The 141,159-nt window shown below is 38.7% G+C and overlaps 13 protein-coding genes, 1 long non-coding RNA gene and 1 pseudogene across 45 annotated transcripts; 9 read left to right on the top strand and 6 right to left on the bottom strand.

Annotated features, from left to right (window-relative positions):
* Positions 1–10,412: 10,412 nt before the first annotated feature.
* LOC103444298 (uncharacterized) lies at positions 10,413–13,830 on the bottom strand. The gene is made up of 8 exons (XM_008383236.4): positions 13,230–13,830; positions 12,383–12,416; positions 11,928–12,161; positions 11,601–11,690; positions 11,359–11,424; positions 11,168–11,259; positions 11,023–11,070; positions 10,413–10,937 (listed from the first exon to the last, which is right to left on the bottom strand). The coding sequence occupies exons 1-8, from the start codon at positions 13,589–13,591 to the stop codon at positions 10,820–10,822; spliced, it is 1,044 nt and encodes a 347-aa protein (XP_008381458.3). The 5' UTR covers positions 13,592–13,830; the 3' UTR covers positions 10,413–10,819.
* A 2,192-nt stretch (positions 13,831–16,022) lies between these two features.
* LOC114822915 (uncharacterized) lies at positions 16,023–21,866 on the top strand. Its single transcript, XM_070805449.1, has 7 exons — positions 16,023–16,144; positions 16,709–16,774; positions 18,715–18,763; positions 19,078–19,589; positions 19,684–19,909; positions 20,661–21,019; positions 21,117–21,866. Exons 4-7 carry the CDS (start codon positions 19,080–19,082, stop codon positions 21,651–21,653), a joined length of 1,632 nt encoding a protein of 543 aa, XP_070661550.1. The 5' UTR covers positions 16,023–16,144; positions 16,709–16,774; positions 18,715–18,763; positions 19,078–19,079; the 3' UTR covers positions 21,654–21,866.
* Positions 21,867–30,038: 8,172 nt separating this feature from the next.
* On the bottom strand, positions 30,039–30,979 carry LOC139188206 (uncharacterized). Its single transcript, XR_011571494.1, has 3 exons — positions 30,747–30,979; positions 30,422–30,611; positions 30,039–30,236 (listed from the first exon to the last, which is right to left on the bottom strand). It is a non-coding gene; the product is annotated as an uncharacterized lncRNA (long non-coding RNA).
* Positions 30,980–61,857: 30,878 nt separating this feature from the next.
* Positions 61,858–68,498, bottom strand: LOC103444297 (coatomer subunit delta-like). 2 transcript variants are annotated; one of them, XM_070804758.1, is made up of 12 exons: positions 68,274–68,498; positions 67,448–67,518; positions 67,106–67,145; positions 66,110–66,333; positions 65,179–65,421; positions 64,896–65,070; positions 64,044–64,348; positions 63,476–63,674; positions 63,239–63,392; positions 62,704–62,766; positions 62,514–62,610; positions 61,858–62,175 (listed from the first exon to the last, which is right to left on the bottom strand). In XM_070804758.1, exons 2-12 carry the CDS (start codon positions 67,448–67,450, stop codon positions 62,086–62,088), a joined length of 1,593 nt encoding a protein of 530 aa, XP_070660859.1. In that variant the 5' UTR covers positions 67,451–67,518; positions 68,274–68,498; the 3' UTR covers positions 61,858–62,085. The 2 variants fall into 2 exon arrangements, with proteins under 2 accessions (XP_070660859.1, XP_008381456.3); XM_008383234.4 differs by having other exon boundaries at positions 68,281–68,489.
* Positions 68,499–69,829: 1,331 nt separating this feature from the next.
* Positions 69,830–71,745, top strand: LOC108170667 (galactinol synthase 1-like; annotated as a pseudogene).
* Positions 71,746–72,939: 1,194 nt separating this feature from the next.
* ARF (ADP-ribosylation factor) lies at positions 72,940–75,300 on the bottom strand. Of its 3 annotated transcripts, XM_070827300.1 has the most exons (7): positions 75,130–75,300; positions 74,699–74,854; positions 74,499–74,569; positions 73,736–73,855; positions 73,471–73,589; positions 73,305–73,386; positions 72,940–73,213 (listed from the first exon to the last, which is right to left on the bottom strand). In XM_070827300.1, exons 2-7 carry the CDS (start codon positions 74,844–74,846, stop codon positions 73,208–73,210), a joined length of 546 nt encoding a protein of 181 aa, XP_070683401.1. In that variant the 5' UTR covers positions 74,847–74,854; positions 75,130–75,300; the 3' UTR covers positions 72,940–73,207. The 3 variants fall into 3 exon arrangements, with proteins under 3 accessions (XP_070683401.1, XP_070683400.1, NP_001280835.1); XM_070827299.1 differs by lacking the exon at positions 72,940–73,213 and having other exon boundaries at positions 73,278–73,386; NM_001293906.1 differs by lacking the exons at positions 72,940–73,213; positions 75,130–75,300 and having other exon boundaries at positions 73,278–73,386; positions 74,699–74,846.
* Positions 75,301–75,447: 147 nt separating this feature from the next.
* On the top strand, positions 75,448–78,613 carry LOC139187997 (protein FAR1-RELATED SEQUENCE 5-like). Of its 2 annotated transcripts, XM_070804781.1 has the most exons (3): positions 75,448–75,564; positions 75,795–77,972; positions 78,062–78,613. In XM_070804781.1, the coding sequence occupies exons 2-3, from the start codon at positions 75,807–75,809 to the stop codon at positions 78,200–78,202; spliced, it is 2,307 nt and encodes a 768-aa protein (XP_070660882.1). In that variant the 5' UTR covers positions 75,448–75,564; positions 75,795–75,806; the 3' UTR covers positions 78,203–78,613. The 2 variants fall into 2 exon arrangements, with proteins under 2 accessions (XP_070660882.1, XP_070660881.1); XM_070804780.1 differs by lacking the exon at positions 75,448–75,564 and having other exon boundaries at positions 75,747–77,972.
* A 2,571-nt stretch (positions 78,614–81,184) lies between these two features.
* LOC103411785 (nitrogen regulatory protein P-II homolog) lies at positions 81,185–84,499 on the bottom strand. Its single transcript, XM_008350407.4, has 8 exons — positions 84,202–84,499; positions 84,009–84,054; positions 83,783–83,810; positions 82,677–82,764; positions 82,440–82,507; positions 82,254–82,323; positions 81,722–81,757; positions 81,185–81,590 (listed from the first exon to the last, which is right to left on the bottom strand). Exons 1-8 carry the CDS (start codon positions 84,386–84,388, stop codon positions 81,529–81,531), a joined length of 585 nt encoding a protein of 194 aa, XP_008348629.3. The 5' UTR covers positions 84,389–84,499; the 3' UTR covers positions 81,185–81,528.
* Positions 84,500–84,519: 20 nt separating this feature from the next.
* On the top strand, positions 84,520–87,561 carry LOC139187995 (uncharacterized). Of its 7 annotated transcripts, none has more exons than XR_011571059.1 (4): positions 84,647–84,834; positions 85,603–85,681; positions 86,406–86,430; positions 87,110–87,561. XR_011571059.1 is itself a non-coding variant. In XM_070804756.1 (3 exons), exons 1-3 carry the CDS (start codon positions 84,520–84,522, stop codon positions 87,115–87,117), a joined length of 348 nt encoding a protein of 115 aa, XP_070660857.1. In that variant the 3' UTR covers positions 87,118–87,561. The 7 variants fall into 7 exon arrangements, 2 of the variants coding, with proteins under 2 accessions (XP_070660857.1, XP_070660856.1); XR_011571057.1 differs by having other exon boundaries at positions 86,406–86,571; XR_011571060.1 differs by having other exon boundaries at positions 84,695–84,834; positions 85,603–85,640.
* Positions 87,562–97,980: 10,419 nt separating this feature from the next.
* On the top strand, positions 97,981–103,538 carry LOC103444294 (probable boron transporter 2). The gene is made up of 12 exons (XM_008383231.4): positions 97,981–98,380; positions 98,677–98,759; positions 99,442–99,634; positions 99,795–99,933; positions 100,841–101,006; positions 101,119–101,285; positions 101,383–101,556; positions 101,645–101,740; positions 101,860–101,997; positions 102,155–102,477; positions 102,567–102,834; positions 103,003–103,538. The coding sequence occupies exons 1-12, from the start codon at positions 98,277–98,279 to the stop codon at positions 103,291–103,293; spliced, it is 2,142 nt and encodes a 713-aa protein (XP_008381453.3). The 5' UTR covers positions 97,981–98,276; the 3' UTR covers positions 103,294–103,538.
* Positions 103,539–104,583: 1,045 nt separating this feature from the next.
* LOC103411783 (asparagine synthetase [glutamine-hydrolyzing]-like) lies at positions 104,584–106,651 on the top strand. Its single transcript, XM_008350406.4, has 5 exons — positions 104,584–104,966; positions 105,700–105,840; positions 105,933–106,064; positions 106,178–106,240; positions 106,319–106,651. Exons 2-5 carry the CDS (start codon positions 105,712–105,714, stop codon positions 106,394–106,396), a joined length of 402 nt encoding a protein of 133 aa, XP_008348628.3. The 5' UTR covers positions 104,584–104,966; positions 105,700–105,711; the 3' UTR covers positions 106,397–106,651.
* A 2,790-nt stretch (positions 106,652–109,441) lies between these two features.
* LOC103421926 (uncharacterized) lies at positions 109,442–111,378 on the top strand. 2 transcript variants are annotated; one of them, XM_008359969.4, is made up of 2 exons: positions 109,442–109,662; positions 109,959–111,378. In XM_008359969.4, the coding sequence occupies exon 2, from the start codon at positions 109,968–109,970 to the stop codon at positions 111,066–111,068; it is 1,101 nt and encodes a 366-aa protein (XP_008358191.3). In that variant the 5' UTR covers positions 109,442–109,662; positions 109,959–109,967; the 3' UTR covers positions 111,069–111,378. The 2 variants fall into 2 exon arrangements, with proteins under 2 accessions (XP_008358191.3, XP_008358190.3); XM_008359968.4 differs by having other exon boundaries at positions 109,444–109,662; positions 109,928–111,378.
* A 740-nt stretch (positions 111,379–112,118) lies between these two features.
* On the top strand, positions 112,119–115,213 carry LOC103421927 (protein-tyrosine-phosphatase PTP1-like). Of its 3 annotated transcripts, none has more exons than XM_029108690.2 (2): positions 112,119–113,480; positions 114,494–115,213. In XM_029108690.2, the coding sequence occupies exon 1, from the start codon at positions 112,278–112,280 to the stop codon at positions 113,400–113,402; it is 1,125 nt and encodes a 374-aa protein (XP_028964523.2). In that variant the 5' UTR covers positions 112,119–112,277; the 3' UTR covers positions 113,403–113,480; positions 114,494–115,213. The 3 variants fall into 3 exon arrangements, with proteins under 3 accessions (XP_028964523.2, XP_028964525.2, XP_028964524.2); XM_029108692.2 differs by having other exon boundaries at positions 112,135–113,480; positions 114,499–115,213; XM_029108691.2 differs by having other exon boundaries at positions 112,135–113,480; positions 114,021–115,213.
* Positions 115,214–128,930: 13,717 nt separating this feature from the next.
* Positions 128,931–129,395, bottom strand: LOC139187928 (uncharacterized). The gene has a single exon (XM_070804553.1). It carries the CDS (start codon positions 129,393–129,395, stop codon positions 128,931–128,933), a length of 465 nt encoding a protein of 154 aa, XP_070660654.1.
* A 7,894-nt stretch (positions 129,396–137,289) lies between these two features.
* On the top strand, positions 137,290–138,484 carry LOC139188069 (uncharacterized). 19 transcript variants are annotated; one of them, XR_011571216.1, is made up of 6 exons: positions 137,290–137,378; positions 137,521–137,618; positions 137,703–137,800; positions 137,884–137,981; positions 138,065–138,162; positions 138,338–138,484. XR_011571216.1 is itself a non-coding variant. In XM_070805101.1 (5 exons), exons 1-5 carry the CDS (start codon positions 137,353–137,355, stop codon positions 138,443–138,445), a joined length of 423 nt encoding a protein of 140 aa, XP_070661202.1. In that variant the 5' UTR covers positions 137,290–137,352; the 3' UTR covers positions 138,446–138,484. The 19 variants fall into 19 exon arrangements, 1 of the variants encoding a protein (XP_070661202.1); XR_011571219.1 differs by having other exon boundaries at positions 137,293–137,383; positions 137,889–137,981; positions 138,070–138,162; XR_011571217.1 differs by having other exon boundaries at positions 137,293–137,383; positions 137,889–137,981.
* Positions 138,485–141,159: the final 2,675 nt, after the last annotated feature.

Here is a 141,159-nt window from a genome sequence, read left to right as displayed (position 1 = left end):
ATGCTCTGGCCCCTTTCTCGCTTAACTTCGGAGTTCCGATTGAACCTGAAGCCAGTGAGCTCCCAAAAAGCCTCGTGCTAGGTAGAGATGGGAATATACATATAATGCTTATAGGATCCATTCCCCTGGGTGATGTAGGATGTTACATGTGGTCTCGATTGCCTTTTTTTCCCACTTGTAACTAACAACCCATGACAACATACTAATGACTCGTTTACGTAACGGTAATCAAAATTCGAGGAATTAAATTGAGAAAGAGTTGGAATGAGAAGGAGTCAGAATCAGATTTTTGTTCATACTGTTTAGTTAAATGTTCTAGAATCAGAATAGAAATGGCACTGATTTCATAAAACTGTTTACCAATTCAGCAGAATCAAAATATATACCAGTAAGATTAGCTTTTTTAATTTCATAGACAAACTAAAACACAAAGGATCCTCTTTTAGCTCTCTCCTTAGCCGTATGTCTCTTATTCTTAGGAGATATTCCTCCACTAGCAGGTTTTTTCGAAAAACTTCATTTATTTTGGTGTGGATGGCAGGCAAGCTTATATTCCTTGGTTTCAATAGGACTCCTTTATTTTTATTTTTTTTGTATAAATTTAAGTATTTAGTTCAATTTTTAAATTTTCTCGCTCAAGTTAAAGTTTCTTTTCTTCGGCATATGCAAGTGGAGTTGTGCATAATGTGAATAAGCTAGAAGGAAGAGGAAAGAAATTGTTAGGAGCATTTTCTTTTTTCTTTTTCTTTTTTTTTTTGGAAAAAGTGGAAGATACATTACCAACCACACAAATTTGCAACACTTACAGCAGTTGAGGTCCAATGACAAAAAAGATCAAAAGAAAATATGGACTCCAAAACAAAGCCCAAACCAAAAGTTTGAGCCCAGAAACAAAAAACCTTAACTTTCTTGCAACAGCCGCCGATGCGTCGTCGTAGATCCTCCGCTCAATAAACGCCCAAATCCAGCCAAGCAATTCCACAAAAATGATGGACATACGACTGCAACAACCTTCCCAAAGCACCATGGATGATAGATATGTAGAAAACACAGGAAGCTGATGGGATAACTCATCAGCAACAATGTCTCTAAAGACAACAAAGTCATCGAAGATAAATCCGTAGAAGGTGGTGGTGTAAACACCCGAGCCAGAGCAGCCAGAGCAACCAGAGCTTTATGCACATCCCGAGAAAATCGTGACAAAGTGGCTGCAAATTTAAGATCAAATGGGTTTGCAGAAGGCCAAGGAGATGAAGGATTGAAACTATGGTGAAAAGAAATTGGAATTGATGGCATAGGATTTAGAAGATTAAAGCACATATTGGTGACGATCAGCGGACAGATTGCAGGGAGAACTAAACCCAAGAGCCACCGACCCAGGCCATGGCAAGGGCCGACAACGGAGGAGATGGAAGTTTGAAGAAGGCTTAGCACACAGGTTGAAAAGGCTTTCACGGGGTGGAGAGAAAAGCTCTCACAGAGGGAGAGAATTTAATTTATAGCTTAGCATTTTCTTTTTTAGCACTCTTCAAGGATATATTTTGTTACATAATGTGAATGAGCTAGAAGGAATAATTTTACTGTTTCAAATCTAAAAAACTTGATTCCCCTTGAATTAAAGAGATTTTCACTATGTAGGTTTAGCATTAAAATAAATAAATGAAGACAATTCATTAGGAACAAGCAAAGAGTAGGAAACTACAAATAACTTCATTATAGTCAATATTTTAAATTGAAGTACCTTTGCCTAACCATCATAACCAATCTAAACAAAATAGTCATACCATGCCTAAACGTCATATTATCAACAAAATATTTACAACTTGCCTAAACATCACATTATCAGCCAACATAATTATAACCTGCCTAAACATCACATTATCAACAAAATATTAATAACTTGCCTAAACATCATAATATCAACAACAAAAAATAGTCATCCCTGACCATCATAGTATCATCTAATCAGCCATTAGATTTACAAAACATTCACAGTCTTCCCAAATATGTCATCACGGCTTTAAGCAGGTCATAGTAAAAAAATAGCATTCATAATCTTTGGAGTGTCACTTATATGCCATTAGGCATCCAATCCAAGTATGCAATAGAGTAGTCACATATGCACTCTTCCTTTCATTAGACATGTTGAAAAAGACCGTCAAAAGGTCATGTTCTTTGGCCAAGAAGTTGGTGACTTGAAACAATTTCATGGGAGCCAAAAACTCCATTTTGCTCAACTCAATGTCAAGCTTTTGTTGCATTTCAGTCATATTTATGTTGGTTGAGAGTGCATGGAATAGATGACAAACCCCGAACCGGAATGTCCACTAGGACTCCGAATCGAGCTGTGTTAGCCGATGCCTGGAAGGTGACGAAGCCATAAAGTGTAGTGATACGGAAAATGTGAATAAATCTAAATCTAAAAGTACCTAAAGACAAGAGTGCGCTGTGAGCGGGAATGAACCCATTTCACACGCGACGTCAGAACATAAGTAATGTACAGAAATGTGGTAAGGATCATACCCTTAGAGGTAGCCACATATACTAAGATTTGCCAAGAATCCTTGTCAATACGAACTTTTAATAGCTAAAACCTGGAGGGGCGAAAAATAAGGGTGAGTGGGCCTGAAAATAAAGTTTTAATAAAAACCATTTGAAAATGTTATAACCCTCGCTGTAAAACCCGTATAATTTCCCAGAAAATAATAATACATACGTATGTAGAAATCATGCTTGAGAGCAATGAAAACCAAAGTATGTACCATGTCAAGTATCTCAGTAATAAATATATAAGCCAGGTGATGTGAATTAATATAAAATATATGTCAGCCAGAGTCACCTAACGTGACCTATATGACTGAACCTATAGCTCATTAACCAATTCCTGCACACGAGTTGGAACCACCTAATGTGATCTGTACGACAGGCTGGGTGTAAATATATACGCTTAAGTGCTACGATCACGTAAAGGCTGTGCGAAGTATCGCAAGTCACCTACGAGTCGGAACCACCTGATGTGGTCTGTAAGATAGGCTGGCACTTGCCTTGGATCCAAGGTGAATGTGTGGTGTGGGAAGTGAACGATCATGTGAAGGCTAGGCCCTGGCCTCAGGCGGAGCACTAACACCGAGATGCAAGATAATGAGCACTAAATCCATCTAAACATAACCATACACACTGTAATCACTATCATCAATATGCACTCACCTGAAGCTTACTTGGGTGTCCGCAACATCATGCAATAATATGCATATCTATACTAACGCATATACTAAAATGTAATGCAATTGACATGGCATTTAAAAATGTAAATCCATTTAAAACAATTTCTGGGAAAATGGAAAACATATATATACGTATATATAGAAAACCAAAAGCCCACTCACCTGGAATCCGTGCTACAACTCCCTAGCACAAACATCAAGGCGTCACGAACGATCGGCGCCTAGAACAATTATCAAATCATGTCTTAAAATTCTTATCAATAGAACATGTAACTTACATATCCTATTCGGTGAGATCCATAAGTCGGATTCCCGATCCGTAAGTTTCTAATATCCTCAAATATTATGTACTATAATATATTAAGTTTATTAACGCTCCAACGGTCGGATCGTCGATTGCTATAATAATTGAGTGGCGAACCTTAATCAAACTAGATTCAAACAATGGAAATTCATCAATCAGACTTCACATTCGAAATTGGAGAATCAAATTTAGCTTAGGAAGGTCAGGGGATGCCTCGGCTCACGTGTCGTCGCAGATGGCAGTTAGCCACCCCGACTCGCAGGAAAATTCAACTATTTCTAAAAATTCTCAAACTTCACAGAAATGAAGATCTCAGTGAGTAGAGCAACTTTCATACCTGTGACTAAGGCCAATTTGGTCGGAAAAAAGCCCCAATTTCATGAAAACCCGTTGACACCCTAGAAATGGGTGGTTCTTGATTCGACTCCAAACAAGCTCCGACGCCTCAACCAATGCATGGGCTTTGTTTCAGACCTCATGGGGAGTCTAATGGTGGTAATAATTGGAAGAACACGTTTCAGATTTGGTGGATCTCGGCCACGGGTCTCACGGCACCCACGGGCTTCTTTCTTCCCAATTCCGAACCTAATCTCCTCAAATTTGATATAGAAATGGTAGAAGAAAGGTCTATATGATGATTGGGACTGGTAAATTTGCCCAATCCATCGGAAAAATGATGAATTTTACCGGAGAAACCTATGGGTTGCAACCAGGTTCGTGGGTTAAGGGGAATCTGGTTTGGTTCCCCTCTTCCTCCTCCTTTCTCTTTTCCTTCCTTTCTCTCTTCTCTGATTGGTTACTCTCTCATCTCTCATTTCCTCATTGGTCCGGTTCCCCCCTCTTTTCTCTCATTTATCTTTTATCTGCACCAACCATCTCTCTTTTCTTTTAATCTAGGCCATACATGTGGCTTTTCTATATTTTGCTCCAAAAATCTAGAGCTTTCTTAAACTTTATTAATTTACTAAAATGCCCCCAACTTAAAACGTTAATATATCCTTCATTATAACTCCAAATTGCACTCCGTTTGCGCCCACGCGTCCGTAACGATGAATACTATGAGGATACACCAAGAAAATGAATCTTAGACACGAAGGTCAACAAAAGTCAATGCATTTTCCTTGAAGGGCATTTTCGAAATTTCACATTTAAAAATGATAAAGATTGTATTTTTTGGGGACAGGTCGTTACACTAGACCATCAAGCTTAGGTCCTACATCAGTTATAGCTTTAACTATAACATAAAATTGCTTAATCATTTCATCCCCAACTCTTGCCCTCTTCGACCACTGTTTGAAATATTACTTCATGCATGCCATTGTTGTTGGCTATTTGGCAAGGTTCTAAAAAATGATAGGCATTAGTCGGGTGGTAGTGTGGGGCCTAGCGCTTAGGCGGAAGTCTAGATGGACTAGGCGAATTTAAGTAGATTTATTATATATTGTATAAATATGTGCATATTTATGCTTAAAAAGTACATAATTGTATTGGGATACATAAATTGTAAAGTAAAATGACATACATTATAAAGTATTAGGACATATTGAAGATATAGGGAACAAACATATAATTAGTGTTCATCCAAGTATTCAACAAATCTATTTCATTTTATTGGAAAAATAAAATGAAAAATGAAATTGTCGATTTTCTGTCCAAGTGAGAGTCGCGATCTAGGCCGGTGCCTAGGCTGGTCTAAGCAGGCTCCTAAGCTGGCTAAGTAGACATCTAAGCAGGTCTAAACACTCTTTCTTCATTTTCAAAGGCCTGGGGATTAATCAGGGCAGTGGCCAGTTGCCTAAGGCCTAGGCGGCACTAGACGAGGATTTTTAGAACAGTGATATTTGATACTAAGAATGAAGTATCAACATCATCTGCACTTTCATCCTCACTTCATTCTCGTTGAGTGTGGTAGTGTGGCCTTACAAACACAAAACACAAGGAATGTAAGAAACTTGCAAACCGAACAAAATCAGATAAATGCAATTTGATATACCATATTTATTTCTACTTCATGCCTTAAAAGTCATGTCTTAAATTAGCAAGGGCATGTAGATGCATACCTTCGCAGTCTCATCATACACACTTTTCTCACAAACCAACATCATTCTCTCTTCATTCCACTCAATCCACTAAGAGCTAGCAATTTAGTTAAGGCAAAATATGTTGCCTTTAATGTCTTTATTCATGATTAAATGTGGGGAGACGCTTTTAATCCACACTCTGAAAATTTGGCTTCCATCATAGCTTTATCTTCCCCAAATAACGATTCTTGAAACCCATGCTCACTCGTCAAGTCGGGTCACTATGCAATTCAAGATCTTATAATTGTTTGAGATGATGAAGGACTTCTAAGTTGCTTCTGAATACCAAGAAAAGAAAAAAGAAGTAGCACATGCAACAAATATAGTTCAAAGATAGACAATCAACACATTCAACGCAGCATATAATTTCCTCTTTGTGGACAAACTTAGACGAGGCATTTGTTTGTATGATATAATCATATAACAAAGAAAAGAAAAAAATGTCATTAACGACTTCAATTAACAAGTTAATTAAGATATCACCAAACTGAACTAAACCAATAGTCAACTGTACTTAACACAATCAGTCACAATAAATACTTTTTTTCCTCCATAACTAGTTTCAAAGTATAGTGGAAAAACAACAATATAAATTGTAATACACCTGCAAGCAGTGAAGAGAGCTCGTAGTGTCCATAAACTTGTCCTTACTCTTCCTAATTTCATGAAGATGACGAAAATTTGATTAATAAGCATTTGAACATAAAGAATAATACTAATCTAATTAAGAAGTTCATTTAGAAGACAAAAGAACATTAAGATGAAAAATAAATATAAAAAATAAAAATTCAATGCACTGGACGTTATTAGGGATATGGGCAAAAGGTGTTGAGGTTGGAGCTTATAAGTGAAAAGTATCGTCAGTGCCAGCGTCCTGGAAGTTGGGATCTTGTGGAGGATGGAATCCGTAGAGCATATTCTGCGTGATTGCCATGTTGCTAGAGCGGTATGGTTTCAAGGTTTGGGTTTAAGGGTGGATACTGGGCATGGTGTGAGTTTATTGAATTGGTTGGCCAATATGCAGTTACAGGGATCTGCGGAGGGTTTTGAGCTTAGTCTAATGCTGATTTGGTCATTATGGCAACACCGTAACGAAGTTTTATGGAATGGTAAGCACTTAAACCCTGATGAGATTGTCCTTCGGACGGATGGGTGGTTGCTGGAGTTTCACAGGTGTCATAAGTCAGCCATAAAGAAGGGCAGACGATACAGAAGTGGCAATGACCTGTGGAGGGTTGGGTCAAGTGCAATTTCGATGGAGCATGGAATCAATGTCAACACCGGGGTGGATATGGAATTGTTTTACGCAATCATGTGGGGGAGTTTGTTTGGTGCTGCAGCTGGTCCAATTGATTCATCAATGTCGGCATTGCATGCAGAGTTCTTAGCAGCTAGGCACGCTGTATAGTTGGTCAAAGGGATATACTTGGCTGATGTCCAAGTTCATTTTGAAGGAGTATTGACCGCCATGACCGGCCAAGGCGAGGACAGGTCTAATTTTGGACCCATTATTAACGACCTCAGGTATTTCTGTTTGGACAGGACGAAATTGGTGGGTAGTCATGTGCATCGGGAAGGAAATTCGGCAACTCATCGGCTTGCTCGATTATGGCTTAATTGTACCAGGAGATTGTCTGGTTCGAGGAACCTCCGAATTTAATTCATGACATTCTGTTTGAGGAAGGATTGTAAGTTTCATTGTTCATTTGAGGATAGGTTTTTTGTTTGTGCGGGACACTCTCTTCCTTCGACCGGGTTGAAATCCCCGGCAAGATTTTTATCGAGGCCCATTATGCACACTATCCTTAGTTTGTACAAATTCTTATTGCTTAATGAATATCGTATTTTATTCAAAAAAAAAAAACAATGAAGCCCGTCACTCCATCATAAAATCCTTTCCACGATGAATTCAATAAAAAAATAAAATAAAATAATATCAACAAAGTGACGAAAATGCAGAAGACAAAGGGATATACCTGTCCGTAAATTTGATGAGAGATGTGGCTAAAGAGAAAGGAAGTTGCCGTGAAAGAGAAATGTGAGACAGTCTAGGGTTTTGATGGGTTGATATAAAGGACAGTTTTGGAAATAAAAAAAATAAATGAGGTCATAAAAGAAATAAAAGGTTTATCTTGATTGCCCTAGTTTTTGTTGGTTGTAAGGGACTGGCGTGGTGTAGTTCCATGCCTTTCCTTAGAGAAATTCTACCCCTAAAAAAATACGTCAGCATCCAGCCCATTTAATCCACTTAGTGGATAGTGATAGACCTCAATAAATAGTAATAGGCCAAATGCATCTCCACCTTTAAAACTAAATAGTCTAGTCAATTTTATTTAAAATATTATTAATTTTTATTATAAAATAATAATTTGATTTTTAATTTCTGACTTCTTCTTCCCTTCTTCTTCTTCTTCCCACTTTTCCCACTTTCTTCCCTAATTTTCCAATTGTGCGGTCAAGCACAGTTTCACCAATTCCACGGATTATGTAAGATTCTTTGTACTCTCTTCTTCTTCTTCTTCTTCTTCTCTTTGGAACCCAACCCACACTCCGAAACGACGCAACCCACACTCCAATCCACACCCACAACCCAACCCACACTCCGAAACGATGTCGTTGAACCCACCAAACTCTGAACACGAACACCCACAACCCTCTTCCCCACACGTCTCGCAATCACACCCAACCGATTTCATCTGTCGAGTTCGGTCCTTGCGCGGAGCAACCGGAGCCCTAGGATTGTCACGGAGGCGTCGGAGGCGCAACATAGAGTGATGGAGGTGGAGATCAACGGAGTCATGGAATGGGATTGGATGGGGTTCCACGGAGGGCGGTGCAAGTGAGAGAGACGGTGGCGAGTTCTTGTGTGTGGCATCACATGAGAGAGACAGTGGCCATGACGTCAGCATGGGCCGTGTCCTTCCTTTGTCGATTCTGGGCCGGCATGTGGCCTTACTTGGGCTAGATGCTAGCCTAAAGGGCTGGGGGTGGAGCAAATTTCATGGATGCCAGTCCATTATTTGGCATGGGTGCCAGGCTAAGAGCAACAATGGAACTGCTCTTTATCTCTGTTACATCTAATTATTATTATTTTATTTTTTGGTCGAAAATAAAGCTTCATTAATGTTCGGAAATATTACAGTTCTACAAAAACAAAGAAGACATAAAGCAAAATAAAGAGGCACAAGTAATAGGAGAGCAACAACCCAAAACATAAAGAGAGGCTCATACTAACTTAGGTCTAGAGAAAGTAAGACAACAAAGATCAACATAGAAAACTCTAAAAACCAAAACAAGCAGCAACCCACCGTTGCCACAACAGCTAAGCCGGCCGCCACCAAGGTCACCGCCAAGGAGGAGAAAACCCAAGCAAGAAGCCGGAGAAAGCAACACAACACCACAACAGCCCAAAACAGAGAAAGCACCTGAACCAAAGAGTAGATTTGAGAGTTTTGAGCCAAATCAAGATACCCACCTCACCATCCGCAACCACAACTGCAAGGGAGGTCAGAACAAGTAGCAGGATGACAGGCAGGACAAAGGGGGTGTGTAAAACACCCTTCTTACCACATGAGTCGTACGACACTAGTTATGTTTCCATGTATTCGTGGCTTCCCTTGTTCTTTGGCTTCGTGGGAATGATATATTCCCAACTCAAAAAATAAAATAAACTAAAATAAATAAATAAATCCTAAAGCAACTGCCAACACATAACTTGTAATGTAAGTGTGGAGGAACTCATTAATTTAATTTAAAAATGAAAATGAACAAGCATTTATATCCACACTCATTAATTCAAAAATGAAAATGGTTAAAGGTGAATCATATGCCCATGTATTTTATATTTTACCTAAGTAGAAATGTTACTTTCTTATACAAAGGGGGTAAGAGTAGAATGGTTGCGAATCCATTAGTTCCGAGATCCAAACATAAAACCTTCCACTTACAAGCATTGTTCTAAAAATTCCCTCGAGTGTAGGTCTTGCCTAGGCAATAGGCAGCTAACCACCGTCCCGATTAATACCTAGACATTTGAAAGTTAAGAAATGACGCATAGACCTGCTTAAGCATCCGCCTAGCCTACTTAGGCACCCGCCTAGACCGCCTAGGCACCTGCCTAGGTCGAGACTATGACTTAGATAAAAAATCGATAACTCATTTTGGTTTTTATTTTTTTTAATAAAATATAAGAAACTTGATGAATATTTGGATGAACACTCATTATATGTTTGTTCTCATGTTTTCAATATATTCTTATACTTTATAACTATGTCATTTCATTTTGTAATTTATCTATTCCAATAAATTTATGTATTTTTTAAGTATAAATAGACACTTATTTATACGACATATAGTAAACTTAAAGATGCCTAGACACTAGCCCTAGCCCGCCACCAGACTAGCACCTAGCGTATTTTAGAACCTTGCATACAAGTGAAAATGAATATCAATAGACCGTAGTATTAAGTGGGAAGTAAAAATGTCATTTTAGTCACCTGATAATTGAGGAACGCATGGTCATTAACCATTAGATTTAATACCAGGGGTGGAGAATAAGTGAATGCACATTTGATGTTTTAATCTTATACTTCGATATCTAATCTCACGATGAATGATCATAAATTTCTGATCGCTAAGTAACCAAGAGAACGGGACTCGTGGCCCAATTCGTTTGTTGCAAACCCATACATTGGTCTACAACCCGACGTATGCCGATGGAATCTCACTGGCGCGTTGAGATTCCAAATTTCTTATATGGAGCACAAGGAGAAAAAATTAGAACATGATTCATAAAAACCAAAATACGAAACATCAAAAATAATATAATTTAAATAACGAAAGTAATCTGTGTGAGCTTCAGTGTGCGAGAATAACAGAAAGAAAGAAGCTTCAGTGTGATTGGTCCAAGTTGCAACTAATCAACAAAAACAGTGTAAATTGTAAAACATGCAGAGGGGAGGGGAGGGGGACGGATTGGATCAGCATTCCCCTGTCAACATACACAAGCAAAACAATGAAGATGAAAAACCACTCCCAAGTTCCAACTGTATGTTTCTCTTTTAAATAAGACAGAATATTGGGCGAAATTTACTCCTCCGAGTAAGACGATGTAGGACGTGGAGCGTACACCCTCTCTGGAGGTGAGAGTTCTTACACTCTCGGAGCCAACCGCCCACTCTCCCTTAATGAAGAATAGCAGCTAATCTTTACTAGTATGGCCTCACAAAAGCGTGGGGAAACAATTTGGGCAGAAGTGAATACTTTGCTTTTATAATCACTGCAAAAATCCCATAGCAAGGGATGTGAGCCACAGCCCCGCAAAAATACCTGCAAATAATATGCTTTCATTACATTTTTGTTCTTACTAGAACTTGAAGTGAAGGCAAAACGGAGAATAGATAAGCTAGTGTACCATAATGGAGCCCATGGCGTATTGAGCTCAAGAAATGGATACGGCCACCTGGGAAGATACTCAAAATAATGTTACTAGCTCTTTCACCGCAAGTAAAGGATCATATTTGTGCAAGAGAGAAAAGATTTTAATAAATTACGCGTACCATGGGAAACCTAATGCATGAATGACCCACTGGAAGGCAATGTAGATGCAGCTCCAGAGGACAAAATATGAAAGCCGGAACCATGGAAATGGCTGAAAAACAAGATGGAAATGACATCAGTAAACAGATGAGAAGAAATAAACAATAAAACCGGAGTACAAGTGCTTCCAGGCTGCCAACAAAATACTTACAAGGCTGTTGAGAATGGTATCCAGAAGAAGGAACGCTGCATTCAGCATATGCATGCAACACATCAACTGCCAAGCACATGTACAAGTCAGTCACAGATCAATCTATTCAGGTAAAATAGGAAGATTAGAATAAGATAGCAGCATTATTTGTCATAGATGAGGGCATAGCTAAGCAAAAAGAACCTAGATTTAAAGGTTGCACTAGAATTTGAACATATTAAAAAAAAAAAGCAGATTCTCACCGTATTGAGGCCAAGGTGAGCATTTGATAAAAATGGGAGGATGATACACCAAAAGACGACATCTGTGAGGACAACAGCTCCTGCACAAGTCTGTTACCAAGATATATCAGCTTCTCACCATACTGCACACCTCAAACAAATTTGTTCATCAAAATGTTTCTAAGCAAGCTATAATTCCCCAGCATCAGACAGATCGGGACTACTACTATTCTACATCATTGTATATTTCTAGTAGCCCCAATTTGATATGAGTTAGTTAATGCATGAGTAAATATATACAACCTGGCTCACCAACAAAGTACAAAATCTGGTTCTTGATTAACTAACCTGGAATGCAATTTGCATAAGATATCCCCAATATCCTGTTCGTTTCTGAATCTCCTCCTGAGCATACTGGCTTTGCAATTTGATGGTACTCTTAATTCCGTTTCGCCTATGGGTATTCACAGTTCCATTATTCTCTTCCACATCCCTTCTCAATGCTTCTGACCTTGTCCCATTTTCAGTGGGGGGCTTGTTTAAGGACAACCAACAACCATACCCAGACACTAGAGTTCCCAGCTATGCAGAGAAATTAGCAATGGGTAAAGGCAAAGCAGGACTGATTTGAAATAGATATCGTTTTGCTAATTCATTAGTTTAAACATCCAAACCCCAAAAGTCTCCACCACAGAGTGTATAGAGCATTAAGATATGGACAACTAACAGAACAAGCCAATAATAAGGGAAAACATGTGTTTTATTTTGAAGAAGAACGTGTGATGTTGTATCGCATGACATACCGCAAAATAGATCATAACCAGTGTAAATGTCCACCTGCAGATTAACAAGGTCGAAAAAACTGTTAAGGAGATTGTTGACATAACACCAACACACATAAGGTCACATACTGTAATCAACTGAAAGTGACATACATATGGAGGATACCTATCCAGTGAATAACTTGCACTGCGATTCGACAATGGACACAGTTTGAAAGTATAAGTAGAATGAGAGAACTCAATCTTAAAACAATTTTGATATGAATAAAAACACGAGGAATAACAGTAACAATTACTGAGGAACTAAGACGGTGAGATGTTAACAAATTTTAAACCCATGTTCTTCATCATGTCAGTGATCACTGCAGTCTATGCACATGCTCATCTTCTGAAGAGATATTTTATTGCAAGTGATGCTTCAATCTAGTTTCAATGCAAATAGGCCATGTCCTTGTTAATTATCCACAAGCAATGCGCGCCAGACAGGATGTGGCTCGTACACATGATGTGCACAAAGTTGGGAAAGCTCGATGTATCATCCTTTCACACAGTTAGCCAAACTGATCACCGGTCTCGCCTTTCTCATCAAATCACTACTACTGTTCTACTCGTAAACCAAATTTATTATAACAAGTGGAAGCTAATGTACTTTCCTAATGTGGGTTTGCACAAATTAAAAGCAATAAAAACATCATTATGATGGCCATTGCGTTCGGGTTCAAACCCTCCCTCCTTAGTGTAGATTAATGTAGAATATCGCTCGTAATATAAAAGAATTGATTATCCACAATTTATATACCAAAAAAGCAACACATCAAGTTATGAAATTTGAAAAAAAGCCACAAACTTGAAGTAAAATCCTACTTACTCGGTGTAGTAAATGAAAATGGAAGCATCCCATTCGACAAGATCCCAAGCCAAGAACCCAGCCAAAGCCAGAAACGAGACGAATCGAAAGGCGAAGAGCCAGCCGGGGTGGAGCCCTTTCCAGCAGCTAGTCCAGAGCTGGGAGGTGCTGACGTGGCCCCTCGGCAGGGCGCTGACAAACACGTGGCTGTCAGGGCGGCTCACCAGAAGGCTCTCGTACATTGTGCTGTCTTCGAATCTCTCCGAAGCTCCTTCCTTCCTCCAGATCACCCACGACGCCGCCAGAAAAGAAACCCCAACAATGGCGAAGCAGACGAAGTCGTACCAGGAAACATGCAGCGCCATTGCCGGAGTCGAAGACATTCAGTGAGAACCCAGAATTTTTTGTTCCAAATTGAGAAGTGAAATCGTGATGAGATGGACCACCATTTGTGGTCGGTTCTGGAAGGTGTTTGTTTGTGTTCGGTTGGTCGTTTGACGGCCACGACTGGTAGTTATGACCGTCTCGTTTTGCTAATTGCTAACCATGGTGAATCGTGTTAAATACGCTTGGACTAGTGCTTTGTGGGGGATGCATCATACATTTTACAGGGTAGTTTTTTTGGCACGCTCGACGCTTTCGGTAACAATTTATGCGTAAATTTTGCCCATTTTTCATGTCTTCTGTGTTTATGAACTACTTACATGAAATTTACCCTTCAGTTCAATACATTACAATATGTAAATTTGTCTTCACATACCAATATATAATTGGACCAGTCTGTCAATTCAAGACATTACAATGTGTAAATTTTTTTTCCAGATAACAATACATAATTAAACCAAAATGTTACAATAACAATTAACCGGTTTCATTTAGCTTACATTTTAGCTTACATGATGTAAGTTACCTTTACTTACGAGTACCGTAGTGCATTTCAGCACCAAAAGGAAAAATCGGCTACTATATTCTTTATTCAGTCCATCTACATTTTTTTTCCTTGAGATTTCATTTCTCGTGAATATAATGAGTCAATGCTAGGGATGGGCAACGGTTATGTCGGGCGGGAAACCGCGGTTATTTATCCATAACCATTTATATCAATACCCACATAACCGTTTATCCATTTAACCATAACCATTTACCCATTTAACCATAACCATAATCATTTACCTGTTTTTGAACCCGTTAATCTTTTTTTACCCATTTACCCATTTTTCACCCGTCTACATGTTTTTTTTAACAACTTAAAAATTACAAAATAAATATTTGTCATAATTTTCGTTTTCTGACAATTAAACACCATTATAAGCACATTTTAGCATGCATTTCCCTATTTTAATCATTTAAGTCCTCATACAATTCTAATAATTGAAATATTTAAGAATGATATTTTTCTGCTACAACTTGTGAAAAGCCAAAATTTAACATAGAACCAAACAAATTGCAGAACCAAAATTTCTCACAAATTAATCAAACCTCAACTAATAGTGTTCAGAAATGAAGTTACCCAACTAAATCCAGTATACCCAAAACAAATTGTGAGTTCTGAACAACTTGTGAAAAGCGCTAAGTTCTGAACAAAGCTCAAGGTCAGGGACGGCCGAACAACTTGTGAGTTCTCTAAGGGTTTTTAATTTTACATATATTAAATTAAATGGGTAAATGGATACCCGTTATAACCGCGTGTAATACCCATAACCGATGGATACCCGTTATAACCGCGGATAATACTCATAACCGTCCGTTTAAATTTCACAGATAAACGGTTATACTTATAACCGTTTATTTGTCAAAACGGTTACTCATAACCGTAACCGCCAACTTTAAATGGGTAGATAACCACGGTTACCCAAACCCATGGGTATTTTACCCATCCCTTATCAATGCTATTGGTAGTTCATGGAATTAAATTCCTCGGTGGACTGTATGGTTGATTCTCCTTCTAATATTATTTATATTGGATGTATTAAAAAACAAATTATTTGGGTGGAAGAAAATATATTAAATATAATAAGAGAAACAACTCACGAATGATGCATGATTCTCTCTCTCACATCATTTTCATGAATGAGCAAGGTTTTTGATGTGATCTCCACGTCTTTAGTCTTAAAATCATAATGTCGTCCACATAGACTTTCAGGGGCCGTTTGTTTGACAGGACTAGGGAGGACTGGACTGGACTAGACTATAGTCCCTTGTTTGGTTTGTAGCAGGATTAGTTTTAATGACCTTAGGTCGGACTCGCTCGGATTATTCACCTCCTTACGCGTTCTTAACGAGGAACCCCAGTTTCGGGAGGACTCGTAAGCCCTGAGAGAAAGCCGCGAGAGAGTCACTCATCCAAGAACCTACGTCGCTCGTCCTCATCGCTGCGTCTTCCCTCATCGTCGTCCTTGCCCTGCTCCCTCATCGTCATCTTCCTCATTCTGATCTCTGCGCCTTCCCTCATCTGCATCTGCTCACCCTCATCTGCTCCGACTTGTCTGGTAAACTTCGCATCTTCGCTTTATTTCGTCAATTTGTTTTGCAGATTGTGGTATTACTGAGCTTCATTTGATTTTGTTGTTTTGGGTTTGAGAAATTTTCAATGATAGACCTCTGCACTTGAACAAATTAGGGTTTTGATTTTTAGGTCAAATTAAGATTAGAATTTGGGGTTTTCATATTTCAACTTTTCTTTCAAATCCTCAGGTAGTAAAAACCGCCATCACAAAATTTGCTCAGTGATGAAATCTAAGCCCTGAAATTTTGTTTCTTTTCGCGTTTTCTGAATTGGGTTTTTTGATTTTTCGGGTTTTGATGCTTTGCTTGTTTGGATTTTGTGAAGCAATTTCGTGTTTGGGTTTCACAAGAGGAAGAAGAAGAGGAGAAGGGAAGCTGAGCAGAAGCAAGGAGAGGCATTGCGGCGGAAACGTCTCAAGCTGTGCAAAAAGGTTGGATTTTGTGGCTGTTTTTTGGCCGTTTGATTGCCTATTTTGCATAATGTATAGCTTGTTTACCACTCATTGGATTTTGATAGTTGGTTGATTTGGTTTTTAATCTCATTGTTGCGAAAAGTTGGTGTCTTTGCAAGAGGAATTACATTGAATTATGTTACTACTCTTTGGATTCTGTGAGTGATTTTTATATATACCCCGATTTTGTATATATAAATTGATACAAGTTATTAGGTTCTTCAAATATTGGCTGCCTTTCAATGTTTAGAACTAACCCAACTTAAATAATGAATAATTTCTCTTTAGTTCTTGAGTGCCCTGCCTTTCTTTCATCTGGATCGTAGAACAGAATATTAGGATATGGCCTTCTCAGAATCTAGAATATGTTTCTAGCACAGTGGATGTTTTCAGGATTTTGTTTTACCTCCACCATGTGCCATCAACAAGTTTATTAGTATAAACGTGTAGGATATGTAATCTATGTTCTGTTATCTGCCACTTTAAATCTTACTTCATTTTGTTTGTATTCGGTTTTAATTATTATGCGTTCAATTGTTCCAGGGGAATTCTATATCGACTACAAAGTACAACTTCATTACATTTTTGCCGAAATGACTCTTTGAACAGGTAATTCACGGGCCTTCAATGAATTTGATTTTAGTTTTCAATCAATCTGCTTGCTGATGCAGTTCGAAGCTTATCTGATTTTTTGTGATGAAGTGTAGTTATATCATTTTGCTATGCGTTATGCATAAACAAATTGACTAGAGTGTATGTATGCAGTGTGTATGTATGCAGTGTGTGTGTGTAGTGTAGTTATATCATTTTATTTTGTCATGGTCCTGAGAAGTTGTTACACTGCCAGTGTGTATGTATGCAGTGTGTGTGTGTAGTGTATGTAGTGTGTGTGTGTAGTGTATGTAGTGTGTGTATGTATGTACTGTGTTTGCAGTGTGTATGTATGCAGTGTGTGTGTGTAGTGTGTTTGCAGTGTGTGTGTGCAGGGTGTATGCAGTGTGTATGTATGCAGTGTGTGTGTGTAGTGTATGTAGTGTGTGTATATGTGTAGTGTTTGCAGTGTGTATGTATGCAGTGTGTGTGTGTAGTGTGTTTGCAGTGTGTGTGTGCAGGGTGTATGCAGTGTGTGTGTACTTGCAGGGTGTGTGTGTAGTGTATGTTTGCAGTGTGTATGTATGCAGTGTGTGTGTGTAGTGTGTTTGCAGTGTATGTTTGTAGTGTGTATGTATGCAGTGTGTGTGTGTAGTGTGTTTGCAGTGTGTGTGTGCAGGGTGTATGCAGTGTGTGTGTACTTGCAGGGTGTGTGTGTAGTGTATGTTTGCAGTGTGTATGTATGCAGTGTGTGTGTGTAGTGTGTTTGCAGTGTATGTTTGCAGTGTGTATGTATGCAGTGTGTGTGTGTAGTGTGTTTGCAGTGTGTGTGTGCAGGGTGTATGCAGTGTGTATGTGTAGTGTATGTAGTGTGTGTAGTGTATGTAGTGTGTGTATATGTGTAGTGTTTGCAGTGTGTATGTATGCAGTGTGTGTGTGTAGTGTGTTTGCAGTGTGTGTGTGCAGGGTGTATGCAGTGTGTGTGTGTAGTGTATGTTTGCAGTGTGTATGTATGCAGTGTGTGTGTGTAGTGTGTTTGCAGTGTATGTTTGCAGTGTGTATGTATGCAGTGTGTGTGTGTAGTGTGTTTGCAGTGTGTGTGTGCAGGGTGTATGCAGTGTGTATGTATGCAGTGTGTGTGTGTAGTGTATGTAGTGTGTGTATATGTGTAGTGTTTGCAGTGTGTGTGTGTAGTGTGTGTGTGCAGGGTGTATGCAGTGTGTGTGTACTTGCAGGGTGTGTGTGTGTGTAGTGTATGTAGTGTGTGTATGTATGTACTGTGTTTGCAGTGTGTATGTATGCAGTGTGTGTGTGTAGTGTGTTTGCAGTGTGTGTGTGCAGGGTGTATGCAGTGTGTATGTATGCAGTGTGTGTGTGTAGTGTATGTAGTGTGTGTAGTGTATGGAGTGTGTGTATATGTGTAGTGTTTGCAGTGTGTATGTATGCAGTGTGTGTGTGTAGTGTGTTTGCAGTGTGTGTGTGCAGGGTGTATGCAGTGTGTGTGTACTTGCAGGGTGTGTGTGTAGTGTATGTTTGCAGTGTGTATGTATGCAGTGTGTGTGTGTAGTGTGTTTGCAATGTGTGTGTGCAGGGTGTATGCAGTGTGTATGTATGCAGTGTGTGTGTGTAGTGTATGTAGTGTGTGTATATGTGTAGTGTTTGCAGTGTGTATGTATGCAGTGTGTGTGTGTAGTGTGTTTGCAGTGTGTATGTATGCAGGGTGTATGCAGTGTGTGTGTACTTGCAGGGTGTGTGTGTAGTGTATGCAGTGTGTGTGTGTAGTGTATGTAGTGTGTGTATGCACTGTATGCAGTGTGTGTATGTATGTATGCAGTGTGTGTATGTATGTATGCAGTGTGTGTGTGTACTTGGTTTATAACCATGATATTACAATGTGAATGTTTTGTATTGTGTGGGGTTGATGCTGAATTGCAATTTTTTGTGGTTGTTAGTTGCAGAGAAGAGGAGCATAAACGGAAGGCTAAGGCTAAGGCTACTGCATTACAGGTGTCCTTTAATTTCCCTTTTCACATGCAATGCCTAGCAATGATAGCAATCCTCATACTAGTGTTCTTAGACACATGTTTATAGATGTATAAGAGTAGAACATTTTGAATATGATGCCTCGGGTTAATGAAAACTTTTTTTTTTCAACGCCACCTGTATATTTGTTGCCTCGGGTTAATGAAAACTTTTTTTTTTTCAACGCCACCTGTATATTTGTTGCCTCGGGTTAATGAAAACTTTTTTTTTTTCAACGCCACCTGTATATTTGTTGCCTCGGGTTAATGATCTAGTTAATTTGTTTTTTGTTTGGATAGATATGGATCGAAGGAAGCTTTTATTGATCTTATTGTTAGAGATGTCTTATTTGGAGACAATTTGTATTTGTACGATTCTTGTGGTGATGATGCTACGTGGCAAACAGAGACATGTTGAACGACCCACATTGACTAACCGTTCACTTATTAGACGAGAGATTAGTTTGTGTTATCTGAATGGTATAATAGGGAATACTGATACTGAATGTGTCAACGAATTGAGAATGGATAGAAGGACTTTTGGCATATTATGCGACTTACTTCGTCAAGATGGGAGGGTAAAAACTGATGGTTTGGTGTCTGTAGAGGAACAGGTGTGTATGACTTTACAAATATTAGCACATCATACTAAGAATCGTAGTGTTGGCGGTAGATTTTATAGGTCGGGAGAGACTATAAGTAGGTATTTCAATAGCGTATTGCAAGGAATTTTGCGATTACAAGGTATCCTACTAAAAGTCCCCCAGCCTGTGCCTATTGATTCTACAGATCCTAGGTGGCGATGTTTTAAGGTATGATGAGAATTTTTTTTCATTTTCCCTAAGCTTTAACTCTTCATTCCCTTTGTATAAATTAACAAAAACTTTTTTATTTTTTATTTTTAAGAATTGCTTGGGAGCATTGGATGGAACACACATTGATGTGCATGTACCTGAAATTGACAAACCAAGATACCGAACAAGAAAGGGTCGAGTCGCAACTAATGTGTTAGGTGTGTGTTCAGGAGATATGCAGTTCATATATGTGTTTCCGGGGTGGGAGGGTTCCGCATCAGACTCTAGAGTGCTACATGATGCAATTAGTAGGCCTAATGGTTTTAAGGTACCAGCGGGTAAGACTATTACTTAGTCTCAACTTTGTAAGTTAGGTTTAGTTCTGTTTGTCAACTACAAAACACTAATAAGGTCTATTTTTTTTTTCATTAGGTTGTTATTACCTTGTAGATGGTGGTTATACAAATGGTGAAGGATTCCTTGCACCCTATAGAGGAATACCTTATCATTTATTTGAATGGGAGGGACGAACACCTTCTAATAAGGAAGAATATTTTAACATGAAGCATTCTAAAGCAAGGAATGTAATTGAACGCTGTTTTGGCCTGCTAAAAGGAAGGTGGTCGATACTAAGGAGTCCATCTTTCTATCCGATAAGGACACAAGGTCGAATAATTACCGCTTGTTGCCTACTACACAATCTTATTAGGCAAGAGATGTCTGTAGATCCAATGGAGAATTTGCCAATAATAGAAGATGGACAAAATACAAAAGAAGGTGAATATGTTGGTAGTGTTCAAACATCGGACCAGTGGACTGCAATGAGGAATGATATGGCTCAGGAAATGTATAATGAGTGGAGAGCAATTAGGAACCAGTAACCGAACTAGCTATATGTATTAATGATAACATTTTATTTTAGTATTCCTTTTTTATCATGCATTTGTTAGATATTAGCACAATGATTGGATGGTATGCAAATTAATTGGATGTTATGCAAGTTGATTGGATATTATGCAAGTTGATTGGATATTATGCAAATTGATTATTTGTATGGTATTTTCCTTCATTAAAATATTTTTTGTTTAGGTATGGATAACGAAAATTTTTTGAATGCTACTCAAGAGCCAAAAGGAAGAAGGCGTAAATGGGAAGCATTTGAGGAAGAAGTATTACTAGGAGTTCTTGAGGATTTTGTTGCTCGGAAGCAACGGTGTGACACCGGTGCTTTCAAACAAGGTACTTTGGTTGAAATAGCAAAAGCTGTCAATGTTTTATGTCCTCATTCAAATATAAAGGCAAATCCACATATTGAATCCAAGTTGAAGAAATGGAAAAAAACATATAGTATGGTCGTTGACATGATAAACACAAGTGGATTTGCATGGAATGATGTCAAAAAGTGCGTTGAAGTTGACAGTGATGACGCATGGCAAACTTATGTGCAGGTTCATATCCTATTTTATTTATGCATTAGTTATATTCTTGCTGCTATATTTGTTACGCATGCTAAATTTTAGTTTTGCTATGTTGATATAATCTTAGAGAAATAAAGAAGCCGATGGATGGAGAAGCAAACATTTTCCACTGTTTGATAGATTTGCATATATATTTGGAAAAGATCGGGCTACGGGTAATGTAGCCGAAACCCCTGCTCAAATGATGGAGGAACAAAGTCATGATCATGTTGGTGAAAGTGATATTGGAGGTGAAAATTTTGTTTCTTCAATGAACCAACAAAGCCAACAAAGCACCCCATCTGAAAATAGCCAAAGAAAGAGGAAAAGAGCTGTGGGAAGTTCAAATGATGGAACCGAGGCAATTATCAGTGGACTGAAAGATTTTTATGTTGAAAGTGGGAAGAGGATGCAAATGGTAACTGAAGCTTTAGTTCAAGGTACTGCAGATCATACTGACATAGCTAATGAACTTGAAGCAATGGGTCTCTCTCCTATGGATCAAATTGATGCATTGTCTCTTATTTTGGATAAACCAAAAAATGTGGGAGTGTTCAGGGCAATCAAACCGGAACTCAAGAAAGTTTTCGTCCAAAGGCTTTTAAGCGACAACGCAAGCGGATGAGGATTTTAGCTAATGTTAACATGGATGTATTTTAATAACGTTAACATGGATGTATTTTATTAATCATACAATCTTATGTTATGACTTATAACTTAGCTTTGCACTAGTATTTTGGCTTATGTTAACTAGCCATTTTGTAAATTATGGAGATCTATTTTGGCTAATGTTAACTAATGTTAACTAGGATTTTCTAAATTATGGAGATCTTATGTACTTGTATTTGTTGAAGTTGCATGTATTGGGCACTATTATTTTTCTTCTGTTGGGTGATAGAGTTTAAATCAAGCTACATTTGCAAATTAAACCCAATTCTATTAGCAGGTAATAGAAACAAAACAATTGTCAATTTTTTTTAAGATTCATAATATACATGGCAAAAATATGCTCCAATTAACCCATATCATGAGATTTGTAGCATTACTCTATTACACAATGGCAAAAATTTGTAGTCCTAGTCTAAGCAAACACAAATCTGGTGAACAGTACTGTTTTTCTTATCCTGCTTCTTAGTCCGAGACTGCACCAAACGCTTCACTAAGTTAGTCCAGCTTAGTCCAGTCTAAGCCAGTCCAGCTTAGTCCCGGCAGCTAGTCCAGTCCGAGACAGTCCGGCGCAACAAACGCACCCTCATGGTTTTGCCAATCAACTTTTTGAAGATTATGTTCACCAGTCATTGGTGTGTTGACCATGCATGCTTCAAACTGAATGGCATCACATTGTGGCAATAGGTCCCTTATTCGATGATAAATGCTAGACCTGGCATTCGTGTCGTATTTTCTGTATTCGTGTCGTTTTTATGTTATACCTGATATCTTAATGGGTCATGTCGTATAATACCCGTTAAAATAAACGGGTAAAATGACCCTACCCGAAATTGACCCAATAATATTAACAGGTAATATGACCCGACCCATTATCTATTAAGGAAAATATATTTTAAACTAATAAATAATCAAATGAAAAACATAATACTAAATAAGTATATACATACCATATTGTCACATCCAAAACATAAAAACGCATTTTTCTTTTAAGTATATTTTGAATTACCTAAAGTCTTTAATAGTTTTTTAATTAATGTAGAAGTGTAAAAAAAAATATAGAAAAAAATAAATAAACGCTCGTAATGACAAACTTTACAACTTTCATAAAGAGCTTAATTTCGAAATTCGCCACTATAATCATATAAATCATATATCAAAATTTAACCGTTGATTGTTGTTTACATTTACGCTTCATTGTTCTCATCAAATTTTGTTTTTTCATATTTTCTTTTTTGAAAACTTGATCTATTAGAGGATGCAGGAAGATGAACGGTTTGGATCGTTGATATTATATTCAGAATTTTACGGTTAGTGAAAACATTGCTTGATGTTTATAAAGTTTCTACAAACTATATGACATTGACTCATATTTCAATTAACCGTAAATATCGAAATGTGATATCAAAGATCTGAACTGTTCATCTTCTTACATTCGCCAGATGATCATGTTTTCAAAAAAGAAAATTTTAAAAATGAAATTCAGTAAGAAGAATAAAGCGTAAATCACAATCGACAATTAAATATAAATTTAAGGTTTATGAATTAGAGTGTTGGATTTCGAAGATGACCCCTTCATGAAAGTTGTAAAGTTTGTCACTATGAGTGATTGTATATTTATTTTTTTTTACATTTTTTACACTTCTACAATAATTATTATTAATTGTATTAATTTTGCCCTCAAATAAAAAATATTATTCATGAAGGTTTGGAGGATTTTAAAAATCTAAATGATAATGTAAATGTAACCATTATCTACTCGTTGAGGAATATTGATGAATCACGAGTGTGTATATATTCTTTCACATTTTTCATACTTGTATGTATATCTTCTTAGTTCTTGCCTATACAAATACTATTTTAGTTTATTTTAATTTTGGACAACAACATGTTAAGTAAAATTTTTCCTAGTAATGATAATAAGGAACTCTCATAATAAAAATAAATAATGACTAAAACGTTTTTTTTTAACTTATATAGAATAATAATAAAAACTATATATTTAATATAGAATATATTGTATATATTAATATGGCTATTGTATTTTATAATAAATTTTCTAGTAATTAAACTTTAAAATTATCAAAATAAATTTTTCCTTAACGGGTCGAAACGGGTTACCCACGTGTTACCCGCATGTATACCCGTTAAGAACCCGTTATTAATGGATTACCCGATAATGACCCGATAAGTTATCGTGTTGACCCAAAATCCGTTATTTTCGTGTCGTTTTCGTGTCGTGTCAGAAACTGCTGGGTCTAATAAATGCAGTCTTACACTTGTTTGGCTCATAATTTTGATATGGGTGTAGTAGGGATACGCATTTAGAAAGCTGAGCAGTTAGTTTCCAGAGGTCGAATCTAACAGCAGATTAATTCTTGCAATAGGGTAGTTGTCTTTTGGGCAGCCGTGGTTAAGGTTGGTGTAATCAACGCAAACTCGTCATTGCCCCTACTCTTTCTTCATAGCTAACACGATATTGGCTAGCCATTCCAAATGAACCACCACTTCAATGAAACATGAGGTAAAGAGCTTGCCAATCTTACCTTTGATGATTACATTCCTCTTTGGTGCACGACGGGCCGAAGTCTCTGAGTTTCTTTATGAGCAATTGTTGTATGTTTTCTAGTTGGATGGGTTGTCTTCCTACATGTAGCTCCACAGGTCTGCAATTCCTGGTGGTTTGTTATCCGCCTTTTGCAACTAATGGACTAGAGAATTAGTGGAGCATGCTTCCAACAATCTGTCGTGTTGCTTATCCTTCTCATGGATGGTGCGCCGACCTAATTTTTGGGGCACACCCCTGAATCTAGGCAGGAGTGAACGCTTCTGAGTGAGCCCTACCCATTGTGAACACTTTTCTAGGGACATAGTCGAGTGTGAACAGACCAAGTCAAGAAAACACATTAAAAATAGAGCTTAGCTTGGAATGGACACTCATGGATGCTTCGTTCCTCAATCTGCGATCTCTTATCCTGTCTGTTAGATGATGCCTCTATTGTTGACGAATAAGAACTGAGTTGTCGTGACTTTTTTTCCTGGCTAACTGGGAACAGTGAATCCTATTCAAACTCTCTTTGGTTTGGCGAGCCAAGATCAAGATCTCTTACGAGATTGAGATGAGCAAGAAGTTGAGTGAGCATCCTCGTTTTTTACTAAATGTCATTATGAGGTATGTAACTTGCAAAGAAATAGCTTTTGGATAGGTAGATACCTCAATGGTCAGCTCAGGCACGGGTTTGCTATGAGATGCATAATGCTCAACGGGTAGAGCCGCTCGAGGTTGCACTGATAAGCCAAAGATCATAGGATTTATGATTTATGAATCAACATGACACGCCCGACCCTGAAATCCTCCAAAGATCAAGGTAGACATGTGCTGGCTGACACCTGAAGGTGACGAAACTATAATAAGATGCATAAGGACAATGAAGAAATGCGAATATAAATAAAACTTATAAATTTAACTATAATGAATATGCAATTAAGGAACGTGTTCAGAGTATACAACTAATCTGAGACACTAAAAGTAATAATATAAAATTTAATGAACAAAAAGGATAGGTCCTATACCAAGAAAACTCGAAGATGCTGATGCGAGAATGCCTTGATGCCGGGATTGTACACCTCGATTTTAAGTCTTGAGGGGGTGCAAAACAAAACATGAGTGGACCAAGTTGATATATAAGCAGTACAAAAACAGTTATTCAACAACGTACTAACCCCCAAAATTTATGAAAAGGGTTTAGGAAAACTCAATATTGTAATATGTAATAGGTTTTTCGATAGTAAAATCATGCATTTTGGAAGGTTCCACTCACAGATATTTCTCTGTCGAAGAGCTATGCAAACTAGCGAAGACGAAAATGCCATAAACAATTGCACCTAAGCACATAAAGGGACCAATTAATAAAACTCTATCATAACAGTTGACTTTCGGAACACGGACGCCATAAATGGATTCAGGACGTCGAAAAACCTAACGGCGGACCTTGGATACCCTCACGCGTTGTCGTACGCACCGATTTGAGCTGTAGGAAATTTAACTGGAAAAGTCACCCTCGCGGCCGTGGATGGTGACGGAGCACAGTACCTTCAGTGGAGAAGGGTATGCTCTACGTGTCGGCCAAGACATGCGCTCACGCAGACCCACGAGCAATCTAGATTCTTATATTCGGCCAGGTCAGGTCAGATCTGGGTCTGGGTTGGGCCTGAGGGTTTTAGGCTGCAAGGTTGGGCCTAGAGTTGGGTAGGGTTCCGAGGCCCAATGGCCTGGTTTGTGTTCCCTGGGTTGCTTAGATTTGAGTCTGGATTACATGGCCCAAGACTTAGGCCGGGTGGTTAGAACTAGGCTTGGGTTTTATGGGTTTGGGCTTGGCCAAATGGGTTGGGTTCCATGGCCCAACAAGTTAGGCTGGTTCAAGGATGGGTTTAGCTCCGGTTTAGGGTTATCAGGTCGGGTCGACTCGGTTTTAGGCCATAGGTTCGACCAAAATCTGGGCAACCTTTCCCGAGCTCCGTTCGAGCTCATTTCTTCATTTTCAATGTCTTAAAAGCCAAAATGAAGCTTAGAATGAGAGAAAGAGATTTGTACCAATTTCAAGACTTGTGGTGGCTAAGAAATGGCTTGGAGGTCATGTCATTCCTCACCAAAATATGGGGAAGTGTCCCCGAGCTGGTTCTGCATCCAACAGCCACCAAAACTACTCAAAAACATCCCAAACTACTCAAAAACATCCTAAACTCACTCTTAGACACATTCTACTAAGATCTAGGTGGTTTTCGAGACTTACCTAAGTGAAATCCAACAAGAACTCTTGGAAACCATCGGGGAGGAAACGTGAACAGTGGCAGCCACTGTGCACTGAAGAAGACGTCGACAGCTCTGGGGTTCTGGCATGGGGAAGTTCTAGTAGGGGTGGTGTTCGTTGTTATTGTTGCAGGTATGTATGTAAGTGTTGGTCACTGAAGAGGAGAGAGCATAGAGTAGGGACGAAAGGGAAATAGATGAGAGATAGAGAGATATCCTGGTATTTAAGGGGATAGGGAAGTGACATGTGGTAAACAAGAGAGAAGGGAGGCCGGGGGACCAAAAATAGAGTGGGCCCCACCCGGCTCACCATTTAATACCTAAAGTAACATTTCAAAATATCTTTCATGCGTGAAAAAGACCAAACTGCCCTCGTTCCAAAATTCGTAAACTAATTCGGGACGAGTTGTTACACAACGGGCCCAAGAAACCAAATTGATTCAAATGAGATCGTCTATGACAGGTAGTGTATATTGGTTGAAGGCGGTTGAACATATGGTTGTTGTTAGGGAGGTGGCTGCAGAATTGACAACGCTTCTTCCATGAAAGTCAACCGAACTAGGTGGGATTGCGTCATCGATGGTTATTCTTGATGTTGTTGTTGTTGCTATGGCATCGCAACCATGATTATGGTGTGCAATAGTGACCTGGCGGTGGTTACGGTAACAACCGTAGTGACGACTTAAGGCCTCGACGAAGTCACGGCATTCCCGTCTCATAGAGAAAGGTTTAAGACTCAAATAAAAGGTGCGATGGGGGTCATGATCGATAGAATCTCTGATTTCACATTCTAAGCCTCAAAGACTCCATTGAAATCTCAGATTGCAAGGATTGGCCATTGTTGTTCTTGCTTGTGGTTCTTCGTGTATCCACCATAGTTGTTCGATGCAACAAGAACGATGAACGAGAACACCAGAGACAGGCTTTTTAAGGTTTATTTTCTTCACTCGAATCTATAAGCATGAGTTAAGTATAACTCAATTTTTATCTCAATATGAAAGCAGCAATTTACGGATGCAAATTTCTTACACTACTGATTTGATGAAATTCCACCTACAAGAGAACAAACGCCATCAACAAACACCCAAAAAAAAAAAAGGAAATGATGTCTGCCAAAAGGCCTAGGGGTGGGTTCGGTTCAAATCGGTTCCATTTTTTGCCAAAACCGAAACCAAACCGAAATTTCGGTTCGGTTCGATTCGGTTTAATTTTTTTTCGGTTCGGTTTTTTCCGGTTCGGTTTCTGTTTTTTTTCAAAAAATGAAAATTTTTGAAATCTTAAATTTTAACATATCCAACACAATCATAACATAAATATTCTGACTAGACTTAAAGATAATGAAAATAAACATTTAAAGTTCAACTAGAATTATAACATAAAGGTTTTTTTAAAATATTTTGGGTTTAACGTTTAATTGTAAATAGATTTCTTTTTAGACGATGATGATGGAGTACGACCTTATTCATTCCTCTCTTTCTCTCAATCTCTCTCTCTCTCTCTCTCTCTCTCTATATATATATATATATACATGTATTCTTCACTAGCAATAAGATAAACATTCTATAATATACTATTTATTTTGATTATTGTCTAGGTAACAATTTTTGATATTTTCTTTATCTTTATGGTCCGAATTTTTTTATCCATATATGTGGTTACATAAAATAATTTCTACATTCTGTGTTCAGCTTCTACCACCAACAAATGTTGAAGAGGTGTTCATCAATATTTTTGAATATATTGATATACTTTTCAAAATTGTTAGGCCACGGAAGCTACTATACTTGGCCATAGGTGAGAAAGTTTGAATTTTGTTTTTGATCTCGTAGTATTTAATAAACTCATGAGACTTTTATATGCTGTTTGCTTTCCCTAATCAACTGCAGTGCAGTTGAGATATGTGTTCTTATATATGTGTTGCACTTAATGATATAAACTAGAAATATTGCATGTAATGGTATAAGTTCTAATTTTTGTTGTAGATGGAGAAGCTGAGAAGACAATTTGAATTGGAAAGCAAACAAGTCCTACCAAAGCAGCAGTCCGAAGTATCATATTCTAATATAATAAAATCAAATAATTAAATAAATAAAATTAAAAAATATTAATTTAATTATTTCTGTTCGGTTCGGTTTGGTTCGGTTTCTAGACCACCAAAACCGAACCAAACCAAAAGAGTTCGGTTAGGTTCGGTTTTTTCAATTCGGTTCGGTTTTTTCTTTCGGTTCGGTTTTTTCGGTTTCGGTTCGGTTCGGTTTTTGGTTTTTTGAACCCACCCCTAAAAAGGCCTCTAATGCCAAAGTAGAAAAGTAATAGATAAGAAAGAGAACTTAAGAGAGTTCTAAGTAATAAGAAATGATTACGATTTCCTTTAATTGACTTGATTATTTATAGGGGAGAAACCTAAGAGGCAGCTGGGAGGGGAAGCTGCAGTGCATACTAGGCAATCCTTGATGATGTAGGCCAGTCTTCGCATTGTTATCAGCTAGTATTCCTAAAGGTCCATGTTAGTAAGAACGCAGGTGTGTCAAAAACTCAAGGATAGACTTTAGTGAGTCTATGCCCTGCCATCATTTGACTAGGTATGGCTTCATGGCTGGGCATATTATGGGCAGTTTAGATAGCTCATAATAGGTGTCATGGTTAGCCCAGAGAGCCCATGGTGCGTCAGGGCATAAAAGTCCAATTATCTTATGGCAGAATACATCTTATTCTCTTATGGTAATTTTGTGGTCTACTCTAGGGCTGGGCACGGGCCGGGCCGGGCCCATTTTTGAAGGGACCGGACCGGATCCAGAATTAAAGGAGACGGGACGGGCCGGGCCGGGCATTACAATTTTGAAAATAGGAACCGGACCTTACTCGGCCCGGTTGAAACGGGCCGGTTCGGTCCGGGTACACGGGTCCTTTTTTTTTCCTGTTTAAAAATGTTTGCTGCACACAGATTGCAGTTTTTACACAGAACAGATTTCACATATTGCAGTTTGAAAAAACTGCACAAATTCCACAAATTTCACAGATTCCACAAATTGCAGTTTGAAAAAACTGCACAGATTGCAGTTTGAAAAAACTGCACAAATTGCAAGCAGTGTGGGACTGTGCAGTTGCAAAATGCAAACTGCAATTTGTGCAGTTTTTATAGAGATACTAATATATACACACACATATGTGCATCAAAGAACAATTCAAAAAACTGACCTTACTGACCTTACACATACAGAAGCAGGAACAATTCAAAAAACCCGGAAATATAGAAAAATTACAAGAAATTCATAGCCACAACTTGAACATGGAAATATATATAAGGCATTTCTATAGAGATACACATATATACACACACATATATACATGCAATTGCCGATCTGTAAAATTCATATAACCTACAGGTATATAAATATAACCAACTCACCAAATAAAAAATACATTGATCGTAGGTGAGCACAAAACAAATTCACCAAGTGCTTACATATAATAATGACAGAAGAAATGACAAGCTACAATGATAAAGGACTTGAGTCCTCATATGTGCATCAAAGAACAGATTTCTTGATTTGATATTGGTCAAGGCAATTAAGCACAGCATTGCTGAAAATTATGAACACATTCATATAACTCATGGATGTACAATTAGAGACACACCTCACCAACACCGACACGAAAAGTAAGAGGCTTCCCACGATTGTAGCTGCTATCAAACACCTTTCCATTCTCCAATTTCCCAACATAGTGTGCCTGTGCATTTGTTTCACAAAATTGTTCAGAACCCACATGCAAAAACACCCTAATCATAATTAGTTAATTACAATTCTTAATATTGTGTTTGCTTCAAGAATTTAATACATAAACAAGAAAACCCATTTTGTAGAATCCAGTAATAGGCTTTGATTATCTGGAAAAATAAATTCCTGATTAATTACCTTAATCAGCTGTCCTTGAACAACCTCAGGGCCATACCCCACAACTTTGTCACAGAAATTGAATTGCAAAGCCAATTATTACGGATTCCTTTAACCTCATTTCATCAATCACATGAGAAAATTCACAAAACATTGAGCAGCACAGGGAAGAGTTCAAATATCTATAATATCGTAAGCATTTCCTCTCTTTCTGAAAAAAATCAAAAGAGGAATATTTTTTATAGCTCAATCATCGATCTACAAATTCTACAAATTCTAACTTAAAACCCCTAAAAATCCCTACACCAGAAATTCACATTAATAGTAAAACCTAATTCAAAATTACCTAAATTTTAGAGGGATGATGGTTGGTACTTGCCTTGGTACTGGTAGTAGCAGTGTCCTCGACGGTGGTGATGGGGTGATGATGGTGGTTGCGACGGCGGAGGTGGTGATGGGGGGTGATGATGTTGGTCGCGACTCGCGACAGCGCTGTGAGAGTGGTGAGGTGAGCACTGTGAGTCGGAGTCGAGGGAAGGGGATAGGGAGAGGGATTCGAGGGAGAGGGAGGGATAGGGAGAGGGACTCAGGGAGAGGGAGTCGAGGGAGAGTCTGAGAATCCGAGAGACTGAGGTCTGAGGCTGCTGAGATGATGCTTCTGGAACTCGGGACTCGGGGAAGGTTGGCTAGGGTTAAAAGTTGAAAACTTGAACTGACGGTTGAGATTGGATGGAGAGATGATATTAAATCTCGTCCGTCCAATCTAACACAAATGGGCCGATCCGGGTACTCGCGGATCCTATAATTTTGGAACCGGCCCGCCCCTAAAACTTCAATTACCCGGCCCGCCCTACCCCGATCTATTTTTACAAAACTAAGAACCGGACCATACCCGTCCCGTACCCGTATTACCCGCCCCTACCCGCGGGTCCAGGACCCGTTTGCCCAGCCCTAGTCTACTCACAATGTCAAAGTTAAAAACGTCATATTTAGTATATAATCTATGTGTCATTTTTCAATTGTGGTTAATTTATGTTTTCACACTCCCGCCCAATGATCATCCCTAAATAGCAAAAGTTGGTTTTCAAATAGTATTCTTCAACACGAAGGCAGTGACGTCCTCGTCAAAGACCTTATGGTAGGTGGGTTTTCGCGTCGGAGGTCTTCGTTTTCCATATACGACCAGTTTTCGTTGATTTGGTGGGGATTATTTCGACGGTGCAGACCGCGGGCATATGAAAATTGAACTCGCTGAAGAGCTTGCACACGGCGAGGCAAAGGATGGAGAGAGGATTTGATGAGCCAGAGAGAGTTGCAAAAAAAAAAATAGCATAACATAAAAATCCGAAGAGCCATGGCCATGGCGTTGGAAGAAAACCAAACCTAAAAACAAATTGCGGAACAAAAGAAGAAGATGACTCAACCCAGATAAGAAAAATTGCGGACAAAAGGAGGAGAAAAAGTTTGACGTGCACTTCAATGTCATTGACTGTTACCTACAATTCATTTCTTTTCAAATTTATTTTAAGAGTAATGTTAGGGAGATCAAATTTGCAAATTAAATTATGTGATTATAGATTATTGGATTATTAATTAAAATTAAGTGTCGATTAACCTGCTTATTTCTTTTTTATGACACATCATTTGGTTTGCAATTTGATTTAAAAAATTTGGTCTCCCTAGCATCACTCTTATTTTAAAAAGTAATGCTATAGAAACTAAATTTGAAGACTAAATTTATAAATTAAACGATGTGTCACCAATAGGAATAAGCATGTTTATCAGCGTTTAAGTAATAAATCAATCATCAACTTCCATGTCCTTTAGTTTTCAAAACTTTGTTTCTAAATTTAGTCTCCCTAGTATTAGCCTATTTTAAAAGTAAACAATACATTCGGCATAAAAGCCAATTGCACTGAAGAAGTCCAGGTGATTCTAGAGTAGGACATTTTCCCTCCAGTCCCATCCTCTCTCTCACTTTTTTTTTCTCTCTTTCTATAAAGAAGTCAACACCAAATGTTAATGTGATTTAATCATGACTGTTTAATATGAAGGGACTGGAGGGGAGGAGAGGGAAATTTGGAGATGAGAGAATCTTACTCCGGTGTTTATGATCGTCGTGACGTGTCTCTAGCTAGAATTATTGCTAAAAATGGTTATATTATTGCCTTTTGGATTATGAATATGCGCTACTACTTGCAATAGTTTATGCAAGAATTTCCTGTCTAAGTATTGGATTGATGGAGACGGAGCCTCTCTCTTTATCATTCTCTACCAAATTGAATTAAGTCCACCAGAAATTTAAATGCATATCTTGGCTTGCCCATTTGAAGTTTGTGGCTCTGGCAAGGATTACATACCATTTCGACAGGCACTACTGTGGTAAGGGGTGGTTTGGGAGTGAGGTGCTTAAAAAAAAAGCATCCATGAAAAAAAGCTGTGAGGGTTTTAGGTGTTTGGTAAACTAAAAAAAAAGACTTATTTTGGAAGCTGCTGTGAGAATAAGCTGAAATCAAAGGAAAAAGTTGAAGCTGCTATTTGCAGCTTTGGAAAACTGGCTTTTTTTCAAAGCACACGGAGCTACAGTGCTCCTTTAATGAAAATACCTACTATCAGACTACTTTTTTTTTTTCAAAAGCACTTTTACAAAAAAGTTTACCAAACACTCTGCTGATTTATTTCACAACCGCTTATTCTCACAGCACAGCTGCTTATTCTCACAGCAGCTTTTTTTCAAAGCACAGCAATACCAAACTAGCCCTAAGTGTGCTCTCACCTATGTTTACCAGAAGGTTGGCGGCGACTAAGTCAAACACACCATTTTATATGCTTGTTTTGAGTAATGTTATGGTAGCTTGTTGAACAGATGGTTATGTTTAAATAATTTTGATTTAGACTTGGAACCGTAGTTGTTATGGATTATAGTTTATGAATTTTGATATGGTGCTTAGAATTTTAATTTCAGTTTTGGAGTTCAATGGTTAACTATCATAATTTTTTATGTTATTAGTCCTGCCATTTTCTGTGCCTAGTTTATTTAATGGATGGATGAACTCGATTGTTGTTGTCGAATTGGTGCAACCTAGTTCTGATTTTTTGCTGACAAAATCCCCGATGGAATTGTTTACGTAATAATGTAACAAGTGACGATTGCTATCTAACCCAGTTTGCAGTGGGTTCTTCGTTGGGACATTTGAAGTGTTTTTCTGATTGTTGGGTGGAAATTCGTTATGGTTGATTATTATAAGATGCAGAACTTAATAACAATTTGTGTTAATTAATTAGGTTACTTTAAACACAAAGTGAGTGTTTGATTGCTTCCTCTGTGCTGCTGAAGCACTTGCGCATTGTATTGACACACTATAACCGATTCTAACTGTTAGACTTCATATATTTCATAAACAACTAAAAACACTAACATGAAAGAATTCATAAATTATGCTCAATTGATAAAGTACTCGAAGTCAACATGGCATGTAGGAAAGATGAACCATCTTTGATAGAACTATGCGGAATAGGCTCAACCATGGACTTCTCCCTCGGCGGAAATCATATTGGAATCATGTGGAATAATATGTTAGTTGACCAAAGTCTTCTGCACACTCAACACTTCTTTAAACTAGAACTAAGGGGACGTTCATATGAGTTTCTGTGTGTCATGAGCAGGGACCTTAGCCTTGTATTTATATGGACTTAACCCTAATGAATCTTCCCATAATAATGTCATTAGGATTCCTTGCAGTCCAAGGATAATTGATACATCAAATCTCATTCCAAATAGGATAGAATTAGGAGCTCTTATTCCCCCAAGGAAATCCAAAATATATTAACTTTACATGGGGTACAAGCTATAGCTATTAACTAAATCCTAATCTTATTTATATTCCAAGCAAGCCTTAAATTAACTGTGTAGACCTATTAACCGTTGGATTATTGTCCAATGTCCAACATTCTCCCACTAGGTCAAACAATTAATTCAGAAAAGATATTTAATGGATTTATAAGCAAGATTACTTTATTAACCAATGAATGTAGTCAGCTAATAAGCTTCCTACATGTTCTGTCAAATGGAGTTTACTTATCTAGAACTATCGGAGACTATGAACTTGGTAGCATCCATGAGCTCTTATAATCACTGAAATAAGCTCTCCCTTCACATGAAACATACGTCACAGATTTGGTAGTTAAGTGAATCAAAACCTAAATTGAAAGCATCAATTCATTCACTTATTGATCCTCCTTATCAATCTTTCTAAGATTGCCTTATGCTTCCTACTTGCTAAACCCAAGTGCAAGTGTCGCATAGTAGTATAACCTCGAAATCTGAGTGTCGTATTCCTCAAAGAGGGTTGAAAAGAATGCAGAATTATCAAGACTGAAACAAAGAACAATATCGAATGAGATGTAACTTATAGAAGAAAAGTTCAACAATTAAAAATACTAAAGCATCAGGGTTCCACCTGCATACACTATGCAATTTCACTATTTCGATTCATTTTTATAACTTAACTGAGATACCAACAACAAGTAATCTCAACCAGAAAATATAGCAATTAAGTTTTCCTCATATAAAACTTCTTGAAAAGTGATTTTCATTGTAGATATTCAAAACAAAACGCCCATTCAATTTCTTATAGAAATAATCCCAAATATTATTTGTACTTACGACAACAAAATATTAAAAAATTACTCCATCAAAATCGTACCAATCTACTAATTTATTCAATTCACTAAAAGCATGAATGTGAAACAAAATTGTAGGAAAAACATGATTAAACCTACGAATCATAACCAACATTCATCAATCCGAAAATAGAATAAATAAGAAATTCCGTTGAAAATCCACAATGTAAAACTGACATTAAAACTCCGAAATAGAATCGAAATAATAAAACTACATAATTGTACCCTTAGCCTTAGCTAGAGAGATTAGTTCTCCATAAACTAAATAGAAAAAGAAAAGTCTAAAATTATGAAAGAGCCGGGGTCCCCTTGGAAAACAATCAAATGGAGATTATATAGGTTGCTGCCACACCCAACCTCCCTTCATATTCTTCTTCTTGAATAATGGTCATTCATCAACCCATTATTAATATGTTAATGCCAATCCCCATAACCCTTTGAATAATGGTCATTGATAAGCCCTAATGCCATATTGAAATGGTAATGGCTGGCCGTTTCTTTTTCTTCTTCTTTGCCTTCTCCTTTCTTCATTTCTTTTCGGTAACCGACATAGAGTTAATCACCAATTTATTGTCTTGTGCCTCAACCTTTAATTTCCTTGCAACATTCTCATAGTCTTGCACATGAACATTAATATAACATTAGTAAAAAATTAAAACAAATTAGATATAAAACCTATTTGACCAGTTATACATGATAAAGCACAAATTTGATAAATTACTAGAGAAAAACATGTAACAAGTATAATCAAAGCGTATTAGACATGCACTTTTGAGCAATTATCACACCCCCCAACTAGCTTATTGCTAGTCTCTAGCAATTCAAGCAATTGAAAACATAATCTAGCACCAAACCAAAAACAAAAAGTCGCATGGAAAAATCAGTTTCCCCTACATAACCCTCTAAGCATTTTATTCAAGTGTACATAATAATCAAGAACCTTAATAAGCATAAAGCAAGCGAATCCACAATATTCTAGTATTAGCAATGATTTCTCAAATATCCTTGGAGTGTAGTGTGTGAAATAGCCATAACAATGTGATCCTAAACTTTTTTAATTCTCAATATGAAAACAAGTGAGTCTCTCATAGGATTTACACTCATGCACTCAATATTTTTTAATTAATGTGTCACACTGAAGTGATCTCATAAAAATATGCCGTCATATGCTTGCTTGTCCACCAACTCGTTATCAATATCATGTGACTACTTGAATCAAAGATCTTTATTAAGGTTGTAATGGGGCTTGTAGTTAAGGTAAAAAGAAAAAAGAAAAAGGAATGGGAAAACAAAGAGCCTATGAAAATTAGTAGAGCACATGATGAAAAGAATTGACTGCAAAGTCACTTGAATCGGTGGCTCCACCAATATCTTGAACACTTTTCACTATTAAAGACCAAATTTCATTGTGTTGGGTCTCAGACTTCATTTTAGCAAGATTGTTTTTTTTTTCTCTTTTTTTTTTCTTCAAATAAATAGTATAAACAAGAGCCAGCTTAGATACCAAACACATATACTCCTTTCCTTTCAAGACTTTTCCACTCTACAAACTTCCATAGACTGAGGTAGGATATAGTATTTAAGCTTTATGGGTAAGGAGAACATAGGTCATGAAAGAACATGCTTATTTAGGCTCAAATGGTTATCTAAGGGATAATGTATCAGGGACACTAGCTTGTTTGGCCATGGTGGATATCCTAAATGCCTTCTTCATTTTCAAGTTATCACATGAATTGAAATATGTTCGAAAGGTTTCAAGCAAGTTCTAGAGATACATGTGATTGTGAGATCATACGCACAAGAATGAAAAGTGATTGATGTATAATGTTTCAATCATATAGGCTCCAAAACTCACAAGGCTACACAAAATCACTAGATTCACATATTAATCTTTAAATCATGCATTAGTTTCACATCAAGATGGCTATGTGCATTGCTTTTCCAAGAATAATCGAAAAGGGAGAGAGCTAATAAGAGAATAAAGCATCTCACTTAAAACATGCTCACTATTTCCTTAATTACCATGTATGAAGTTCAATTCAATCTCATTGGGTTGAGAAACTAACAAAAATCTAATTAAAAACAGTAAGAAAAATGCAATTTTCTTTTTTCATTTTTTTTTATATTGGACTTTTTTTTTTAAGGGAAGGGACGAAAATTACATAAAATAAAAATAAAATGAAAAACAACTCAACATGTCGCCAAAAGCAAGTAAAATATACTTCTACTCCCCCCAACTTAAAACTGACATTGTCCTCAATGTTAATATTCAAAAGAATAATAAGCAAGAAAGACACGCAATTTAAATGGAGAAAAAGACTCAGGAAAGAATACACCTGGAAGGTCTAAGAAGGCTTTGAAATTCTTTCAGCAACTGATCGGTGACACATTAATAAACTGAAAAAGAAACAAAACAAACGAAACAGAAAAATAAAAGAAAATATGGGCTAGAGTAAAGAAATCAGTCCTGATAAACAGGATCCTAAAAACTAATGGTCTCATCCTGCAAGGCAATACTTTCCAAAAAGGGCTTAAGCCACTGACCATTAACTTTAAATACATTACCATTCATTAGAACCTCGACCTCCACAACTCCAAAAGGAAAAACTCTTTTCACAACATAAGGACATGTCCATCTAGAACGAAGTTTACCAGGAAACAAATGCAACCTCGAATTGTACAAGAGTACTTTCTGCAAAGGCTCAAAAGTTTTTCTCAAAATATTTTTATCAAGGAAAACTTTCATTCGTTCCTTGTAAATTTTAGAACTTTCATAAGCCTCATTCCTAATTTCTGCCAATTCATTCAATTGAAGTTTTCTATTCAAACCAGCAGCATCTAAGTTAAAATTGAACATCTTAATAGCCCAGTAGGCTTTGTGTTCCAGTTCCACAGGCAAGTGACAAGGTTTCCCATAAACTAGTATATAGGGAGACATACCAAGCGGGGTTTTAAAAGCTGTACAATAAGCCCATAATGCATCGGTTAGTCGGATAGACCAATCTTTGCGATTTGGGCTAACCGTTTTTTCTAAAATTTGTTTTATCTCCCAATTGGCAAGTTCAACTTGGCCACTTATTTAGGGGTGATAAGGGGTAGCCACTTTGTGAGTAATACCATATTTTTTCATCAAAACTTCAAATGGTTTATTACAAAAGTGTTTACCCCAATCATTGATAATAGCTTGAGGTGTTCCAAATCGGGAAAAGATATTTTCTTTTAAAAAACGCAAAAACAGTTGTGTGATCATTTTTCCGACATGGAACGGCCTCGACCCATTTTGAAACATAGTCAACACCTACTAAAATATATAGATATCCGAAAGAAACAGGAAACGGACCCATAAAATCAATACCCCAACAATCAAATGGCTCAATGACTAAAATTGGATTCATAGGCATCATATTTCTACGAGTTATGGCACCCAACTTTTGACAACGATCACAAGTTCGACAGAAAGCATTAGTATCTTTGAAAAGAGTAGGCCAATAAAATCAAAAATGACCACCACATGCCTCATTGTGACAAAAAGAAATTATGGCATTGATTTCATGATCAAGCACACATCTCCTAATTATTTGATCAGGACAATATATAAATAGATACGAATCATCCCAAAAGAAATTACGTACCTCCATCAGAAACTTCTTTCTATCATGCGCACTCCAGTGAATCAGAATTTCACCTGTAGCAAGAAAATTAACTATGTTAGCAAACCAAGGTAATTCTGAAAGAGAAAATAATTGCTCATCAGGAACAGAATCATTAATGGGTGTTGGTTCAGAAGAATCATCAAAAACCAATCTGGACAAATGATCCGCCACCACATTCTCTACCCCCCCCCTTTTGTCTTTGATGATGATGTCAAATTCTTGGAGTAAGAGAATCAATCTGATCAAACGATCTTTTGCATCCTTCTTAGCAAGAAGGTATTTGAGGGTTGCATGGTCAGTATAAACAATAATAGGAGAACCAACAAGATAAGCCTGAAATTTGTCCAAAACAAATACTACAGCAAGAAGTTCTTTCTCAGTTGTTGAATAATTCATTTGAGCACTATTCAAAGTTCAACTTGTATAGTAAATGACATACGGTTTCTTATTCATTTGTTGCCCCAACATAGCCCCAATTGCATAATCACTCGCATCACACATGATTTCAAAAGGCAAAGTCCAATCAGGTGGTTGCATGATAGGTGCAGAAGTTAACATGCCAATTAATTTATCAAAAGCAATTTGACATGCATCGGTCCATTCAAAAGCAGAATCTTTTAATAAGAGATTACATAATGGTCTAGATATCGAACTAAAATTCTTAATAAATCTCCTATAAAAGCCAGCATGACCTAAAAAGGATCTAACATCTTTAATGGTCTTCGGAATAGGCAATTTAGCAATCAATTCAATTTTAGCTATATCAACCTCAATTCCTCGAGACGAAATAGTGTGGCCAAGAACAATTCCAGATGAAACCATAAAATGACATTTTTCCCAATTGAAAACAAGGTTCTTTTCTTGGCAACGTGTTAAAACTTTTTCCAAGTTATTCAAACAATCATCAAAAGAATCACCAAACACAGATATATCATCCATAAAAACTTCAAGAAATTGCTCCACCATATCACTAAAACTACTAAGCATGCATTGAAATGTAGTGGGAGCATTACATAATCCAAACGGCATTCTACGAAAAGCAAAAGTAACAAAATGACATGTAAATGTTGTTTTTTCTTGATCGTCAATGGTAATTTCAATTCGATAATAACCTGAATAACCATCCAAAAAGCAATAAAATGCATGCCCAGCCACCCGCTTTAAAGTCTAGTCTATAAAAGGCAAAGGTAAATGATCCTTTCGAGTAACAAGATTAAGTTTTCTATAGTCAATACACATACGCCAACTACAAATGACTTTAGTAGGAACCAATTCATTTTTATCATTTTTAACTACAGTTAAACCAGACTTTTTCGGAACGACTTGAGTAGGACTCACCCACTGACTGTCAAATTGGGTAAATGATACCCACAACCCACAATTTTAAAACCTCTATTTTGACAACTTCTTTCATGTTAGGGTTCAACCTACATTGTGGGTCCCGAGATGGTTTAGCACCATCTTCCAAAAATATTTTGTGTGTGCATATAAGAGGACTAATTCCTTTTATATCAGCAAGAGTCCATCCAATGGAAGATTTATGGGCAGTCAAAACCTTAATTAACTTACCTTCCTGCAAATAGTTGAGTTCGGAAGAGATTACCACAGGGAAAGTGTCATCTGGCCCTAAAAATGCATGCTTAAGACCTGTCAGTAACGGCTTGAGCTCTAATTTGGGTACCTCCACACTAGATGGTATGACTTTTGATAGTGGTGGAAATTCTTCAAACTTAGGTCTCCATCTATTTGCTTCTTGTACCTGACAAGAATCAAAGATAGCAGCAATTTCAGTTATTTTAGTATCATTTTGTGCATCATGATTCAAAAGAAAAAGTTCTAAATCATCCTCAATTTGAGTCTTCTCAAACTGTCCATGCATTGCAGTCGAAATAAAATTTACAACCTCACATTCATCATCTTCATGTGGTTGCCTGAAAACATTAAAAATGTTAACCTCCATTGTCATATTTCCAAAACAAAGTTTCATTATCCCACTCCTGCCACTTATGTTAGCATCACATGTAGCTAAGAATGGATGTCCTAAAATTACAGGAATATGATTTTCAGAGTCTAGAAAGGTGCAATATCCAAAACAATAAAATCAACAAGATAGTAAAACTTGTCTACTTAGACTAACACATCCTCAATAACCCCTCTCGAAGTTTTAATAGAACAATCTGCCAACTGCAGTTCTACCTGTGTCTGCTTTAATTCACCAAGACCTAGCTGCAAATACACTGAATAAGGTAGTAAGTTCACACTAGCTCCTAAGTCAAGTAAAGCACGATCAATAAAATTATTTCCAATGACACAAGACAAAGTAAGACTTCCTGGATCTTTATATTTTGGTGGAATTTTATTTTGCAATACCGCACTTACATGGGCAGCTAAAAATGCAGTTTTCTTCATATTATGCTTTCTTTTATAAGTACACAAGTCTTTCAAAAATTTAGTATAAGCGGGAACCTACTTAATAGCATCTAACAAAGGAATATTTATCTTTACTTGCTTAAAAAGCTCAAGAATATCAGAGTTATAAACAGCTTTCTTTAAGGGTTGTAAAGCTTTCGGAAAAGGTACAGGCACATGATATTCCTTGTCATTTTTAAATTCTTTGAGCTTGTCAAGTTTATCATTACTTTTAGTTTTCTCAACCTCATCAAGTAGAGGTGTCGTATCAATTATTTTACCATTCCTAAGAGTAATCACAGACTTAGCATGCTCAAATTCAGTATCAATTGAATTAACACCTTTAGGATTAGCTTGAGTGTTTGTAGGAAATCTTCGTTTTTCATTAACCGACATAGAGTTAGTTAATTTCGAAAGTTGACTCTTTATTTCTTTGTTTTCCTCAACAAGTTGACTAAACAATGAATCAAACTTTTGACCTAATGCTTGAACAGGATCTACATATGATTGTTTATGTTGAAACGAATTAGGAGCAGAAAATTGGTGGTTAGGAGCACTTACCTGAGGGTACGAGTCATTTCTCCTACGTAAATTAGGATGATTTCTGGTTGCCAGATTGTATGCCTCTGAAAAAGGAGTATATTGTTTCTGATAGCTTACAATGGCAGCACATCGTTCTTCATAAATTCCTTTCATTTCCTGCAACATTTGACAATTTTTAGTGGAGTAACCAATCTCACAACAAACATCGCAAATTTGATCAACATCAGACTAATAAACTTGTTGAGGTATATTAGATTTTCCAAATTTTAATGCAGCTACCTTTTTGGCAAGATTATCATATTTTACTTTCAATTCATCTTCTTCCCTCAACTGATAAATTCCTTTACTACTAGAAGATGTGGAAGGTTTAGAGCGATCAGTGCTCTCAAGTGGGTTAGGACCTTTCCATTGATGGGTTTTTTAGCACTTTGATCTAGAAACTCTAAAGCATCGTCAGGTTCTTTTGACATAAATTCCCCATTACACATAGATTCAAGAAATTGACGATCTCGATAGAGGAGACCCTCGTAGATGACGCCAGTCTTCAAAACCATGATGTGGGCACAAATTCAAAAGATTCTTAAATCTTTGCCATGTTTGATACAATGATTCACTCTCTTTTTGAGAAAAAAGTATAATTTTGTTGCTTTAAAGCCGTAGTCTTATGATCCGAAAAAAAAATTTGAAAAAATTCATCAGTCATTTCAGACCACGAACGAATAGACCTAGCCTTTAATGCATACAACCAACTTTTTGCTTTGTCTTTTAAAGAGAATGGAAAAAAATTTAATCTCACTCCATCCAATTGATCATGTGCAATATTATAAAAAATACTAACAGCATCCTCATATTCCTTAACATGCACATAAGGATCTTCATTTTCTAAACCATGAAAAATAGGAAAAAGATGAATCATTCCATATTTAAATTCATAATTTGGCATATTGGCAGGAAAAACAATGCATGAAAGAGATGCAACACGAGTTGGATGCAAATAGTCTTTTAATGTTCTGGGGGGAAGGTTTCCCTCGCCTTCAATAACTGCACAGTCAGCCATGTTGACAGACTCACTATCACTATCAAAAAGATCTCCAAACAAAGTTTCAATTTTAGTTTCTGGACGCTTAGCAAATCTGCCTCGGTGATCACGATATCGCATGAAAATTTAAGAAAGAAAACAGAGTAAAAATAAATAATAAAAAAATACAAATAAAACTAAAACGCAAACAACAACCAAATAAATAGAAATAAATGGAAAGAGTGTACTGGGTGGGGGAAAATTCTGCGCTTCTCGCCAAATCGCTCCCTTAGCAACGGCGCCAAAAAATTGCTTGCTAAACCCAAGTGCAGGTGTCGCGTAGTAGTATAAACTCGAAGTCCGAGTGTCGTATTCCTCAAAGAGCGTTGAAAAAGAATGCAGAATTATCAAGACTAAAACAAAGAACAATATCGAATGAGATGTAACTTACAGAAGAAAAGTTCAACAATTAAAAATACTAAAGCATCAGGGTTCCACCAACATACAACTATGCAATTTCACTATTTCGATTCCTTTTTATAACTCAACTGAGATACCAACAACAAGTAATCTCAACCGGAAAATATAGCAATTAAGTTTTCCTCATATAAAACTTCTTGAAAAGTGATTTTCATTGTAGATATTCAAAACAAAACGCCCATTCAATTTCTTATAGAAATAATCCCAAATATTATTTGTACCTACGGCAACAAAATATTAAGAAATTACTCCGTCGAAATCATACCAATCTACTAATTTATTCAATTCACTAAAAGCATGAATGTGAAACACAACTGTAGGAAAAACATGATTAAACCTATGAATCATAACCAACATTCATCAATCCGAAAATAGAATAAATAAGAAATTCCGTTGAAAATCCACAATGTAAAACTGACATTAAAACTCCGAAATAGAATCGAAATAATAAAACTACATAATCGTAATATAGGTTTCCCCCTAGCCTTAGCTAGGGAGATTAGTTCTCCATAAACTAAATAGAAAAAGAAAAGTCTAAAATTATGAAAGAGCCGGGGTCCCCTTGGAAAACAATCAAATGGAGATATATAAGCTACTGCCACACCCAACCTCCCTTCATATTCTTCTTCTTGAATAATGGTCATTCATCAACCCATTATTAATATGTTAATGCCAATCCCCATAACCCTCTGAATAATGGTCATTGATAAGCCTTAATGCCATATTGAAATGGTAATGGTTGGCCCTTTTTTTTTCTTCTTCTTTGCCTTCTCCTTTCTTCATTTTTTTTCGGTAACCGACATAGAGTTAATCACCAATTTATTGTCTTGTGCCTCACCCTTTAATTTCCTTGCAACATTCTCATAGTCTTACACATGAACATTAATATAACATGTTTGTACCATACTTGACCAATCCCGAAACTACTGAGCACCAGTCAACGTTATACCGTCAAGGACCTAGAAGAGCTTCCCTTCCACCAGGAGGCCAATCATAATGCGACACGTGTCGACATCAGAAGCCAATCACAGCTCGACACGTGTCAACATCAGAAGCCAATCACAACACGACACGTGTTGATGTTAGAACAAAACTAGAAACTCTCCTCTATAAATAGGGATCATTCTCCCACAATAATCTCTAATGTCATTTTGTACTAAACTATTCACTAGAACTCACTAAACCAGAGCTTGAACCTATGTATTTGTGTAAACCCTTCACAATTAATGAGAACTCCTCTACTCCGTGGACGTAGCCAATCTGGGTGAACCACGTACATCCTGTGTTTGCTTCTCTGTCTCTATTCATTTACGTACTTATCCTCACTAGTAACCGAAGCAACCAAGCGAAGGTCACAAAACCTGACACTTTCTGTTGTACCAAAGTCCTAACTGATTTTGTGCATCAACATTTGGCGCCGTCTGTGGGAAACACACTTATTCCTACTCTCTACAGCTCTGTCAAGCTGGTTTCCACCATTCGTACACTTTCTTTTGGCCAAACATCTCTCTCCGACATGGGGAGCGAAAGAAGCCACAGCACACAGAATGACACCCCCACTGGACCTAGTATGAAGCAACGAAAGCAGGAAGGAAATAGAGTTACTCTTCAACCTAAAGTCGATGAGCTAGAGGTTCAGAACAACAAGATAGCGATGAAGAATGAAGTCCTCCAGGAACAATATGAAAAACCTTTCGAGATGCTTCACGAGGCTAGGCAGGCTCAAACACATAAGCTCGTCGCCCCTGTTGAGGTTAACAATCAACTGAATGCCCCTCAACACGGAGGGTCGCCGATATCCGACACGGACATCCCTGATAGGGATCGAGCTACACATCAATGTGATAATCAACATGAGACTTCTCTCAACCCAGCTGCTTCAACCCGAAGCAGGAGAAGTAGAGGAAAACACCTCATCACAGAGGGAGTGGAAGGATCAAAAGCTGTCTATCGCGATTGTCGAGACTTCCTAAAGCAACGTCGAGAGAATCTCATCCACATAAGCTCGAAGATCAATGACCCAAGGGTTTCTGAAAGACTCGGTCCTCTTCCACGACCCAGGCTAGCCGCCAATCTAGAGAATGGGCAACAAGTCCCAGAAGAATATGAAGGTACTGGGGACTCGGAAACATTCCGACATACTCACTCTAGAAGTCAGTGTGGCGAGTCCAGAGAAAGATCACATTATCTTGATCAAACTTTCCTACTTCCAAGAGGCGATGGGGACTTAAAGAAGAAAACTTCGGTGGTGCACGACTTCGCTCAGGACTCCCTTGTCCTGCAGCTCCTTGAGGAAGTAAACAAGCTGAAGGCTGAACGTCAAGCCGAGATACCTGACTGGAACCAACCCAGGCCTGGCCCTCTCACAAGAAAGATCCTCAACACTCCCCTCCAAGCGAAGACAAAGCAGAAGCTTGACTTACAGCTCTATACTGGAAGGGAAGACCCGATTGAACACCTTAACCTCTTTGAGTCCACCATGGTATACCGGGGACACACCGACGAAGAACGGTGCCTTCTCTTCCCCTCCACCCTCTCTGGCGGAGCTTTAAACTGGTATTGCCGTCTTCCACCTGAGACAGTAGACTCATTTGAAGAGTTGAGGAAGCTGTTTGTCTCTCAACACATCTTCCAGACCGATCGCTTGCATTCCGCAGATGACTTGTACACTATTCGCCAGAAGCCGGACGAGTCATTACGAAAGTACGCTGGCCGCTTCAGCCATGAGTATTCTCGCTGCGCTGAGGCAGATGACAAGACCGCCCTCAAGGCTTTCACGGTAGGCTTACGTGACTGTTTCTTCAAGTACATGATCAATGCCAACACTTGGAAGACTTACTCTGAGGTGATGACATAAGCTTACAACCATGCCTCCGCCGAGGCAATGACATATCAAGGGAAACCCCCTACAGTCACCCCTTATCAGCAAGTAGGGAGTGGAGGCCAGATCCAACCAAATGAAAAGACCTCAACCTTCCAAATGGTAGCAGCATACCCCCCTGCCTCATTTAATGCTTCGCCAAGTCAGCAGACATATCAATCTCAGGGCAAAAGGAAAGACTTCCATCCTCACCAATCTCATTTTAATAAAAAGAATAAGAGGCACTATCGCGATAACTCAGGATATCGTCACAATAATGCCCGCCCCCAGGCAGTCAACGCAGTGGGCCAATCACGTGTCAAGACAGGCCCTACCCCGAGGTATGAGACATACACCTCTTTGAATGCTACATGTGCTGCCATCTACCCCAGTATAGCTCACCTGATACCAAAGCCAAAGCCAAGACAGCCAGATTACAAGTCCACGAAGAACACGGGCATGTTTTGCTGCTACCACGAGTATAATGGCCATGATAGTGAGAAGTGCATTATCCTCCGTGACCATATTGAAGCTTTGGCACGTGAAGGAAAAATTGATCAGTTCCTCCTTCACCCTCCAAGGGATAACCGTAACCAACGCCAGGTGAATGTGATATATTCTATAAGCGGCGGCACACCCATGTCTGAATCTTCCAATAGGGCCATGAAAAGCAGTGAACGAACTTTGAGACCTGGCCATCAAGTGTTTCACGTGGAAGACATCAGAGGAGGCAAGTATCAAAAGCCTAACTGGGATCCAATATGTTTCTACCCTGAGGAAGAAAGAGGTATCATCTACCCTCACAATGACCCGCTGATCGTGGAAGCTCACATAGCAAATTTTGATGTGAAACAAATCCTGATAAACACAGGTGCTTCAGTCAATATCATGTTTGCTGAAGCTTTCAAGGCACTTAATGTAGCTGAACACTTGCTCGATCGCTCGATTTCTCCTCTGATAAGCTTCTCTGGCGATATCGTGCAACCTTTAGGGAGTATACACTTACCCTTCACCATTGGTACAGGCCCCTACACAGCTACTATTACCACTAACTTCCTAGTGGTTAACTGCCCGACGGCATACAATGTCATCTTTGGGCGCACAGGCATCAATGATCTCAAGGCCATGGTATCCACACATATGTTGTTGATGAAGTTTCCAACCCCTTTCGGCAATGGGTACATCAGGGGAGATCAACTTAGTGCTCGATCATGTTACAACACTTCGGTCAAACAACAACACCTGCCTGTCCCCAAGGAGACTCTCTTTATACATAACCAAGTCGTAAAGACCAGTCCAGATGAATCCAACTCGGGTCTTCAGGATGGCAACAGTCAACCCGACGACCCTCGAGATGACTTCTTCACCCAGCAAGCACAACCCGCTGAAGAGTTAGAGAAGGTCTCTATCTCCAAAGACCATCCAGACCGCATGGTGAAGATTGGCACCACTTTGTCACCACCCCTTCGGTTGTCGCTGATCTCCTTTTTGCAAGAGAACGCCGAGGTCTTCGCTTGGTCATATAAAGATATGTCGGGCATCTCTCCCGATATCATCTGTCACCACTTGAGTATTGATCCCAAGACCAAACCAGTAAAACAGAAGCGAAGATCTTATGATGTTGAACGATACGAGGCGATGAAAGCAGAAGTTGAAAAACTCAAGGACATAGGCTTCGTCCGTGAAGTCAATTACCCAACATGGGTAGCAAATGTTGTCCTTGTTAAGAAAAATCCGACCAAGGAAAGTCTCCTGCTTCAAAAGGTCTTGTGGAGAATGTGTGTCGACTACACCGACCTAAACAAAGGATGCCCGAAGGATAGTTTCCCCCTTCCTCTCATTGATAGACTTATAGACTCTACGGCAGGGTGTGAGCTCTTGAGCTTCATGGACGCTTATTCAGGATACAACCAAATCCTCATGAACCCCTCAGACCAAGAACACACGGCCTTCACTACTGACAGGGGACTATATTGCTATAAAGTCATGCCTTTCGGCCTAAAGAATGCAGGAGCAACTTATCAGAGACTGGTCAATTCAATGTTCGCCGAACAAATTGGGAAGAGCATGGAAGTTTACGTTGATGATATGCTAGTCAAAAGCAAACATGCTGACCAACACATCACCAACCTATCTGAAACTTTCACCATTCTAAAGAGGTATCGAATGAGGTTGAACCCCAACAAATGTGCCTTCGGCGTGGGCTCTGGCAAATTCTTAGGCTTCATGATTAGCCAACGAGGCATTGAAGCTAACCCTGAAAAGATCAAAGCAATCCTCGACATGAAAGAGCCAATAACTTCAAAAGACATCCAAAGCCTTACTGGCAAGGTGGCAGCCTTAACCAGATTCATCTCTAAGGCCACAGACAGATGTGCTCCTTTCTTCAAAGCACTCAAGGGAAATAAGAAGTACATTACATGGACGGAGGAATGTGCCAAGGCATTCAGGAACCTCAAAGAGTACATGAGTAAAGCCCCTCTGCTCTCCAAACCAGAAGTTGGTGACACTCTCATCATCTATCTATCGGTTTCGGCTTCAGCAGTCAGTTCTGTTCTTATTCGAATGGACAGTGGTGTCGAACGGCCCGTCTACTATGCTAGCAAGGCCCTACAAGATGCGGAGACACGATACTCCAACATTGAGAAATTAGCTCTAGCATTGGTCATGTATGCTCGGAAACTTCGCCCTTATTTCCAAGCACACGCCATCATCGTGCTTACCAATCACCCTCTTCGACAGATACTCCAGAGTCCTGACACGTCTGGACGAATGATCAAATGGGCGATAGCATTGGGTGAGTTTGACATCTCCTACCAACCAAAACCAGCCAAAAAAGGTCAAGCAGTAGCAGATTTCATCGCCGACTTCACATATCCTGTTGACATTGCTTCTACACCTGAAGCAGTAGCTTCATTACCATCGAAAGCTCAAAAAGTAGAATCAATGACCCCAGCATGGAGTCTGTATGTTGATGGCTCATCCAACCAACAGGGCTGCGGAGCAGGATTAGTCCTCACTACCCCCGACAAAGTGGCGATGGAATACGCTCTTCATTTCAAATTCAAGGCATCGAACAACGAGGCCGAATACGAAGCCCTTCTAGCAGGCTTACGTTTGGCCAAACACCTTGGGGTTAAACGAATTGATATCTTCAGTGACTCCCAATTAGTGGTCAACCAAGTCACAAACAACTTTGATGCTAAGGATAGCTCCATGGCAGCATATCTTGCGCAAACGCGACTTTTGCTCAAGCACTTCCACTACCAGATCACCCAAGTTCCTCGAGCGGCAAACAGTCATGCAGACGCTTTGGCTCGCCTCGCCTCGGCAGTGGAAGACAAGATTGGGAGAAAAATTCATGTCGAATTGTTGGCAGAACCAAGCACCATGGTCGCGGAGGTGTGCAATTTATAACAAGAAGATAGTTGGATCACCCCAATTTATAAATTCCTTGCTCATGGCACCCTCCCAATTGACAAAGTCCAAGCTAAGCAGATTCGATACAAGTCTGCCCGCTACCTGATCATTAATGACCAACTCTACAAGCGCGGTTTCACCCTGCCATACCTAAGATGCCTTACACCTGCGGAGGCTGAAATTGTCCTTCAGGAAATACATGAATGAGTCTGCGGAGATCATGCTGGGTCTCGATCCCTAGCACACAAGACTTTTCGCCAAGGATACTATTGGCCAACACTTCACCAAGATGCCATCAGAATATCTCGCTCATGTGATAAGTGTCAACGCTACGCAACTATCCCTCACTCCCCTCCCGAGCCGCTCACTCCTATGATCAGCCCTTGGCCCTTCGCCCAATGGGGACTTGATTTGATCGGCCCAATGCCTGCAGGGAAAGGCAAGGTCCACTATGCAATCGTTGCAGTTGACTACTTCACAAAGTGGGCTGAAGTAGAACCCTTGGCAACCATTACTGAGGGAAAAATAGAAGACTTCGTATGGAAGAACATCCTCTGCAGATTCGGCATTCCCAATGCGATAGTCACGGACAATGGGCGGTAGTTCGACAACAAGAAGTTCAAGATGTTCTGCTCTAAGTTCAACATCAACTTATGTTTTGCCTCTTCAGCCCATCCCTAGTCTAACGGACAAGTCGAGGCCGTTAACAAAATAATCAAGCGCACTCTGAAAACTAGCTTGGACAAAGCTAAAGGTTGTTGGCCAGAATTCGTACCCCAAGTCCTTTGGTCATACCGCACTTCATATCGGACTTCCACAGGAGAAACTCCATTCTCACTTGCTTTTGGTACAGAAGCAGTTGTCCCAGTTGAGCTTGAGCAAGCAACATACCGAATCCAGAACTACATACAGAGTGAGAACGACAAGCAACTCACCCTCAACCTGGATCTAGTCGAGGAACACAGAAATCAGGCTCACCTGAGGAATGTCGCCTACAAGCAGCGCATCTCCAACTACTACGACTCAAGGGTCAAACCTCGCTCTTTCAAAGTGGGAGACTGGGTACTGAAGAAAAGATTACTCTGTGATAGAGTCCCGAGTGAAGGAACACTCAGTCCTAACTGGGACGGACCGTTCGAGGTCGTCGGCATCAGCCGCCCTGGCTCCTACAAGCTTAGAAACTCCGACGGCAAGACCCTTGGCCATCCATGGAATGCTGACCACTTGAAGTACTATTACAAATAGACTCACATTGTACAAGTGTTAAGCTACAGCCGTTCGGCATCCTATGTAACAAAAACCATTTGGTATGAATTCAATAAAGAGGTGATTTAGCCAACTCGGCCATAAACTCTTTTCCGTTCTGAGCAATGAAACACTCAAGTGTTGAAGCTTCAACGCAAATGTTTCCAATACAAAACAAAATCTAAGTATGTGTCAACAAGACTATACAAAGGATCTACATCATACATTCCAACACATTCATACATAAACATCATACATTCCAACACATTCATACATAAACATCATACATTCCAACACATTCATACATAAACATCATACATTCCAATACATTCATATATAAACATCATACATTCCAACACATTCATGCATAAACATCATACATTCCAACACATCCATACATAAGCCAACTGTGCTTCGAAAGGGTTCAACACACTTTGTGTCATTCGACATTTGCCACAATGTGCCTCGACACCTTGCCCTTATTCTCACCAACTAGGTGATGAAGGAACTCACCTTCGTACCACCAACTAGGTGATGAAATGTACAACCCGTACTCTAATATTATTTGGAAACTTGCCACCCTTATCACCAATCAGGTGAAGAAGGAACTCATCTTCATGCCACCAACCAGGTGATGAAATGTACAACGCGTACTTTCCTTCATGCCACCAACCAGGTGATGAAATGTACAACGCGTACTCTCCTTCATGTCACCAACCAGGTGATGAAATGTGATGAAAGGTGATTAAGGAATTCACATTCGTACCACCAACCAAGTGATGAAAGCAACCTACCATTCATTCCATTAACCAGAAGACGAGTGGTACAACTTGTACATGTGAACTCCTAGCATTCACAAATAATCAAAAACCATCAAGCTTTACAACTCAACTAGGGGAGCACTTATGCCTAACAAGAGCTATAGTCACCAACAAAGTCTTATTGCAAGCCAACAATGGCTTCAATGCATGGTATACGAAGATCAAGCTCTTCAGCCCTCTTGCATCTGCTTCAGACATTTCTCCTTTGTAACAATGCAAACACTACAACTCATAGAAAGCTTCAAACGCTCTTGATCAAGACTGTTCGAAGCAAATTCAATTTATATGGTTCATCCAAACCTTCGACTACTACAAGATGTGGCTTGCATCACAATCTCTCGCTTAACAGTATGGAAGCAAAATTTGTATACGTTGTCTCTCCCACATTTTCAAATTTTTAGTTTTCCCAAAAAAAAAAACAAAAAAAAAAACAAAAAACAAAAACAAAAACAAAAACAAAAAAAACAAAAAAAAAAACAACAAAAAAAAAAAAGAGGAAATTGGAAATTGGGAAATTCAACAAAGCTTCATCAATGGAACACAACTACAATCCTCAAAAGCTTTGCACTATCTTCATCAAGATAGTGTGAAGCAAAATCAATTTATGGTGCCAACAAAAGCTTCATCAATGGAGGACAAATATCAATCTCAAAAGCTTTGCACTATCTTCATCAAGATAGTGTGAAGCAAAATCAATTTATGGTGCCAACAAAAGCTTAATCAATGGAGGACATATATCAATCTCAAAAGCTTTGCACTATCTTCATCAAGATAGTGTGAAGCAAAATTAATTTATGGTGCCAACAAAAGCTTCACCTATAAAGCTTCACCCCCAAAGCTTCACCTATAAACCTTCAACACCAAAGTTTCAACACCAAAGCTTCACCTATAAAGCTTCAACACCAAAGCTTCACCTATCAAGCTTCAACCCCAAAGCTTCACCGATCAAGCTTCAACCCCAAAGCTTCACCTACAATACAAAATTTCAACACCAAAACATATAAAAGCTTCACACACTCTTCATCAAGATAGTGTGAAGCAAAATCAATTCATGATGCCCAACAAAGCTTCAACACCAAAACTTCACCTACAATACCAAATTTCAACACCAAAACACATAAAAGCTCCACACACTCTTCATCAAGATAGTGCGAAGCTAATTCCAGTGGAGCTGAATTTTGGACATCTTATAGTTCTTGAGCAGATGAACAACTTTCACGAAGGAAATTTTTCTATTTGAGCGACGGAAGTTAGAGTGTTGAAGCTCCAAACATGACGGTCAGATTTCTGCAAGCTTCAAAGCTGCTGCGGTGTTTCGAAGATCTGGAAATATTCAACCGTTAGTTTGTTCTGAATTTTTGATATGTTATGGAAGAGATGATGAGGAACAACTTCGATGAAGAAAGTATGTTGATCTAAACAAGAGAAAATGGAGTTTCGAAGCTCACAACAAGTCTGACGGGTTAACAGAAAATTGATGAACAGTTACTCATCATACTTGAATTTCTAAAGTTGTACTACTCCGATGGATCTCAAATTTGGATATGTTGTAGTTCACAAGATAAGGAACAACTTTCATGAAGACGACTTTGCAATCTGAGCTATAGAGAATGGTGTTATCTTGCATCCACTCAGGCTGATTAGTGGAAACGAAAAGCAATTCCACCAAAGAAAAGATGAAAAAGAGAGAAAAGCTACTAATTGCACTTGATCTTGTCTAGTCAATAGCATGCAGCATCAAACACACAAAAGTTGGAAATATTTTTAGATAAGGCATATACGAATGTGTGACATCGAAACAAGGATTCGTTACTTTGACAAATTAGTAACAAGCGAGACACCTCATTCGGCAACTCTCTTCGCCTGAAGACTTGGGGGACTCCCGCCATATGCTACTGCACCTTGATACTCGGCAGTCTCACAACCACTCAGTGACTTGGATTTTTCAAGTCTCCAACCGAGAAGTTTTCCTCACTCGGGAAATTAAGGGAACACTACCTCAAACTACACGCTTCACTCACAAAGCTTCAACAATACAGGTTTCAACAAAAGAAAAAATTCAAAGAACTTTCTGAAGAAGGCTTTGGTGTATTTAACACAATATGTTGAAATGAAGCAAAGCTTATTTATTAATATTTTCGATAAGCCACAAATATGTACATATACATGAGTCAAAATAAACAAACAAAATGGAGCCTTCACAAAGGTTGCTTAGGGGAAGTCTCAGCAGTCGGTAGAGCCCCAGAAAGAGAAAGCACCGGAGGGTGGTTATCCGGAGCCTCAGTACTTGACAAAACCCCAGAAGAATGAGGCATTGGAGGTTCATCATTTGAAGCTTCATTACCAGGTACAGCCCCAGAGGACGAAGGCAATAAATGCCTTTGGAACAAACCCACAAACCGCCGATGATCAAGTAAAACCTTACCATCAGATTCCTTCATCTGGTCAAGCTTCCTCTTCATGTTTGTAGCATAGTCATGGGCGAGCCGGTGCAACTGTTTATTCTCATGCTTGAGCCCTCTAATCTCTTGTTTGAGACTCATCACTTCAGCAGCCAATGATTCAACTTGGCGGGTTCTAGCAAATAGGCGTTGGGCCATATTAGACACAGAACCTGCACACTGAACACTAAGAGCCAGAGAGTCCTTAACAGCCAACTCATCAGACCGTTTGGAAAGTAGTCTGTTATCTTTGGGAGTGAGAAGGTTCCTGGCCACCACTGCAGCGGTCATATCATTCTTCATCACAGAATCCCCAACGGTAAGAGGACCAGTAGGGGATATGAAGGATGGGCGCCATATGTTGTCTGGAGAAGGCGTGGCTGTCTCTTCTCCAAGGTTCAAGTCAAAACGACGGTCGGAGGGTCCAGACATTTTCAAATGTGTTGAAGAGGGAAGAGGTCCGACAAATCAAGATCTTAGAAGTGCAAGAAGTGAGCTTCTACTGGTAGAGATTCAAGTGTGCTGTGGAACTTAATGCCAGCCTCTATAAAAATCTGCACTCGACGGAGCTTCAGAAATCGAAGAGGCGTTTGCTTTCTCAAAAGTTGGGCTGCTCAGAGACCACGAGGGCCGATCTCAGAAATTGAAGAAGCACCTGCTTTTTCAGCCTCGTCAGCACCTGTCACATGCACACTCAGCTTTGCGGAAATTACGAGTAATCTGTCGAAGATTTCTGGTGAAGTAGAAAGCACGTGAATCTTACTGTTCAATCACCGCTCTCCACATGCACCATCAACTCCTCGGGTACCACATATAACTTTGTCAAAGATCTCTGACAAAGTTTAGGCACGAGAATTTCGAAGTTCCAGCTACCCTACTATTACCCACAAGGGTAAAGGAACAGCACCACTGCTTGACAACTGGAAAGTCCCTATGTGTGTCGACCTCCGTGTTTTGCGGCAAGACAGGTTGGCAAGAACGTCCAACCTTTACTCACATTCGAGAAAAGACTCCCAACATAATTACTTTCTCAAAAACCGAAGTAGCACCGCTTTCCGAATCTCGATAGTCAGATCCTCGACGGGATTGCTTGTTCGAAAACCGAAGAGGCACAACTCTCAGAACTTCGAGAGCCAGATTTCCTTAGATAAAGCTTGTCTATAATCTTCACACGTAACATCAGCTTTCCAGATACCACATACCACTTTTTCAAAGTGCTCTGACAAAGTTAAAACACGTGAAGCTGGCAGCTCCCACTACATTGCTGTGACCAAGAAGGGTAAAGGAATAGCATTACTACTTGTTATTGGGAAATCCCTATATACATCGACCTCCCTCCTCAACGGACAGGCAAACCTGCAAAAATGCTCAACCCTTTCTCGCATTCGAGAAGGCACCCTCAACATAACCTCTCGAAATACTCAGCTTTATTTCCCCCCGATAATACCTCAGCAAATAAGCCACACCAAGAACAAGAGTATCTCATATCATCAGGGTCGAAAGCAAGAGTATCTCATATCATGCTTTCTCCCTGTCTTTGTCTTTGTCCTTGTCCACACCTGCAGGACAAGGAGAAAGAGAGCAGTCAGTCGGAACCTGAAATCAAACCTCCAATCTGAAACTGACTGCCTGGAACCTTTTCCTGGTTGCTTACTTAGCATTGCTCTCGAGTACTCATCCTCAACTGCTGTCAAGGTCACGAATTCCACCGGTAAATACCTCATGACAGTTGATCAGATATTGGCTCTTTACACTGAAGCTACCAAGCGTGGATGAGTCACTATGAAGGAATGTTCTGAATGACCATTTAAATGCAAAGGTTGCACACCACTTCTGCCATGCAAAAGATTGAAGCAGAAGGTTCAACGGTGAGCTGAAACAGATCACTACAGCACGACACCTTTCCATACCACATTCATTATTCCGTCAACAGCAAAAGTATCCCATATCATCAAGGTCGAACGTACTCTAGATTTGATGGACTTGTTTTGACCCTCAAATTCTTGAGTCGGCCTTATACTCTGAAGGGAACCAGAAAACCCTCCAGCACAGTTCAAGAATAAGCCTGTGGAAAGTTACTTCTTCAAAAGCAAAAGTATCTCATATCATCTCTTCTCCATTTGCTTCTCCTTATCCTGGCAGCTGAATGAGAGACAAGGAGAAGGAGAACAATCAACCGGAAGTCGAAGTCGAACCTCCGATCCTGGGTTGCTTGCTTGGAAGTTTGACTGCTTACCTTGTCTGTCACCTCTTTCGGCAGATCTCCTAGCTCAGCGACTTGGGGGACTCCTACTATAGGGTTTGTATCGCACTTGACCAAGCCCGAAACTACAAGTAAGCTTCAAGTGAAATTGATACATTACCTTGTGCATCTTCATCGGTTAAAGATACCACCCATGGATGGAGGAAAAGTACTTCCAGAGAAGATGCCACATCTACATATGAGACAGATAAGGCACGTGAAAATGATACCACACTTCAGTACTTAGAAGTTTCGTGATTACTCAATGGCTTGGATCTTGCAAGTCCCCAACCGAGGAGCTTCCCTCACTCGAGAACTTAGGGGAGCACTGTTTGTACCATACTTGACCAATCCCGAAACTACTAAGCACCGGTCAACGTTATACCGTCAAGGACCTAGAAGAGTTTCCCTTCCACCAGGAGGCCAATCACAATGCGACACGTGTCGACATCAGAAGCCAATCACAGCTCGACACGTGTCAACATCAGAAGCCAATCATAACACGACACGTGTCGATGTTAGAACAAAACTAGAAACTCTCCTCTATAAATAGGGATCATTCTCCCACAATAATCTCTAATGTCATTTTGTACTAAACTATTCACTAGAACTCACTAAACCAGAGCTTGAACCTATGTATTTGTGTAAACCCTTCACAATTAATGAGAACTCCTCTACTCCATGGACGTAGCCAATCTGGGTGAACCACGTACATCCTGTGTTTGCTTCTCTGTCTCTATTCATTTACGTACTTATCCTCACTAGTGACCGAAGCAACCAAGCGAAGGTCACAAAACCTGACACTTTCTGTTGTACCAAAGTCCTAGCTGATTTTGTGCATCAACATAACATTCAGCTTTCAATTTCATTTTCCTAGTTTCGTACCAAATTAGCACTCGTTGCTACGAACGCGTGAGTGCGTGTTAGACTCGAATTGGATTTGTAACGAAAAGGTTACACCCCGTTAAAGTACGTAACCACAGGTATTTTTGTACACACGCGTACAAATTATCAATGTTTGAAACACTGTAGGGAAACAGATTTTGTACATTAAAAATTGTACAAAATCCACCAATCCATTCCCTAATTGGTGGATCCGGTCCCCCTTTATTCACACAAACAACCAATCAAACTTTTGCTTTTTCCTTGAATCCCTCCTCACCACCCAATCAATTGCTTCCCCTCTTTTTCCCTCACCAATCAGATTTCACTCTCATGTTTCTCTTCCCCAATCAGTTTGCAGAGATCACTCTCTCTCTCTCTTCATTCTCTTTCTCCCCAAAAGCACTCTCACTCTGCAACTCTCTCAAACAAACAACAAACCCTACCAACGTTCCTTGAAAACCATACCATTGAACTCATCTCGACCCCAGGAACACAACCATGCAACTAGTTTCAAGAATGGTTGAGTTTTGACTCACCAACTCGGAAGCTCTAACTCGGTGAGTTTTGGGTCGACAATTTTCGAACCCAGTCATGGCGTTTTAGGACTCGAGGAAACTCCTACTCAACTCCCTAAGGGTCCTAGTCAAGGTTTGATGAAGAGTTGACGTGAAACAACCTGGTTTCAAGAAGTTGAGTTTTTTGCCGAACCTATCGAGCCAATTTTAGGCATTTTCCTGTCCATTTTTGGACTTCCAAAAGGTATAAACTGGTTCGGCACTTCATAAGCTTCATTTCCATATAAATTTTGTGAAAAATGGTTGAGAAATGAAGAAGATATGAAGGTTTGAAATTTTACCTAGAAACCGACGAAAATTTCTAGATTCCGACAAGTTCAGACTGCGGCGAACGGTGGCGGCCGGCAAGGACCACAAGAGAAGACAATTGAATATTCTAACGGCATCAGGTAATGCCGTTAAACTCTATAAGTTATTTAACTGAATATTATGTCAAACTGACAAAATATTTCTGACGGATGTCAGGGCCTTACCTGCGCGTGGTGGCGCGTATGGCCGTGCCTTAGCCTGCGCATGGTGACGCGTCCGGCCTCTGATTGACCTTCTATCAATTGTGTAGGTCCGTGATGTCGAGTAGATCGATTTCGTATATTCAAACCCTATGTTTGAGCAATCTACGGAGGTTTTATTTAAGTTTCCATTTATGTGTTATTAAACTAAGTTAATTAGTAATTTCACATATAGGGGAAACGTATCACGATGGCGTACGGGGTCAGGCAAGGTTCATAGGCTACGACGTATTGTGAATGGGCAGTTTGTTTTTATATCTATACATAGTTATAGTTTCCATAAATGTGTATTTACTCCATTATTACACTTATATTGCCAAGTATCGTTATTGTGATATTAAATGTGATAAATTCTGCTATATGGTTGGGATATTACTGTCATGACATGCATACATATTTGTACATGCTCATCATTGTTGCACCCCGGTGTTAGTACTCGCCCCAGGGGCAAGGCCAGTCCTTCACGTGTATGTTCACATCCGCACCGTTCGCTCGCCTTTGATCCAAGTTAGGTGCCAATCCTATCGTATAGATTGCATTAGGCAATTCCGACTTATATGTGATTGTGCTTCGGCACCAGTCTTCACGTGATCATAGTACTAGAGCGTATTGATTACACCTAGTCCTATTCGTGTCAAAAATTATCTCTACGAACTCGTGTGTCAGCTTAGATGGATGAGCACTTAGTTATACTTGATTATCACATGATTATATTACTGCGGCATTTGATATATCATGACTTGGCATATTTCTGGTTATATTGTTGTTGTACTTTTGTTACACACTTATGTAATATGTTTTATGGAAACTACACTTGTTTTACAGCGAGGGGTTACTATGTTCGGAAATAAAGGTTTCTTACAAACGTTGTTTTGCTGACCCACTTAACTTTGTTTGTCACCCTTCCAGGTTTAGTAGTAATGCTTACGTGTAAACGAGGATTCTAACAAATCTCAGGAGATGGCTATCTTCAGTGGTATAACCCTCATTCTATTTACTATATTGTCTTATGCTCTAACATCACGTGTGAAATGGATTGAATCCCGCACACCCCACTCTTTTGACTATGAACATTTAGGTTTAAATTAATTCACATCATATTTGCACTACACTACACTTTATGGCTTCATCACCCTTCAGGTGTCGGCCAGCACAAGTCAATTCAGAGTCCAAGTGGACATTTTTAGCCCCCTCAATAATTTATTATATTAAGTTTGTCCTTTAATTTTAGGGAACTTTAACGAAAAAATTATGTTACTGTTCACTTTAACGAAAAACCAGATTTTTACACTAAAAAGTCAATCCTAGTACTATTCACTTTACCCTTTATTTTTTCCTTATCGTTAAAACTCAAAATTTTCAAGCTTTTTTCAGTAGTTTTCTTTTAATTTTATTGGTTAATTGAATTAAACTACCATATTAAAATAAAGTCGTCGGACATATTTTAAGTACCGTTCGTCATGAATAAGCCTCTAGATTTCTTATCTTTATATAATCTCAATAATTTTTTCGGATAGGATTTCGTGTTACACATGTCGTTAAATGTTGTTTAAGTTTCATGTTATTAAATATTATAATTCATGCATGTTAACAACTTAGACATTAATTCAAAGATCACAATTTAATTGAAATACAACATCTTAAATATTAAAACAAAAACAACTTAAATATTAAAACTACAACAACTTACATATTAAAGATTACAACAAATTAGGAGTTTAAATAATGTGAAGAATTGAAATAAAATGAGATAAGATAATATGGAAAGGTGCAAATGATGTAAGAAATGGTGTATATGTCACATCCCGACCCGAGTCCACCACATCCCGGGCCCGTTCCACCACCGTAGCACGATATTGTCCACTTTGGGCCCCAACCACGCTCTCACGGTTTTGTTTCTAGGAACTCACACGAGAACTTCCCAGTGGGTCACCAATCATGGGAGTGCTCTCGTGCGCTACTCACTTAACTTCGGAGTTCCGATGGAACTCGAAGCCAGTGAGCTCCCAAAAGGCCTAGTGCTAGGTAGGGATGGGAATATACATTTAAGGATTACTCCCTTAGGTGATGTGGGATGTTACAATCCACCTCCTTAGGGGCACGACGTCATCGTCGGCACACCTCTAGCCAGGAATTGGCTCTGATACCATTTTGTCACATCCCGGCCCGGGTCCACCACATCACGGGCCCGTTCCACCACCGTAGCACGATATTGTCCGCTTTTGGCCCCGACTACGCCCTCACTGTTTTGTTTCTGGGAACTCACACGAGAACTTCTCAGTGGGTCACCCATCATGGGATTGCTCTCGCGCGCTACTCGCTTAACTTCGGAGTTCCGATGGAATCCAACCCAGTAAGCTCCCAAAATGCCTCGTGCTAGGTAGGGATGAGAATATACATATAAGGATCACTCCCCTGGGCGATGTGGGATCTTACAATCCACCCCCCTTAGAGGCCCGACGTCCTCGTCGGCACACCACAGCCAGGGTTAGGCTCTGATACCAATTTGTCACATCCCGGCCCGGGATGGATCACTTCCCTGGCTCGCTCCACCACCGTAGTACGATATTGTTCGCTTTGGGCCCTAACCACGCCCTCACGGTTTTGTTTCTGGGAACTCCCACGATAATTTTCCAATGGGTCACCCATCATGAAAGTGCTCTCATGCGCTACTCGCTTAACTTCGGAGTTCCGATGGAACCCGAAGCCAGCGAGCTCCCAAAATGCCTCTTGCTAGGTAGGGATGGGAATATACATTTAAGAATCATTCCCTTGGGCGATGCGGGATGTTACAGTATAAATAGTTTAGGTATTTATAGAAAAATAATTAGAATTTTTTTTATAAATTTCATCCTAAAAAAAATTCAAAATCCAACGGCTAGCTGATGTCAGCTAGGAAATAGGCTGCTGACAGCTTGGACCCCTCAAACGGGTTGGTTGGCTAGCTTAAAATGCCCAGCCCGATAGCCAAAGGGCTTGAGTTTGGTCTGGTGGTTCCCCTTTTCTTTTGGCCCAGACTTCATTGAAGAAGGGTTTTATTCTATTTTGGACTAAAACATAGCATATAGCCCTATGACCTTATCCATTGGAGATGGCCTAAGTGGCCAAGATGTCGCAGGTCAATTTCAATGATCATTTGTGAGAAAAAAATGATTTATGGGACCCATTTATGTGTCACATCAACACTTAACAGAATTTTTAACATAATTGCGACAGAATGACCACATTGATTTGCGACACTTATTTTCAAAGACTACATTAATTGATTTTCAATTTCAGGAACTATCTTAATGGTGAGGATTAATTTTAGGAACCATTTGTGATAATGACCCTTTCATTTTTGTCCAACAAATTGAATAAATCAAACAAAAACAATGGTTATGATTAAACAAGAGTGTATAGGAGGAGGACAAAAAGAGGGCATCATTTCTTTATGTGATGACACATTTAGCTTTGGCTTTGTTTTCTAAGTGAATTGTTACTTTGAGAAAGTCCTTGGAGTTGGCTCAATATAACAAGAAATAATACTTGCATTCAACAAGGCATCACACCAGTACCTAAGTATCATGTCAATTTCAGTTAATATGAATAACACCAAAGCAAGACTTCAATGTCAGACTCATCACCCGCTCTTGGTCTCTAGGTCTCGATTCTTGTCTAACACTTGATAACATGAAAGAATTTGCACCTTTAATTATTGTACCCAAATTCTGGCAGATACATTCACTATCAAGATTGTAGTTTATATAACAACATTTCATAGCTTCAAATTATAAAAAAAAATTATATCAAAGTCAGGCATCCCTTCATCTCAAATTTAATGGAAAATAAAACACCAAAAAATGAAACCTGCTAGTTTCAGAATTTAATCCATTCCAACAATAAGGTTGCAGATACACTATCACACCACTTGGTAATTCTCCGTGATCAACTGCGTTCTTTGAGAAAACTTGGGAGCGGCTGTACCTTGCAGAGGTATAATGTTCAAAACCTGTGCAAAAAGGATTAAACGTCACCATCTTCAATTAAATTCTTTCATATCCACTACCCTAAATGCTACTCAAAGTAGGTCAGACGCAGCTGATGGTAATGGCATAACATCAGGTTCGAAGCAATCGACGGCTCATGCCTATGTGTTAGTGGCGTGTGAAGCAGTGAGTTCTTGGCAGTGTGATAGAAGTTAGAGCATTATATAATACTTCACCGAGTCTAGAAGTAAAACATCCACAGAGGAATCAAGTAGTTATACTTATAGAACGAGGTTCTTTAAGTCCATCACAAGGAGCAAAGTATAAGACAATGGAATCAACAAAGTATCAGCAGTTGTACCTTCAGGTCACTGAATGTCTCGGTGGCAGAGAAGCACACAGAAATGGGGAAAAATACAGATGGGTCTGCTGGGGGAACAACAAACTCCAATGACCCACTGCCAAGTATTCAAGAAGGATAACAATTGCATTAATATTAGTTCATAAAGAATATGTAACAGCCCAAAAGAATCAGTCCAGCATTTACAGACCTGCGGTTCGAGTTATCTACAAGAAGTATGGACCACTCCAACGTTGAATTCCTGGCATCATATCTGTAATACAATTGTTGTATCAAATTTAAGCAATATAAATTCCAAAGAAGCATAGAATGTTCAAATCCTTGTGCTCCATGAGGAAAACCATCCTGTCACATGGAAGCAGGGACATTCGGCATTACTTCCGGCTCCATTCCATTTTAGTATATGTGCCCAACATCTATACAAAAGGATTATGTATGCAAAACAATACAAATGTCCTTTCCAGTAGGCATCAGACCTACCTATTATTCCTGGGAACTTCCACCAAGAAGTTTATTAAAAAGTTTTCTTCCTTCCTATTAATGCTACTAGGCCAGCCCATGTTTTTTTATACTTCCTAGGATCATGATTGTTTAATGTAAGGTAGCAATCAGAAAATAACCCCTCTACATTCACATAGGATAATAACCACATTCAGTTATGTGTAGCTGTAATTTTAGGTTCCAAAAGCAGAGTAAACAAGAAAAAATAAGATGAATTTTCTTACCTCCATTCACCTTCAATCTGGTTTACTCGTGGAGCCTCTCTCGCAGCTGGAAGAGGTACTGAGATAACAACATTTCTCAGATCAAACATCTCTGAAGCCTCGTACTCAATGTTGACATAAGTTTCATTCCCAGAAACAGTGGGCCAACAGTTGACTGCAACGGAGATAGATTGATAAATAACGGTCAGGGCACACGAGATAAATCATACAACACAATGATGAGATAATTGAACTCACTTGTTAGGGGCACCATTGACTCATCTGAAGTCTGCATTCTCCATCTCAAAAGACCAACACCTCCTGCATCACCAGTTTGACCAGTAGGAAAAGGCCTAGACGTATCCTTTAGGCCTAGAATGTTATTATTGGAGAATAACTCTTTGTTCATGTTAGGGTGTGTTTTGAAAAGGATGCCAGGATTTCCACCAGTTTCAATCTGAAAACAGAAAAAAATGAAAAAAAGACAGTCACAAAACACATTTCAGTGACACAAAACATTGGACCTACTCCTACAAGCTTATTAAGCACAACCAAAAACAGATCACCACTCTAGATTTGCCACAAATCAGAATGAAAACAAGTTTCAAAGGACAACATTCTAAATAGGCATATCTCTAGAAGTCTCCAATAGCAAGGACATCAGTGTGAAGTTTCTATCAGATTCAAAGGAAACCTAGTCTTCAAATAAGGCAACTGCCAGATATGTGACTTAAACACATGACACATCATTATGAATGCTGCAACGATACTACCTAGATTGTGCGATTGTGCCCATGGTAATATATGATGGATAGTGATGAAATACCTGAACTTGGATATATGCATCTTCCTGGTTAAGAATTTGCAGAGATAATGTCCCCTGAACATCAAAGTTGCTCAATCCACCATCACGTTTAAGGGTTACGTTAAGTTTCTCTTCAACATTCAAAGTGACAGGATCAGTTAGAGGTGGGGCAGCTGTTTTAGACTGGCCTGCTTTTGGCTGTACATCTTCAAGAATCACCTCTCCCTCTGCTTTCAAGGACTCCAAAAATTGGTTGGTCCTTTGTGATTTTCCCAGCTGCATACCCAAACCCTTTGGAGGAGCAGTAGCAGACGAAGGTGGACGACCTGAGGATGGAAGTAAATGCAGAGAAATAATCAGAAAACCCTTAGACCAGCGTCAAAAACTTAAAACACACCAAGAGCACAGGCTCTGGAATCCACCAGATTGAATAAAGAAACAAAGTAGAACTGGGCTTTATATAGCCTTCAACCCTAATCCTTCTAAAGAAACTAAAAGCTCAGTCCTAATTAACTAACTTAAATCCTATTGCTAGTAGGATAAATAAATCAAGTTTGGTTGTCCGACGTCAGAAGTGTACATGGTGAAAATAGGTCTTAGTTATACAATATAACTGCTCAATCCACTGTAAAAGGTACAATGGCGGCCAAAAGCAACCTTGCACATTATGAACTTATAATGTTTTCTTAAACAGACTATATAATACGAGCTTTACCAAATGCAGCATTTTAATTATCATCAAGGAACTAGATCACAAGTTTATGCACATCATAATCAAACAGGAATTTCAAATCACAGACTACACACCACCATCACCACAACTCATTGATTTCAGAATGGACTACACAATTCAGGCAGACAATAAACACAAACCTTTGGTCTTTGTGGAAAATGAGTCAATATCAGTACTCAATCCGAAACCAGAACCACCTCCAAAGCCACTTCCACTACTGGATATGCTCATCTCACTAAACGCACTCTCAATTCTCCCAGATCCCATTGACTGTAAAGACATATATCCGCCTTTATCAGCTCTGCCCCTATCAATCTGCAGTAAATATGACACAGTATTATGAAACCGGAGGCTTGCAAGACTAGATAACTATGCAAAGCACTAAACTAGTAAAGGAACAATCACAAGACCCTAAACAAATACCTTGCTTTTGTCAATCTCACTAGCCTTCCGCTTCATAACATCCTTGGTTTCATTTATCTTGCTCTGCATCACAAGCTTGTGCAGTTTCTCTTCATGACTCTCCATTTCACAGTACTGCTTCACCTGTGCAACAGTCACGTTTTCCTTGTGCCCAAGAGAGATGACTTCATCAAAAGCAAAAATTAACTCAAAAGCTGTCTTGCATACACCCTCTTCATCTAGGGACAAAGAGTATTCAGGTGCCTAAAAACAATTAAGGAATCAACTCAGCAGTTCCTTCCAACATTTATTTAACACAAATATACAGAATAGGAAAAGGCATAGCTCAAAGACAACTCATGGCCGAAATTTGCCAATGTGATCGCCATGCACCAGTTACAATTATTACTTGGGTTGCTTGGGCATAACTTGAAGGAACATGCATGCATACATAAAAGCATAAGCACTTGCATACATAAAAGCTTAAGCACTTGCATACATAAAAGCTTAAGCACTTGCATACATAAAAGCTTAAGCACTTGCATACATAAAAGCATAAGCACTTGCATACAAGCGCATAGATGGCTAAAAGATATCGTACATACTTTGGCCCTAGTTCGAGCTTTATACTTTTTAACATTTTAACTTTTTTTCTTCACACATCATGGCATGTCGAGAGACCAGTTTTGAAGAACAAGACTTCCAAGTAACATGAATTGGGATAAGCAACATAGATCATGGTTCCCGAGTGTAGTAGGAGAATGTTAAAATGAAGGCATCAGCAAATGAATCAAAACAAAAAATGGGATCTAGATCCATGCAAACATTGTTTAGCATTCATGATTATGGAACAAATTAATAATTCTGCAAAATCAGTAATGGTTCACGGGTCCAAGAAGTTAAGTCACCAATGGAAAATGAAAATATTCATATGCCAGAGAAAAAAGGATACAAGTTTAGAGAGTAGCCGCAAAGTCTCCAAATCTTCCAGTATATTGCTCTGCTTGTTCGTAACAAGTACCAAGAACAAAGCTTCTATTGGCTGGTAAACATAGCGCACATTTTCTGTCTCGACATAAGTATGTTGTTTGCCAGTGCCAACCAACTTAGGGAAAGCCGCAAGAAGACCTTCAATTCTTATACGTGACATATCCACAAATTGTCTAGATACAAGCACTGCACAATAAAGATAAAAAACCAATTATAGACAATAACTGTAACAACTCCAATAATATGCACTATTTCAACAATTCAGTTATTAGCAAGTCAGGTTAAAACGAAAGTAAATGGGTCAGTAACAGCTTCTGATATAGATGGAACACATAAACACGTGAAAACTCTACTAAACATTCCGTAGTCTTTACTGTGTAGCTAAAGGATAAGAATGCATATGTTATAACAACTCATCCATAAGAAAAAAAGTGAATGGATCACTGCCAGTTCCTGCTACAGATGGAAACTGTCTGTGAAAACATCTTCTAAACTTTAAGTAGGATCTACTGAGTACATATTTAAATCAAGTAACAAGAATGCGCATGTTATATCAGCTCAGCCAAAAGTACAACAATTTTAAAACAGAAAATAAAAGCCTGAATATCTGCCATTCCTACAGCTTCCCAACCTAGCTCCTCTAAGGAGAGATCCAAAGAAATCCACTGTCTCGATCCATCACCAAGATGATGCAAAAGTCTTGAATCAAAATGAAACAAAAGACCACTGTTAACGTCTGGTTTAATCTTACTGCACTTGGACATGAGACACAACTCAAACCACTTTACGGGTTCATCAAATCCCTAATTCAATCAGTGTCATTCTTATATTTAATCAATCCTCAATTCTTAAGAGTTCCTCATGTGAACTAGGAATAGACAAACAAAAAAAGTCAAGAACTGTTCTTTTGAAGCACCAGCCATTCACAGGAGAATAAGAAAATATGCACAGAGCTCACCTTTCCCAGACTTGCTTATAATGGAAGCAGCAAGCACAACCTGAATTACAAATAAAGGGGGGAATGAGAAGAGGTATTCCAAGAAAGCAAAATTTATACATTTTAACAACGCGATGTATTACAAAGTTACTAACTTCATGCAGTTACCCATAAATTGAACTCGTATATTTTGTTTCAGCATCTTCAGTTATGTTTGCATCCACAATACCTTTTCATATTGAGTGGTAAAATGCATGCACTATACTAACACCAATTACCAAAGACATATTATCATTATCCCACTAAGATCATCACTCTAAAAAATTAAATGGAAAACTGAGAAGAAACGTTTGAATATATTACCATCTTGATTAACTCGAAGATTATCGACGGCCACCAACTCAAAGGCAGTAACAAAGATAGCAGGGGCACACCTTAAACATGAAAAATCTCACGAATGTCATAAAATTAAGAATAATAATCACAAACAAAACCAAAATTAACCACAAGTATGAAACAGAACAAAACAAAACATCGTGCTCTCCCACAATGTTTGCATCATTCCAAATCACATGTGCATGCATGCGAACAGAACTCAACACCAAGTGAGACACCAATTATGTGAACCTTCAAAATCAGTAGCTCAATTATACGAATCAAAAGGCTCAAATCCAAACTCGGTTGCATGGGATCTAGTCAATGCACCTCTAATTATTTATATACAACAGAATTGAGAGGCAATTTCACACAACAAACTAAAAATTTCCAAAATCCGACTAAACTAAGTTTGTTAATCCGATCCAACAAATTATACCTCCTCACAATTTGCAACCTAATCGTTACTCCTAAACATTGATGAATAAATGCAATACTATCAGATGGGGTAGCAAAATTAGAGAATTCTTGAAAGAAAAATCACAATTGAAACTGTATTTCATCAAATCACGCAATGTAAAAGAGGCAAGACAAAATCAAACAAAAAGATCAACCTAAGATCTACACCGTAATCACCGGAATCTCAAGCGATGCAGTAGAACCCTAAACTTCCCACACCGATTTCCCACCGATAAAACGCAAGAAAAATGAAGCAGATCAAAAGCATTTGAAAACCACAGATTTGGAATGCAAAGCAATTACTGTACACAAAATTTACCAAAATAAAAAATCAATCAAGGTCGTGAGATCCAACCTCTCACCGACGGAGAAGAAGAAGATGACGACGACGAGGAGGGGGAGAAAGTGAGGAAGGTGATTGTGCAGTGCAGCCTGCAGCAGAGAAATGTAAGTTCGGATCTGTGTTTTGCGGGGTGCGTAATACGGCAATCAGATTAAAATCACCGTGGCAACTCGGCAACAAACGTCAATAAAGCCCAAGCCCAAAAATGAACAGCCCAAAAGCAACATTACAACTAACGAATTTCTCCCATGCACATGTTATACATTTTGTATTGTACCAGGTTCATGTGTGAGGCTACGTGTCGTGGACTCAGATGGTAGATGAAACCCTGGTCTTTCCAAAGTTACGATTAAATCATATCAACATCTTATATAGTTTTTTTTATAAGGATAAAAGATAAAAGATAAAGTGTGAGATAAAGGAAGGGAAGGGAATAGAAATAAGAAGGGAGAAAATCTCACTTCTTAACCCAGTTCGATCGGGGGGTTCTACCCCCGTATTTCTTTCTCATTTTTAACTTTTCTAGAATAAGGAGTTCATCTTCTGGGCGCCTCTCTTCCCCGAAAAGTTGGTAGGGAGTTCTGCTTGGCCCAGTTCAGTGGCTGGGTTTTATGTTGATGTTGTGCATGTCGGTGTTGAGGGTTGATTTCATCAAATGTGGTTGATTGAGGAGGACAAGTGATGTGTTGCTATTTGGTGTTTCGGAGATTAAGTGTTGGCTGTGAGGCGTCATGGTGCTCACTGGGTGTGGGGAGGATATGTGAGCGGATGGCCCTCATAATTCATGTTTGTGACAGATGGGTTCCTTTTTCGACTTCTAGTGAGAGAATTTCTTTTCAAATCTTTCTAGTGATCAATGGTGGTATGTAATATTTTGAGTTTTATTGTTTGATCTTGCATGCATGCATGTGTATAATTTACCTACTACAACTCCCTCCTACGTATGAGTATGAGGTGCTCGTAATATGTTCTCAAACCCTTGAAAAAAAGAATCCAAGCTTCACATGAAAATTCAAGAGGATTGACGAGTGACGATTTCGGCCACACATGACACGTCTTAGCATTTCATTTCATGGCACTTATGACATGGCAAACCTACTTTACAACATCAACCACAAACTTGATTCAACGTGTTGGAATTTTTTTTTCTTTTTTCCAACGTGTTGGAACTTTTTTTTTTTATCAAACGATATTATCTACGGTAAAGTGAAGGAGGTGGACTTACCCTCATAATAGGCTAGCAATAATTTTGTTTAAATTCATCTTTTGCGATAATCAAATTTAAGACCTTTCACTTACAAACAAAGAGAAATTATTAGACTGTAACATAGGGATCCCATCCCAGAACTTTTAGAACCTTTTAGAATAGGGATCCCATGCCAGAACTTTCCCGTTGCACCCAGTAACCGTAGGATCCCCCCAGATGGACACGGGTACGGCATCAGCCTCATAACCGCCCCTAATGATTTGACGAGTTTTCCACAAATTTCGCTCGCACAGATTCATTTCTTTGATTCCCACCCTTATTTAAACCCTCCTCCACCTCCTCCACCCCCTCCACCCCCTCCATCCCCTCCGCCAAACCACCCACAACAACACCACCAAACGAAGACATCCCAATCTCTGCCTTCTCTCTCTCTCTCTCATCGGGCTCAGCTAGTTTCTCTCTCTACCTTCCCAAGGGTCAAGGCCTTCCTCTGTAAACACTATTTCCCTTCTCCCTTGGACACCGTCATCACTCATGGCTCCCGAACTCATCCCCACCAGCGTCCCCAAATTGGGTTTCACTAAAACCGCCACCCTGCCGAGTCGGGCATACGTGACTTTCTTGGCCGGCAACGGCGACTACGTGAAGGGCGTCGTCGGGTTGGCCAAGGGATTGAGGAAGGTCAATGCGGCGTACCCATTGGTCGTTGCAGTCTTGCCCGACGTCCCGGAGGATCACCGCCGCATTCTTCAATCGCAGGGTTGCATCGTCCGTGAGATCGAACCGGTTTACCCACCCGAGAACCAGACCCAGTTCGCCATGGCCTATTACGTCATCAACTACTCGAAGCTGCGGATTTGGGAGGTACGTTGTTTTCAGTTTGCTTACGTGGCTTCGTACGTTTATGCGTTCTTTTTGTTACACGTAGAATTTGGGTTGTTCTGGGTCTTACACGTGGCAGTCTTGTCTTGGAAGCGAAGGAAACTTTTGTCTCTTGTTTTTCTCTTTTTCAAAGAGATAAAAAAAAAACATGTGTAACAAATTTTAGTTGTACATAATGTATACGAATTCATCTAAATTATGATGAGAGTGAATCAAATATGACACTTTTGTTTTTATAATAGTGAATGTTTTTAACAAATTAAATTACTTACCTAACAAATATTTAGTTACTTTCATAAATTTGTTCCAATCAAATTTTTGGTTTTACGATGTCATAATTAAGATGAATTTGAAAAATTAATAACTTCTGATTTTTTTTTATTTCATTAATATTGCAGTTTGTGGAGTACGAGAAGATGATATACTTGGACGGGACATTCAGGTGTACGACAACATAGACCACCTCTTTGACTTGCCAGATGGACATTTCTACGCCGTGATGGATTGTTTCTGTAAGAAAACGTGGAGTCACACGCCGCAATACCAAATCGGGTACTGTCAGCAGTGCCCGGAGAAGGTCCAGTGGCTCACATCGGAGCTTGGCCCACCGCCATCGCTCTACTTCAACGCGGGCATGTTCATGTTCGAGCCCGGCCTCGAGACCTACCATGACCTTTTGAGGACTCTCAGAGGGACCCCTCCGACCCCGTTTGCAGAACAGGACTTGTTAAACATGTATTTCCGGAAAATATACAAGCCAATTCCTTTGGTTTACAATTTGGTCCTGGCCATGCTGTGGCGTCACCCGGAGAATGTGGAGCTAGACAAAGTCAAAGTCGTTCATTATTGTGCAGCAGTAAGTATTACTTAGCTTTAATTTAACATATATAGGAGGTGTCACATTTTCTGTAGGGTTTGATTAATATAAGTACGTTGATTGTTACAGGGATCGAAGCCGTGGAGGTATACAGGGAAGGAGGAGAACATGCAGAGGGAGGACATTAAGATGCTGGTGAAGAAATGGTGGGGTATATACAACGACGAGTCGTTGGACTACAAGAAGGCAGCTGGAGGAGTTGTGGGTCCAGCAGCAGCTTCAGGTGGTGAAGGGGTGAACATGCAGCCTTTCATGGGGACTTGGATTCTCTGCTCTCCAATTTCTGTGCCCTTCTGTTTTTGTGGTCACGGTTAAGCCACGTCAACATTTTATATTACTATTTCTTTTTGTTTTATTATTTTTATAAAAAAATAATATAAAATATTGACGTGACTTAACCGTGACCACACAAAACAGGAGGGCACGGAGAGGGTACCTAAATGGGAGGGCAGACAATCCAAGTCCCTTTCATGGAGGCTCTGTCGGAAGCAGCTGCGGTCCAGTGCATGACAGCCCCCTCAGCGGCTTAGTCCATCAAGACCGTTCATCCATTTACGAGGTAGACGAGAGAGTGGAAATGTTTAGATGAATTCCATCCTTTTTTCCGATAAAATTGGTGATTAATTGGAATTTGGGTCCAATACATGTTGGGGTCGATCGGGGGAATGAGGAATGAGTTATGTAAGCAGCTTTTGGTTTTGGTTTTTGTATTTTATTTTTGGGTTTGTTAAGTGAACCAGCTCAGGTTGGATGTGTGTTGATAATCTTGTATGAAAGAGAGAAAAAAACGCCATTTATGTAATCCATCATCCTTTTATGGAGGAGCAAATGGTTAATTAATCAAATATGTTTATTAGTAGGACAAATCAATATGTTCACTCTAAATTCTCTTCTCTGTAGCAAACGCTCCCTTAAACCCTATGTATTGAGTTTATGTGTGCTACTTGCTTTTCTCTCTCTATCTCTCTCTCTCCTTTTGAACAAATCAATATTATCTACATTAAAGAGAATAAGTGAGCTTAGCCTTACAATGAGCTAGCAATAATGCAGTTCAAATTCACCTCTCTATAAAACCTATTTCTTGCAGTTCAAATTCACCTCTCTATAAAACCTATTTCTTGAGAGAGTATGTTCTTAACCAACTGCACCAAACTTTCAAATTAAGGTTTGTAAAACAATTTTTCGGTGTCCCTAATCTCACACACTATCGACAGTTAAGACATTTGAATTCCAAATATTCTCAACTGAATAATGCTAGGAACACCAAATTTGTGCATTAAATTTGGGGCATCTAGCACCACCATTCTCCTTATCCCGTCGATAAGCAACGTATTCAACTATATACCAGTCCGCTAACCATGATTTGATGCATTGGATGGCCTTTGGGAAGACAAACCTGACCGGAGGCATGAACCTATACGTGTAACACCCAAATGATCACGATTTTTTTTATTACAAGCGATATTACTCTTTACGCTACATTAATTAAGAGAGGGAAATTAGTTTTAGAATTATGACAAATTTATGGTTCAATCACTCGACCCTTTCTAATGTAAAGAATAAACATTTGGGCAACGCCCCTGCATACATTATTATAGTAAGGGATTTCATTTCACAAATCCACAATACTTCAAATCAGATGATAATTTCACAGGCCAAACAATACTTCCCAAATCCATTTGATTTGAATTTGGATGATGCGAGAGAAAATATTAACAGATAGATGACAGCTATTTCATTTCACAAAACAATGGAGGGGAAACAAAGCTATTACGCTAATACTGGGCGAAAAATTGAGAATTTAGGAATTATTCTTAACTACATCTACATGTCGAAGAAAAGGAACTGTTTGCAAAAGTAAACACAAAAATGGTAAAAACAGGTACTTAAGAGCAGAGAAATGCAGAATACCAAGGACCGATCAATGTCAACTTCATATTACAGCAGAATCGGCGATACACAAAATTCAAGTCAAGCCATCTATGCCTGCAAAATGTAACATCGGAAAACCAAAATCAGAAATGGAAACCATAATGAACAATCGAGTTACTTATAATGTATGAGAGCATGAGTCCACCTTGTTTGCAATATTGTTTGAGAGCCAGTCAAGACCCTCGTACAGTCCTTCACCAGAAGTGGCGCACGTGCTCTGGATATACCTGCAAAAGGTAGTTTACAAAGTTAGTTTCAAGGAGGTGTGCGTGTGTGAGCGAGTTTGTGAGAAAGGCTATATTCGGTTTTACCAGTGGCGTTGACGGAGAGAGTGAAGACCAAGCTTATCAGTTATTTCAGCAGCATTCATGGCATTTGGAAGATCTTGCTTGTTTGCAAATACAAGAAGCACAGCCTCCCTCAACTCATCCTGCCAAATACAAGCAATGGTTAATGATCAAAATGAAAAGGAGAAAGAAAAGAAGAGAAATGAATATGTAGCAATTAAAGTGGCACAAGCTTTCATTGTGCTATATTTCAACCTGCTCTTTAGAATCAGAATAAGAAGTTGCTTACCTCATTCAACATTCTGTGAAGCTCATCTCTGGCTTCAACCACACGGTCACGATCGTTGCTATCAACCACAAAGATAAGTCCTTGTGTGTTCTGGAAGTAATGCCTCCACAAAGGTCGGATCTGGAAAAACAAAACAAAATATCAACACACAATAGAGTGAAAATTCAGCAGCTATAATAACACCCAACTGATAATGAGAAATGACGTAAACCGTAGAAGTAATACAGTATGTGAATTGACAGCCACATATTGGATAATTTCTCCACTCAACTCATCAATAAAACAATCCTCAGGAACAAGTAATTTAGTTGGGCATTATTCCGAAAGAGAAAAATCATGGGGAACATGTATGCCCAAAAAAGATAAAATAGTCCATAGGAGAAACAATCCCACAAAATACGATGTTTAACTGATCAGCTTGTACGATGAAAGACAAATGGTACGAGTTGAGTGGGCTCGTTAACTAGTCGATTATGAAGGAAGGTTAGGATTAGGAACCAATTGACCTCCATGATTCTATCAATAATTAAAACCATAATTTACACAAAACAATCACGGAGATGATAAATTTCACGTTGGCCATGGCACCAAACTTGCTGAGTTGCTATAGTTTTACACAATTTAGTTTTTCATCAGGCAAACTCAACTACGTAAATCAGATGCAGGATTCAACTTTCACCAAAATTTACCAGTACTCAATTGCAATTAAAAGAAGTAACATTTTTGAAAAATTAAATAAGTTAAAAAGAAAAAGAGTCCATACCTTGTCCTGACCCCCGACATCCCACACAGTAAAGCTGATGTTCTTGTATTCCACAGTCTCCACATTGAATCCTAATCACATAATTCACCATGATTCAAAGCAATTAATAACTAAGACCATGGAAAACGATAAACAACAACCGATATCGAGTGATGAATCAAGATCAAGGAGGAGATGGGTTATGCAAGTGATTGACATACCAATGGTGGGAATGGTGGTGACGATCTCGCCGAGCTTGAGCTTATAGAGAATGGTGGTCTTACCAGCCGCATCGAGACCCACCATCAGAATGCGCATCTCCTTCTTCGCAAACAGACGGCTGAACAGCTTCGTGAATGACAGCCCCATTTTCGAACCTCCAAAATTTGATAAAAAAATCCAACCCAAAATTTCAAATATCTATATATCAATCAATCAGCATTCACATTCAGAACGAGGGTCTAAATCTTGTAAATTTCATCACAATTTCGGGCAAAATTCGAGATCGAAACACAAAAAGTCAGAAAATTGGAGATCGGATCAAATGGCGAAAATTCGTGCAAATGGGTACATAAAAAATGAAAAAGTAAAAATCAGTGGAGGGTACAGATCCGACGAGAACAAGAAGAAGGAAGGGTAAAGTTGGAGTTACCTGAGGAAGATGGAGAATTTGAAGAGAGAGAGAGAGAGAGAGAGAGAGAGAGAGAGTAGATCTGCGGTGGTTTCTCTCTCTAGGGCGTATGAGCGTCTCTAAGAAGAAGGGGAAGGGGCTGTCCTTGGCAGCAATACCGATACCGACGCTATATTTCACGCTATACGTGGAGGACCTGGATTGTCTGCCCTCTTAGTTACCATCCCCTTCCATACCCTCCTACTTTTCTAGCCATTGATTTCATCTAATGCTCCATATTTTGCCACCTCACCAACACCTCAAAAACATCTTTAAAGCCTCCCGCCTCTTCCACTTTTCCTAATCTTCACTCTCCCGCCTCTTCCACTTTTCTGCTGCCTTTCCCGTAGTGCCTTTCCGATTTCTGCATTTCCCGTCACCTCCTTCCGATTCACCTGATTTCTCCAATCTTCCCAGGTTAGTTTATGTTAATTTTCTTTGCTTGTTTTTGCTATTGGATTAGTATTTTCTTTTTTATAACATGTTGGGTAATTGAGAACAAGAGAGATTCGTGGGATGTTTAATGTTGAAATGTTGATTTTTGAAAATCTGGAGAGGGATTTGTTCTAGATTGCCCATAACCTCTGTAAAGGAACAACTTTGAAATGTTGATTTTTTTATGTACCATACCTTTTTCTATACTGCAGATCCGATTGAAAATGATTGATTCTGAAGAAGCAAATAATATCAACAATGATGACTCGAACGAATTCGATTGTACACCGAGGTGTGGTATGGAGTTTGATTCGCAAGAAGCAGCCTATAATTTATACAATGCCTACGGACGAAAAGTGGGATTTAGTATTAGAAAAGAACGTCACTACAAGAATAAGAAAACTAATGAAGTCACTTCAAGAATTTTTGCTTGTAGTAAGGAGGGTTTTCGGCTCCAAGATAAGCGGGATTACAAGATAAAGAAGCCAAGGGCAGAGACACGGACAGGTTGTCATGCTAAAATGGTTATTAAGTTGAATAGATCTAATGGAAGGTTTTTTGTGCATGAATTTGAGGAACAACACAATCATGCTCTTCAGAAACCAGAGTGTGCACATATGCTACCATCTCAGCGAAAAATATCAGACTCTCAGGCTGCTGAGTTAGACTTGGCAGAAGAATCTGGTATCTCACTTCGGGAATCTTATGAGTTGATGGCTAAGCATGTTGGAGGAAGGGAATCTCTTGGTTATACAAGGGTTGATCAGAAGAACTATCTTTTGTCTAGAAGGCAAAGAAAAATGGTGTATGGTGAAGCAGGAAGCTTGTTGAGATATTTTCAAGGTAAGACAGTTGAAAATCCTTCATTTTTTTATGCCGTACAATTGGATAATGAAGAGCAAATAACCAATATATTCTGGGCAGATGCTAAAATGATAAGTGACTATGGTCATTTTGGAGACGTTGTTTCATTTGACACTACCTATAAAACTAATCGAGCAGGTCGTCCATTTGCTGTGTTTTCTGGCTTGAATCATCATCGAGAAATTGTAGTTTTTGGGGCAGCATTGATGTACGATGAAACTGCTCCCTCGTTTATTTGGTTATTTGAAACTTTTTTGGTAGCAATGTCCAACAAGGCTCCCAAAACCATTTTTACAGACCAAGATGCTGCTATGATGAATGCCATTCCACATGTGATGCCTGATACATATCATAGGCTTTGCTTGTGGCATATGATGCAAAATGCACTAAAGAATGTTAATTGTGTATTCAAGGGTAACAGTGGAGTTAGAGAAGTCCTAAAAAAGTTCATTGATGAATATGAGGATGAGGATGAGTTTTTAGTGGCTTGGGATGAAATGCTTGTGAAACATAATGTGCAGGGGAAAGCATTAGAGTGGTTGAAAGGAATAAAGAAGTTGAGAAAAAAATGGGCTAAGGCATATGTAAAGATGGCATGGTCTGCAGGAATGACAACTACGGGAATTAGTGAGAGCTTCAATGGTAGGTTAAAGGAGTATTTACAGTCTGACTATAATGTGGTACAATTTTTCATGCATTTTGAGAGAGTACTTGATGATCAGAGGTATAAGGAGTACCAAGCCGAATATAACTTGTGTTATAAGAATGCACAAGTGAAAGTTCCAGCTATGATGGTCAAACAAGCAGGTGATACTTACACGAAAGCAATATTTGAGGAATTTCAAGAACAATATGGGGAATCTCTTGATTTAAGAATAAAAAGTACCGTTGATGATGGTGAAGTTGTTGTGTACACAGTTTTTCCACCTTACGGTGCTTTTATGGAACGACATGTGAGGAGGGAGAGAGATTCAAACATAATCTGGTGCAGTTGCAGATTGTTTGAGATAAAAGGTATTTTGTGTAGTCATGCCATAAAAATCCTTAGAGAGGTAATGGACACCTTGGAGATCCCTAGTCAATATATTTTGAAAAGGTGGACTAAAAAAGCTAGGGCTGAGAGCATACAAGACATGCATGGGAAGGAAATCCAAGTTGATCCTAGATTGCAACAGAGCTCTCGATTTAGGTCCTTGTGCCACGCATTTACTCAGATCTCGTCCAGGGCTGCAGAAAGTGATGAAACATATGAAATAGCTCTTAGCTGTGCACATAAGTTGGGTAAATTGACTGAAGACAAGCTCAGTTTACAAATTAATGGTAAAACAGAAGATGAGGGTGAGGATTCTGCCCCCATTATGGCTCTAAACCATTCTAATGATGTTCCCAACTTGAATAATGCCACTGTTGTCCAAGCAAAAGGATTAAAGAAGAGAGAGACTTGTCGGGGAAGAAGACGACTCAAGAGTTGTTTGGAAAAAGCTATAGCCAAAAGGAAGCGATCATCTAACTCCCATTTATCAAAGGTAAAGTTTTAATTTTCTAAAAATTATAATAGCAGTAAACTAAGTCATATGGTTTACTTATCTATATTGTGAGTTGTGACATCTTAAAGGAAACTTGTGTTCCAAATGAGACCGTTGCAGCGGGATGTTATATTGCTTCTCCTCCACCCTTTTTTTGTGCTCCCGTGATGGCTGAACCAAGGGGACCTTTTCCAGTGGTGAGTACTTTGAATTCGGTGAGTGGTAATTAACCTCCTTATATTCTTTTTTATATTATGTTTATTAGTTATTTATGCAATTTTCATAGTCACAGGGACATGACATGCTTAAATACATGCCATGGATGACATATGAAGAACCTCAGTATAGTACATTTCAAGAGCTACTCCAAACAAGTCCCACTGGTTATTCCGTTGCACATCAAGATTTAAATGTAAGCGGTGACCACTGGAGATGAAGAGAGGAAGCCAACTTACTGTTATTGCAGAAGCAAATACTGGCATGAAAACTCATTTTTTGTGTGTAATTTTGAATGCTCCAGATTCTGTGCTTATAATGGATGTACTGGCATGAAAACTCATTTTTTTGTGTGTAATTTTGAATATGCAGAAAAGTTCTACTTGTAATGGAAGCATGTAAGTACATGAAAACTCATTTTCCAACCATTACTTTTGTCTTAGCATCAAAACATGATATAAAACAGAGCAATGTAAAATACTTATCAGAAACAAAGGCATCTTAAAAGCAGATAGGAGGAGGGGGCGGGAAAGGCAGCAGAAAAAGGGAGAAAAATTAGGCTTTAAAGATGTTTTGGAAGAGTCCTCATAATCTCTGTGTTTCCGTTGGAAGAGTCCTCATAATCTCTGTATATCGTCCGCACACACGCACCCACTTTTCCAGGAATTCTTCAAAGCCATTAGGTTACTCACCGCACCCGATCCACCCAATTAGGCGAATCGGCCAAGCAAAGAAAATTAACATAAACTGACCTGGGAAGATTAGAGAAATCAGGTGAATCGGAAGGAGGTGACGGGAAATGCAGCAATCGGAAAGGCACTACGGGAAAGGCAGCAGAAAAGTGGAAGAGGCGGGAGAGTGAAGATTAGGAAAAGTGGAAGAGGCGGGAGGCTTTAAAGATGTTTTTGAGGTGTTGGTGAGGTGGCAAAATATGGAGCATTAGATGAAATCAATGGCTAGAAAAGTAGGAGGGTATGGAAGGGGATGGTAACTAAGAGGGCAGACAATCCAGGTATTGGAACGAAGGATCTGTCTGTGCATTTGTAGATGGACCCCAAGGAAGGACAGAGAGACGTCACCGACCGCACCAAATTTTTATTTTTATTTATTTACGTTTTAATACTTGAAAATTTGATTAGAGGAAGAATACAATTTTCAAAGAAGTTGGTTGTCGTCGTTTGATTCGTTGATAGCCTTCGAACAACGCTAGGCTTTGTCACAACTACGTTAAGATGATCTTTAAAATTAAAAATCAATGAATGTAGTTTCTGAAAATTGATATCGTAAATCAATGTTATTTTTCCGTCATAAATCTATTAAAAATTCTATTATTTGTTGATATGGCACATAATTAGGTTCCATAAATCTAATTAAGTATTGACATTTGAATTAAAAATAATTATATAATAAAAATATTTTTTATTTTTGCAAAATATAAAACATTAAAAAAAGGGAAAAAAAACAAGAAATTTTTTCTAGTGGGGCAACCGAAAATAACTAAGAAAACCTTATTAAGGATGATTTTAAATGATGATGTATCACAATTGCCATGTTACAAAAATTTCAATATAGTAGTGGAAAGTGGCAAAGTGATGAGAAAAATAAAGCACATGATAGACGGGAGAGTGTATATATTTGTAGTTTGCAACTAAACAAACGAATTACTTGAGTGGGACATGAGCCTTCATTGGCTCTACCCATGAGCGACAGTCGCTTTCCTCCCTGTGATGTCAGTCTTCTGATTTCTTGTGTTGTGTTGTGTGTTTGTGAGAACGAGGTTTTAGGTTTGGGGTTTGGAAGGGTTGGTGTTGATGTTTGTTGTGTAGGTGTGGTTGTGCTTAGGTGGGTATATATGTATCAGAAGACATTTGATTCCACACATCCTAACATTCTGGGTGCCAAAAACAATGAGAACCATGATAAAACATTGTTTTCTTGTTTTTTTTTTTTCTTACTGCTCGGATTGCAAACTTTGTAGGCTGTTGCTTCCACTCTTCAGCCATGTCTGTTAAAACCTTTAGGCCTGCGCGGCCAACAAAACATTCCATTCGTTGTGTTTATCCATAAAAAAGATTCAACAAAATGAGCTGTTGAAAATTCAATTAACGAATTGAATTTTTTATGGCTGCAAAGCCAATTCCATTCATTCTGTGCTTGGGTGGGAGGGAAAGAACATCATCTTCTTCTTTTTTTTTTTTTTTTTTTGGTTGGAGTTTTTAATTATACTAAAATAAAAGATATTTACTTATTTAATTATTTTTAATCCAAATGTCAATATTTAAATAGACTTATGGTACCCAGTTATGTGCCACATAACAGAATTTTTGACAGATTTGTGACGAAATGACTATATTGATTTGTGACATCTATTTTCAGAGACTACATTGATTGATTTTTAATTTTTGGACCATCTCGATGGAATGAATCAATTTCAAAGATCATTTATGATAAAAAAAACCCTTTTTTATTTTGTAGCACAAGAAACTATCCTAAAATCTAAACTACCGTGGCTAAGCCACCAGCTGGTTGCCTTTTAAAACTCGTTGAACATTGCAACACTCATCTTCCCATTTTTGTGTATTTGTATAACATAGATCACAGCTAATAATTTAAAGAATTCTTTCTTATTTCTCTCATCGTCTTTCAATTCAATTCGTCTCCATATTTGTGCATGGAGTGGCTAAGCTAAACCCATTTAGCAGCTCAACCACGATCTAGCTTCTGATATTGTCGTTGACGGTCAGCAATTACGGTTAAAGCCGAAGTTTCTGATTCTCCGTCTGCTGGAATCCTTGAGCAGATTCTTACCTTACTGCTGGGGGTTTACGAGCGGTTTGATTGGACTGACGAGCAGACTGCACGGCTAAGAAAGTTTGTCGATTTCATTAGTTATCAGGCTTGATATATTCAAAAGAAGATTGGCATTCGGCCTCCTCCGGTCGTAGATTTGTGTTTGTTAGCTTCCTTCCAGAAGCGCATTTGCATAATTCATCGACTGACAAGTAAAACAAGCTTACATAGACCAGATAGCATTCATCTTCCAAAGACAGAGACAAGTAACCCACCTATTTTTGTTAGGAAATTCTTCTTCATCGCTAAATAAGCTCACTACTTTATTTAATAAATAAGAGGGGAAACAACCGCCGGGTTATTTTCTACCGATTTGCCTTCTGAGAAAAGATAGAAGCTACAGGACTGGTATTACACCTTATTCTACTCTTCCATCACTGCATACAGTCCGAAAATAAAGCACTAATCTTCTAAGATCTAACGGACAAGGAGAGAAGATTGGATGGGGGGTTGAATAGAGTGGTACTCATCAAGTTTCGTCAAATCTCACTCAAGCAGAGGACACGTCAGACAGCCCTCCTGTCATCTTCTCCGCCTTCTCTCCACGCTCCCCTGAAAATGACATATACAAGAAGAAGAAAATATTTAGGTAAACTCTAGAGAGCAATCATCAATCCAAAGAGACACGCAAACAACTGGATACATCATCTTAAACTTAAATCATTTGGCGAGTAAAATGTTACCAGTGCGAACTCTGATTACATCTGAGACTGGCACCACTGCAAAGGATACAAAACCTCATTAGAAAGTTTGATGAAACCTCACTGGAGAGGCCAAAAATGATATGTTCCTTGAGTTTTAAGTTTTACATATAACTAGCATGGTCATTGCATATATACGGAGTATAAAGATATCTGGCAAATGATCAGTCTTGTCGAAAATAGCTACTTGTCCTACCAACCTGAGTCCCTGACCTTAAAGTACAACTTCACTAGAACTCTTAGATGACCTTAGTATCTGACATCACAAACATGATATATAATGTAAACTAATGAATCTGACCCTCCCTAATTCTGGAAGGGTAGTGTATCTCTTCAGAACATCTATAGGTGACAAAATGGAAAGGTGCAATTTAGTGTACATCATTTTCAACACAAATTAATAATTATATATGTCAAAGAAATAATTATTCATTAAAATTTATTTTAACCTGCTTAGGTGCTAACGGTAGACCGTATCTTTGTAGTTTCAAAATGAACAAGTTTAGAGACTTACCAAAAATCTTGCCATCGCCGATTTCTCCAGTCCTAGCTGCCTCAATTATTGTGTCAACCACAGCCTCAACCTATGAAGTGATGAGAGCAGGATTCAATTGGGGATTTTCAACCCCTCTTCCCTGGGCATCAATATCTCAAAAAGAATGCATTATAGAACTAAAATTATCAATCAGACTCTTCAAACCTGGTCTTTGCTCACTACAATCTCCATTTTAATCTTAGCAACAAAATTGTCTTCAGAAAATTCAGAGCCTAACAAAGTAATAAAAAAGGAAGAAATTATGAAGGATAATATAAGAAAAGAGTAGGATGATATGATAAATAAGTATCAGTAGATATAATGGCTAGGGAGTGTTTCAAAAACATCTGCTAGATTTAATTAAAATGAAGAGAAAATATCCATGCCAAAGCAAGAACATACCACCGTGCCTCTCTGTTGAACCACCTTGAGCACCAAAGCCTCGAACATCAGATACAGTAACACCACGAATTCCAATTTTCAGCAGAGCCTTCGATTTTGCAAAGGATGGAAACGAAAAGATTAGTGCTTATGCTATTATCTCAAGGAGCTCTAGAAAAATGACAGAGGAAAAGATTGAAGACTCCAGAAACCCACAGTAATGCTTATGCTATTATCTCAAGGAGCTAACAACAATTCTGTACATTAGTAAACATGTGAAAACGTGCAACCAAAAAGAAAGGATAAAGTACAATTCTTACCCTACTATGGACTATAACCCTATTTTCTTCTTACAATAAGTTCATGAAATATGAACCACATGAAACATCTTAATTCTTCAATTTCTAGTGGTCATTTTCCTTTTACATTTCTTTTAGTAAGCAAATGACGTTACTTAGTGCACCACGGACAATTCCACTGGCATAGCATCCCAGTCCCCAACGGAGGCCTCATGGTCCATGGATGTAATGAATTGAAAGGAGAGAAGTGGCAAAAATTCCGAGGATAGCATGAGTATTATTAAAAGACAGAAGCTATCTTGCCTTGACTATGATCAAGGCAATGCATACAGAGAGCAGTCAGAAACTTGGCCAACAAGTTGCTGATAGGTACTAAGTGAGGCAGTCACAAATAATTTTCATTAAATTCCAGAAATGAATTGTATAGTGGTACAACCAACAACTACTAACTGATCTTTTGACATGGCACAACAGGCCACACCGCAATCAAAATTTAGGTCCAGTGACATCAATGGCGCTCTAGATTAGAATTTCATGAACCTTCAACGTTTATCGTGTTTGAGCTCCAATCCAAATCAGTGGTGACTATGTGTTCGATATATGCAAATGGATTTGAGTGTGTAAAAAGGATTAAAGGCAACTGCAGAAGAAGTTGGGATGGTGCTTAGATAACTACACAGGCTTAGAAACACAGAGCTATTCTTCCTACTATCCAATCAACAAAATTTGAAAAATCAATTTGTTGCTTTCCTAATTTTATTATGCCAATGCAAAATGCGATGCCAATTGATATGCAGTAAGCTGTGTTTAAGGTTCAACAGCTCTTACCGAAGAAACCTGCGAAACACGCCAGGGCCTAGCTCGTCCCATCATCATGCAAAGATTAAGAAATAATTAGATGTAATTAAAACCCATAACCTCATGTATTCCACACATAAAAGTAACAGAAGACAAAAACCACAGCAGACATGCAGAGCTATAAACAATCAACCTAAACAAAATTAAGAACCAACAACAATGTATATACAAACAGATGAGTGAATTGTTTCCACACCTCAGAATCGCTTCGACTTTGTAAAATTTGGAGTCTGGGACATAACCTACGAGCAACCAACAATATGGAGTCAGAAGCCATGCCAAAATTTAAAATTTAAAATCCGAGACGCCCAAATCATAATTTGAATGGAATATGCAATAACATTCAAAACCCATGAATCATTTTTCCAGAAAATGGGAAGAAGACGAACCAGAAGAACTCTGCGCTCGTACGACCGGAACAATGGACGCATTTCTTGCGTGCTTTAGAGCGATATTGGGCTGACAGAACCGAAATTCTGCGAGCTTGTTGCGGATCGAGCTCGAACCCAAAAGCGGAAGCTCGCTGAGGTGGCAATGGAGGGGGCTAAGCAGGCCTGCACTCGCCATTGTAGCCATGTTTGTCAACTGTTATGTAAAAAGCAGACCAAAGACTTCAGTGACAGTGAACCCAGTATGGTTACCGAGTCTACTCACTGCCGAGGCAGTGAAAGTTAATAGCTTTAAAAACGACGCGTGGAAGATTCTTCATGCAATCGCAGCTTGGGCCTGGACTCCTGGTGTTGGAAAATCATATGGGCTCACTCTGGCCTCAAAAGCCCGTCAAAGTCCAACTGGGTCCAGTAGTATTAGATATGCAGATGGTGGAAGACTTTCAATCTCCAGACGCCAGAGCAGTGGCTGGAGGTGGAGGTGGAGGTGGAGGTGAAGGTGAGGGGAAGGAAGAATATGTGTACAGAATCATCACTGCTGTGGAGTGGGGAGAGTTGCAGAGCTCTGGCTCTATTTTTGGTGGAGAGCTTGACAAGAAGTCTGGGTTCATTCATCTGAGCAACCTCAACCAGGTCTCTCTCTATCTCTCTTCAAATACATATATGTATATGTGTATATATCCCACCCAGTTGCCAATTTGAGGTCTCTCTCTATCTCTCTTCAAATACATATATGTATATGTGTATATATCCCACCCAGTTGCCAATTTGATTATATTTACCTTTGCATCTAGACCTGTAAACGGGTCGGGTTTATTGGGTTTGGGTCGGGTTCAACCCGATCCGTTAAGTTAACGGGTCACCCGAATCCGACCCGTTAAGCTAACGGGTCACCCGTTTCACCCGTTAACAATTATTATTATTATTTTTTTTACATAAAGTTTATTTTTTGTTATTAAGATTTTACTAAAATTACTAAAATATCCTCAACTAATGGGTGCTAACGGGTGTTAACGGATCTTAACGGGTCTAACGGTTGACCCAAAGTGACCCGTTATTTAACGGGTTGTTAACGGGTTCACCCGTTAACGACCCGACCCGTTAAGCATCCACCTAAATACAAATATTAACGAGTTGGGTCGGGTTGGGTTAACGGGTTGGGTCCAAAATGCCAGGCCTATTTGCATCGATTAAAGCTTAGACACGGTCCAACTGAAAGAAATTCTGGGTGGCAAATGAGTTGCCTGGTGGACAGGGCTCAACTCACTGCCTCGCGGTTCAAACTCTCCACCTCCCTTTTAGTCTAACTTAGACTAGAAATATCGCTTGTAATAAAAGTAAAACAAAATTATGGGTGATTAATTGCGTTCATTGATTTATTGATGTCATAAATTTTTTCAGGTAAAGTGACGTTGCAGAATTTTTTCGTGAATACTAAGGTAAGGTGGATCTTTACTTGCTTCAAATTGACACTAATAAGGTACGTAGATATGAACATCCGTTTAGGTTTAGGTTTAGGTTTTACTCTAACTTCAAATTCTATGGTTATTTTGGATGAGGGAGTTTAAAATTCCAAGGAGTTTTAACAAAACACTCCCGATACTGTTCTTTTTTAACGAAAATCATATTTTTACTTTTTCTGGGTACTATTCACTACACCTTTATTTGTCATTTTTCATTAAAACTAAAGTTTTTTTGGATATTTCATTAGTTTTCCTAAAATTGTATGCAACTTTGGCTAAATTTGGTAGGCATGCACTACAAGAAGGCGACCGATGAACTACTCAAGTACTACAATGTAACTTTAAAACCACTCGTCCAAATGCACTACTAAAGATCAAAATGAGCTATATATTTGTTGGGAAAAAACTATTTTCAAACAACTCAGGAGCTAGGATCTCATAGGAACGTGTTAATCCCATTCGTCTCCAGGCCAGCTGAGCATATGCTTTAAGAATCTGTTCATAGAATAATATGTTGGCAACTGAATTTCACAATTCAAAGCTTAGATGATTGCACAACATTCAGAAGACTTTGATTGACATAAGTAATTGACCAATTGGTTTACTGCACATTGAAGTTAACTAATATTTTACAATACTTCCTATATGTTATACGGAGACTTAATATTGCAACTGCACCTGCCCCATGATTCTGCCTACTTTTGAAATGAGAAGTTAAAAACAGATACCACTATTCTGCAGATTAAAAGAGAGGAAGCGTATGGAGGTAAATATGCACTACTGAATTAAGGGAATCGGAAGAAGCATGGATTTCGGATACTAACTTCTTCAGAGTTGCGTGGAGGCATTGTTGATTAGAACAGACCTTTTTATACCATGTTTAGTTTACATAGAGGAACAAGACATGGTAAATTTACCCTGAAACATTTTGAAACAAATATCATTAGGCCAGAAGGTAGCTGGTGATCAATCTATAAGATTTTCCTTCCTGCACTTACGCCTTGGAATGATCTCTCAGTCTGTCTTGCTCATGAGCTCCTTGCACTAGCAAGGTGGGATTCTGGCGACTTTTGTTGACCAAAGAGATGGCAGGACTTGAATCTAGCCTTCCGAAAATCCATGTTTTGCTAGCTGAGCTTGTGGCACATATAGCTCCCTAAAGTATAACAAAGACTTAACGAATAGAAAGTTAGAAACCTAGACTGAATGAGAAACCCCTAAATCTTTCCCCATCCTACAGTCCTATTTATTACTGAATGACCTCCACCACCCACATTTTCTTAGTTTCCTATTGCACAGCCATGTGTATTGAGCCATTCTTTCCATTTGTTTGTACATGTATCAGCATGAAGATCACACTCAAAGTTTGTTGGCATTGTTTTCTTTTTTGTCTTCATACCTTGTATCTCAGTATTTAGATCATTTCTCTATTTGTGTTATTGCAGCTAGGTGAAGGGTTAGTATATGAAGTTGTTGACGGTTCCAATAGCTTCCCTCATTTCTATGGTCCATCTCGAAGTTTCATTCCTCTTCCTCTTGATGCCGTTACAAAAGCAGACATCTGTCAGGTGGCCAATTCAGTTGCAGTATACTGGAACGAGCCGCTTAAGCTTTGATTTGGTATTCTTTCATCTCAGCTTTACATTGTGTGGGATAGGAGATATTAACGTCTTCCAACTCCCAACTGCTGTAGTTGTTATGTTCTTACCAGTACACTATTTGAAAGGCCGTCCGTTGTTGATACTAATGAATTATGGCGGCAGTTTCATTTCAGAAGAGTTGTGCGTTTGATAGAATGACTGGGAATATTGTGTTTTCATGCTACCCTCACCCTTCAATCAATTTTCAACATGCGCAGGCGTTGGATGGAAACTAATAATATATATGTATTTGTACATACCACAATCTAGCATTATAATTTCTTTTTTGCGTATAAGGTCAACCGGAAAGTTTATTATTTAGGCTTTAATATCAAAATAGTTTGTTACTTAGGACTACGGTCAGTGTATTCCTCTTCACTTGTAAGTGAGACGTCTTAAGTTTGATTTTCGCCAAAAGACGAATTTGAACCACATTATTATGGCTAACTCATTGTAAGGCTTAGCATACTACCCCACCCCCTTAGTGTAGATAATATTATTTGTTAAAAAAAAAAAATATATATATATATATATATATATCAGAATGGTTCATGTGTTATAGTCATTGGGTCAATTTAGTCCCTGTGTTTTCAATTTGGCCAATTCGATCATCGTTTCATGATTACCAATTAAGGACATTCCATTCAAACTCTATTAATAAATTTATAAATTATTATCAACTTATTTATAAAATTATCTATTTGATTTCAAATATTTAAAATCAAAGAAAAAATTACTCTCCTGCCAACTCCCTGACCTCCTTCCTAACGTTCTGTCCTCTCCCAAAATTCATGCACCCCTCCCCTCTTTTCCATGTCACAACCTTAATAATTTTTCAGACTGGAAGTTTTATCTCTTGTATGTGTATTTCTCATTTATTTGCATTTTTCTGTAAATTTTAATTTAAATAAAGAAAATGATAATATATGACTCTCTTAGTTGCGGTATGTATCTCGATTACAAGGTCGAAGGCAAGGTGATTGAGGTTAATTTTTTTGGGATCACAACGATGGAACTTGCGTGGTGACATGTGGGGTCGAGGTAGATCTAGAGACGCGTTCATCAAGTTGCTTCCATCTGTGGCTAGGACTTGGGTCAAGGACAAGTGAATGGTAGGGTGGGTTTATTTAATTTTGTTTTCATTTTGAAATGTATATTTCTTTTTATATAATTGAAAATAATTTTCCATAATAGGTTATAAATTTTTTAACAAAGATTGGATAGAATGTCCTTAATTGGCTAACGGAGATAAATACGATGACTAATTTGGCCAAATAGCCATAACACAAGGACCATTTTGACATTTAAGTAGTTTTAAATATATTTTGGAAACAACTAAAAAAATAGGATAACTCACATGTCATTAAAAAAATTTGAATTATTCTTCTGTGCAAGGATTAAAAAAATATCTAATTTTGGTTCTCTCTCTCAATAGGCAATTGCCATGAACAAAGTTGAACCACGAACGAGGAAACAAGCATCAAAGATCTTCCTCTTTCCACACGCCTCATGCACTTCTGTATGGGGAGTATTGTGTATGAGAGTGGAGACCTAAGCCTTATATTTATTTGTTTGCTACCCCATTCCCTAAGCCTTATATTTATAAGAGAGTATTAGATTTCCTGCCCACATAGGAAACCCTAGTAAATATGTTTCGCACCTCAAGATCCATGACCTAGCAGGATAAATATTCCTGTAAATTAATACTTTACTTCACCTAATAGAAAACCCTCGTACATATCTTACACGCATTGATCTTTTAATTCAACTACTGTGTCACTCAGTTTATCGCGTTCAATAACAAATAACATAAATTTTTGTCGATATGACAAACTTTCATTAGTTATTAGTTAAAGATGATTAATTATATATTAAACCCACCTTATTTGTCATGACACGGCTTGTCACAATTCATGACCGTTAGAGATTTAGAATATACTAGTACCTTGAAGATCATCTTCTCCTTTACATCCAAAAGAGAGAAAGAAAATGTCTTCTACTTTACAGGCTGAGCCAATGTGCTGGCTGCTATTTTGCTAGTTTTGGTTTTTTTTAATAAAAGATTAATAAAGGGCCAATGATGTGGGCAGAGTGCGAATGGACTTGGATTCTCTGCCCTCCTATTTTGTGTGGTCACGGTTAATCCATGCTAACATTTTATATTGTTTTTTATAAAAATAATAAGACAAAAAAAAATAGTAATATAAAATATTGACGTGGCTTAACCGTGACCACACAAACAGGAGGGCACAGAAAGAGTACCGAATTGAGAGGGCAGAGAATCCAAGTCCAGTGCGAATACCTAATACATCAGATTTGTGTTTTTATTGCAGCAAAAAGAAGGCATTTGCCCCGAATATGTACGATTTAACGTAATTTATTTTCTTGAGAATAAAAAAGTGGTATTATTATTATTATTTTAAGGGAGCCGTAAGTCAACTAGTGATTGTGGCGGCTGCAATGACTCCTTGTGTTTTGTTTTGTCAGGTTTATGAGTATTCCGCTGTAAAGGAAACACTCTTGATATTATGAACCACAATTTTATTTTATTAAATTAGTATTCCTGTTTCACTTTTACTAGAATGAGATTTTAGGTTCGATTATGACTAAAGAAGTATTTGAATCAAGTTACTATTGCTAACTCATTGTGTCACAGCCCGTTTTGAAATTTTGTTATATTAATTGGTTTCGAACGTGGAAGTTACTAAATTACCCTTCTACGTTAAAGTATGTTGTGTGTATTATGTACTTAAGTTAGACAATTTTAATATTTCCTAAGTTTTTGGAAAAGACTTAGGCTTGTTACTTTTGTTTTGTTGGTTGTAACCAACTAGGACAACACACACACCTATCCCATTCCCTGTGTACTCTCTCTCTCATCCCTCTCTCAATTTTCTGCAACGTCCGTACAAGCATATGGACAATTCTCGAACCATTCCATTTAGGCGCAGATCGACAAAGAGAAGGTGACATTTGAGTTCATCGTAGGCTCTTGAGTCTATTCATACCATTTATAGGACGGGAAAGCTTGGAAAACCCTAGAACCCGAGATCCTAATTTTGAGGTACTGTTCATGCATATGTAAATGTGGAGTTTTTGGGAGATTCTAAGGTTATAGGAAGCTTTAGATCGTCTTCACAAAGCTCGGAGAAGAAAAATGAAGTGATTTGGACGTCGGGAAGTTGAATTTCGACGAGTTGCAGGTTTAGCCAGATTATCGAGGGATTTTCCGGCGAGTTCCGTCAGTTTTAGGACTTTTGAAAGGTAAGGATTGGTTCTACTTGTCTTAAGCTTCATTTTGATATAAAATTTGTGAAATTTGGTTGAAAAATGAAGAAGATATTAAGGTTTTTCGAATTTCCAGTTTCCGGAGATCGGCGATTCGCCGGAGAAGAAAGAAGAATATTTTGTCGATATTGACATAATATTCCTAACGGCAGCTGATGGCGTTAGGTTAGTTTTAACGGAATATTCTAATTTTTAGCATAATATTCCTTAACGGCAGTTAAGGATTCTGTCAGGGTTGGGCGGGTGTGGGGGCGCGTGGGACGTCGGAAATTTTTTCTAAAAATATGGGGATGTTCCTGAGATTGAGTAGATCATAGTTGTATATTCAAATACACCATTTGAGCATTGTATGAGAAGTTATTACCTAATTTTGGTTATGTGCTTTAAATAACGTTTATTCAGTTATTTCGCATATAGGTGAAACTTATCCTGAGGACGAGCGCCATCAATCGAGGCTCGGGGGCTACAACCCTTCGACATATCAGTAAGTGGGCTTTTGGTTTTCCGTATATACCTATATACTTGAGACTTTTCCCAGAAAATGTGTTTAAATGATTATATGTTTTGGAAATGCCATGTAAGTATCTGTTTATTTTATTATGCATTAGTAGTTGCATATAATTATGATTGGTGCTGAGGACGCACAGGTAAGTGCTAGGTAAGTTCTTAAATTAAAGATACGAGATTGTTTCAGTTATGCAATGTATGTTGTAATGTATTGAGAGCTCATGAACCTGCACCGCGGTGTTAGTGCTCCCACCCAGAGTTAGGGCATAATCCTTCACGTGATGTTCACCTCCCGCAGCATATGCTCACCTTGGATCCAAGTTAGGTGCACATGCTTGTCGTACAGACCATTATAGATGGTTCTGACTTGTAGGTGACCCACGATCTTTCGCACAGTCTTCACGTGATCGTAGCACTAGAGCATATTTATTTTACACCTAACCTTGTTGTACAAACCACTTTAGGTGGTTCCGACTCGTGTGCAAGATTCGATCTGATTTGATATAATTGAGATTGGTTATGAGTTATATACTTAGCCGTGCAGTTTGAGTTAGAGAGATTTGGCTGATACGATATTTGATATTTATATATTTTGTCTGGTTTACCTATAGCATTGCATTGAGATACTTTGGCATGGCATACTTATGAATATTGTTTTCTGAGCATGGTTCTGAGATATGTATATATGTTCTTTTTTTTTGGAAAATTATACAAGGTTTACGACGAGGGGTTAGAACTTTTGAGAAATGAAATGATTTTGAAAAGCTTTGTTTTTACCCACTCACACTTTCTGTTTTGCGCCCTTTAGGTAGAAGTGCTTTGGTGGACCTCGGGGATTTCGACGGTGGTTCTGATAGAACATCAAATGTAGGATCACCTTCGGGTGATGTATAATTAGTACTTATCCTGCTTGACAACACTTAGGCTATTTAAAGCTCTGGTTGTGTATTTCACACTTAATCTTGCACTAGCACTCTTTTCTTAGCTAGTATTGCTTGCAGTTTGGATTTTAGTTACTCGTAATTCTCTATATCTTTATTGCTTCCGCACTGTGCACATGTTTACGTCACGTTCACGTGGCGGCCAGCACGCCCTGATTTAGGTCGGGGTGTGTCACATTGTGTGGTTTAGCCTACTCTCACCTCTTATTGTAGATAATATAATATATATCTGATATTTTTTTAGGTAACATATGTGATATTATTCTTTACTTGTTAGAGAATATTATTCTTTACAGAATCTTATTTTCAACTCCTGCAGATCATGAATTTGATACAAATTTATTATGATTGATCTATTGTTTTCAATTCTCACATCTTAGTGTAAAAAAATCATTTGCATAATAAAATCTTCTTAATACATCATTTGCATATGAAACTTTACAATAGTGTCAGAAAGCAATCATGTCTGTAGATTTTTGTAGGGGTTTGATCTCACTAATACACCTCTCCTCTTAACAACTAACTATTTAACCTAATAACGTTATCTGACACACCCCGACCGAGATCAAGGCATGCTAGCTGTCACATGAGAGTGACGTAGCCATGTGCACAGTATGGAAGCAATAAAGATAAGAATTATACGAATAATTAAATACCGAATTACTAGAGTGCACTACTAAACAGGAAGTGATAGGAGTTAGTTACAACATTAAACACTCCTAAGCAGAGCATATTAAGTCTAGGTGCAATCTAGTAGGACAAATACTAATTATACAGTACCAAGAATGTCCTACTATTATTTAGATAGGTTAGAACCGCCGACGTCCTCAAGCCACCAACAACAAGCTTACTTAAAACCTAGAGGGGCGCAAAACAGAAAACGTGAGTGGGCAAAAACAAATGTTTTACGAAATCATTTTCTTTATCAACATATCTAACCCCTCGCTATAAAACATGTATAATTTTTCTCAGAATCAGAATATGAGCATATACATTATATATATATATATATATATGAAATCATATCAATTCAATTCATGCTTCACATAATCATATTCAAATATATGCCATGTTAATATATAACAGAGTAAGCAATTCAGGTAAGAAGAAATTCATAGAAATATGATATGTTAGCCGGAACCCCTGTGGTAGTCTGTACGGCTAAATTCATAGCTCTAAGTCAATCTAGTCTGAGTCACTACAATGACTTATACGGTAATAAACTGCACATAAGTCAAAACCACTAAAAAGGTCTGTACGACAAGATTGGGTGTAATATAGTTATGCTCAATTTTACTCTCTCATAATAGCTGGATGATAAATCGCTAGTCACCTACGAGTCGGAACCATAATTAAGGTCTGTACGACAAGACTGTGCACTTAAGTTGAATCCAATATGAGCATATAGTGCGGGAGGTGACATAAATAAACAGGCATGTACTTCATATCTCTGGCTAAATCACAATCACCCTAGGTGCAGTTTTATGAGCTCAACATCAATCCATCACATACCATATCATCGATGATTCACATAGCCAAACATAACTTACCTGAACTTACTTGTGCCTCCACAGCACCACATATATATATATATATATGTAACCCTGAAATGCGTATTTAGAATATAAAAGCATTTGACATATTATTTCAAAGCATACTTTCCTTAAAAAATGCATTTCTGGGAAATATATCAAGTATATAAATATATACTGAAAACAACAGCCCACTCATTGGTATGTCGATGGGTCGTAACCCTCGAGTCGCCCGTGGATACGCTTGTCCTCGGGATAAGTCTCACCTATATGCGAATTAACTATAAAAACGTTATTTTAAAGCACATAGACAAAACTAGCTAATAATTTCTCATACATTGCTCAAGATGGGTATATGAATATACCATAGTGACCTACACAACCTCAGGATCATCCCCAAATTTTCAAAATAATTTTCTGACCCCGCACGTGCCGCCACGCGTCGGCCAAGGCACGGTAATATGCGCGGCCACACGCAAAGGATCTTGACGGATTCTACAAACGGTGTCATAAATATTCTGTTAAAACCTAACGGTAACCGTCCGACTAACGGACGGCGTGAGAATATTCCGTCATACTTGACGGAATATTCCTTCACCTCCTACCTCCAGCTCCGGCAACCGTCGTCGGCGCCGGAAACTGGGCAAATCTTTAAACTCACTATTGTCACTCATTTTTCAACCATTTCCTATGAAATTTGAACCAAATGAAAGCTTAGAGTGAGAAGAATGGCGTTATACCTATTTGAAGCTTCAAATATCATGAAATCACGTCGGGGAAGCTTCGAAATTCCGACCAAACCTGCAACTCTTCATTTCTTGCGATCTCGACGTCCAAATTCTTCAAATGAACTACCCCGAGACTCGTGAGGACCTCATTAAGCTTCCTATGAGCTTAGATTCCCTTAAAACACAAGGTTTTACGTGAGTATGAACAGTGCATGAAAATTGGGTTACGGGGTTCATGAGTTTTTTGAAAGGTTCCTTACCTAGAATGGGTACCAATCAACTCGTACCACCACGAGGAACACAATGGTGCACTCAAAACCTTCGATCTGTGAAGATTGAGGTGATTTTGGTGCTTGTCCGTACATATAGCAGAGAGAGAGAGAGAGGGAGAGAAAGAAACCGAGAGAGAGAGTACGGGAGTGAGAGAGGAGATGATGTGGATGCGTGTGTGTGGTCTAGGATTGGTCAACAACCCAAAATACACAATTACTTAATCCTAATTGGTCCCAAACAATTAGGATTTTAGAATAGTGATCCATAAACAACACTTAAACCACATCACACAATTTAACGTCCATGGGTATTTCCGTCATTTCACACCATCAAGAATAAAATAATATACATCTCTGGGACGGGCTGTGACATTATCAATCTACTCAAAAACTAAAAATAAATAAATAAATAAATAAAGTCACACCAATATTTCAAAAAATTGTATACATAGAAAATATTTCGTTTTCATTTGAATTTAAAAGATCACAATTATTAAAGTAGACAATGTATTGTTATTAACACTCCATAATAATCACTCTCCTCTCATTTATTTTTATTTTTTATTAGGAATATGTCCATGGTGACTATTTTGCAATGTCACTATAGTAGCATATCTATCTACTTGAGGTCCTGCATTTGATTTCCCTTTTTCTAGTATTGAAATTTACTTGAATAAAATTAAAAAAAATTTAAAAAAAAACCAATAAAAAAAAAACAATGCATTGTATTTTCTACCCTCATTGGTAGAATGGACATATTTCACTCTTTGAAGATCATCTCTCCAAAAGACAGTTTGGAATGAGAGATCATTCGTTGGTAATATATATATATATATATATATATATATATATATATATATATATATATATATATATTATAAAATGACAATGTGATGGTAGTGAATATGTTACTTGGTACTCGCACTGTCAATCAGAGGTCGTTCTTGTCTTTGGAGCATTCACCATGAATATGTTATTTACTTACACCGTTACTTTGTTCCAAACATTTAAATGACTAAACGATCTCATATTCAAATGATTGATGTGAGAATAATATTTAAACGAAGATTTACACTGCTTCAATTAAAAATTTATACAATGAAAAGACATTATTAGCAAGAATAAGATGTGCATTCCTGGTGATTCGAGGAATCTCCCCTTTATTAATAACATTGGGGAGTTGATTAGAGTTGGGTACCATGAAAATGTATGATTGTTTTGGGAGGAAGAATGAAGTACATTATTAGTAAAAGTAGGTTAGGTCCTCCCAGGCCAAAGACAACGTGGTGGCGGTGAGGTGACATAAACAAAAACAAGAGGGAAGGGAGGGAGGGAATTGGATCCTCTCCGAGACAAATCCTCGGAATCCTCTAACACGACCGTTGGATCAAAATCCAACTGCTACAATTATTATAATTTTAAAGGGATCTCCGTGTTAATGGATCCTGAGGATCCGAGGATTTGCCTCGGAGAGGATCCAATTCCGGGAGGGAGGGAGGGAAAGGACCACACAAGACAAGTAGAGAAGCGTGAAAGATGATGGGAGATTAACTGTCTCTATAATTGTTTAGTGTAATCTCCTCTCTCCTAGGTAATGACAGTGAGATTCACCTCCATTATTCCCTTCTGACCCGCAAATTCTGTCTCCCCTCATCACCTGCTTTTTGTCTTCTAATTTTTTTCCAATACAAGCCATACCTTTAAATTATTTTATAAAGAGGTTCATATGATTTCAGCGATGCCTAATGAATTGAAGAAGATCAACTAAAAGAAATTAATCAACGATATGTGAAAATTAAAAATGAATGTGTTCATAGCACTACTCTTAAAGAAAAATGTCATAACGACGTGCCATTTTCCAAACTTTTTTTAATTGGATTAATAATATTAACACCCCTGAAGTTTGTTGAGTTTTCACAAAATTTTCTCACGTTTGATATATTACACTAACACTCCTAATGTTTTAATTTCATTTCATATAACCCCTTGAGTAAAAAAATTTCTTACAAATTTACTAATTTACCCTTATAATTAAAGAAAAACTCTAATTTTTGTGGAATAAGAATTTTTTTATTTATAAATACTGGCAGATGCCCCACACTTTGTGTGTGAAAATAATTTTTATTTTTATTTTATAATGGGAAGGAGAAAGGGAAAAAAAAGGAATGTGGATTAAAGAAATAAGTTTTCTTTTTTATATTTATTTTTCAAAATTAGAGGATGTTAGGATCACCCTTAAATAAGGCCTTGGAAAAAAGCACTGTAAAATTTAGTTTATTGCCCATAATTTTGTTTTGTTGTAAAAGACAAAATTATCTTTTTATCCTTTTTTGGTAGATAAAGAAGATTTTATTAATGTAGTTTAGATATAGAAAAAGAATTTCAAATTAAAACATTAATAGTAAAAAAACAAAAATTAAAAATCAAAACGTCAGCAGGAGAGATGGTATGGTCGTTGATCTCACCAAGCCCATAAATTTGTTTACGTCGGCGCTGTCGTGTCTTACCAGAAGACGGATTCGGTGCCTCTGCGGTTCCTTGTGTAGGTTCTAGTAAATTGACTTTGAGATTCACTTTGGATTCAGTTTTCACGGATGACGACGATGACAATTTATGTCTATGAACGATTGAAAAGAAGGTATTTGGTTTTGTATCCACCAATTGAAAATTTAGGGCAACAACTTAGCGGTATATTGTCTTAGGACGGCCCCGAGAAATCAAAAGTAGAAATAAAATTACATTCAAAACCCTCGGGTTGATGTTGCGATCAGTGTCGTCTTGGGGGTAGAGGTGCTGCCATCATCTGAATGAGAGGGCGAAGAAGTACTTGTTCCTGCAGGGGAGGAGGGGCGTCATGAGCATGGCGGTGGAGAACAATGTCATCTCGAGGCTCGGTGGTAAGAGGTGTAGAATACAATGTAGCCGAGGAAAGAGTCGCAAGACATGAGATGGAAAAAATACAACTAGAGAAAGAAGAACTTCTTGTCATTTTTTTAGTGTTTAATGTTTTATAATTTTTTTTGGGAACTGTTATTGTCATTCCAAAAATCTAATTGTGCACTTTAAACTTTCTATATTTAGAAAGAAAAATATTCTTATGAAGAATATACAATTAGATTTTTTGAGTGCCAATAGCAGCTTCTTTTTTTATATTATATAATTATAAAAGCTTTTGTTTATTAGTTTTAAGTAATTAATAAGGGTCAAGTTGTCTATTTATTATTAGGCTTTTTACTCAAGGAGTTATTTGAAAGTAAATTAAAATTTAAAGGGTGTCAGTGCAATATCTCAAACGTAAGAAATTTTTATGAAAACTCGATAAACTTAAGGGGTGAGTGTAGTTAACTTTTTTCAATCTTATATATTTAGACATCCCAGACCACTTCTCCTCTTATCTCAAGATTCTCAACTTAATTCTCTTTCTCTTCCGAATTACCACCACTATTGACTCTGCTTTGCTAGCTCTTTCTAATTTCCCCATTTGGTCCACCCTCCTTCCTTTCTCTCCACACTGCATTGGTTGAATCTGGTAAAAAATCCCAGACCATGTAAACTTAGGTGGTTACTTTGATAGCCAGTTCAAGTTATGGCAATCTCTTGCCCCCTGCTTGCTGCAAACTGTTAGCAATTTTTCAGTGGAGGGAGGCTATCTCTATTTTACTCAAGGAAATCGGTAATACCGATCAGACATCAGAGACAGAAGCATGGAAGAGACATTTGTGCCTTTGCGGGGAATCAAGAATGATCTCAGAGGAAGATTGAAGTGCTACAAGGAAGACTGGACTGGGGGCTTTAAAGCTGGATTCAGGTATATACTACATATACATTCATTTACTCAAATACAAAAGTAAAAAATAAAGCGAGGAGTGCCATGAAAGAACATAATGAACATGCGGAAATCACTTCCCATCAACTCGAGAGATTTTTTATTGTTTTGAAAATATAGTTCATTACATTAAATGTCATTACATCTTAAATTAAGCATTTGGTGTACCAAGTCGTGTTTCGGTACATAAAATATTTCTCCGTCAACTCATGCAATATCCTTTTTTTTCCCTTTATGTTGAATCAAATGCAAACTTATGTTGATATTGGTTTTTTCAGAATTTTGGCTCCTACAACCTACATATTTTTTGCTTCTGCAATCCCAGTCATTTCATTTGGTGAACAATTGGATCGAAGTACTGGTATGTTTTGCGACTCATCAACTGCTCCAACTCCAAGTCTTGAATTTATTTATTTATTTTTACTTGTTTCTGCACAACCGTATTCAAAGTGACGATTTGGTTAACTCACACAATAAATTAGTCATAATTTAATATTCTCGTCATGATAGTTGAATTTGAAACTTTTCGCTAATAATTGCAGTGTTAGATTTCCAATTCACAACAATAGTAATTCCTTTTTAACTTGAAAGGCACAATGATATAATATTTATTGTTGTTCTCTAAAGGTCTCACATTTCAAGATAGTTTACTTGCACCTTGAGCTAGCCTTTTCGATCACTATATTAACAACTTGTTAGTTGGTATGGAAAACAAAAGGTAGGAAGGGATTCAAGGGAGAATGACAGAGAAAAATAATATAGTGTGTGAATATTAAACTGTTTTTTTCTTTCTTCTATAATAGGTATTGGCTGGCATGTGAACTAATTAGTTAGGGTGATATTCGGGAGAACTTCCTTTTAGATTATATGTGTAAACGATATGATGTGACAGTTGATAGATAAATTCTTTCTTTTACATCATTAAAACTGAAAATTAACTATTAACTACCACATTACTAGATTTACAGTCTCAAAAGATGATCTCCTTGACATTTCCAGTTAGTTAATTAATTAATTAATTAATCAAATTATACTGTATGCAGATGGAGTTTTGACAGCAGTGCAAACCTTAGTATCGACGGCAGTTTGTGGGATCATACATTCCATCGTCGGAGGTCAACCCTTGCTGATATTGGGTGTGGCCGAGCCTACTGTAATCATGTACACCTTCATGTTCAATTTTGTCAAAGAACGTAAGGACTTGGGTCCAAAGCTCTTTCTAGCATGGTCCGCATGGTAAGCCTTTATATTCCTAATTTTTTTTAAGGTCTCGACTCTCGAGTTCTCTTCTCTTCGCATGTGTGCTTTTGGTCGAATTCCATGAATTTGCCTTCTAATTGTTTGTTTGAAGTTGTTTGACTAACCCTGATATTGTGGGGAATACTGAATTTTGTAGGGTATGTGTATGGACAGCTGGTTTACTGTTCTTATTGGCAATATTAGGCGCTTGTTCCATAATAAATAGGTTTACAAGAGTGGCTGGGGAGTTGTTTGGTCTACTTATTGCTATGCTCTTCATGCAGCAAGCCATTAAAGTATAATTTCTTCTTACCTAATTATTATTATTATTATTATTTATTATTTATTATTTATTTTTCTATTCAATAATGTTTTGGTCACATGATGAACCTTAGAATATTAGAAAATGTCACTCCATAGATTGGTTGACGAAAGAAATAGTAAATAAACAAAGGGATATCATTTTTTAGGTTCTACTTCTCCCCCACCTCAGTGACCTCACCGTCTTTAACTCTTTCCACCGCCACCTCTTATTTTAATTTACGTATGGGTGTTCTGAGTCTTGTATTAAAAAAATTGTAGGGTTTATTTGATGATAATTTTGTCTTTTATTTTGTTTTCACTAGATATAAAGAGAAAATTGATGGAAGGATAGACGAATCAAGAACGTAGAGGGGTGTGGTGGAAGGGAGGAAGGAGAAATACACATGAAATGATATATAAAATGGACACTAGAAATTAGATAAAAAAAATACCTACTTGCATGCAGTGAATTGCTCCGGGAATTAGGGAATTTTTCTTCAACCCACTATGTCCTAGATTCAAACTCTTTCATCTTTCTTTAGTTTAGATTAGAATAGAATATTGCTTGTCGTTCGAGTAAAGAACACCTACTTAAAATTCTCTCTATTTTTGGATTTTTGTTTTCATGTTGGATTTTCCATATACACTTCTTTCTTCAATCCTTATTCATCCCCTCCCTTCTTCCTTGTATTCTCTCTTTATTTCCAACTAAAAACTACAAACAAAATGGTTATCAAATAGGTCTACCGGTTACCACTCATTTCTCCTTCTCACAAATATTAAAAGACAAAAATTGGAGTGCAGGATGGATATTTTGAGCTAATAACATTAATGTCCTTAGAAAAACATGAAAAATGAAAACTTGAACTGGGGCATTTTTTGGGTGGTCTGATTTTGTAGGGACTTGTGGATGAGTTTCGCTTACCAGAAAGAGAAGACACTAGTTTACTACAATTTATACCTTCATGGAGGTTTGCAAATGGAATGTTTGCTTTGGTGTTGTCATTTGGCCTTCTTCTCACAGCATTAAAAAGCAGGAAAGCAAGGTCATGGCGCTATGGCACTGGTAAGACTAATATGATGTGCCACTAATTGTCATCTCCCGTGTTAATTACGAAAGCAAGCATGTATAGAATGTAGTTTGATTTTATGTAATGCGGCGCTTTTTGGTGTTGTAGGTTGGCTAAGAAGCTTTGTAGCAGACTATGGTGTGCCACTTATGGTTCTAGTGTGGACTGGTGTGTCTTACATTCCAACTAGTAGTGTTCCACGCGGCATCCCAAGGCGCCTTTTTAGCCCAAATCCATGGTCACCTGGTGCATATGAAAATTGGACTGTCATTAAGGCATGTCTTCCGAATTCAATTCTGTAATTAGTTTCAGTAAATTAAGAAGATAAATTAAGCTGATGTTTACTGGTTTATAATTGGAATCATATCACAGGACATGCTCAATGTTCCAGTCCTCTATATCATTGGAGCTTTCATTCCAGCAACGATGATCGCGGTGCTCTACTATTTTGATCACAGTGTAGCATCCCAACTATCTCAGCAGAAAGAGTTCAACTTAAGAAAGCCATCCTCTTACCATTATGACTTGCTTCTTTTGGGGTTTCTGGTATGCAAAGCAAATTGATCCTTCCTCGCATTCAACTTTTCCTTTTCCGTAAGCGACCTTATATAACTCTCTTGCTTTTTCATGGCAGACTTTAATGTGTGGTCTGCTTGGAATTCCTCCATCAAATGGAGTCATCCCACAGTCTCCAATGCATACAAAAAGTTTAGCTACTCTTAAACACCAGGTAATCACAAAAAACCTTTTCTTTATCTAATTTTTTTTCCTTCCATTGTATCCTTTTGTTATGTTTCTGCAATCGTCAGTTTTTCTGTTTTCTGATCATAATGATGTATACTTGTGCAGTTGCTTCGTAATCGTCTTGTAGCAACAGCACGCACAAGTATGAGAAATAATGCTAGCTTGGGACAACTGTATGGAAATATGCAAGATGCCTATCAACAAATGCAGACTCCTTTGGTTTACCAGGAGGCCTCATCTCGAGTATGACAAGAACACATATTTTGATTTTCAAGTTTTTTGATATATTAAACATGTGGCTTTGACTTGCAATGGAAACAAGGCCGCAGTTTAGAACATTTCGATGACATTAATTACCAGGTGATCATCGTGCTTTAATTGAAACACTTTTGTATTGCAGGGACTGAATGAATTAAAAGAATCAACCATCCAGGCAGCTTCAAGTATGGGAAATTATATTGATGCACCAGTTGATCAGACAGTATTTGATATTGAGAAAGAGATTGATGATCTATTGCCAGTTGAGGTGAAGGAGCAGCGTCTCAGTAACCTGCTTCAAGCGGTATTGGTGGGGGGATGTGTTGCAGCTATGCCTATCCTCAAAAGAATCCCAACTTCAGTCCTTTGGGGATACTTTGCCTTCATGGCCATTGAAAGCTTACCCGGTAACCAATTTTGGGAAAGGATTTTATTGCTCTTTACAGCTCCAAGTAGAAGATTCAAGTAAACCCTCAAATCAAATCTTCTTTCACTTGTTTCATACATGTTTAACTTTACTTCCTCCTCATATATGGCATTTCATCATCCTGCAGAGTCCTCGAGGATAATCACGCCACTTTTGTAGAAACTGTGCCTTTCAAGTCAATCGCGATGTTCACAGTTTTCCAAACTCTGTACCTGCTTGTATGTTTTGGGCTTACTTGGGTTCCAATTGCTGGGGTTATGTTTCCAATGATGATCATGCTCTTGGTTCCTGTGAGGCAATACATACTCCCCAAGTTTTTCAAAGGAGCACACCTTCAGGATTTGGATGCAGCAGAGTACGAAGAGGCTCCGGCTTTAACATATAACCTTGCAACGGTAAAACTCACTTTCCTTTTTAGCATATAAACGTATGGCGACATAACATGACAGGCTGTGCGACAAAAAGAAAATTTCACCGTCTTATTTATAGCTAATGAATTTTAATACATGAGTCAAATGTGAATCAATATTAATGTTGTGTTTGATGTATTTGGAATGAAACAGGAGAGAGAGTTGGGAGCTGGAGCTTCCTGCGCAGGGGATGCAGAAATATTAGACGAAGTTATGACCAGAAGCCGAGGTGAGTTTAGGCATGTCAGCAGTCCAAAGATCACAAGCTCTACTTCAACACCAGCAATTGCCCCTGAAATCCTTGGGAGTCCACACAAGACCTTCAGTCCTCGCGTAAGTGAGCTAAGAGGAGAGCGAAGTCCTCTTTCTGGCGGAGGAGGGTCGCACAGTCCGGGGACCCCTGGCCCTTCTTCTATTCTTGGGAAGAGTCCTGGTAACCGCTAAGGACGGAGCATCATGTTAGCTGTATATTTTTCTTCGCCTTCAGTTAAGAACATGTAGAGGGCTTTCACCGTTTTTAGTTCCACTGGTTCGCTTTGTTTTGTTTTGTTTTGCATTGCTTTGCTTCTTTGTAAAAATACATTTTTCTTCTTTTGTCTTCCAAAAGTGTTCCTTTGTAATCATAGCACATTAGCGTTGTGTTTATTTCTGGTAAACATTATTTATACAAGTGAAGGTATTCAATCCCATCACGATCGACTCCATGTACGTACTCATTGTATCCTACTCGTACTATTACTTTAGTCTAAAGAAGGGGGAGAAATTGCACTGTACAAATAAACAGTGACTTTGGGTGAATTTCAGTTTATTTACAAAATTGCCACCTCCTCGTCCTTTTGATATATTTACGTCTATGCCACTAGGTGAATTTCGTTACATTTACGGTTTTGCCATCATCGTACAAAACCGGTTTTGAGCATTTGGGATGCATGTGGGCTTTGGCTTCTGCTTCTGCTTCTGCTTCAGTAGGCCTGTTGTTGTTGGGGAGGGGGAGGGGGCAGAAGGACTGACAGATTGGAGAGAGACGAGAGCTGCAAATGGACGGCGACCATGCTTGCAGAGAGAGTAGGAGATGAAATTGCACTGTGCGAATGGACAACGTTTTGGACTCTCTCTACCGCTGCTCTTGATGCACACGTGTTGATAATCGTGGAAAGGGAAGAAGGGATGGAAAAGCCGGCTTTTTCCATTTCCTTCTCAAACCCTCATTTCCTCCTGAAACTCGAAGAGAGAGAGAGATATGGCGGGATTTCGATTAGAGAGAGATGGGGGTGTTCGTTGCAGAGAAAGACGATGGCTACCAGATTCAGGGATTTGCAGAGAGAGAGAGAGAGAGAGATGAGACAAGGTGTCCGTTGTAGAGAGAGATGACAGGATTTCTGCGATTGCTTGGGGGTGGGTGGCTGGTGTTGGTGTCATTCTGAGTGGTTGAGGAGAGCGTTTGCATGTAGACAGAGTCACAGGGGCTGTACAGTTCGAGGGAGAGAAAGAGAGGGGATTGAGCGGTGATGTCGTTGGGGGGAGAGAAGGAGAGCGCGATTTGGAGGTTAGGTGAAAACAAAGCAGCTTCGAACCGAAGCTGACGGCGGGAGAGGGTGGGTTGTTGCATCCGTGTTATTCAGAGTGGGTTTTAAGAGAGTGAGAGTGCTGCATTCTAAGGTTTGAGAGTGGGTTTCGAGAAAGTGAGGGCTGCGTTCTAGGGTTTGCACAGGGTGAGTGTGGGTGCACGATTTGGGGGATTGTATCTATCCCACTCTCTCTTCCTCCATCCATGACATCCACAGTAAAACCTAGGCGCTCCTCTTATATCTGAAAAACCCGAGATGCTCTCTCTCTCTCATTTTTCTGCTATCCTAGCCAAACCCAAAGATCAAACCCAGATTTCAACCGTACCCTCAACTGTGTTTCCAGCTTTGTTTTGATTTTCTTGGATTGCCCTTTTAATTGTTTGGTAGGCAAGACTGATGCCGAAGATGCCGAATGAAGTGGAACTGATGAGTTTTGGCAAGATTTTGGAGAACAACGTGACAGTGGGTCATTACCTTTGGTTGATATTGGTTAGGGAATTGTCATGATGCGTGTTGTTGTACAGCCAGCTATGGGAAAATCTAAAATAGGTAATGTTTCCGTTAGGAACATAATCTCGGGTTTTGTGTAAGTATCTGCTGGGGTTGGGTGGCCTAAGACAGAACATATTAAATTTGGTGTTTAGCGTGCTTAAACTGGTAGGGATGATCAGAATTGATGTTCTTAGTTATTAAAACGTGGTATTTATCCTGTAAACTACACCAAGGGGACGGGGGATGGTTAGAACTTTGAACCCAGGATGCAGTGGGGCTAAGAGAAATACCCTCCCCACTGGGGCAATCAATCACTTGCAGAATTGTTAAAATACCTCTGCTAAAAATATGAGCTTTACTTCCTGTACTTTATTTGTGATGTGGAAATAGTCTTTACAGTGGCTTATTTGTGATAGTTGATGAAGAGGTTTGTGTTTAAGACGAGAGTAGTGTGGCCTCTTTCTTGCAGTGAAATATGTATTTGTGAATGTGGGTTTGTGGGATTTGTTGCTTTGATAGGTGAATATCTTTGTCCTGCAACTTTTCCTTTCAGTTCGATTGAATAATTAGTTCGCAACATGCTATCGTGCGTTGTCTATCGTTTGGTATGAAGCTGAATTGCAATGTCTTTAACCCTTTTTATTTTTTTGGCAAAGTGTCTTTAACCCTTTGATTCACCCACTATAAGCCTACTTAGCTCCAGCTGAAGCCATTCAAGTCAAACTGTCTGTAGCTTGAAGTTTACTTTTATTTTTAGAAATGTTTAGTAATTTTTTTTTAATTTCGGCAGAAATCAATTCAAATGAACTTCAATTTGATGATGGAATGCCAGGAAAATGCAGTGGAGAGCCTTCTCTCGCTCTCAAATCTAGCAAATCGCGCCAGACCACGGGTCCATCCGCACCACCAACGTTCCTCCGCTTTAGTGAAGGTAAGCGATCCATCCTACTCTAAATTTCAGAAATTTTGGGGGATTTTGTTTCCTTTTCAATACCAATCAGGTTTTAATTTGATGGATTGAAGCACCGTGGAGCTGATTGGAGTGGCCTGTACCAGTATGGAGATTGTTTCTTTGCTCATCAGAGGCTGGCCATTATTGACCCTGCTTGTGGTGATCAACCTCTCTACAGTGAAGACAAATCAATTGTTTTCACGTAGGGTCATATATTTTTAAATTTTGTATGGTTTAGTTTATTGAATATTTGAAAAAATAGATAAAATTTACAATTTTCGATTAGTGATACGATGTTTGTTTTGAAAATCATTAGGTGAATAGAGAGATTTACAACCATGCAAAGCTGAGGAGCCGTCTGCCAAATCAGATTTATAAGGTCTGATCAGTTATAAATGAAATTACTTTTCATTCCCAATGACCTTATTTATCGTTTTGCTTCGTCGTCGTACTGCAGCTGAGTCGCCTGCGGACCCGTAGGCTCGGCGCTCCAGATTCCCGAGGCTCTGGCGCTCCAGATTCTCTTCAGCTTTGATGAAGGGGCATATATAAGAGGAATCAAGAACTTTGACAGCTAATTACATATTTGCCACACTCCCAAGGAGCAGATCTGGAGATGTACTGTCCACCATCCAAAGGTCCTTGTGTCAGATGATGCCAGACAGATCTCAAGAGTTCAGCTTCGAGACTCCATCAAATGCGATGGAGTAGACGAGGAAGATAGTCTTCTTCAAGGCATCAACAGAGGAACATCAATCAAGAAAAGCATGTGTTGTCACTTTAGAGAAAAGGAATACAGAAAGCAAAAACAAGGAGCAGGGAGATCAAGCAGCAACAGAATAATAAAAGCCGAAAGCAAAAGTAAAAGAGAGAGATGCGGTGGAAAAGACAACGACAAAAGCAAAAGAGAGGTGCAGTGGAAAAGATAAAAGCAAAAGCAAAGAATAAACACCTTACCTGATGTGATTTACTTTTCTTATTTTTGAATGTTGTAATTTATTTTTCGTATCTTTCGGAGATATCCGTATAAACCCAATCAGAGGGTAATAAAAAAAAAAGGGCAAAGCTCAAAATAAATGGGCTGGAATGTTGTGTGGAAGGTGAAGGTCCATAAGGTCAAAATAGCACCAACCAGATGATCAAAAGTACGCCTAGTACTCCAAATTATTCAGCACTCCGTCGCTATTATCGTCAACCAGGTGATCAAAAGTACGTTCAGTACTCCAAATTATTCGGCAGCCAGTCGCTATTATCACCAACCAGGTGATCAAAAGTACGCTCAGTACTTCAAATTATACATGAGCATTACTCATGTCAATCATACATAAACATTCATGAACATTACTCATATCAATCATATACATAAACATTCATGAACATCACTCATGTTAACATTGGTGAGCATCACTCATATCAATCAACATAAACATTCATGAGCATCACTCATGTCAATCAGCTTCAAAAGCTTCATTTACAGAGCTCTAGCTTCAAAAGTTTCATTTGCAAAAGCTCTAGTTTCAAAAACTTCATTTATAGAGCTATACCTTTAAAAACTTCATTTACAAAAGTTCTAGCTTCAAAAGCTTTATTTACAAAGTTTTAGCTTCGAAAACTTCATTTACAAAAGCTCTAGCTTCAAAAGTTTCATTTACAGAGCTCTAGCTTCAAAGTTTTACCTACGAAGCTTCAGAGCAGAGTATACAAATACCGCATCCGAACAACCGCCTCTTCGGCCCATACATGGATTCAATTTGAAGTCTCCAGTCAACATACTCTATTGACCGAAGACTTGGGGGACTACATTATGTACCATATATTAGGCCTCAACTGGGCCTCATAAAAAATACTTGGGGGACTTAGCCAATTATTTATGTACTGAGGATCGAGCCCTTATTCTATAAAAGGGACTCCCTCACTTTCATTAGAGAGCACCCATTATTCATGCACTGAGGAGCGGACCCTTATTTTATAAAAGGGACTCTCCCACCTTCATTCGAGAGCAACGCCGCCAACTGAGCAACCGCCTCGCCGCATAAGCTAGCTCTTGGTTAAGAAAATCCTGAATATGGGAACACGGATGGTAAACCACGTGTTTTTATCTAAATGGTAGAAAATTTTATTTTTTAAGTTATTAATTTTTTAATACAAATCCTATTATTTGTATAATAATATGTGATGTAATAACTTATATACCGATCTTCTAAAAAAAAGGAGCATTCTTTTCTTCTCTTCAAAGAAAACTTAGCCTTTTCTTTTCTTTCCAATCCCACATCATTTGTCACCATGATGTCCCAAATTAACGGCCCTCCTTCTCCTCTTTTTTCAAAGAATCGTTCCATCCCCGAAAACAAATTCCTTTGCCTTTGAAAATGACAAAAGTAAAGGAATCTAGCCTTTCTTTTTCTACAAACATAATCAATATGTTCCCTCATCATCACATGCTCCCGGATTTGGATAGCCTAGGAGGCTAAGTATTCTGAACAAATCACACGGACCGTTAGATTTTGATCCAATAATCACAATTATTATAACTTTTAGAGGAATTTTCTATTTGTAATCGTATGAGTTGCTCAGAAGGCTCAGCTTCCTAAGCTCAGGAAAGGATCCAAATCCTTTTAGTCGAAAGCTGGTCTGGAAACACACCAAACTCGTTCCTTTGCACCTGGAAAATATGACAAAAGTATCACAAATACTTAAAACTTCCACCTAAATTAGACAAGAAAACAAATATAAAAAGACAAAATATATAGTATAAATATTGATTATCAGTCTCGCATTTCAAGATAGTTTACTTGAAGAATCTTGGGCCATTTTCGATCATCATTTGTATATTAGCATCTTGTTAGTCAGTAATGGGTATGGGAAACAAAAGGTAGGAAAGGATTCAAATGAGGGATTTGGATCTCATCTGGGTCCAAATTATGAAAATCTTAGGAATTCTTACATCTTAATCATTTATAGTACATCGTGCGATTATAAATTATTTGATTTTTTTTATTTAAAATTAAATACAAATAGTACCTGACGAAAACTGACAGCATGATATACAATGAACGATTAGGATGTGGAGATCCCTAGGATCCCCACAAAGTGGATCCGGAGAGAATCCTCATATTCAAAGGAGGAAACCTTTAAGAGAAGGGATCCCTCCTCATATTCAAAGGAGGAAACCTTTAAGAGAAGGGATCCCTTGCACCTCATAGATCATCCTTATAAAGTATTAGCCAAATCTGAAATGTTTAAGACATTTCATTGAGTTCAAAAAAATTAACGAATAATTTATTATATAAGAAACAATGAAATTTTATCTTGATAATTAAATAAGCAAATAGTTTCGAATTGAATTGAATTTTTGTAAAAATGACCTATAAAACGAGACTTACAAAATAAACAATTCGGATCGTTAAAATTCGATGTAAAGTGAGCCCCACGTATAATTCTTATTTAAAAACATACAAATCCCTTTGCATAAAGAGTCTGTTTAAAGGAGAATGAACTAATGAACTATACGACAAATGACAACTCATAAAAAACAGTAACAGCCTCTGCGTATTCATCTTTAAAAACATACAAATCCCTTAAGAGTTTGTTTAAAGGAGAATGAACTAATGAACTATACGATAAATGACAACAACTCATAAAAAACAGTAACAGCCTCTGCGTATTCATCTCTCTCTCTCTCTCTCGGTCTTCGATCACTCTCAGTATCTCCTTCCCAGCGGCGACCAGCGACCCGCGAGGTTCTTCTTGCCGTTTCGAGTCTCGACAGCACAGACCAGATCCCCACCTGGATTCCAAAAGGTTAGTCTCACATGTCTGTTTTGTATTTATCTGTTCAAATTGGTTATGATTGGACAAATATGTGTGGTCTGGAAGTGGCTCCTATGGTTAGTCTCACTTGAGTGTTGCGAGCCATCTCCCTCTGAATACTTGTTTTAGTGTTTTAAAATTCGAAAGTGGAATACTTAGTTTTCTCTTTTATTTCGGCAGTGGACTAGTCATTTACATTGAAGCTTGAATTGTGAATTTTTTGAAGTTTGGTTTTTATGATAACATGGAGTTATAGGTCCTTATACAACACGTCTTGTCTTCTACAGCTTCAACAAATGGATTTGCGTTTGCGAGAGATGTTGAAAGGATTAGAACACATAACTTTCCGAGTAGAAACCAAAACGGATTGGGTCGATGCAAAGTGCCTTGCAGGAGACGGAATTCACCTCAAGGTGCTAGAAAATGAAGTGCTTCTCAAGATGATCAATGAGATGCTGAAGGGACTGACGACGGGAATGACAGAGAGGATTGCTGGATATATACTTATACTTGTGTGGAACATGAGGTCCGCATCTGACAACAGTAGGCGCATCTTTCCGGAAAAGAGCCCAAGTAATCAAGGGATAGATGTTGAGGCCCTTTCTCACGGAGTTGTATCACCCCGAGGGACAACCCCCATCAAGCTTTCTGCAGCAGGGGGAAACAGTTATTCCCTAAATGAGTGTGTCAGAGTTGGATGTTTTCTAGCTGCCTCTCTGTTAAAATTGTTCAGAAAACCTGCATACTCTTGGGACAAAGCCAAGTATCATATACAGAGAGCGTACACTAACTATACTAAGGAACCGTGGCCATTGAAAGACCTCAATGTCATCGCCAGTCATGTTGGAACACTGTCTCTTTTATGGGAACGTAAGACCATATTCAGGGACACCCTGGGATCCATTCTGTACTCCATAGGAGACCTTGAAGAGGGTCGAGGGATGGTTACAATGCTCTTTGCAGGGCATCTTGCATACACTGGAATGCACGTTGTCGATTTGTTCTGCAGAGCTGTAACAGGTCTTCAGTGTCAACCGACTGATTTGATGAAAGCCTTACATACACATACATCCATGCATAAAAAGAGTATTCTTGACGAGCTAAGAATTATAATTGAATCATATATAGGGTCGGAGGAAGAAGACAAAAAGAGACGGACGTTCCAGTATGCAAGACTGTTTGACAGTCAAATGTTCGGTAATCTACAATCGAAGAATTGTGCCCATCTAGTCTGTATCTTAGCATACCTTTGTCAACAATGTGGAAGTGCAGGAACCGGAGACCCAACCCAAATTGCAGTGATAGCAAACATCGGGCAAGGGGCCAAGGACACGTTCAAGGCCGAAGCAATCAACATCTACAATTATATCGTTACCAAGAATGAAATAGAAAAATAAGCCCACCAGTGAGAGTCCTTCTCACCATAGTGTGAGTTTCAGATTTCTCTTCCGTGTTCCTGCGTAGCCGCTAGCCCTGCTATGGCTAGGGTCGGTGGTTTTTGGGGTTCTGTTTTGTGGGTTGTGTATGCTGGGCTACAAACTGTACTTGGGCTTGTTTGTTTTGAGATCCACGTTGGTCTTTGTAATTGGTGTGTTTATGTACCTCTTTATGTGTTTTGTTTGTGTGTAATATCTTCATGTTGGTAATGAATTTACCTATTAAAAAAAAAAAAAAAAAGAAGATTAATATTATACTGTTTTGGCTGTATGCTTTCCTTGTTCTTGGGATTCTTTTTATCTTAATAAAATTTATTTTCCTAGAAAAAAAAATTATACTCTTTTTATAATAGGTATTGTTTGGCATGTGAATTTTGTATTGAACTAATTAGTAGTGAATTGACTTTAGGTTAGGGGATGGACATTCTTTTTCAACCAGATTCAAACTTTCTCCTTTTTTTTAGTTTAAATTAAAATAGAATATTGTTTGTCATTTGAGAAAAAGAACACATACTTCGAATTCCTTCTATTCTTAGAGTTTTTGCTTCATGTTGGGTTCCATTCTAGATACACTTGTTTCACATTCTTCCCACCACCCTCCTTCAATCCTTATTCATCCCATCCCTTCTTCCTTATATTCTCTCTTTGTTTCAAACCAAAAACTCAAAACTAAAAACAAAATAGTTATCAAACAGGTCTACTGACTACCGGTGCCATTGACACTCCAATCTCACAAACATGAAAAATGAAAATTTGAAGAGGGGCAATTTTGGTGGTCTGATTTTGTAGGGACTTGTGGAGGAGTTTGGCTTACCAGAAAGAGAAGATACTAGTTTACTAGAGTTTACACCTTCATAGAGGTTTGCATATGGAATGTTTGCTTTGTGTTGTCATTTGGCCTTCTTTCTCACTGCATTAAAAAGCAGGAAAGCAGGGTCATGGTGCTATCTATGGCACCTCTTGGTGTCGCAGGTTGGCTAATAAGAAGCTTTGCACCAGACTGAGTACTACATTCTGACTAGTAGTGTTCCTTTTTGGGCTGGGCTAGTGGGCTTGTAGTGTTTTTTTTCTAGTCCAGAAGCCTGAAATTCATTCACAATTCAAATTTTACTGCAAAACGAAAACCCTAAGCTGTGATCTGGGCTGTTTGTCCTCTTCAGTTATCGAAAGATGCAGGACCCGGAGGAGGAGACCAAGAGGAGGAGGAGGGAGATGCCGGAGGAGAAGGACACCAAACGGCCAAAATCCATGACACTGGCCACCATCCCTTCCTTGGAGGACTTGTTGGCCAGTACTTGTTCGACCAGAGTTGCCCTTACCCCCCAACAGCACGAAAACTGTGCCTTTGCTCTCAAATTCTTCAAAGACAAGCTCCGGATGCCCGAACAGATCAACCGAGAGTGGGATCAGTTAGATGCCATTTATATAACACAATCCGAGGCGGACAAGCGTTGCACTGTGGCTCTCAACACTCTCAATTTCTGCAAAAACCGGTATGATGAATACGTAGCGTTCGATGAAAATAGGGTTGTTCTTAAATCTTGTGCGGCAGGGGCAGGGGACTATATCAACGCCAGCTTCATCACAACACCATCTTCCTCTTCTTGTTTTATTGCAACACAAGGTCCACTTTCACACACCTTTGAAGCTTTCTGGGAGATGGTCATCCAGTACCGTTGCTCTGTAATTGTCATGCTTACTGACTTGGATGATAACAAATGTGGAGATTATTTTCAGGCCAATGACAAGGACGGCGTTAGTAGTAGAGAATTTGGGAATATATGTGTAGCCACTAAGTGGATAAGAGGAGTTGGTGAATTTGGAGATGGTAATTCGGATTCACTAGTATTGCGCCTTTTGGAGGTGAAGAAGAATAATAATAAGGAACAGTCATCAGACTCGGACTCGGAGGAACCTTCACCACCCATGTCTGTTTTGCACATTCAGTATCCTCAATGGCCCGACCATGGAGTTCCCGAAGACACGTTTGCGGTTCGTGGAATTTTGAAACGAGTAATGTATCAGGAAGCACTCGCCATACCCGACTGCGGCCCAATTGTGGTGCACTGCAGTGCAGGTGTTGGGAGAACTGGAACGTACTGCACCATTCATGATACACTGCAGAGAATTCTTTCGGGGGACATGTCTGCTTTAGATTTAGTAAAAACAATAACCACATTCAGGTCTCAGCGAGATGGAATGGTCCAGAAACCGGAGCAATATCGTTTCTGTTATGATGCTATCATTGATGAATTGGAAGAGCTCATCTTGGATGGATCCCCACTTGGCAGTTGATATATAGTGAAGTGAGCTAAGCTCCTCCAGTACCTGCTTTTGACAGGACATGAGTTTCTTTACTTATGCAAAATTGAGGTATATTCTTTCTGAATAACATGGATATCAGAATTATATTTCGGTTATGCAGCTAGATTCAGATTTCAGAATTACATTTCAGTTTCCATCTTTAATTGAAACTTGGTACTTTGTGAAGAGTGTTCCTTTGATTTATGAATTCCTTGCTTACAGTTTGTGTGTTTTAATTCTTGCTTTGTGCTTCTCTTCCATGGAAAGTTAATGCCCTCATATACATGCATCTTCTGTGTAAGCCCCTTCTTGCTAGTTCTGTATAAGTTTGGATGTCTAGTGTCGATTCTTGCATTATTCTATCGGATAATAGGAGGATACTATTGCCATACATTTCTAATTTTCTTTATCAGAACCCAGGTGGCTGTGAGAAATTGGATTGTACAAAGCCATTGTTTATTGCTTTATGTAATATGATATGGGGAGGTTGGGAAATAAATGTTGAAACTTATTTGAATTATATACTCAACAATGGAAATTAGTTATCTTCAGTTGGGCTGATCACCCAATGAGAGATTCAAATTACACTGGGGGGTTTTCGATCTGCAGACCCCCAATTTCTTTGGTGATGCATAGCAGTTTTGGCTGGGGAATGAAGTTTATCAATCATGCTCATGCATCTGAGACCATGTTTATTTCCGCTGAGAAAAGTTCAATTGGCAATATATAGGCTAAAGAGAAGGTGCTCATGTGTTCTTTTGCGCACTGCGTTTCTAGACGTAACATGGAGTCAATTACACCAAGTATATGTTGTATGCGTTGGACTCTTGTTTTACAAGTGTATAATATGTTGGTTGTAGTTCATAAGTTCACCGAGCTTCCTCTAGCTTTCATTAGCTAAAATTTGCATTACAAGGTAGAGGAAATTGTGGCATGGTAGACGATCAATGCATGGACTATTGTTTCAACAGCAGTTTACTGCATAAATTGTTCGAGTTGTTGCTCTTCTTCCTCTTGCCGTAAGTTTTTCGACTTCTATCAGAAAATCTCACTCAAGCAAGTTATTTGTTTATTGGTGGTAGTGAAGAGAATCAGCAAGCCAGGCTTAACCTTCAAGTTATTTATAATGTGCTTGGATAGTTTGTATGAAGTCTGTATAGAGCTATGGCAATGTCTGTAAACACTGTATGAAGTCGTGCTGCCTTCCCACCACTTCCTATGTTTCAAGCACTATCATCAGAGAAAATCTGGGAACCCAAAGGGGAAAAAATGTCCATTGCATCACCTCCCTAATGTTTTCAGCTAAGCATCCAATTACATCATCATCTGCAATGCGAATAGCTGCTTCAATTGCTTCCACAGAGAGTTTGCAAAGGGATTGGTGAATTGCTTCCATAGAGGATCAGTGGCTTTAACATGCGGTGCCCGTTTTGTGAGGACCGTATGATAGAAAATGAACTCCGAGGGCAACTGCAAGGAGAGCCATGTGTTTTACCTTTAGATTGGCCTAAGGATGGCAATTCAAACCGTTAAATTTGATAACCATGGATAAGTGTCCAAATGGAACGGATTTGGGGATGAAAATTCGGTTATATTTCGGATATGGGGAAAAACCGGAAATATTATTCGGTTTTGGTTTTGGATATGGTTATTATAGGGGTCTCCAATTCATATCCATCCCCGAATTTGACCCGAATAATACATGTTATGTTACTATATGTATATGTATTCACTGAAACTCATTACCTTGAGAACTACGAAAGTTGCATTTTGTGAGAAAGTTCAAAAGTTCTGAATCAAAAGCAATGAGAATTCAATGGTGCTTATAGGATAATTCAAACATAAGACATCATCATCAATGTATTTATTATATTGTAGTGACGAAATTAGTATTTATCATATTATAATGTGTCAACTGAACAAATATATTTTTGGTATTAACGAAGATGGATATAACCATTAAACGAAATTCGTTACCCTGTGGGTATGATTATTGATAATACTTGATAATGATTAATTTACGGTTATGAATATGATTAACGGTTATCAATAACCATACCCACCAGGTTTAGGGACGGTAATGAATATTGGTAATTTGGCTCGATTTATTTCGATTTTGATCCGGTTCAGGTTTAGTTATTTTTTACTTAGAAATTGGAGAGAAATGAAGAAAAGAAAATCTAGAGATTTGAGAAGATAGATAACTTGATTTTAAGTTTCACAAATAACAATCAATTCATTAAATTACTTATTAAGAGTTTAACTATTCAATGAAGTGGGAAAAAGATAATCCACAATTGAACATTACAATCATAAAATAAGTACTCCACTAAACAAACAAAAAAAGGGTTTAATTGATAAACACTTCAACTTCAAAAAAATCATTAATTGGTGGAACATGATGATGTTGCATTCGGATTACAATGTGCCCTTGATGGTCGTTTGAATTGAGAGAGCCTATGAGAGGTGGGCCGAATGCCGAATAAGCATATAATTTCAGGGAAGCCCAATTGAGTGCCAAACCGCGAGCGCTCACTTTGTGGGAACAGAAAAAACGAAAAGGAAGGGAGCGCGAGAGACGGACAGAAACGCTTCGCAGTTGGGAGGTGCGAAAATGGAGGCTTACGGCTCTAGCGATGATTGGGATACCATCGGCGATGGAGCTTACGGAATAGTTTTTAAAGCCAAGGTCAATGGCACAGAGGACTTGGTTGCCATCGAGAAAATTGAACCAGACATGGATGGTATCGTTGGGCTGCATCCTGAAATCATTCGCCAGGTTACTCTTTTGCGGAGGATCAATCCACACCCGCACATCGTGCGTTTTGACAATGCTGTGCCCGTAATGGAGGTGGGGAAGGGATAAACCCACCATGTATCTCATGGTCGAGTACTTCCACAAGACACTCGATCAAGTCGTCAATGAAATTGGATTCTTGAAAGATGATATCCCTCACTTTCTTTACCTGATACTGAGTGGGGTCGACCACTGTCACTCCTCCGTCATTCACCGTGATTTGAAGCCGAAAACATACTTTTTGACGAAAATAATCGGACCCTCAAGATTGCCGATTTTGGCAGTGGTCGCGGCTTCACGGTTGGACCTGAGGGAAGCAATTACTCGCCCGAAGTGATGGCCAGTATCAAATGGAAGGCGCCTGAATTGCTGTTACACTGGAAAATACTCAGAGTCCAGTCGATATATGGTCAGATGGCTTAGGACCTGTTTGGTATCCTATTTGAAATTTTTTATCATTTCTCAAAACATTTTTTAAGAACATTTTTTGAAAACAATTTTATTTAAGATTTAAAAACTTGATTGGTATGTGATTTAAAAATTTCAAATCTTACGACTTTAACTAGACAAAGTGATTTAAACAGTGGGGGTCGCGGTAGAGGGAGAAAGAGTAGAGATGAGGAAAAAAAAAGAAGAGATGATTGAAGGAAAGAGAAAGAAGAGAGAGGATCGGACGAGATAGAGAGGAAGATGAGTGAGAGAAAGAACCGAAAGGATGAAGAGAGCGGATTGAAGAAGAGACGAAAAAGGTAAAAAAAAAGAGGAGAGAGAAAGAAGAAAAGAGAGAGATAGATCTGGAGGGAGAGGGGGAGGAGAGAGAGATAGAAATGAGAGAGTTTAAATTTGAAAACTTTAAAAACTCATTTTTTATGTTTTTAGAAAATAGACTATATTTTTGAGTTAGTCTTGAGTTCAGTTTTTAAAAATAGTCATACCAAACAAGTTTTTAAGGCCTAAAACTTGAAAATTGTTTTTGAGTTTAAAAAGTTAAATTCAAGTAGAGTACCAAACATGTCTTTAATTTTCAGTAAGTCTCACAAGTTCAGGTGTTTGAATGTATTTAAGTAATAATTTACTGTAATATTCTTGCATTATTGCAATTTACTATGACATTCTCGTATTAATTACAGCTCTGATGGCAAGGGGATGAAAGAATTTGGTCTCTGCTACTGATCGGTTTTCTCAGTTGGTCAACATATTCCAGTTAGGTGTTTGGAGTATTTTTCCTTTTGTGGAGAATTGAAAAAAAGATGAAAAGAATATAAATAAATGCGATTATTCTGCAGGTTACTGGAGTCACCGAGGCGCTTGGATGGCCAAGTGACGAGGACTGAAAGTTTGTCATGCAAGAATGTAGTGATTTCACTGTAGACATGGAAATTACGGTGAAATATATGTTCACCAATACATTAAAGTTTCGACACATGCCTCATAAATCGTACACATGGATGTGATTCATCAAAATTAAACGAGTCATCAAGAATAACACATGTCAACACTTATACATCTACACATCTTTTGATGATTGAATAAGAGGAAACTTGTTATCAGAAATTGTAACCCTACAAATTCATTAATACAAATTTATTTTTTCTTGTTATTTGCTACCGGAAATACGTGTTTACAGACACATCCGAGGAATTTCAATTATCTTCTTTGAGAGCCGCTGTTCCTTCTCTGGATTCGGATGGATTGGACCTCGTATCTGTAAGCTTTATTTCTCTTAGTATTTAGTATTTGTCATCATTGCACACTACATAGATCATGCATAGTCATTCAATCAAGTACACATTTTGATGGACAAGGATTGTTTGCCTTTCATTTCCGGTGTTCTTTTGTTTGTGTGGTCACGATTAAGCTATGTCAACATTTTATATCACTATTCATTTTTGTCTTATTATATCTATAAAAAAATAATATAAAATGTTGACGTGGCTTAACTGTGACTACACAAAATAAGAGGGCACGAGAAGGGCATCGGAAGTGGAGGGCAGACAATCCTTATCCCATTTTGATGGCATTTTTCACACTTTTGTAGTCTTTGATAAAATGTAGTTCCCTTGTCGCTTTCACTCATGAATATCATGTGTACCATTCATTTCAATATGCCATATTGACGAGGATTTTACAACAGGCTTACGTACTGCTTATGTGTTTAGTCAGTGGTTAAGTATTTAGAAAGAAAGAAGGTCAACTTAGGGTGATGGCCGGCCCAGGCCCAGTGCAGGCAGGACGAACGTTCAGGGTCCAAAAAAATTAGGGGTACCAAAATTATTAGGGTGATATATTTATATATATTTTTATAAGAGTATAAATGTATAAAATTTGGTTCAAATACACATAAATTGAACTAGAAGCGATGATTTGTCATTTGAAAATAATGAGGAGGTCTTGGGTTCAAAACACCTTGTGTGCTTATTTACTTTCCATTTTTCAATGATTTTTGTTGTCTAAAATTAACAAGAGGTCCTAAGTTCAAAATGCTATGTGCATGTTTATTTTTTTCAATTTTTACAAATTTTTGTTTGGTTATTAATTTATTTTTAGTTACTATCTAGTAGCTATGTGGGTTGTTATTTTTAAATATTCGTTTTAATTCAAGTCTAATCTTCAACAAAGAATAATACGTAGACTAAATTTGCAAATTATATGACGTGTCATCAAAATGTTTAATTTAGTGCCCATTCATTAATAAGACATATCAATTAAAGACTCGAAAATATCATTATTGTTTAGTCCCATATTGACAAGGTTATTAAATAAGAAAAAAAATCTCACGATTTATTCAAAAACACATTCAAGGTTCAGATGGAAAACAAAACTCATCATTTATCTACTTGTAAGCCCGAAGTTTTTTTGTTTCTCTCTCTCAATACAAAATAAATTAGTCTTTCTGTGTTTCTAAATTATTGAGTTTGAAGTGTTTTTCTAAGTATAATTTTTTCGATGTCTTATGTGTGAAAGGAAATAATTTTCTTACATGAAGTTTGGGCACTTTTTTTGCCGTCGTCCCGGGCCTCAAAAATCTCTGGACCGGCACTGGTGATGATGATGAAGTTGGGCAGACTCTATCTGTATCTCATTTTAGTCTATTGCTCATGTGTGGAATCTTTCCTATTAGACAATGTATTTGTATCCTTTTAGCTTCTAAATGAGTGCTTTTCCTAAAGGAAAACTACTAGTTCATCTTATCACTTGAGTTTGCCATATTTGATTGTTGCTGGTTGTTCTGTGATTACTTTAAATTGTGCATCTCTTTCTCAATTATGCTCCGAGTCTAATAGTTTATTGCTTTGTCGACAATGCAGCAAATGCTCACATATAATCTCGGGAAGAGAATTACAGCAAAAAAAGCTCTGGATCATGCATACTTTAAGAAGCATGAATTTTTCTTTGGATTGACAATGACATGCACTAAGTACAAATACTTACTTTCAGTTTATTCTATTCTTCAAACCCAAAATGAATTACCTGAGTAAAAGGTAACTGGCTTCACTCTCTCAACCGCCCTCATTCTCCCAAAGTTTCCCAGTCCTGTTTCATGAGCATGAGATCTGAAAATGGTGCTTTTACCACCATCGTTGTCCTAAAAAATGGGCTTTTCTTGTAAAGTTCTTGTGAATGACAGTGAGTGTTAGTTGATATTACTTGAATAACAGTTAGCTTGGTTTTCAAGTTAACTATGACGCAGATAGTATAGTTGGTCTCAACTTCGTAAGGGTTATGGAGTCTTATTTCATGCAGCTAACTTAAAGCAATTCTGATAAGGATTGAATGCAAAGATGTTTAATCATGATAGGACTCATTCATTATTAAGGCAATAAGGATACACAACTGTTAATAGGTTGGTTGTGTAATCCTAGTGATATATATATATATGAAGTTATAGTCCCTGCTCCCACATGAAAAACCCTAGAGATACTGAAACCTATTCATACAGTAAGGGAGCTATTGAGTAGTGGGAGTAGAAGACTGACTTGCGTTGCAATTATGGCATTAAACACAAGTAGGTGTTTCTGCAATTAGTTTATGATATGTTTTATATTCTGCATGATGTAATTGTATCATAACCCTAGTGCCTAGTTGTTGTGGTTGTAGTTTATAAGTTTTATAGAACTGCTTACATGTGGTATCAGAGCCACCCAACATGGCTAGGGATCATTCTAAATCTTACACTAATGATTATTATGTTTAAGATCTTGGTTGATCCGTTGCAAACTTTTCGTCATATCTGATAGAGTTTTCCTTATTAATGTTGATGCATGCTTACATTCATTAAAACTGGTTATATATATATACATACACTTTATATTAGAATGATGTCTTTGTTCAAGTTTTATCAGGAAGAGATTCTCTAACATTGGTAGATATGACTACTCAAAGACACTAATGGAGATGTGCAAGACTATAGGGTTCATGTTATCATAATGATAACGTGTGAACAACTAAACCAAGAAAACAATACCTATTCTGCTCAAAAGTGTTTAGATCATTGTTTTGACTTGTGAATCAAACATATTGATGTGGTGACTTATTTAAAAGCATTTGAATGATAATCTGCTCAAAAGTGTTTATTATTCAGTTTGTTTAAATGATTCAATGTATAATGGAACATGAGATTGACAAGATTATATTATTCATCTGCTCAAAAGTGTTGAAAACATGTAAATTTACCTTGTATCTTATTATCCAGCTATACAAGATTAATATGAACAGCATATGTCTAAAGATGTTGATGTGTTCATATGCTTGTTGAGGGAAAACATTATGTGAAAGTTTTCCTCATTAACTATTAAGGTGCAGATTGAATATACTGACATCAAGGAAATTTTGTATTTTGTTGCTCCACATATGACCTCCCTTAACTTCACCAACATTGAAACCTTTACTGGTTCCAACTTCAAGAAGTGGAAAGAGGATGTACAGATAGTTTTGGGACTAATGGACCTAGACTTGGCATTGAGAGAAGACAAACCTGCAGCCTTAACAGATGAGAGCACGACTGATCAGAAATCGAAATTTGAAAAATGGGAAAGAGCCAACAGAATGTCCCTAATGATTATGACAAAAGCCATGGCATAACCTATCAAGGGAGGGATTCCAAAGCTTGACAATGCCAAGGAATTCTTAGCTGCTGTTGGAGAAAAATTCAAAGAATGAGAAAAGGCAGAGACAGGCACATTCCTCACTCAGCTTACCTCTATGAAGTTTGATGGCACAGGGAGTGTGAGGGAGCACATTCTCAGGATGGTCGATCTCTCTCTGAAGCTGAAAGACTTAGAGGTACCTATGACTGATCAATTCTTGGTTCATATGGCTTTAAACTCACTACCTGCTAAGTATGGTCAACTGAAGGTCTCATACAACACACAGAAAGACAAATGGGGTATAAATGAATTGATCTTAATGTGTGTGCAAGAGGAGGAACGACTTAGGGTTGACAAAACTGGTAAAGTGAACCTGGTGCAAATGGAGAAAGGGTCCAAGTCATTCAATGCTGGTTTAACTTTTACTGCTGGTAAGAAGAAGAAGAATGTAATTTCTTCTTCTTTTAAAAATGCTAACACTTCTAAAGGATCTGTCAAACTCAAACCAGTGAACATTGAGATATAAAAGGAAAATGAATGCTATTTTTGTAAAGAAACAGGTCATTTAAGAAGGAATTGCGTCGGTTTCAAAAATTGGCTTACAAAGAAAGGTAAAATAATAAATGTTTTTGTCTGTGTAGAGTCTAATTTAATTTTTATTCCTCCTCAAAGTTGGTGGTTTGACATTGGATGTTCATTTCACATAACTAATTCTTTGCAGGGCTTCTAAAAAACAAAGGAAGTAAACAATGAAGTCTACAATGCCTATGTTGGGAATGGGAGCAAGGATGCTGTCGAGTCCATTGGTAGTGTCAAATTAGTTATGTCATCTGGTTTTATTTTGGAATTATGTCCAGTGCTTTATGTACCTTCAATGAGAAGGAGTCTAATTTCTGCGTCCAAATTAGTTAAGTTAGGTATTTCTTTTGTTGGGGACAATGAAAGTGTAAGGTTTTTCGAATCAAATAATATGAATTCCTTGCTTGGTGTTGCTCATTTACAAACCGATATGTGGCAAATGGAATGTTCATATGTGCATGAGTGTTTTAATGTTCAAAGTGTTGGTTCTAAAAGGTTGCTCACTTCTGAAAAATCCTCTATGCTTTGGCACAAGAGGTTGGGGCACATTTCCAAGGAAAGAATCATCACTTTGAGCAAACAAAACTTGTTGCCCCAATTAAATTTTGACGATTTCAAAATCTGCACAGATTGTTTTAAAGAGAAACTTACTAACGCAAGGAAAATGGGTTCAACACGCAGTCAACACTTACTTGAAATCATTCACACTGACATTTGTGGACCTTTTCCAAACAAAACTATATGTGGAAAGACATATTTCATCACTTTCATTGATGACTTTTCACGCTTTGCTTTTGTTTATTTGATTTCTGAAAAATCTGAAGCGTTGGATTGTTTTAAAATCTTTAAGATAGAGGTTGAAAAACAATTGGAAAAACACATTAAAATAGTAAGATCCGATAGAGTGGTGAGTATTTTGGCAGGTACACCGAAACTGGACAGCACAAAGGACCCTTTGCTACATATCTTCAAGACAATGGCATAGTTGCTCAATACACAACCCCAGGGACTCCATAACAGAATGGGGTGGCCGAGAGGAGGAATAGGACCCTAAAAGACATGATTCGATCAATGTTTGCACAATCAAGATTACCTATGTTTCTGTGGGGGAAGCCTTGAAAACTGCTAACTACATAATCAATAGAGTGCCGAGTAAGTCAGTAACAATAGTGCCTTTTCAAGCTTGGACTGGAAGAAAACCAAGCTTCAATCATTTTCACATATGGGGTTGCAAAGCTGAGGCACGTTTTTATAATCCAAATGAGAAGAAGCTTGATTCAAGAACAACAAGTTGCAGGTTTATTGGTTACTCAGAAAAATCGAAAGGGTTTAAATTTTACCTTCCTCATGGTCAGTCTCGAATAATGGAAACTCACAATGCAAAGTTTATAGAAGAATTTGAGGAGTTGAGTTCATCTGCCACTAATTCACAGCCTTTTGAGTTCGAAGAAATGAGCTACGATAGTAGTTCTTTGCATGATCAGTAAGAAGCCACAATGCAAATCCCAACAGTGACATTTCTCCCAACCGTGATAGCTCAACTTGAAATGAATACTGAAGCACCGACTGCGACTGCATTCACTCAAGAACCACCTTCAAATGATGTCACTGAAAATAGTGCCATCAATGAAGAAATAAATGTGCAATCGCAGGACATTCCCATTGAAGAAAATGAAGTGCCAACTGAAGTACTGGCTGCTAGAAATGTCAGAAGGTCCCAAAGAACTAGGAAAATTAATGTGCTTCCAGATTTTGTATATTTAAATGAAGCAGAATTCAGCCTCGGAGATGAAGATGACCCTGCAACATACCACCAAGCCATCACAAGTATGAGAGCATCCCTATGGCACCAAGCAATGGAGGAAGATATCGATTCAATGCTGAAAAACAAAGTTTGGAGTCTTGTGCCAAAACCTGCAGGTGTTACAAAAACAGTAGGTTGCAAGTGGGTCTTCAAGACCAAAAGAAACTCACAAGGCAACATTGACAAACATAAGGCAAGGTTGGTAGCCAAAGTTTTCACTCAAAGGGAAGGAATTGATTACAATGAAACGTTCTCTCCCGTGTCTACAAAAGATTCAATGCGAGTGATTCTAGCCCTAACTGCTCATTTTGACCTAGAACTGCATCAAATGGATGTCAAGACCACTTTTCTCAATGACGATCTTGAGGAAGACATTTATATGCATTAGCCACCAGGATTTGTTGAAAGGGGGAAGGAATCCATGATCTGCAAATTAAATAAATCCATCTATGGATTGAAACAAGCCTCTCGGCAATGGAACAAAAAGTTTGATCATGTCATGTCATTATTTGGCTTTCGGGAAAATAAGATGGATGAATGCGTGTACCTCAAGGTAAGTGGTTCCAAAGTTGTATTCCTGGTTTTATACGTTGATGATATTTTAATTGCTAGCTCAGATTTGACTCTTTTGCAATCAACCAAAGAGATGCTAGCCAACCGTTTTGATATGAAGGACCTGAGAGAAGCCAAGTTCGTTCTGGGAATTGAGATTATTAGAGACAGAAGCAAGAAAGCTCTTGGACTTTCTCAGAGACTGTATGTTGACAGAATAACCAAGAGGTTCAACATGGAAAATTGCTCCAACGGTGAATTACCAATTGGGAAAGATGATAAGTTCAGTAATGATCAAAGTCCCAAGAATGATTTGGAAAAGGATAGCATGAAGTCCAAACCTTATGCATCACTTGTGGGCAATTTGATGTATGCTCAAGTATGCACGAGGCCTGATTTAGCATTTGCAGTAAGTGTACTGGGAAGATTTCAGTCAAATCCTGGGGCAGCTCATTGGACTATAGCCAAGAAAGTGCTGCGATATCTCAAAAGAACCAGGGATTTCATGCTTGTTTATGGTCAAGTTGATGAATTAGAATTGGTAGCTTACACTGATTCAGATTTGGCAGGATGTATCGATGATAGGAAATCTACTAGTGGTTATTTATTCCTACTTGCTGGTGGTGCGATATCGTGGAAAAGTGCCAAGCAAAAGTCGATAGCATCGTTAACTATGGAAGCTGAATTCATTGGCTGCTACAGGGCAACCAAACAGGCAATATGGCTGAGGAATATGATAAAAGGATTGGAAATTGTGGACAACATTGACAAACCATTGAAGCTATTTTGTGACATTAAAGCAACTGTTTTTTTCTCTAAAAACAATAAGAGATCTTTGGCAAACAGGCTGATGGACATGAAGTATTTGAAGGTGAGGGATGAAGTTAAGAAAGGGACCATCAACATTCAGCATATAAGCACAACTCTTATGGTGGCCGATCCCATGACTAAAGCCCTACCAGTGGGAGTATTCAAGAACCATGTTTTCAACATGGGTGTTAAAGAGACCTTTGAAGCAGTTAATGAGTGGGAGTAAGCACTCAATTGACTGTGATAGGTATGCTTATATATGTATGGTTGTTCTTCAGAACCTTAGTAGTTTTATTCAATCTGCAGACAGCATCTAATATGCTATGATATTCTCATTCATATTTTATTATGATAGCTTTTGTTCTTATGTTGTGAGCTGTTGTTTTTGGTTAATGGCTCTTGATATCACGACTTTGATGACAACATTGTGCTTTAAGTTTTATGTGCTTGTAATCATGGAGTGCAAATAACATACCAATTTGTTTTTTGTTTTCTTTGGTTCGACATTAAATTTTTAGTGACCCGTTGTCAAGAAAAGTTGGTTGCAAATTTTGAAGGCTTAGTGATCACCATGAATCCTTATGAGTTGAGATTTCTCATTGACATTCAAGTGGGAGAATGTAAAGTTCTTGTGAATGACAATGTGTGTTAGTTGATATTACTTGAATAACAGTTAGCTTGGTTTTCAAGTTAACTGTGACGCAGATAGTATAGTTGGTCTCAACTTCGTAAGGGTTATGGAGTCTTATTTCATGCAGCTAACTTAAAGCAATTCTGATAAGGATTGAATGCAAAGATGTTTAATCATGATAGGACTCATTCATTATTAAGGCGATAAGGATACACAACTGTTAATAGGCTGGTTGTGTAATCCTAGTGATATATATATATATATATATATATATATATATATATATATATGAAATTATAGTCCCTGCTCCCGTACGTGAAAAACCCTAGAGATACTGAAACCTATTCATACAGTAAGGGAGCTATTGAGTAGTGGGAGTAGAAGACTGACTTGCGTTGCAATTATGGCATCAAACACAAGTAGGTGTTTCTGCAATTAGTTTCTGATATGCTTTATATTCTGCATGATGTAATTGTATCGTAACCCTAGTGCCTAGTTGTTGTGGTTGTAGTTTATAAGTTTTATAGAACTGCTTACATTTCTGCCATCCCAGGCACCCCTCTCTTTGCTATCCTTCTTAAATCCCTAGCAATCTAGATCCACAAATGCGATTGGAGCCCCATAATATTTTTTTTTTGGATTGGTGTCCTGTTTCACTTTGCTCGTTATTTAATGCATCTTGTTTATGTTGAGAGATGGGGCTGTAATTGTGTAATCTGGACAACAGTTGGAGGTGTTTCCATCGTTAGTAGAAATGAATTCGCTTACATTTGTGTTACTAGTTAAGGAATAAAACTTTTATGTAATTAAGTGAGAGATCTTAGGTTCGATAATTGATTGACATGGACGGCGAGGATGAATGATATTTGTTTTGATTTTGATACCTAGTTATGGATGACCCATCATGGGACGTAGTCCAGTCTCTCATCTTAGAATATAATACCTCATCTTCAGTAATGTAGGGTTATACATCAATATTTTATTGCAAGAATTACTTTGTAGTGAAAACTGCTCCTGATCCTCATGCGCATGAGTATGCGTAAGCATAACTGATTCTGATTTCCTATGATTAATGAATTTGTGGGAATCTTCATTATAGTCGATTGTTACATATTGTATCGCTGCTATGGGGCTACATTTACTTAGAAGCGGCTGTTTTAATTGCTCCACAAGGGCCTGAATTCTCAGTTATTTTTCTGTTGTTTTCGGTTTAGGTTTTGTTATTGCATAAGCTTGGGTGTGCCTTGATTCTCCCATTAGTTGCTTGTCTCTTTGTATGTTAGATAGACACTGAAGTTGAAGTTTAGCAGTAGGATTTGTCGAACATTTGGCATTATTGTTGTTATTATGATTCATTGGCTCTTTTTACATTTGACTTGTCCATGTGGTATCTTATATTTTTTTTGTCGCAGGAGTGATCATAACGGGGAGTTATTTTATGGAGTGGAAATTCTGGATGAAGGGGTGAATATTCGCTGGTTCTCTTTCAGTTTTTTGTGAACCGTATAAGCAATTCTACTTGGCACAATGGATTTGAATTTGAATCATTCATCATTTTGTTGACTCTTTTTTTGGGTAAGTGATTCAAGATGGAAGCACAAGCGTTGGGAAAATGGGAATTGTTAGACCATAAAATCTGATTGCGATGTGGTTGTACACTGAATGCATTTGTCAGTATGCAAATTGCACCTTTTTTTCTGTGTTGGTTACACAGGCGACAACCGGTTGGGCGTCGTCTGAATATTCGTGTACACTCATCTGCCCTTTTTAGGCTTTTGCTAAAAACAGCTGCCGCACAGCGATTTCTTTCTGCAATTTCCACCAAATACCCTTCACTTTTTATGAGTGACCTTTTGTCTTTCTTCACTCTCTTCTTCTAATGACTCAGCATCTTTTATTTCGTTCTTCTCCATTAATTTTTCTTGTTGCATGGTCAAGTTCTTCCCTTGTTCTTAATTAGACACACTGTATTATTAAGTAGCAAAGGTTTTTATAATTTGATTCATAAGATTTCTCTCTTTTTCTGAGGGGTTGCTGATAAAATTTGGTACTTTTTTGTTTTTGCTTGGTTAAAGTTTATACAGAGCGCTCAAGCAATAACTTAATAACTTAATACGGCGCTAACCGATTGTTTGGGCCCATTCCACAAAATAATCTCATGATTTGAAACGTTTGTTTTTAGGTTCTCATCCATTCCACAAAATAATCTCATGATTCGAGACTTGGGAGCAGCCTCTCCATAAATGGGGGTAAGGCTAGCCGACATTCACCTCTCCCAGACCCTGCGTAAAGCGGGAGCCTTGTGCACTGGGTACGACCTTTTTATCCATAGATCATCATTGCAAAGCCAACGAAATGCTCAGCCGTGTAATCAAATAGAAGATGAAGGCTGATACGTCTAGAGAAAGGATTCCATTCCTAAATTTTGAATTGTTGTAGAATTGCCGCGGTGATATTGAGTCGACAAGTGTTCTTGGGAGGGAAAGACCGAAATAGAGGAGTAACGCAACAAGGTGTTTGATGATTTTCGTCGGGTAGCGAAGGGAAATGAATTGATGCAAGAAAAAACCAAGGGTGTCGAAGAGATAAATGATAGATAACCTGTGATTCACTCAACCAGGGCCAACAAAGCTTGCTCGACGCTACTAATCGTGGACTCGCTCACACGACCAAGCCACTCACTTCAATTGCACAAAGCAAAGTATAATTTAATTCCGTCAAGTGTCTCTTCATGGCTTTCTAGTACAATATTGACAAATGTCTACAAATTAATAGACTTAGTTTACATAACGCCTTACAACCCTCAAAATAACTTAACAAAATCCTAAATAATTAAAATACACAACCTTTATTATTCCAAATCATAATAGCCGTTTTCGAATTGTATTCTTCAAGGCATGCCTCCCACATCAAGAACCGCATAAACTAGACTGGGATGGGGGTCGAATCATTTACTATTACGATACACCTACTTTACGTCTTCCCAAATTGTACCGTAACTAGTAGTATTAAGAGAATTATTACATCACACGTCAATTATTACAACAACTACTATTTATAGTCACTTGCTAGCTTACTCCTTAAGCTACCCTCCACAACTTCTAACAATCTTAACAACTCAACCTCATCATCTAATTCCTTTATCACAACCTTACATCTGTCACAATTAGTTGTTGCCATTTGGCATTCTAACAGCATCCTAACAATACCCCCCCTTGAAAACCTACTAACACCAAACAGAAACAAAGACAATAGCATATCAGAAATTGACAACTTCAGGAAATTTAGTCTTCAATTCTGCATAAGGCTCCCAAGTAGCAACCTCCTGGGAATGATTTTGCCACTGGACCAACACTTCAGTAACAGCTCCGTGTCCTTTCTTCACCATTTGCCTTTCCAAAATTGCAATTGGCATATCCTGCAGAATTCCAGCTTCAGTGATGACAGGTAAGGGCATTGTGGGAGTAACTTGGCTACCCAAATGCTTCTTTAAGCAGGAGACATGAAAGATTGGGTGTAATTTAGAGCTGTCAGATAACTTCAGTTTGTATGCCACTGTCCCAATCCATGCCACAATCTCAAAAGGGCCATAAAAATGAGGCTGCAACTTCTGAAATGAATGAGAAGCCAGGGACTTATGCAAATAAGGTACTAAGCGCAAATACACCCAATCACCAACTTCAAAACTCCTTTCTTTGTACTTCTTATCGTACTGAATCTTCATTCGACACTGGGCTGCTTCCAAATTGGTTTTGAGTAGGGACAACATCCGATTCCTTTCCAACAAACATTGCTCGACAGATTCGACTTTTGTAGTACCAGGTTCATAAGATGGAAGAAGTGGAGGGGGTTGACCATACACAATCTCATAGGGTGTCAATTTTGTAGCAGTATGATATCCGGTATTGAAACTCCATTCATCACTTCAGTTTGGCCATCAGTTTGAGGGTGATACCCTGAACTATAACATAGTGCAGATCCTTGTAAAGTGAAGAATTCTTTCCAGAATTTACTCATGAAAATAGGGTCTCGATCACTAACTATAGAAGTAGGCATACCATGGAGCTTAAAAATATTGTCAACAAAGAATTGAGCAATCATTGAGGCGGAGAAAGGATGAGCCAAAGCCAAGAAATGAGCATATTTGGAAAAACGATCCACTACAACCCAAATCACTGTTTTGCCCTTACAAGGAGGTAGACCAACTATGAAATCCATGGAAATATTAGCCCACACCTTTGAAGGAATTGGTAAGGGTTGTAAGAGGCCAGATGGAGAGAGTGTCTCATATTTGTGTTGTTGACAAATTGTGCACGCAGCAACCATATCTTTGATATCCTTTTTCATGCCTTCCCAAAAGAATGTCCTCGAAATTCGTTTGTAAGTTTTGAGAAAACCTTCATGGCCCACAGTGGGGGTAGCATGGTGTTCCTCAAACACTTTAGACCTCCAAGTACTAAGAGGACTAAGAACAATTCTGTGTTTGTATTTGAGAAACCCATTATCAAGTGTAAGCTAGAGATTAGCAATGGGAGTGGACTCGGATGAAGTTGATAATACCTGCTGAGTCTTCTCAATGATCCAAGAATCGTGCTCATTGTATCTCCGCAATTCATCAATCCATGTAGAATAAGGATAGGAAATAGCCCCACATTCAGCCATAGCACAGGCAGTAAGTACTGAGGAATCAGTGGTTAAAGGACTTCGAGAAAGAGCATCCGCATCTTGATTTTCACAACCCGGTCTATACTGAATTTCATAGTCGAATCCCATGAGTTTCGACACCCATTTCTGTTGAAAAGGGGTGTGAGCTCGGCCTTGGAAGAAGTATTTCAAACTGTGATGGTCTGTGCAAATTATGAAATCGTTGCCAACCAAATAAGCTCACCACTTTTGGATGGCATGAATAATGGCTAACATTTCACGTTCATAAGTGGAAATGACTTGATTTCTAGGACGAAGAGCCATACTTGTGAATGCAATGGGCCTGCCATCTTGCTCAAAACTGCCCCAATTCCATGACCCGAAGCATCACTTTCGATTATAAAAGGTTTGCTAAAATCAGGTAATGCCAAGACTTGTGGTGACAACATAGCTTCCTTGAGAGTGTGAAATGCGTGAGTAGCATCCTCAGACCATTTGAAGCTGTCTTTTTTGGTCAAGGCAGTGAGTGGGCCAATTATCTTTCCAAAATTGGGAATGAATTTCCTATAGTATCCCGTCAATCCCAAATAACCCCTTAAGGCTTTAACAGAAGTAGGAATAGGCTATTTAGATATAGCATCTAATTTTGCAGGATCCGCAGCCACTCCTTGTTTAGACACAATGTGACCCAAGTATTCCACCTTATCTATGCCAAATGCACACTTGGACTGTTTAACAAATAGAGTGTGTTGTTGCAGCGTATCGAAGACAATTCGCAAATGTCGCATATGAGATTCCCAAGATGAATTGTACACTAAAATATCATCAAAAAATACCAGGATAAACTTCATCAGGAATGGCCTAAAAATCTCGTTCATTAAGCATTGGAAAGTAGCTGGAGCATTGGTTAAACCAAAGGGCATAACCAGAAACTCGTAGTGACCATCATGCGTTTTGAAAGCAGTCTTCTCAAATCGTCAGGGTGCATGCGAATCTGGTGATAACCTGCCCTAAGGTCCAGTTTGGAGAAGTACTAAGCTCCAAATAATTCATCGAGCAGCTCATCAATAAGAGGTATAGGAAATTTGTCTTTAATGGTGATCAGATTTAAACCCCTATAATCCATACACATTCGCCAAGTACCCTTTTTTTTTCTAACCAAAATAACTGGAGAGGAGTAAAGGCTATTACTAACCCTTATGAACCCGGCTTGCAACAGCTCAGTGACACACTTCTCAATTTCAGACTTTTGAACAGGACCAAATCGATATGGTCTACTATTAGGAGGCTTATGCCCTTCAACTAATGGAATTTTGTGATCATGATGTCGGTGTGGAGGTAGTGTGGTATGAGTTGAAAACAGTACCTCATATTCTTGTAAGAATGATTGCAAGTCTTGTTGCTGTTGCTGATTGAGATTTTGGGATTGATTGTCACTGAGAACATGATCATCACAAGAAACTTGAACAGGCACTGGTTCGATTTGATATAGTATTGCTTCTACTGTGCTTTCTTGTTGAAGAAGTTTCTGCATTTGCATAGCTGTGATATCCTCCATTTGGTGCATGGTAGATTTTAAGCTAGTGATACAAAAAGTTTGAGAGCCTTTTGAGAACTGCATGTAGAGCTTGTCGAAATCCCACAGTATTGGCCCAAGAGTCCGTAGCCATTGAACTTCTAGTACCACGTCGCAACCCCCCAAGGGAATCACATAGAGGTCTGTTGTACAACTGTAATCCTGAATCTTGATGGTTGTTTGCGCCAAGGTACCTTTTGTAGCCACACGACCACCATCGGCAATCTTGACATTAAAAATGTGACTTGTATCTAACTGTCCTCTCAAACGTTTAACGAGATCCAAATCAATAAAATTGTGGGAGCTACCAGAATCAATAAGGATCGTGACCGAGCAATTTTTGATAAATCCGGTAACCCTCATTGTGTTGATCGTAGCAGGTGCAGGGGTACCAAACAAAGCACATGCCGTGATTTCTGGTTCTTCAGTCCCAATGTCATCAGTAAGCACTACCCCATCATCCTGTTCCTGTACATCAAGAATGAGCAATTGCTTCTTGACACATGAATGGCTTCTGACATATTTTTCTTTGCAATGGTAGCACAACCCATTTTTCCGACAGTGATCCACCTCCTTAGGGGTCAATCGTCTGACAATGTTAAAATTTGGCCTTGAATCCGGCTGTGGTTGATTGTGGAGAGTATTCACAACTGAAGATCTCGAATTAGGAAAAACAGAGGAGGATCTCGACAAAGATTTCATCTTGAGATTTGATATCTTGGCATCTATTTGTTGAGCGAAAGAAGAAGCTTCGAGCACATCCCTTGGCTTAAGGAGTTTCACATCGTGACGTAGTTCTGGTTTAAGACCCCCAATGAAGCAAGATTTGAGAAGAGTAGGACTAATGTCCCTTGTGCGATTCAACAATCGACGAAACTTGAGAATGTAATCTCGAAGGGTTCCGGTCTGTCGCAGTTTCACCAAATTCTCGGCAGAGTCTTCGAATTCAAAGGGTCCGAATTCTTCGCATAGCACCTTCGTGAAGTCGTCCCACGTTGGGTAGTTGGTGAGACATTTAACCCATTGGAACCATTGAAGAGCTTCGCCTTCCATGTGGAAAGACGCCATTTTTACCCGTTTCGAATCATCGATACCAAAGAAATCAAAATAGTGCTCAGCTTTGTAGATCCAACCCATAGGATCGTCCCTTTCCACGAACCGGGGAAACTCCATCTTTAAGAATGGCGATCGAACATGATGGGTCGAATTCTGACCAAAATTAGGGTTAGCCCCATTGCACAGATTCGGATCACTGGCCGTAGTTTCAGAGGAGTCGCCGCCGTTAGGACCACCATGACCCTTGGTTGCCAACGATTGAAGCTGCATCAAGATCAGATCTTAACTGGACTTGAGATCGGCGATCATGGTTTCCAGGCTAGAGACTCGGGATTCCATGGCTTTTCTGGATGCTTGTCAAGTCATACACTATTGAAGGATCAAGAGGGATCGTGGACTGGCTGATACCAATATTACGATACACCTACTTTACATCTTCCCAAATTGTACCGTAACTAGTATTATTAAGAGAATTATTACATCACACGTCAATTATTACAACAACTACTATTTATAGTTGTTGATGCACAAAATCAGCGAAGACTTTGGTACAACAGAAAGTGTCAGGTTTTGTGACCTTCGCTTGGTTGCTTCGGTCACTAGTGAGGATAAGTACGTAAATGAATAGAGACAGAGAAGCAAACACAGGATGTACGTGGTTCACCCAGATTGGCTACGTCCACGGAGTAGAGGAGTTCTTATTAGTAGTGAAGGGCTTACACAAGTACAAAGGATCAAGCTCTCAATTTAGTGAGTTCTTGTGAATGATTTAACACAAATGGCATTTGGCAATATTGTGGGGGAATGACCCCTATTTATAGAAAAACTTGTAGCTTTGTCACATTGACATGTGTCATGTTATGATTGGTTCTTGATGTCGACACGTGCTGCGCTCTGATTGGCTTCTAATCTTGACACGTGTCGAGTAGTGATTGGCCTCCTGGTCGGAGGGGAACTCTTCTGGGTCCTTGACAGTATAGCGTTGGCCGGTGCTCGGTAGTTTCGGGATTGGTCAAGTATGGTACAAACAGTGCTCCCCTAAGTTCCCGTCTGAGGGAAACTCCTCGGTTGGGGACTTGCAAGATCCAATCCCTTGAGTAATCACGAAACTTCTAAGTACCGAAGTGTGGTCTGATCTTCATCTGCCCTTCTCTGGAAGTACCTTTCCTCCATCCGGGAATGGTGTACTTAGCTGATGTTGACGCACAAGGTAATGTATCAATTTCACTTAAAGCTTAGTTGTAGTTTCGGGCTTAGTCAAGTGTGATACAAACCCTATAGTAGGAGTCCCCCAAGTCGCCGAGCTAGGAGATCTGCCGAAAGAGGTGACAGACAAGGTAAGCAGTCAAACTTCCAAGTAAGCAACCCAGGATCAGAGGTTTGACTTCGGCTTCCGGTTGATTGTTCTCCTTCTCCTTGTCTCTCATTCAACTGCCAGGATAAGGAGAAGCAAATGGATAAGAGATGATATGAGATACTTTTGCTTTTGAAGAAGTAACTTTCCACAAGCTTATTCTTGAACTGTGCTGGAGGGTTTTCTGGTGCCCTTCAGAGTATAAGGCCGACTCAAAAATTTGAGGGTCAAAACAAGTCCATCAAATCTAGAGTACGTTCGACCTTGATGATATGGGATACTTTTGCTGTTGACGGAATAATGAATGTGGTATGGAAAGGTGTCGTGCTGTAGTGATCTGTTTCAGCTCACCGTTGAACCTTCTGCTTCAATCTTTTGCATGGCAGAAGTGGTGTGCAACCTTTGCATTTTAATGGTCCTTCAGAACATTCCTTCATAGTGACTCATCCACGCTTGGCAGCTTCAGTGTAAAGAGCCAATATCTGATCAACTGTCATGAGGTATTTGCCGGTGGAATTCGTGACCTTGACAGCAGTTGAGGATGAGTACTCGAGAGCAATGCTAAGTAAGCAACCAGGCAAAGGCTCCAGGCAGTCAGTTCCGAATTGGAGGTTTGATTTCAGGTTCCGACTGACTGCTCTCTTTCTCCTTGTCCTGCAGGTGTGGACAAGGACAAAGACAAAGATAGGGAGAAAGCATGATATGGGATACTCTTGCTTTCGACCCTGATGATATGAGATACTCTTGTTCTTGGTGTGGCTTATTTGCTGAGGTATTATCGGGGGGAAATAAAGCTGAGTATTTCGAGAGGTTATGTTGAGGGTGCCTTTTCGAATGCGAGAAAGGGTTGAGCATTTTTGCAGGTTTGCCTGTCCGTTGAGGAGGGAGGTCAATGTATATAGGGATTTCCCAATAACAAGTAGTAATGCTATTCCTTTACCCTTCTTGGTCATAGCAATGTAGTGGGAGCTGCCAGCTTCACGTGTTTTAATTTTGTCAGAGCACTTTGAAAAAGTGGTATGTGGTATCTGGAAAGCTGATGTTACGTGTGAAGATTACAGACAAGCTTTATCTAAGGAAATCTGGCTCTCGAAGTTCTGAGAGTTGTGCCTCTTCGGTTTTCGAACAAGCAATCCCGTCGAGGATCTGACTCTCGAGATTCGGAAAGCGGTGCTACTCCGGTTTTTGAGAAAGTAATTATGTTGGGAGTCTTTTCTCGAATGTGAGTAAAGGTTGGACGTTCTTGCCAACCTGTCTTGCCGCAAAACACGGAGGTCGACACACATAGGGACTTTCCAGTTGTCAAGCAGTGGTGCTGTTCCTTTACCCTTATGGGTAATAGTAGGGTAGCTGGAACTTCGAAATTCTCGTGCCTAAACTTTGTCAGAGATCTTTGATAAAGTTATATGTGGTACCCGAGGAGTTGATGGTGCATATGGAGAGCGGTGATTGAACAGTAAGATTCACGTGCTTTCTACTTCACCAGAAATCTTCGACAGATTGCCCGTAATTTCCGCAAAGCTGAGTGTGCATGTGACAGGTGCTGACGAGGCTGAAAAAGCAGGTGCTTCTTCGATTTCTGAGATCGGCCCTCGGGGTCTCTGAGCAGCCCAGCTTTTGAGAAAGCAAACGCCTCTTCGATTTCTGAAGCTCTGTCGAGTGCAGATTTTTATAGAGGCTGGCATTAAGTTCCACAGCACACTTGAATCTCTACCAGTAGAAGCTCATTTCTTGCACTTCTAAGATCTTGATTTGTCTGACCTCTTCCCTCTTCAACACATTTGAAAATGTCTGGACCCTCCGACCGTCGTTTTGACCTGAACCTTGGAGAAGAGACAGCCACGCCTTCTCCAGACAACATATGGCGCCCATCATTCATATCCCCTACTGGTCCTCTTACCGTTGGGGATTCTGTGATGAAGAATGATATGACCGCTGCAGTGGTGGCCAGGAACCTTCTCACTCCCAAAGATAACAGACTACTTTCCAAACGGTCTGATGAGTTGGCTGTTAAGGACTCTCTGGCTCTTAGTGTTCAGTGTGCAGGTTCTGTGTCTAATATGGCCCAACGCCTATTTGCTAGAACCCGCCAAGTTGAATCATTGGCTGCTGAAGTGATGAGTCTCAAACAGGAGATTAGAGGGCTCAAGCATGAGAATAAGCAGTTGCACCGGCTCGCCCATGACTATGCTACAAACATGAAGAGGAAGCTTGACCAGATGAAGGAATCTGATTGTAAGGTTTTACTTGATCATCAGCGGTTTGTGGGTTTGTTCCAAAGGCATTTATTGCCTTCGTCCTCTGGGGCTGTACCTGGTAATGAAGCTTCAAATGATGAACCTCCAATGCCTCCTCCTTCTGGGGTTTTGTCAAGTACTGAGGCTCTGGATAACCACCCTCCGGTGCTTTCTCTTTCTGGGGCTCTACCGACTGCTGAGACTTCCCCTAAGCAACCTTTGTGAAGGCTCCCTTTTGTTTGTTTATTTTGACTCATGTATATGTACATATTTGTGGCTTATCGAAAATATTAATAAATAAGCTTTGCTTCATTTCAATATATTGTGTTAAATACACCAAAGCCTTCTTCATAAAGTTCTTTGAATTTTTGCTTTTGTTGAAACCTGTATTGTTGAAGCTTTGTGAGTGAAGCATGTAGTTTGAGGTAGTGTTCCCTTAATTTCCCGAGTGAGGAAAACTTCTCGGTTGGAGACTTGAAAAATCCAAGTCACTGAGTGGTTGTGAGACTGCCGAGTATTAAGGTGCAGTAACATATGGTGGGAGTCCCCCAAGTCTTCAGGCGAAGAGAGTTGCCGAATGAGGTGTCTAGCTAGTAGTCAATGTCATGAGTAGGAAAACTTCACTTGTTTCTTTTCGAAGTGGTAACCCAGGGCTCTTTCTTCATATATTGTTTTTTGTTATGAAGATGTGTTAGGCCCAAAGAAGTGGAGGCCTAGGCCTTTTTTTTTTTTTTTTTTTTTTTTACTCCCTCCCTTTTTCTTTGGAATGTTTATACAGATATCTATAATGTGGCCTTTGTCATGATTTTGGAGGATGGGTGTATTCGAATCCAATGAGGGGTAGGGTATGACTCATTATCATGTGCCATGATTTTGTCTTCCTTTAGCTTTTTTTTTTTTTTTTACTTTGCTTTACCATTTTTGCTTTCCTTTAGTCTTCCTTTAGCTTTTCTTCAATATAACACCATTTTCTGTGGCTCAGATCGCAAAACCATCTTCATGAAAGTTGTTCCTTAGCTCGTGAACTACAACATATCCGAATTGGAGATCCATCGGAGCAGTACAACTCCAGAAATTCAGGTATGATGAGTGATTGTTCGTCATTTGTATATCAACGCGTCAGACTTGTTGTGAGCTTCAAAAACTCCATTTTCTCTTGCTCAGATCAACATACTTTCTTCATCGAAGTTGTTCCTTAACTTGTGAACTACAACATATCCAAATTTGAGGTCCCTCGGAGCAGTATAACTCCAGAAATCCAGGTATGATGAGTGACTGTTTATCATTTGTCTGTCAACCCGTCAGATTTGTTGTGAGCTTTGAAACTCTATTTTCTCTTGCTCAGATCAGCATGCTTTCTTCATTGAAGTTGTTCCTCAGCTTGTGAACTACAACATATCCAAATTTGAGATCCCTCGGAGCAGTATAACTCCAGAAATCCAGGTATGATGAATGACTGGTTATTATTTTTCTGTCAACCCGTCAGATTTGTTGTGAGCTTTGAAACTCTATTTTCTCTTGCTCAGATCAGCATGCTTTCTTCATTGAAGTTGTTCCTCAGCTTGTGAACTACAACATATCCAAATTTGAGATCCCTCGGAACAGTATAACTCCAGAAATCCAGGTATGATGAATGACTGGTTATTATTTTTCTGTCAACCCGTCAGATTTGTTGTGAGCTTTGAAACTCTATTTTCTCTTGTTCAGATCGGTATGCTTTCTTCATTGAAGTTGTTCCTCATCGTCTCTTTCATAACATATCAAAAATTCAGAATGAACTAATGGTTAAATATTTCCAGATCTTCGAAACATCACAGCAGCTTCGAAATCTGCAAGAATCCGACTGTCATGTTTGGAGCTTCAACACTTTAATTTCCGTCGCTCAAACAGAAATGGTTCCTTCTTGAAAGTTGTTCATATGCTCAAGAACTATAGGGTGTCCAAAATTCAGCTCCATTGGAGAAGAGCAGAGGTTGCAGAAATTTGATAGATGAAAGGAGGCGGAAGAGGGAGAGAGAGAAAAAGTCTCTTGGGTTGGATTTCTATTTTGGGGCAGATTCCAATTTTTGTAGCACCTTCATTATTGATGAATTGCTTGTACTTTTGTCCATTATGAAACTTGGGACTTTGGCTTGTTGTTGGATCTATTATAATATGTTTGGGAACATATATAAGTGAATAAATAAGAAGGAAAATTTTGGGCCCTTGTGGGTGTAAAACAAAAAATGTTTATGTTTACCCAAGTGTTTTTGTACAAGTTCAAGGGCATCTTGGGTTTTGTGAACAAAATTTGTTTATTTGGAGCAAGGTTTTGTGTTGAAGCTTTGTAGGTGAAGCTTTGGTGTTGAAGCTTTCTAGGTGAAGCTTTGATGGTGAAGCTTTGTAGATGAAGCTTTGTAGATGAAGCTTTCTAGGTGAAGCTTTGATGGTGAAGCTTTGATGGTGAAAGTATGTAGAGGGAGCTTTCTAGGTGAAGCTTTTTTAGGTGAAGCTGTGTAGGTGAAGCTTTTTTAAGTGAAGCTTTTCGGGTGAAGTTTTTTGGGTGAAGCTTTGTGGGTGAAGCTTTTTAGGTGAAGCTTTGTGGGTGAAGCTTTTTTAGGTGAAGCTTTTTGGAGGTGAAGTTTTTTTTTTTTTGGGTGAAGCTTTTTTAGGTGAAGCTTTTTGGGTGAAACTTTTTGGATGAAGCTTTGATGGTGAAGCTTTGTAGATGAAGCTTTGTAGATGAAGCTTTCTAGGTGAAGCTTTGATGGTGAAGCTTTGATGGTGAAAGTATGTAGAGGGAGCTTTCTAGGTGAAGCTTTTTTAGGTGAAGCTGTGTAGGTGAAGCTTTTTTAAGTGAAGCTTTTCGGGTGAAGTTTTTTGGGTGAAGCTTTGTGGGTGAAGCTTTTTAGGTGAAGCTTTGTGGGTGAAGCTTTTTTAGGTGAAGCTGTTTGGGTGAAGCTTTTTGGAGGTGAAGTTTTTTTTTTTTTTTTTGGGTGAAGCTTTTTTAGGTGAAGCTTTTTGGGTGAAACTTTTTGGATGAAGCTTTTTGGGTGAAGTTTTGGAGGTGAAGCTTTTCGGGTGAAGCTTTTTGGATGAAGCTGTTTGGAAAGTCGAGGTCTTCTCATTTAGGTGAGTCTGGCTTCCACCTCCCACTTGTTGATAAAGGATGGTTGTAGGGGGTTTCTCCTGATATGTCTTTGCTTCGGCGGAGGCATGGTTATAAGCCTGCGCCATCACCTCAGAGTAAGTCTTCCAAGTATTGGCATTGATCATGTATTTAAAGAAACAATCACGTAGGCCTGCCGTGAAGGCTTTGAGGGCAGTCTTGTCGTCTGCCTCGGCACACCGGGAGTATTCATGGCTGAAGCGGCCAGCATACATACGTAATGACTCGTCTGGCTTCTGGCGGATAGTGTACAGGTCATCAATTTAGAGCTCCGCCAGAGAGGGTGGAGGGGAAGAGAAGACATCGCTCTTCGTCAGTGTGCATCCGGTATGCCATGGTGGACTCAAAGAGGTTAAGGTGCTCAATCGGGTCCTCTTTCCCAGTATAAAGTTGTAAGCCAAGCTTCTGCTTTGTCTTTGCTTGAAGGGGGGTGTTGAGGATCCTCCTTGTAAGAGGGCCAGGCCTGGGTTGGTTCCAGTCAGGTATTTCAGCCTGACGTTCAGCCTTCAACTTGTTTACTTCCTCAAGAAGTTGTAGGACAAGGGGGTCCTGAGCGGAGTTATGTGCCACTGGAGCTTTCTTTCGTAAATCTCCATCTCCTCTTGGAATTAGGAAGGTTTGATCAAGGGCATGTGATTTTTCCCTGGACTCGCTGTACTGGCTTCCAGGGTATGTCTGTCGGAACACCTCTGAGTCCCCTGTACCCTCATGTCTCTCTAGGACTTGTTGCCCCTTCCCCAAGTTGGTGGCCGGCTCGGGCCGTGGCAGGGGACCGAGTCTCTCAGAAATCCTTGGGTCATTGATCTTTGAGCTTATATGGATGGAATTCTCTCGACGTTGCTTCAGGAAATCCCGACAATCGCGAAAGACGGCTTTCGATCCTTCTGCCCCTTCAGCAAAGAGACACCTCCGCTTCTCATGGTTCGGGTCGAAGCAACTGGGTTAAGAGAAGCCTCATGTTGATTATCAAATCGAGGGGTAATTTGTTCCCTATCAGCCCTATCAGGGATATCTATGTCGAATGCATGTGACCCTCCATGTTGGAGGGCACCCAGTTGATGGTTGACTTCCACGGGGGCAACAAGCTCGCGTATCTGAGCTTGCCTAGCTTCGTGAAGTGTCTCGAAGAGCTTCTCATATTGCTCCTGGAGGACCTCATTCCTCATTGCTATCTTGTTGTTCTGAGCTTCCAACTCATCGACTTTAGCTTGAAGAAGAACTCGTTTTCCTTCCTTCTTTCGTTGTTTCGCACTATGTGCAAGGGGGGTGTCATTCTGTGTGCTGTGGCTTCCTTCGCTTCCCATGCTGGAGAGGGATGCCTGATCAAAAGAAAGTGTACGAATGATAGAAACCAGCTTGACACAGCTGAAGAGAGTAGGAATAAGTGTCGTTTCCCACAGACGGCGCCAAATGTTGATGCACAAAATCAGCGAAGACTTTGGTACAACAGAAAGTGTCAGGTTTTGTGACCTT

The sequence above is a fragment of the Malus domestica genome, chromosome 09 (genome assembly GCF_042453785.1).
Source record: "Malus domestica chromosome 09, GDT2T_hap1".
In the NCBI taxonomy this organism is placed as follows: Eukaryota; Viridiplantae; Streptophyta; class Magnoliopsida; order Rosales; family Rosaceae; genus Malus; species Malus domestica.
Note: the sequence above shows the minus strand (reverse complement) of the source record. Positions and strands in the feature narration are given on the sequence as shown.

Excerpts from the sequence above, each read along its gene's own strand:
- LOC103444298 (XM_008383236.4), bottom strand. The coding sequence starts at position 13,591 with ATGTCTTCGACTCCGGCAATGGCGCTGCATGTTTCCTGGTACGACTTC. Across the intron at positions 12,162-12,382 it reads TGGTTATGATCTATTTTGCG|CTGGGAACTCTAGTGTCTGG; the intron begins GTATGTCATGCG and ends TTCTCTGCATAG. Across the intron at positions 11,071-11,167 it reads CATGCATTAGGTTTCCCATG|GTGGCCGTATCCATTTCTTG; the intron begins GTACGCGTAATT and ends GTATCTTCCCAG.
- LOC114822915 (XM_070805449.1), top strand. The coding sequence starts at position 19,080 with ATGGATCGAAGGAAGCTTTTATTGATCTTATTGTTAGAGATGTCTTAT. Across the intron at positions 19,590-19,683 it reads CTAGGTGGCGATGTTTTAAG|AATTGCTTGGGAGCATTGGA; the intron begins GTATGATGAGAA and ends TTTATTTTTAAG. Across the intron at positions 21,020-21,116 it reads CATGGCAAACTTATGTGCAG|AGAAATAAAGAAGCCGATGG; the intron begins GTTCATATCCTA and ends ATATAATCTTAG.
- LOC103444297 (XM_070804758.1), bottom strand. Across the intron at positions 65,422-66,109 it reads TGCGGCTACTCTCTAAACTT|GCACCTGAATACTCTTTGTC; the intron begins GTATCCTTTTTT and ends AATTGTTTTTAG. Across the intron at positions 63,393-63,475 it reads GTCAATGGTGCCCCTAACAA|TCAACTGTTGGCCCACTGTT; the intron begins GTGAGTTCAATT and ends TCTCCGTTGCAG.
- ARF (XM_070827299.1), bottom strand. The coding sequence starts at position 74,846 with ATGGGGCTGTCATTCACGAAGCTGTTCAGCCGTCTGTTTGCGAAGAAG. Across the intron at positions 73,590-73,735 it reads TTCACAGAATGTTGAATGAG|GATGAGTTGAGGGAGGCTGT; the intron begins GTAAGCAACTTC and ends TGTATTTGGCAG. Across the intron at positions 73,387-73,470 it reads TCTCTCCGTCAACGCCACTG|GTATATCCAGAGCACGTGCG; the intron begins GTAAAACCGAAT and ends TACCTTTTGCAG.
- LOC139187997 (XM_070804780.1), top strand. The coding sequence starts at position 75,753 with ATGTTGATTTTTTTATGTACCATACCTTTTTCTATACTGCAGATCCGA. Across the intron at positions 77,973-78,061 it reads CTAACTCCCATTTATCAAAG|GAAACTTGTGTTCCAAATGA; the intron begins GTAAAGTTTTAA and ends GACATCTTAAAG.
- LOC103411785 (XM_008350407.4), bottom strand. The coding sequence starts at position 84,388 with ATGGCTACAATGGCGAGTGCAGGCCTGCTTAGCCCCCTCCATTGCCAC. Across the intron at positions 83,811-84,008 it reads AAAGTCGAAGCGATTCTGAG|GCCCTGGCGTGTTTCGCAGG; the intron begins GTGTGGAAACAA and ends GGGACGAGCTAG. Across the intron at positions 81,591-81,721 it reads TGTAATCAGAGTTCGCACTG|GGGAGCGTGGAGAGAAGGCG; the intron begins GTAACATTTTAC and ends TGTCATTTTCAG.
- LOC139187995 (XM_070804755.1), top strand. The coding sequence starts at position 84,565 with ATGGGCTCACTCTGGCCTCAAAAGCCCGTCAAAGTCCAACTGGGTCCA. Across the intron at positions 84,835-87,109 it reads ATCTGAGCAACCTCAACCAG|CTAGGTGAAGGGTTAGTATA; the intron begins GTCTCTCTCTAT and ends GTGTTATTGCAG.
- LOC103444294 (XM_008383231.4), top strand. The coding sequence starts at position 98,277 with ATGGAAGAGACATTTGTGCCTTTGCGGGGAATCAAGAATGATCTCAGA. Across the intron at positions 99,635-99,794 it reads TTTCTAGCATGGTCCGCATG|GGTATGTGTATGGACAGCTG; the intron begins GTAAGCCTTTAT and ends TGAATTTTGTAG. Across the intron at positions 102,478-102,566 it reads GCTCCAAGTAGAAGATTCAA|AGTCCTCGAGGATAATCACG; the intron begins GTAAACCCTCAA and ends ATCATCCTGCAG.
- LOC103411783 (XM_008350406.4), top strand. The coding sequence starts at position 105,712 with ATGAACTTCAATTTGATGATGGAATGCCAGGAAAATGCAGTGGAGAGC. Across the intron at positions 105,841-105,932 it reads GTTCCTCCGCTTTAGTGAAG|CACCGTGGAGCTGATTGGAG; the intron begins GTAAGCGATCCA and ends GATGGATTGAAG. Across the intron at positions 106,065-106,177 it reads ACAAATCAATTGTTTTCACG|GTGAATAGAGAGATTTACAA; the intron begins TAGGGTCATATA and ends GAAAATCATTAG.
- LOC103421926 (XM_008359969.4), top strand. The coding sequence starts at position 109,968 with ATGGATTTGCGTTTGCGAGAGATGTTGAAAGGATTAGAACACATAACT.
- LOC103421927 (XM_029108690.2), top strand. The coding sequence starts at position 112,278 with ATGCAGGACCCGGAGGAGGAGACCAAGAGGAGGAGGAGGGAGATGCCG.
- LOC139187928 (XM_070804553.1), bottom strand. The coding sequence starts at position 129,395 with ATGAAGATTCAGTACGATAAGAAGTACAAAGAAAGGAGTTTTGAAGTT.
- LOC139188069 (XM_070805101.1), top strand. The coding sequence starts at position 137,353 with ATGGGTGTATTCGAATCCAATGAGGG. Across the intron at positions 137,982-138,069 it reads GTATAACTCCAGAAATCCAG|CATGCTTTCTTCATTGAAGT; the intron begins GTATGATGAATG and ends TGCTCAGATCAG. Across the intron at positions 138,163-138,337 it reads GTATAACTCCAGAAATCCAG|ATCTTCGAAACATCACAGCA; the intron begins GTATGATGAATG and ends AAATATTTCCAG.